The 106,174-nt window shown below is 47.6% G+C and overlaps 4 protein-coding genes, 1 non-coding gene and 1 pseudogene across 9 annotated transcripts in view; 4 read left to right on the plus strand and 2 right to left on the minus strand.

The window, feature by feature from the left end:
- Positions 1-9,362, plus strand: part of ARR3 (arrestin 3) — a 10,242-nt gene extending 880 nt beyond the window's left edge. The window contains exons 2-17 of the mRNA XM_016132608.2: positions 135-172; positions 439-469; positions 619-679; positions 878-922; positions 3,881-4,080; positions 4,198-4,257; positions 4,413-4,480; positions 5,092-5,227; positions 5,402-5,486; positions 5,752-5,824; positions 6,208-6,345; positions 7,845-7,928; positions 8,200-8,223; positions 8,392-8,444; positions 8,715-8,724; positions 9,200-9,362. Of these exons, the coding sequence (XP_015988094.2) occupies positions 156-172; positions 439-469; positions 619-679; positions 878-922; positions 3,881-4,080; positions 4,198-4,257; positions 4,413-4,480; positions 5,092-5,227; positions 5,402-5,486; positions 5,752-5,824; positions 6,208-6,345; positions 7,845-7,928; positions 8,200-8,223; positions 8,392-8,444; positions 8,715-8,724; positions 9,200-9,296 (1,182 nt within the window). The 5' untranslated portion in view covers positions 135-155 and the 3' untranslated portion in view covers positions 9,297-9,362. The remainder of the gene's footprint in view (positions 1-134; positions 173-438; positions 470-618; positions 680-877; positions 923-3,880; positions 4,081-4,197; positions 4,258-4,412; positions 4,481-5,091; positions 5,228-5,401; positions 5,487-5,751; positions 5,825-6,207; positions 6,346-7,844; positions 7,929-8,199; positions 8,224-8,391; positions 8,445-8,714; positions 8,725-9,199) is intronic.
- Positions 9,363-13,375: 4,013 nt separating this feature from the next.
- Positions 13,376-16,134, minus strand: PDZD11 (PDZ domain containing 11). The gene is made up of 7 exons (XM_016132630.2): positions 16,058-16,134; positions 15,611-15,710; positions 15,084-15,167; positions 14,758-14,814; positions 14,368-14,466; positions 14,076-14,136; positions 13,376-13,911 (listed from the first exon to the last, which is right to left on the minus strand). Exons 2-7 carry the CDS (start codon positions 15,695-15,697, stop codon positions 13,877-13,879), a joined length of 423 nt encoding a protein of 140 aa, XP_015988116.1. The 5' UTR covers positions 15,698-15,710; positions 16,058-16,134; the 3' UTR covers positions 13,376-13,876.
- Positions 16,135-16,226: 92 nt separating this feature from the next.
- Positions 16,227-90,768, plus strand: KIF4A (kinesin family member 4A). Of its 3 annotated transcripts, none has more exons than XM_016132625.2 (31): positions 16,227-16,338; positions 16,622-16,760; positions 16,861-16,975; positions 19,930-20,120; positions 25,095-25,187; positions 27,754-27,920; positions 28,128-28,222; positions 42,501-42,617; positions 43,235-43,410; positions 47,219-47,280; positions 53,419-53,551; positions 55,229-55,287; positions 55,402-55,507; positions 59,465-59,521; positions 60,498-60,683; positions 64,815-64,918; positions 65,822-65,966; positions 66,701-66,811; positions 69,323-69,406; positions 69,789-69,902; positions 76,196-76,351; positions 76,453-76,553; positions 79,561-79,690; positions 80,819-80,989; positions 81,340-81,447; positions 82,356-82,433; positions 82,764-82,862; positions 83,314-83,490; positions 88,416-88,532; positions 89,709-89,831; positions 90,050-90,768. In XM_016132625.2, exons 2-31 carry the CDS (start codon positions 16,641-16,643, stop codon positions 90,248-90,250), a joined length of 3,696 nt encoding a protein of 1,231 aa, XP_015988111.2. In that variant the 5' UTR covers positions 16,227-16,338; positions 16,622-16,640; the 3' UTR covers positions 90,251-90,768. The 3 variants fall into 3 exon arrangements, with proteins under 3 accessions (XP_015988111.2, XP_036082708.1, XP_015988112.2); XM_036226815.1 differs by having other exon boundaries at positions 83,314-83,466; XM_016132626.2 differs by having other exon boundaries at positions 16,240-16,324.
- LOC118608165 lies at positions 61,411-61,539 on the minus strand. Its single transcript, XR_004952957.1, has one exon. It is a non-coding gene; the product is annotated as a small nucleolar RNA SNORA33 (small nucleolar RNA).
- On the plus strand, positions 70,277-75,738 carry LOC118607856 (annotated as a pseudogene).
- Positions 90,769-93,159: 2,391 nt separating the features above from the next.
- Positions 93,160-101,863, plus strand: GDPD2 (glycerophosphodiester phosphodiesterase domain containing 2). Of its 3 annotated transcripts, none has more exons than XR_001595316.2 (17): positions 93,160-93,347; positions 94,881-94,994; positions 95,244-95,347; positions 95,551-95,644; positions 95,825-95,884; positions 96,139-96,237; positions 96,418-96,511; positions 96,655-96,800; positions 96,896-96,978; positions 97,072-97,222; positions 98,627-98,848; positions 99,038-99,186; positions 100,587-100,693; positions 100,836-100,918; positions 101,167-101,195; positions 101,281-101,329; positions 101,653-101,691. XR_001595316.2 is itself a non-coding variant. In XM_016132631.2 (17 exons), exons 2-17 carry the CDS (start codon positions 94,890-94,892, stop codon positions 101,696-101,698), a joined length of 1,662 nt encoding a protein of 553 aa, XP_015988117.2. In that variant the 5' UTR covers positions 93,160-93,347; positions 94,881-94,889; the 3' UTR covers positions 101,699-101,863. The 3 variants fall into 3 exon arrangements, 2 of the variants coding, with proteins under 2 accessions (XP_015988117.2, XP_015988118.2); XM_016132631.2 differs by having other exon boundaries at positions 100,546-100,693; positions 101,653-101,863; XM_016132632.2 differs by lacking the exon at positions 101,653-101,691 and having other exon boundaries at positions 100,546-100,693; positions 101,281-101,333.
- The last annotated feature ends 4,311 nt before the right edge of the window (positions 101,864-106,174 follow it).

A 106,174-nucleotide genomic window follows, 5' to 3' on the forward strand; every position in this document is an offset into this window, starting at 1 on the left:
TTCATGGTGGCGAGGTGTAGATTGAGAGAGGAAAGGTTACGTTACACTAGGTGTGTCTGGGTGGTATACCAAAGTTGGATAATGAGACTAGGGACCAAATGATTGACTCATCCTCCTTCTTTCCCTCTTCCCAGAAGGGGCTCTACATCAACTCTATGGCCAACATTTCCAGGTAAGTAAGAACTCCTTGTAATTCTTTGATGCTATGTCTTGTCCCCTACCCAAACTCAAGTACTTGCGTTTGTGGTAGAGGGGTTTCCAAGCTCTCCCAACTTGTGACTTAGACTATACCCCGGTTACTTCCACCTTTTCACCATTTCATGTTCCTCAGGCCTCTTCTGATCCTGGGAATATCTCCTTTTCTCCCTCTCCTTCCCACTACTGTTCCCTGGTCTCCCAATCTTCCTCCCTATCCTCTTTCTGGTTTTCTCCTCATAGGGTGTTTAAGAAGACTTGCTCCAATGGGAAGGTGAGTGAACCTGGCCCAGTTGGGCAAATGAGAGGGCAAAAGGGATAGGTGGGTATGCCTTTCAGAGTGTCAGGGGTTTGGGTTGGGGATTCAGGTGAATATGTTCAAAGATGGTTACGAGAGTAACATGGGAAGTTGTTTCACTACAGCTTTCTATCTACCTGGGGAAACGAGACTTCGTGGATCATGTGGACACAGTGGAACCCATTGGTCAGTGAGTCCCAAAAGGGAAAGAGCCTGGGGAGAAGGGAATGGAAGCCAGGGAGTAAAAGTAAGCCAAAAAAGGACCACACAGAAGAGAAGGACAATTAGAGGGAAAATGGGAGGAACCATTTCAGGGATCCACTTCTGCTTCATGGTCTGAGATCTTTTCCTGACCAGGGGTGCCATCACTCCCTCTCTCCACAGATGGTGTAGTCCTGGTCGACCCTGATTACTTAAAAGGTCGAAAGAGTAAGTAAAAGTCCTTGTTGGTCTTTGGGTCAGGGGCCTCAAGCTGAAACGTCACACATGCCAGACAAGTAACCTGAATGAGACTACACGAGTGGACCAGAGGGGTATAAGAAAACCAAAAAATGGTGGGAACTATGGATGCCCTGTCTGGTGGGGGCTAACAACTTGGAATTCCAGCCCAGTGGGGCCCAATTTTCCGAACGTTAAAGAGGAACTGGAGATGAAGCTTAGAATAAGACCTTCAGAGCCCTCGAATCAGAAAAGATTATGATGCCCCTTCCCCAAATAATATTCAAAGACAGGTATATTTCTACAGCATAAATAAACTTTTATTTTTCAAAATTACTCAAAATTTATATGCACGCTGAAATTTAAATAGTTTCTAAAATTTCTTATTTGTTCCATTTTTGTTGGTGGTGTCCTGCTTTGGTGCTCGTTGGAACGTGAACTTAGACTGACTGTAGAAAAATACGATATGCCAGAAACCCATATTTTTATGAAAATTTCCTAATTTTCAAATGTTGACGACTAATTAAAAGATTTTCAAAGGGAACCCCCTTAGCTTTTCCATTAAAAGAAATCCCAAGCAAAGCAACAAATAAAACAATTAGTATGACAAGAAGCAGTAAGAGACATTACTCTGGTCACAATACTAGAAATCAAGATTACTTTGAAATATTTTTTCATTGCTTTTTTTCCTTTTAATTCTTATTCTGTGACCCAACTCAATTGAAAGTTGGGTTTGATTTGAAACAAAAAACTTAGAACAAATTGGTGAATACTAGTTCAGGTGTAACTTTTAGATATTGTGAAAAAAAAAATAGCTTTAATCGCTCAGATTAAGCAGTATGGATAAGCAGCCCAGGCAGTTTTAAATATCAGGGAAAGTTTGGGGTAGAGTCAGTAACTTAACCAACTTATTTAAGATTCTCAATCACTATTTCTAAAACCTAAACCACTTTTTCACGTTCCTGCAAATTCTTCAGAATAACCTACATAAAGAAATCTTTAGTTCAAAAACTGCATGTTGATCCAGGAATAAGACGTGTTTTTTTTCTTTTATTCAAATCTTGTTTATGTCCCTTAGTAGAGTCTGATATTATTCACTTAAGTTGTTTACATTTCTAAAGTTCATTCCTTAGCCATTTTGTTTTGTTACTTTTATGACTATATTTTTGCATCATATTCCCTAATATTTTTTTCTGTCAAGGAGCATTTTTTGATGTAAAATGTGCTTATGCTATACCATTAAGTTATTAAAGGCCAATTATGGGACAGTATACGTGGTTGTATTAATGGAGTGTGGTTTAACAAAAATTTATCTGGGATCTCTCTTTATTATTTCTTACAACTGCACGTGAAACTGCGATGATCTCAAAATGAAAAGTTTCATTAAAAAAAGCAGGGAGAGAGAAGTCATAAATACCTAAGATGGCCTTATGTTTAATTACAGAAACAAAGTCGGGAAGTAAATGCAACAGACATTAACAGAACTTATCTCTGGAATATAACGCATGATGGTGAAGCTTTGATTTATCTTTTTGTTTGTGTTTTCTCCTTTTCACACAATTAATATGTATTATTTGTATAATAAACACAAATATAAGTTAATCACTTTCGAATAATTATTGAACTTTTTAAAAAATAAAAATGAAGTATATCCTAGCACAAACAAAGGATGTTTCTAAACTGCTAGAGAGCCTGTAAGATCTTGGGGGGAGGTGCAGATTAACACCCTCATCTCCAGAGTTAATAGCTACCCTAACCCCTCACCCCTCCTGATCTTCTGTATTCTTACTCCTTATCTCTTCCATTCTATCCTTTCCCCTGCTTCCTTCTGGCCACCTATTTTCCTATTCTTCTCACCTTCTTTATCTTTTCCTTTGTCCCTTCTTTCCTTTCTTTCTCTCTCCCTTCTCCCACTTTAATTGGCTGTAATTGAGAACCAAGGTGAATTTATTTGTTGTCTCTTTTGAAAATCGTCGCTTGTCTTCATTGTGGAAAGATTAGAAAATACAAATGAAGGAGAAAGAGACTAATCCTAACACTCAGCGATAATCACTAGTCACATTTCAGGTCATATTTATTCACATTTTTCTGTGCAAAAAAATATGTATACTTTTATCTAAAATGCGATATTATAAGCAATGTTTTCTAATCTTTTTCACCTATGTCAATACATAAAAATCTATAAATTTTTAAATTACCTAGTTCTATATTGTATGGGTGTACCATAACACATTCAGCCAATCTTCAATTTTGAACATTCTTTGCTATTATAAACAACCCCATAAAGTATATACGTGTATATATCTTTTCATACTTGTCCAATTATTTCTTTAGACTAATGCCTAGAAAAGGAATGAAGGACCGAAGGGCATTCACACATTTTTAGAGCTGTATGTTGCCAAACTGCCCTCCAAAATGGTTGTGCCAGTTAACTCTTTCCTGCAGTGTGTGAGGCTGCCCATTGTTCTAGTCCTTAGAAATATTACCATTTTCATTACTTTCCATCTTTGCTGTATCTTTTGAATATAGATTCACTTTCCTTGTTCTTAATTTTAAAAAGGAAATAACTTGGCTGTTCAATATTTTGATCTCTTAAAAATATTAAAATAAGTTACTTTGTACTAGTGTGTGGCTGTTAGTAGTTTTCTTTGGCTCAGGGCTCCTGATAGAAATAAGATTCTCCAGCTACGTTCTACATCCTTCCTTCCCTCAATCTCTGTCACCCTATCCTGGACAGGTATCCCTCTGTACTCCATCCCATACTCTACTAGGGAGTGGAGCAGATCGAGGTGGCTTTTAATTTGCCCCTAATCTTAGGTACTAGCTGCAAAGTATGAGTGCAATCATAACTGTTCTATTTCTGCCAATAGTCCCATGATCATCATCATTAGCATCATCATCATCCATATCTATAATTACTTTACAATTTTCTTCCCCCTTTACCCGCAGTGTTTGTCATGTTGACATGTGCCTTTCGCTATGGCCGTGACGACTTGGATGTGATTGGGCTGACGTTTCGCAAAGATCTGTATGTACAGGTCCAGCAAGTCATCCCAGCTGAGCCCACCAGCCCCCAGAGGCCTCTCACAGTCCTGCAGGAGCGCCTACTGCACAAGCTGGGGGACAATGCCTACCCCTTTACCCTTCAGGTACTGACCCCAAGTCCTGGACAAGGTTTCCAGGCAAGATTAGGAGAGAAAGCTAAAGAACAAGAGAGCAAAGGGTACATGTTTCTTCTGTTTGCTAACCTCCTTCTGATCCCCTAGATGGCTGTCAACCTGCCCTGTTCAGTGACACTGCAGCCAGGTCCTGAAGATACAGGAAAGGTGAGGTCTGGGCTCTAAGAAAGAGATAGATGGTCAGTGCTGGGAGGAGCGACAGAGGGACAAAAGGACAAGACTGGAGAAATGAACAGCTAAGGGATGAGGTCAGGCATTCATTCTAGGCTCATAAGGAAGAGAGGTGCCATGCTCTTTTGCAGGCCTGCGGGGTCGACTATGAAGTGAAGAGTTTCTGTGCTGACAATCTGGAGGACAACATCCCCAAGAGGTATTCTTTGGTCCTCTCCAAACTCCAGATCTTGCTCTCGGGACAGAAACAGCCCTGTTTTTAATCTCTGGAACACCATCACCGCCAACTCGGATACCCGGTTCTGATTCTTCTCTGAATTCTCTTCTTAGCTCTCGGGCCAGGGTTGGCAAACTTTTCTGTAAAGGGCCAAAAAATAGATATTTAGGCTTTGTGGGCCATGTGGTTTTTGCCACTGTGGTGTGAAAACAGGCAGAGATTGCACACAGATGAGTGAGTGCGGCTGTGTTCCAGCACAACTTCATTTTTGGACACTGAAATGCGAACTTGCTATAATTTCTACATGTCATGAAATATTATTCTTTGATTTTTTTCAACCATTGAAAAACATAATAACCATTCCTAGCTCGTGTGCCATAAAAACCAGGCAGCAGGCCAGATCTGCCCAGTGAGCCATAGTTGGCTGACCTGTGGTCTAGATACCGACACTGAGGGTCTAGAGGAGTTCTCTCTCTGACGGAGGCCTTCGCCCACCTCCACCCCGATGCAAGGACTAGGCTATGGGGTTGGCATGGGAAAGGTCTGTGGATCCCAAAGGGGACATTCTGGCTAACCCCTTGGCCTCTACTCAGAGACTCTGTGCGGCTGGTCATTCGAAAAGTACAGTTTGCACCCCCGGAGCCAGGCCCTGGCCCCTGGGCCCAGACCACCCGCCGCTTCCTTCTGTCATCTCAGCCCCTACAACTCCAGGCCTGGATGGAGACGGAGGTGTGTGGCGCTCCCTTCCTGTCCCGCACCCCGTAACCCCTCTGAAACCCTGTCTTTACTGATTTCCTACTTGAGTAGACAGGGATGGAAGTTAGGGTGGCAACAGTGCTAAGGAAATGGGAATGCTGCATCTCAGTCTTGGTGTTTTCCCTCCAACCTCTCCTCCTGCTTCAGGTTCACTACCATGGCAGGCCCATCTCAGTCAATGTTTCTATCAACAACTGCACCAACAAGGTCATCAAGAAAATCAAGATTTCCGGTGAGCTTCTTTTCCTGTTCCCCTGCACCTGGTCCCGTATCCACAGGCCTTTTTCCAAAACTCTGTCCCACTTAGCCAATCCGCATTCATTTAATCTTTCCCTCCAATGCAAGCTTATCAAAACATTTATCTCTGTTTGTCCATGAGCACATCCCAGTGCACCATGCATAGTGTGCCCGTGTATAAGGTCACATCTGAGGGCAGTGAGTTGGGGTCTCAGGGGTGATTGACTAATTATAGTCATGTGCTTTTCCTGGCTGTTCAGTTGACCAGATCACAGATGTTGTCCTGTATTCACTAGACAAGTACACCAAGACTGTGTTCATGCAGGAGTTCACGTGAGCTGGCGCTGGGACCTGGGTCAGAGAGACAAGGCTGGGGTGATGGGAAGAGGGCTGGGGCTGGAGGCAGAGGAGAGGGCTGGGTTAAGGAGGAAGTGGTTAAGAGCCCAGGACTGAAAAAGGCCAAGGTGAAGGCTGATGTGGGTGAACGGAATGAATCCCAGAGCTAGAGGGAGGATACCCACAAGACGATCATCAAAATGAAAGAGAGGGTCGGGGCCTAAGGGTTTCCCATCAGAGCAAATTGTTCCCACTCCCCACACTTAGACATGCCAGCTCTTTCGGATACTCCAGTGGAATTGTGCAAGATGCTCTTAGGAGTGAAATTACCCTTAGTTGGCAAGCCTAGCATAAGTTCTTCTCGTCTTCGCCTTTCAAAGGGAGACTATAGCTGCTAACTCTAGCATTTCCAAGAGCTTCGCTGTAACCCCACTCCTGGATGCCAACAGCCAGAAACAGGGCCTGGCACTGGATGGCAAACTCAAGCATGGTGATACCAATCTGGCTTCTAGCACGATGTAAGCTCAATGTAACTCCCAACCTCCATTTTCTATCCCCAACCCATTCTGTATGCTATATATACAATTGTGAAGTTTCACCTTCTATGAACGTCTCTAGGTCAATGCTCAGAGATCCCTCCAGGCCCAAGGGCCAACAGTAAGCTAAATAATGCCCATGGCAGGCTTAGGTCTTAGGCAGCAAGAAAGGAAAAAGTGGAGAGAAAAATTTCCTATGTTGCAGAATATTTCATAGCTCACCAAGGTCTTACATATGTACTATGTTACCTTCATAGGAATCTTACTAAAGTAGGCTGTGTGGGCATTCTCATTCCGTTTAAACGTAAGGACCCCGAGGCTGAAAGAGATGAAGGAATTTGTCCAAGTTTGTGTAGGTAATAAGTGGCAGAAGCAAAGAGGATTCTAACACACGTCATCTGGCTCTAACACTGTGATTTCTACAGTAGCTACTCTCTAGGGAAGATAGAAATGGATGGAAGATTCGGACATGAGAAGTGAAGGAAAAGGAGGACAGAAAAGGAGAATGATATGACAGGAAGTGATAGAATTCTATTGGGTTATTCATTTGGCCCTCTGCCTTCGGAGGCCCTAGTGTTAGATGTGTCTCCCACGAAGGCCACCTGCCACCTCTGACAAGCGTTTAATTCCCCCACCTCTCCTCATGCCTTATCAATCATGTAGCTATAGACTGTTCTTGCTAGAAAGACCCTTTGAAATCATCCAAACAGCATTATTTTATAGATAGAGGATAGGCATCCCAGAGCAAACTAGAGACCGTCCCAAGAATTATATGGCTTTCTGTGTCTTATTTTTTAATCAGGTTTTTTTTTTTTATTAAGCACCTGTTATATACTCATTCCTATGCTAAGCTATATGGGAGGATACAAAGAAGTTTAAGACAATCTCTGCTCTCAGTCAATTTATGGCCTAGATGGGGAACAAAGAGGAATGAGAATGCAATCTAACAATTAAATGTTAGTGCGTGTGCTTCAGTTTGTAAATCCAGTGGAAGTTAAAAGAAGCCAGCATAGCTGGAGAGGATTTCCTGGAAGAGACAGAATGAGCTAGATTTTGGAGAATGTGTAGAATCTGAGTAGCAACGAGGAATAAAAGAACATTCTAAATCTGGAGCAAGGCATGAGGAAAGGCTAGAGGTGGGAATCCGCATGGCACATTTTGAGCATGAGAGGATGGGTGCAGTTAGGTTGTATCCAGGGTGTTAGGGAGTTAGGGCAGAAAGGGTTAGAGAGGCTGGGTGAGGCCGGATTGTTAGGGGTCACAAAAGCCAAACAGAGGAGTGACATTCAGAGAGGTAGGCTCTTGGAGCAGACAGTGATATGGTAAAACTGCATTTTGGGAACAGAAATATGGTCCCAATGAATAGGAGTAGAACCTGGAAGACTTGTTGGAAGACAAAAGGTACACAGGGAGAGATTGGGGGACTTAACAAGTTCCTCCTCTTGTCCCCAACCCCCAACAATGAATATCTCCACCTCCAGCGTTCGACCTGGAATGACCAAGGAGCTGCTGGGGATCCTGGTGTCCTACAAAGTCAGAGTCAACCTGATGGCGTCCAGTGGAGGGTGAGTGAGAGTTTGGGGGTATGTCTGATCAGGGGCAGGGGAGCTGGGGGTTTTTCACTTCAGTTTTCCTCCCAGTTAAACCGATCCCAACAAGCTGTTTCCACCCCTCCTCCCAGACTTGGTTCCTTGCGGACTCAGTGAGCAAGCCACCTTCCCTTCCAGAAACCCACTCTGTGGCTAAGTTGGCTTTATGATTCTCCCATCTCCCATTAAATTAGCTTGCCACTTTCCATTTCGAGCTGCTAATTCTAGGGTGTCATTCTACCCTCAGCATCCTAGGTGACTTGACAGCCAGGTAAGAGATTGTGGGGAGGCCCCTGGACTGGGACAGGAGGGGAGGATGCAGAGCTAAGGAGACCAAAGGTGACGGGGAGCCTGAGGCCATCCAGGGAGGGAAAACAGAGAGAGGGGTTCAAGGAGTGGGCTTGGAGGGGCGTCGGTAACTGCCTTGGGACTCTTGCAGTGATGTTGGTGTGGAGTTGCCCCTGATCCTGATGCATCCAAAGCCATCTCATGGTAAGTGAACAGGAGGGACTCATGGAAATGGTGGTCCTGGGGCTTGGGGACCAAGCAGTTCTGATCTCAAGAATCGGGACTGGCTCAACTTTTAGGTAGAGACTGAATAGTAATAGGCAGATTGGGAGTCTCGGTTTTCAGGTGTGTTGGGGGTGGGTGGGAGCCAGAGGGTTAAAAAGGCAGGGGCTAAAGTCACGAGACGGCTCTTCAGAAACTGAAGAGTCCCTTCCAGCTTCGGCCCATCTTCCTCTCTCTGCATGCGTGCTACAGAGGCTGCCAGGTAAGGAAACGTGAGGCTCGGAACCCCGCCCCTTCCCCTCCCCCATCGCCAGCCTCCACTGTAAGACTATGGGAATGTGAAAGCGCTTCCCTGGACTGTTGCTTCCGACACGTGTGCGGTGAAGACGTTAGGTTCAGCTTCGTGTCACCGCTCAGTGCTTTCCAGCCGCACTCCAGCCCCCGCTCCTCTCGGAAACGCACCCCCATTTTTTCCCTTTTCCCCGCCCCCTCTCCCTGACTTCCCGCTCTCTTTTTCCTATCCCTTCCGTCCATCCCTCCCCACGTTCTTATTTTTCCTCCAGGGCTCAGAGGGACCTAGGCGTTAGGAGACTGGGGCGGAACGGTGCGGGAGGGGGGAGCTGCCGAGGGGCGTTGGCCATCGAGCTGGGGAGCGGGAAGGGATCACTTGGCTGGGATCAGGAAGAGTGACAAGGAGGATGTTCCTAACCCGCCATTCCCCTTGCTGCCTCTGCAAGCTCCGAGGACATAATCATCGAGGAGTTCACGCGGCAGGAGCTGGGCGCAGAGGAGACCCAGGAGGCGCTGGCGGCCGAGGGGGACGAGGGGAGCTGAGCCCCTGGCTCTGGCGCGTCTGTGTGGGGGCCCCCTGTAACGCTCCAATAAACCCGCTTGTCCCGACGAGCCTGAGACCTCTTTGGTATTTCCTCCTCTGGGAGGGTAATGGAACTATCGAGAATGAGCACCCCCATCCCCCCGGCAGTCATTAGATGACCCTACTTTTCTCCTAAACGACCCCCGACTTCCCTCCTGCTCGCCACACGCTGCCCGCCCGGCCCTGGCCGCCTTCGCCCCCACCCGGGGAGCAGTGGGCCAGGGGGCGTGGCTGCACGCCCAGGCCTAGGGGTGACTCCGAAGGGGGCGTGAGTGGTGGCTGGACAGAGAGCGCCCTGTGACCTCAGGCAGTGAGCCGCGATGTCTGCCTTCGCACGCGGGTGAGGCCCACAGTGAGGACTCAGGCTTCGGCCTGGAAACCATCGCCCCCCGCCACCCCGCCCCCCGGAACCAGTGTCTGTGCAAACCAAACTCGTGTTCCTAGGGTGCTGGGTCGGGCTTCGGGGATACGGAGGCGGGACAGTGCGGAATGCAGTGGCCGTTCTCTGGGGGAATCGACTCTTCCTCGCCCAGGGTGACCGAGGGCTTGCTTACCCGCCTCGCGCTGGGAGAGGTGCCAAGCGGCGTCCGGTCCACACCCTTGCCGCCGACACAGCCACGTCCCTTGGCGGACTCACCCAGGGATTCTGCTCCTCAAAGTTATCTGCTGTCAGCGTTGAAAAGTTGAGCCAAGACAACCTCAGGGATCATTCTCCCCTTCCGGTTTCTAAGGCCTGCTATCGGGGGTGGAGGAGGGGTAGAGGGAGTCTTTCTCGTTTGCACGCACCCATTGGCATTGACTTCCCAGCCACGATCACGTACTTGGAGGATTGAAGACTGAGCGTTCACTCTCATATCACTGAGCCCACACCTCGGCCCCTTCCGCCTGTTCACCACGGAAGGGGAGCGCCGCCCAAAATTATTTGTGGATAAAGGGGAAGACAACCGTGAAGCCTTTCTAAACTACCAGCCCTGTCCTGTTTCTTGTTCCCTCTGCCCTTGTCTAAACTCTAGCTGTAACACAGACACCATTCAAGAGGCCCTGAGTCCTTAACTCTGCTGCTCTGTAGGGTCTTCCTTAATCAAAACAGTACACTGAGACTGGACCTGTCCTAGGATCATAGGCCACTTGGTTTGTGGCTATAGCACCCACTTTTCAGGGGTCTGGTTTCCTCAACTCTCTACTCTGCCTTCATTAAGTTGTAGCCTTTAAAAGGCGAGTTTCCCTTCTCTCTTTCTCCACCTTTGTTTGTGCAGGCTCAACTGCAGCTGTGGGACACAGCTGGCCAGGGGCGCTCTTGCAGCCTGATTCCTAGCTACACTCACAATTGCATTGCCGTGATTGTCTATGACATCACGAGAGGGTGTTATGCCATGTTTCCTTTGAAAAACAGATTGAAGGGATCAATACGGAGGTTGATAAGACTAGTATAGAGGAAGGACAGGAACATCATTCCTTCTAAATGTCTCCTGAATCTCAACGCTCTGCCACACATGCTGTTGTACACATTGATTCTTTCAAGGAGACAGTAAGCGGGTAGATGTTCTAACAGAAAGAGGTGATGGCGCAGTCATGTTGGGTGACGAGCTGAGCTGAACAACAGAATGTAAGGCGTAATGACACCTTTTTCTGGAATACCTACGGCTCACTCTGTTTACTTGGGAGGAGTTACCAGTGTCAGGGATCGGAAGAGGGTCTTAGCACTAGCTGGTCTCTTATGTCATTTCTCACTGTCCCAGAAGAGTGGGACAGAAAAATCCAGAGACCTCAATGTAATGTTTACTGATACCTGTGCCCAAACGAGCCACATGAAAATCTAATAACCATCCCTTATGCTACTCCACATGGCATACTCTAGCCACCTAGCACTGCTATTCTTGTGGATGAACTCGGCTTGTTCTACTGTGCGGTGGGGGTAAGGTTCATGTCCTCATCATGCAGTGCAAAGGCCCAGAATCATGTCTCTGAACCCGATGCTCTTTTTTTTTTCTTTTGCACATCACACCATTCTCTCCCTCCCTCTCAAACACACGCACACAGTTATTCTGGTGCATGGCTTCTGCTGTTCCATCCAGAAGCAGCCCATATCCACCGAAGGAAGAGGAGTATCCTTCCCACCCCCAGCTTTGCTAGAGCAAAGGAGGCAAAGCTGGGGGTGGGAAAGCTGTCTGAGCAGAGGAGGCAAACTTCTCTTGCTGAGTTGATGGCCATGCCGATTTTTTGGCCTGATAATTTAAGATACAGTAGGACTAACTACAGTCCAAAGCAGCTCCCCGGTTTGCCTTTAGGTGAAAGGGGTCATAAGATCAGAATTCCTCTTCTGTGTCTCCTGGAAACTGCCCTTGGGAATCGAGAGTTGACCCCGGGCACCTATTACCTTATGACACTTCAGTGATCAAAATCCAAGAGACCCCCAGCCCAATGCATCAGGCATCAAAAGCCATTGTTCCTGTCCACGGCATAGGCTATCTGCCCAATTTGATGAATTTATTGCATCTGAGCTTCCCAGTACCAGTCCTGCTCCCCTCCACCTCAGGTTTATGGTTTAACTACTTGGGCCACTTACTAAGCTCTTGTCCAATTTGTAGGCTTAGGCATAAAATGGGACCCATGAAAATACCATCATTTCTTGGCTGCGTCTCACAGCTCTTGGGTAGAAAGTTCTTGCAGGGCCCAGGAATCCCATGTTCCCTTCTGACTGCTGAGACATCTACAGCGGAAGCGGTTCTACAGCAGCTGGGACACCCTGAGGCCCAATAGAGTTCACTCTCATTTTCTTATCTACACCCTCAATAAACCACTGGTCCTTTCACCTCAGCCTGTCACAGCTTGTGCCTTCTCCACACCATACCTATACCTCCACAGTCCAATTGTGTCACGCTGGTGCCCCAACCCAGAGCCATCACAAGTACCACAAAGCGGGAACCAATTCAGGGCAGGAGGGGTTTTACCTTGGGCTCATGGCACCTGGCTGGGACTTTCTGCTGTTTACCACTCCTCTGAGATGACTCCTTTTAAAGCCTGTTAATCACAGGGAGAGTCTTAGAGCTCAACAGTCAGTAGACTCTGCCCACACGTTTATGGGAGTGTGTCTCGGCCTCCAGTTTCTCGGATGGCCACTGGGAGGCAGTAGAGTGGCCAGAGCACAGACTTCCAAGGGGCCCGCCCAGGAAGCACAGTTAAATGTGTTCTGCCCTCAGCTCTGCTGATGAGCTTGTTGCCACCCAACGATGGCACCAAGCCTCTAGAAGAGGTACCATAGTAGTGGGTGTGATTTATGGGAAGAGCTAGAACTTCCTCATAGATAAATTACTACTATTTAGAATGGTTTCCCATATTTGAAGGCTTATTCACCTCATCTCCAAGCTCCGCCTCAGACCAACAGAATCACTCTCCAGGGGATGAGCCTGGAAATATAAATATTTAAGCTTCCCGGGATTCTTTCCAGGAAAATTTGGGACTTTCATTACGGGGGCACTTCACTCCATACCTCATTAGAAAACTCTCTGTTCTGAAGGGGATTTTGAATACCCCGATCTGGATGGCATAAGGTGTGGCCTGGAAGCTCCAACAATGGACTGGTAACTACGGAACTTAGAACAGAGCAAAGTCCTTGGGGGCTGGAGTGAAGCAAAGGGCGTGATCAGATGTCAGTAGTACTCAAGTTTCAAGTTGAAAATGGGGAACCAATTTCTTACTGCTGTCCCTGAAAGAAACGATGTAAGCCTCTCCCTTACTTTATGTTCCCGATCAAAGAACTTGGGAAGGCAGACTATATTAATAGTGCACGATGCAGAGAAACATCATAGACCTTGGAGGAAGGAGCATCGTTCCCTCCAGTCCCCCCCTCCGTCTCTACCGCTCCTGTGACACTATAGCTAGGGCTCCTGGGTCTCCCTGCCATTCTGGGCAGATGGTGACAATTGTGAAGCACGTAGTTTGCTGTTACTTCTAGGGGCTCCGCTCTTTGGGAGAGCTTTTCTTTTGACCTCAGTAGCATCTTATGCCTAATCGATATCATCCAGAAGTCACACCACCGTTTCTTCAGCATCGCATTTTACTTTTCAGGGGACAGAAGAGGAGGAAGGCAGAGAGGAAAAACAGGGGCCCCACCGAAGTCCCCAAGTGTATGACATAGGTACGATAAGGATGGGATGAGAGAGCCAGGTGGATTAGCTGGAAGCTCCCCCAGACTGTTTTTTCAGTATGTGCTAGCACACATATGTGTCTCCCAGCACACAGTGTCTACACAGGTCAGCGGCCTTTGCTAGCAGGGCTCTCTGTGGGCTAGGCTCCACCCACCATCACCACCTCCTTGCAGGGAACGAGGCTCACCGAGGAAACCAGGGAGCAGCCAGTGCAGCGGTCCAGGGGCATGCAGCTGGCCAGCTGGCGTGGTGCACGGCCTCAGTACCTGCCCATCCTTCCCACTCCACTATGCCGAGGGGACTCTGACTGCAGAGTTTCTAACGCGGCTCCCCTGAGGCCTGGCCAGCTTATCCTAGAAACTCCCACGTGGAGGGCTGTGGGCTGCAACCCTCTAGTGCACAGTCCTCTCTTTTTGGCGATGATAATCTGGGGAAAAGAAGAGAGGACAAGAGAAGCAGGTTATTTTTCTGGCCTGAGCTCCCAATGCCCCCTCACCAAGCAATCAGTACTTGGAGAGCTCCAGTAATCAGTACTTGGAGAGCTCCAACCCAGGGCCCTGTCAGGTGAGTAAAAAAGGGTGGGCCACTTACTGTAGGGAAAGAAGCGGACACGCATGCTGATTTCACGGGCTGTCTTCAAGATCTCAACAGCCTGAAAGGAATGGAACAGCTTGTGCATATGACGAGCAGTGACCCGGGACAGAACCACAACAGGAGGAAAGGAGTCGGCCACTCCAGCCTCTGGGTCACTAACAGCTACTTCCCTCTGGTCCGCTCCCTCAGGAGGGTCTTTTTTATGAAATTACAGATGAGGCTGATCTGGTCCAACTTGTCCTCCCTGAAATGGCTTCTTGCCTCACCGCAGCCCGAGCACTGTGCTCACCTTACTATGCTCAATATCTTGGAAATCCACATCATTCACGGCTAGGACTTGGTCCCCTTCCTGAAGTCCTGCTCGATGTGCGTCAGAGTCAGGAATCACCTGTTGGGAAGGAAAGACTGTATGTGATCCAGGTGGGATCACTTCAAAGAATGTAAGTGAAATTAAGTGCTATTCAAATGTAAGGTGCTATTGCTTTGTTTTGTTTGTGACAATGTAGGGAAACAGATGCTTGCCAGGTGGGACGTTTTAAGTGGGAAAGTGTGTCTGCTTTCTGCCCCTTCTGAGTTTACTGAATCATACTTCTCCCATGCCTTGGGCCATCAGGGTTCTACCATCTGATAACTTAACAAAGGGAAGCGGCCATCCACACTGCCTACCATGTGCACGCACCTTGGAGATGAAGATGCCGAGCTGGGAGGCCTTTCCTCCTCGGATGTTAAATCCCAACTGCAAAACGAGAGTACGGAATGGGGGCTCAATAAAGACCACAGACATGAGAACATCAAATAGCATCATTGCATGACAGCTTGGCTGCGTGTCCCTCAAAAAGAAGTCAGAACATGTGGAAGTAGTATCTTAGCTTTTCTGCCTATAAAAGGGAGTAGCCTTACCTCCCTACCTGCTTCCCGATCTGTCCATCCCCACCACGGCTAACTTTTGGGCCTGGTTCTGACAACTCTAGCCTAGAATGATATGGCATTGTTCCATAAGCTCACCTGAGCTCCAGGGGGCTTCTTCAGTGTAACGATTCGGGGCAGAAACTGCGTCAACTCATTGTTGTAGTCCGGATGGTATACCCTCTGCAAGACACAGCGACCCCAGAAATCTTACTACCGGCCTTAGGTTTTATATCCACTTTCGTCCGGTGCACAAACGCCTCACCCTGAAGTCGGGAAAAGGTGAAGTTGTGGACTTAGTTTAAGTAGAACAGGTGACACTGTCCAAATGGGTAGATGGATAGCTCTGGGAAGTGCTAGCAGTCTAGTAGCTCCGCACTTCTTGACTTTGACAGAATGGAAACAGAGAATTCCAGAATTCTCTGGTGCAGTGGACTTTGGCAGGAGGATTCCATAAGAGGCTCCCAAAGGGTCCGGCTGCCGAGAATCCAACTTCTGGATCGCTTGGCTACAACAAAGGCTAAGATTCATCCTGCATTGAGCTTTCTAACCCTGCCATCCTGCCCGTCATATACCATCTCATGCCCATGGTGAAAAATTTATTCGAGAGTACAGATGGTTCCCACCTCGTGAGGAGGAATCCACGCTGGGGGATTCTCATAGGCAGGCAGAAAAACTACTGGGTAGTCATCATAAGGAATCCGGCTGTCCATCTCTGGCAAGGCCCTGGAATGGAAGGGTGAATCGAAGCTGACAAAAATGGTTCAAAAGGGACAGCGGCCCAGAGAGTTTCAGAAAACAACTCCGACTCATCCAAGGCGGTCAACCTATGGTCCCAGCCCACTTCCGGGTGATGGATTAGGGGAGAGAAGGAAGAAAAAAGGTAGAAGAAAACAACGAGCTCTGCTGGCGATCTGGAGGCCAAGGCACTGCCCCACAGCCCCGACGTGTGATCCGTAACGGCGGGGGTCCCCAGATCGACCCTTCCTTCACCCCCAGCCACCTTCCAATCCCCGCCCCGCATCCTGCCTGAGTCCCGCGCGCAAGACGCGGGGGAAGCCGTGCTAACTCACTCGCTGTCAGGCCCGGGGGACCTCCGGCTGCGCTCTCCGCCCGTTCAGCCTGGGAACCGGAAGCGGATGCCCTGTCGGGTCGGGGAGGGGGCGGGGCCGGGCGCGGCGCGCAGCCCGGCCCCGCCCCGGCGCGTCTTCCGGCGCACGTCGACGTGCGCGCTCCGCCCACGGGCCGTCGGCGCTTAGATTGGCTGGCGCCGCCAGGACCATTTTAAAACTTGGCGGTTACAGCTCGCGTTGGGCCGGGGCGGCGGGAGCGCCGGGAAGGTGCGTTCGGTTCGGTGAGTGAAGGGGGCACACCGTAGCCGCGGATCTGCCTTTCCCGCTGCCCTGTGGCGCTTCGTCGTCTCCGCCGGGGGTTTTCCTTTCCATTTCAGACGCCGCTCCGTCGCCCTAAGAGTGTCGGGCTGCGGGCAGTGCCGCGGCGGCCACGTCTGATGGACAGTGACTGTCGCGTGGCAGAGATCCCGCTGCGGGGGCCAGAATTGGGGGCGCGCGCCCCGCCAGCCCTGCCGGCCCGCCAAGACTCATCATCAGGACGCTCTCTTCTCTTCCCCCTCACAGACCGTGCCGAGGCAGGACCATGAAGGAAGAGGTGAAGGGAATTCCTGTAAGAGTGGCTCTGCGATGCCGCCCTCTGGTCCCCAAAGAGATTAGCGAGGGCTGCCAGATGTGCCTTTCCTTCGTACCCGGGGAGCCGCAGGTGCGTAGCAGTCGTGGGACACCTGGGGCCGAATGACAGGCTGAGGGGCGTGGCCTGGCCTGGCGTGATTTCCCGACTCCTTGTCCCTCACCTTCTCTAGGTGGTGGTTGGTACCGACAAATCCTTCACCTACGATTTTGTGTTCGACCCCTCGACTGAACAGGAAGAGGTCTTCAATACAGCGGTAGCCCCTCTCATTAAAGGCATATTTAAAGGTGAGGCCGTTTCACTCTTCGGATGCTTTTTGAGCACACAGTGTGACAGGCATCGCGCTTGGATGATGCGAAGACGGGAATGGGTGAAACATGGGTCCTGCCTTCAAAAAGCCCGCAGCCTAGGAACGAACGCGGTATCACGCGTGAAAGTCTCAGCGCCCGCAAACGAGTTTGGCACTGGTATTTGCTTCCTGTGGTTCTGCTCATCTTTGACTTGTATATACTTTCGTTTGTCCTGGAACCTCCCTAGATCCTAAGCCCTTTGAAGGGTCCTGGCGGTGATCACTGTGCCAACCGACTGAAGGCCCAAGCCCTACAAAACCCCGCGGAGAGATTCGGAGATAAATAATGTAGCTCGGAGTCCCCGGGTGGGAATAGACGCACGTGGCTACGTTCATAATTTTGGATGCATAAAATTTGTTTTACCTTTTTGCACCCATCTTTAAGAAAAAATATTTTAGAAGTTAAAAATATACAACAGGACTGGTCCTGCTGTGGAAGTAACAGTGCTTTCATACAAAGGGGTATGAAAACCAGAGGATGACACTAACCCCAAGGAACTTGGGGTGAATTTCACAGCATAGGGGACCTTCGAGGTAGATCTTGAAGGATGACTAGAATCCTTTTAGGTAAAGAAGAACATTTTCTAAAGCCCCTGAATATTCTAGTTGACAATCTTTACAGCAGAAGCTAAGGCTTCAGTGTTATTGAAGACCTTATGATGGTTCTTAAGGGAACAGTGCCTGGGGGAGGGTCTTTAATTATATTCTAGCACAGTGGTTATTCAGGATTCAAAGCAGAGGGCTATTTAAAAGTAGAACCAAAAAATATAATAAAAATAGTAAAAGTAGAACCGTGGCATATCAGCCCCTTAAAGTCAAAGGGGACATTTATACATCATCTAGTCTAGTTTTCCTTCCAAAGAAAAATGCTTCCTAGCAATATCTCTGTAAAGTGAACTTCCAGTATCTATTCAATTTTTTTTTGACAGGGAACTCACTAACTCAGGGTAGTCCTGTTGATTGGTTTTTGGACGACTCTGATTGCACTAGATTATGTTGAGATGAAATTTGCTTCCTGGTAATTTCTCCACAGTGATGTCAGTTCACCCCTCCAGACAAACAGAAGCTTTTTTCCAGCTATTTACATTTTTTCACTTTTTTTATGACTGGGCACATTGAATACTTTGTTTCAGATTTTACAAATGTTAAAGCAGTAATCCCAAATTTATAAAAATCTTGCAAGAATAGCATAAAGAACTTTTTTTTCCTAAACCATTTCAGATGAGTTGTTGGCGTGTGCCCCCTGAATAGTGAATATTTGCTATGGATAAGGACTTTCTCCCACACAACCACAATACAGCCATCAAAATCATGAAACTAGCATTGCTACAAAACTACCATCCAGTCCTCAGACTTCATTCAACTTTCGCCAATTGCTTCAGTTATGTCCTTTATAGAAAGGGTCTAGTTCAAAATCGCACGTTGTATTTAGTTGTGATGCCTCTGTAGTCTCCTTTCTAACACTTCAGTCTTGTTTTGACTTTCATATTCATGACATTTGTGAAGATCACAGGCCAGTTATTTTGTAAATGTTCTCAATTTTGGTTTGTCTGATGTTTATTTATGGTTAGCTTCAGGTTGTATATCTTTAGCAGAAGTAAAACAAGAGGTATTGTATTCTCGCTGGCTCCTGTCGGAAAAGCCATGCTTTTGGTTTGGTCCATTACTGCTGACGTTCATTTTAATCATTTGAATAAGGTGCGATCGGCCAGTCTTCTGCACTATAAAGTTAATGTTTTTCCTGTTTACATACTTGGAGGAACATGATATTTTTCTAAGTCTCTCCTAATTAATCATCCCTCCCTTCCTTCAGCCATTCCTGAAACGACATGGTCTCCAGAGCCTTCATTATCCGGTCACCTTCCTCAGACTGTGCCTTCAAAGCTTACTAAGAGCACTGTAGCTCCACTTTCGTATTTTTAACTTGGGAAATGTTGAGAATTAAATTACAGTCTTTCAAAACAGTTTAATGTAGAAAATGATTCCAGTATATGTGTGTTTGGTTAACATCGCTCTGCAAAGGTGAAGCCATCGTTTTTCAACAAACTTGACAGCACCCCTTGTACTCTGAACCCCCAAAGCCACAGAGCCCTGTGTATTTTGTGAAATGTACTGAAACTCGGTTTCCCCAGTTATTACTATATACACATATCCGTGGCGTTTCCGGAAGTTATGGAATGTTATTCTCCTGCCCCATAGCTATGCCAGGCCACACTAGCAATCTGTTAATGAAAATGTCAACTTACCGTCCTAAGACCTTTCAGGACATCAAGGTCTTCATTTAGACAAGTTCTTTCTCAAAGAAAACAAAGCAAAGGCATAGATCCCATTGAATCATACCTAAACGATGTCGTTTCTGTGAGGAGCCCGACAATATGGCCCAGATGTCGTCTGAGAGTTCAGATGGAGAGTAGATGCTTTCATTGGCCGTGCAAAGCAATTTGGTTGCCTCTTCAAATGAAAACTCTTAATCAAAGAAATACATGTTGGAATCCCTCCTATTTGTGCAGCTTCTAAGACTTTTATTTAATTCCCATAACTTAGAATTGCTTAAAGTAGGGAGAGAGCAGACTTAGAAAGCTCTGAGTGGCTTTTTGACTGTGACTTGGCCACCTTGATCATCTCAGTCCTGACTTTGTTTTACTTCCTAGTTTTTAATGGCTATCAAAAGGGGCGCACAGTCTGGGGTTGGTATTTTTCTTCTTTGCTTATTTAGTGTAGTCCAAAGTCGTGGCACCCATATAACTTTTCTCTGCGTTTGCTGTTCATGAGAGACCTTGTCTTAAGACAGCAGTCTCAGTTTTGTTACACGCGATCACCGAAGGAAGTGGAGCATATTGATAGGATGAAAATATTTGAGCATCACTATGTCTGTGACTTCTCTTTTGCCAGGATACAATGCGACCGTCCTGGCCTATGGACAGACAGGCTCTGGAAAAACCTATTCGATGGGCGGTGCATACACTGCAGAGCAAGAGAATGAACCAACAGTTGGAGTCATTCCTAGGGTGATACAACTGCTCTTCAAAGAAATCGATAAGAAGAGTGACTTTGAATTCACTCTGAAAGTGTCATACCTGGAGGTAAATGATACATCGTTAATTACTCTGAGTTTACATTTATCTTTGGATAGAGAAATAAATCGGAAGCAGGTTTTTCTTGGCATGACTCAAATTATTTAATTGCGTTTTTAGTAGATTACATTTTAATAACTTGATAGAAAAACTTACTGGCTCCCACCCAGTTATTTTCCTGTTATTGGAATAGTCTGTTTAATCGGATTGTTAAAGGAGCTGGCATTGCCGTGTAAAAAGATGAGAGGAATTCTACAGAATTTCCATGTGGCTTCTATTATTGATTCCCTGTAAAGTCTGCCAAAAAAAAATTTGATTTCCCCTTACTACTTTGAGCCTTAAGTGATAATGCTGCTACCTCGTGAAGAATGTTATAAACAGTGGGTGATGTGCTGAGCTCTGTAAGTGATGACAGGGTGCGTTTACTGAGTGCCTGCTGTGTTACAGGCCCTGTTCTGAGTACTTGGCATATATCAGGGAATAAGACGTAAAAATCCCCGCCCTCGAGTGTGTTTTCATTCTAGTGTATATCAGTATACCAGTAGATTGACCAATAGTTATTTCTAACCTCATGACACTCAAAACACAAGTTTAAGGAACTCATGGCTCCTGGAAAGCTAGCTGGTTGGTTCTATAGCAATGATAAGATGTGTTATCTTTAAGGAGCAATAATTTAACTTATATGATTAAAGCATGCAATTATAAATTGTATGTGAATAGTTCATCCTGAATTTGAATCTTGTTTTTATTTTTATTTCTTTCATTAGTTTCAAGTATATACAGTACATTGCTTACACATTTATACAGTTGATGAAATCTTGTTTCTCGATGGAGGCCTGTATTGCTGTGAATTTCCCTCTTTGGACTGCTTTCGCTGAGTCCCATAGGTTTTGAGTCATTGTGTTTTCATTTTCATTTGTCTCTAGATATCTTGTATTTCTTCCTTGATCTCACTGTTAACCCATTCATTGTTTAGTAGCATGTCTTCCATCTTCCACGTGTTTGTGTATTTTCCAGTTTTTTTCTTGTAGTTGATTTCTGGTTTCGTACTATTGTGGTCAGAGAAGACGTTTGATATGATTTTAATCTCCTTAAATTTATTGAGACTTGTTTTGTGGTCTAACATGTGGTCTATCCTGGAAAATGTTCCATGTGTACCATTGAGAAGAACGTATATCCTGCTGCTTTGGGGGTATGGTGAAACGTTCCAAAAATATCAATTAAATACAACTGGTCTAGTGTGTCATTTAAGGCTGCTGTTTCCTTGTTGACTTTCTGTCTGGAAGATCTATCTGTCCATTGGTGTCAATGAGTGTATTATTGTCGATCTTTCCATTTATGTCGGTGCTCCTATGTTGGGTGCAGAAAAGTTTACTAGGATCATGTCCTTTCGTTGGATTGATCCCTTTATCATTATGACATGTCCTTCTTTGTCTCTTAGTATGGCCTTTGTTTTTTTTTATGGTGACTTTGGTTAGCGAAATCTAGTAAGTGTTAAGTGTACAATTCAACAGTAAATCATATATATTCCACATTGGGTCTTTGTTTTAAAGTTATTTCATCTGATATAAATATTGCTACCCCAGCTTTTTTTCCATTTCCATTTGCATGAAATCTTTTGTCATCCTTTTACCTTCAATCTCTGTGTGTCATCTGATCTGAAGGGGGTCTCTTGTAGAGAGCATATGTATGGGTCCTGTTTTCTTATCCATTCGCTACTCTGTCTTTTGACTGGGGCATTGAATCCATTTACATTTAAAGTGATTATTGATGGGTACACAGTTATTGCCATTTTATTATTTGTATTTATGGGTTATTTTCCCCTACTTCTTTTTACAGGAGTCCTTTTACTATTTCTTGCAATTCTGGCTGTTGGTGATGAATTCCTTTAGCTTCTTCCTGTCTGGGAAGCTCTTTATCTCACCTTCCATTTTAATTGACAGCCTTGCCTGGTAGTCATCTCAGTTGTAGGTTCTTGTTTTCCATCACTTTGACTATTCTGTGCCCATCCCTTCTGGCCTGCAAAGTTTCTGTTGAGAAATCAGCTGACATCCTTTTGGGGGTACACCTATAAGTAATTTACAGCTTTTAAGAGTCTCTCTTTGTCTCTAACTTTTGGCATTTTAATGATGATGCGTCTTGGTTGTGGGCCTGTTTGAGTCCTCTTGTTTGGGACTCTCTGTGCTTCTGGATTTGTGTGTCTAATTCCTTCACCAGGTTAGGGAGGTTTTCTGTCATTACTTCTTCAAATAGATTCTCAATCCCTTGCTGTCTCTCTTGTCCTTCTGGTATCCCTATGATGTAAACATTGGTACATTTGATGTTGTCCCAGAGGTCTCTTAAACTATCCTCATTTTTTTAATTTTTTTTTCTTTTGGCTGTTTTGGTTGGGTGTTTTCTGCTACCTTGTCTTCTAACTTGCTGATTTCATCCGCTGCTTCATTCAAAATACTCTCGATTCCAATTACTGTATGCTTCATTTCTGACTGGTTCTTTTTTATGTCTTCTGTGTCCTTTTTTATTCTTATTATGTCTCTGGTAAAGTCCTTGCTGAGCTCATCTATTCTTCCTCCAAGTTCATTGAGCATCCTTCTAACCAGTGTTTTGAACTCTCTGTGGTAGGTTGCTTGCCTCCATTTCGTTTAGATTTTTTCTGGAGTTTTCTCTTGTTTCATTTGCAGCACATTTCTTTGTTTTCTCATTTTAGTCGCCTCTGTGTTTGTTTCCGTGTTAGGAAGATCTGTTGCGTCTCCCAGCCTTGGCCAGGTGGCCTTATGTAGTAGGTGTCCTGTGTGTCCCAGTGGCGCAGTCTCCCTGATCACCTCCGCCGTGGGCTCTGGACGTGTTCCTTGCGTGGCTGTGTGCGTTCTGTTGCAGCTAAGCCTTGGTTGCTGTTAGCACGTTGGCATATGGCACTGACTCCGGCTGACGGGCTGTGGGGATGAATCATGCCCACGGGGTGTGGGCTGCTGGGGGGGGGCCGACCCCGCAGAGTGGGGTTCATCCTGGTGGGTGTGTGTACCTGTCGAGGCCACCCTTTGGGTGTGGCGCTTGTGGGGCTAGTCAGGGGATGCTCCATTGTGATATCAGGCCAGCCTCCAGGTGTGTTGGTTCCGGGGCCCCTTAGGAGGGGCTCCCATGTAGGCCAAGGTCAGCCGCTGCCTTCAATTGTTGGGGGCTACCTGGTGGGAGCTACAAGGCAATCCGCAGATGGTCGCCGCGTGTGCTGGACCTGGAGGCAAGTGGGAGAGACCACGCTGAGAGCCGAGGTCGGTGACCCCAGTACCGGGCCTGGGGCGGCTCAGCAGAAGGACCAGTGCGCCTCGAGGCCCAGGGCTGCCTGCCAGCTGCCCACAGACTCCTCAGCGGGAGGAGCCTTTGGGTGGTACGGGAGTCGGGTGGGTCCAGGTCCCAGGAAGTCGCTGGGGTAAACCGTATGAATTTCACCTGGCCACTGCAGCGTCAGGCTTCGTGCCAGGGCCGAACCTGTGTCCTCTGGTAACAGTGCCAGGCCGCAGCGAGGCCAGCCGCTGCCCGCCTCGGGCCTCGACAGCGAGACCCGTTCGTGAAATACTGTAGCCCAGGACGTGGTTTGTGGCCTGACACCGAAAGTCCCTCCTGGGATGCATGGGATGCACGGGCCAAGGTGTGCTGCCTGCGCAGAGCGCGGCCTGGGAGGGGGCAGGGCAGGGGCCGCCGCCCTGCAACAGGCCCGCCGCGGGCACGTTGTGCTTTGGGTGGTTCGGGCCGCTGGCACCAGCCAGTGCAGCTTCGGCATCGGCTGTGCTGGGGAGGGTTGAACACGGGCAGACTGCCCCCAAGGAGGCCCACAAAGGACCCCCGGTGGCTGTCCTTCTAGCCCCCGCAGGCAGGCGGGAGAGCCCACGCAGCTCAGCCCCTCCCCGTGCATCTGCGGCGCCTCCCCCAGCACCCCAGCGCGCTGGCCCTTTAAGGGGACATCTGAGTTTCTACCATCTCACCCTGACCGCCCGAATCCCCACTGGGTTTTACAGTCAGATTTTGTGGGAACTCCTCTCCTGGAGCTGGAACCCTGGGCTGGGGAGCCCTTGGGTGGGATAGGACACCCCTCTCCTTCAGGGGGCCTCTGCAGCCGCGCCCTCCCTCCCGGTGTGGTCCCCAGACCCGCCCACTTCATGGCCGCTGCTCCTTGTCTCCATGTAGCCTTTTCTTTATATCCTCAGAGGTATGTGTCATGATCAGCTAGATCCAGGCGGTTCTCCATGTTCTTTTTTCATAATTTGGTTGCACTTTTAATGCAGTCCTGGGAGGAGGCAAACCCAGTTTTCACCTAGCCTGCCATCTTGACCTCCAAGCCCTCAATTTGAATTTTAATAGGTATAGGAGGTATTGAGTTGGAAGTTGGGGGGTTGAACATCATTGAGATTCTCCTTCTAGAATCTCTTGCTTAACTCAGTTGTGGCCAAGGCGATCGAATGAAAAAAAAATGACTTAGGAACCTGGTATATTAAATAGTGGCAAGAGCAATAATAACAAACAGATATGGTGATTACTGTGCGCTACACGCTGTTCTAAATACTCAAAGTTCTGACTGTTGAAATATTGGTTGCCTCTTCTCCTTTGCACTTTCCTCTTCTACCCTCCACTAAGGACCAGTTACTTACAGATTTACAAAATCAATGAAGGTGACACTGTTATGACTCCATCAAAGAAGTGAACTCGGACACCCATGTAACTTGTCATTGGGTCTGCTATTCCCAAGACACTCGGTCTTACAAGAGCAGTCTCAATTTCATTACAAGTAGTATGTGAATTCATTCTTGTAAATAGCAAATTATTGCGTGTAGGATTAAAGTCCTTTTCTTAATTAAAAAAAATATTTGTTGTAAAAAAATTTAATTCAGGAAGTCACAATGAATTTAGAAACTCATCTATCATCCCATCACCCTGAGATTAGCATTTGTTAACATCTCGTTTTCACCACTCTGTTTTCAACAATATCAGATTTACAATGAAGAAATCTTGGATCTTCTATGCCCATCCCGTGAGAAAGCCTCTCAAATTAATATACGGGAGGATCCTAAGGAAGGCATAAAGGTGAGTTTGTTGTTGTTGTTACTATTATTATTGAAAAATGTTGGTCAGTACTAAAGTTCACATCCCTTTTATCTGCCATTATGAATTTAAATGACTACTGACAACTTTCAGATTTTGTGTGGTTCTAATTCCCTTTGTTAGTTTAGAATTCCTACCCGGGATCTCTTGTGGGGAAGGAAGTTTTATCACCTTCCTGTTACCTCTTAAAGAATGCTAATGCCAATTAAATATTTACTAGGTATTTACAGAGTTCTAAGGCTGGGCTGTTCAGTACGGTAGCCACTAGCCACAAATGGCTATTTAAACTTAAATGAACTAAAATTGAATGAAATTTCAAAATCAGTTCCTCAGTTATACCAGCCACACATCAAGGGCTCAGTAGCTACATGTGGCTGGTGGCCACCGTATTGAACAGCACAGAGAACTTACCCATGGTCACAGAAAATTCTGTTGGACAACACTGGAACGCATATTGCTCTAGGCTCTGATATTTAAAAATTTAAAAATTAAGTAGTATAAGTAAATAAAATTTTGTTTCGATTCATAAGTACCACAGGAAGAAGAGCTCACTTATTTGAGGGGCTTCTGTCACATGGTGTAGATGCAGGATGAGAAGCTATAGCTGAACAGAAAACTTGAGGCAAGTTTGGGAGTTTTGTACGAGGGAGCAGGCCAAACCCAGAGGCCAGTGTTGAGAACAGGCAGAGTGTGGGTCTAGCACCAGCCTGGGACTCAGCAGTGGGAGAATCCGAGGCTGGAAGTGGATGAGAATGTCTAATCCAGACTTGGGAAAACTTGGTAAAATAATATTCTCCCATCTTCCTCTCCTTCCTCTCCTTCATGCAGGGAAAATGGAAGGTTTGGGGTCCAGGTGCCTGAGGAGCAGGTGCTTGTGCTTCTGATTTTTTTTCCTTCTACGTCGTTAAGTCATTAGCTGAGCAGTAAAGCAAGGCTTGAGGGATCAGACTTATTTTGAAAGCCTGATAAGCCTGGAAGAGAGGAAGACAATTTAGATAGTGGGGATACGAAACCTGGGCAAATGCAGGCTATGGCCAGAAAGACCCTGCTTCCAAGATCTTTTATATGCCCCATGCTAAGGCGAGAATTAAGTCCCAAGTATTATTCGAGGCAAAATTTGCAATCCACAGATGTGTAGATTTCTGATTCAAATTGGGGCAGGTAGGGACAAGTTTATAAACACTTTTCAGATGGGATGAATGGAACGTAAGTACGTAGAGGAAAGAGGTTAGGATATTCTCGTGGCAAGGAATAGTTTACGCAGGAAAGCAGAAAATATTCTCCTGGCAGTCATAAGTCTAGCCCAGTCTGTCCGGATTCAAAGACGTGGGTTGGGAAGTGATGGAAGAGGTGTTAGGACCAGATTATGAAGCCAGATCAAGGGAAGAGTTTCCGTCCCTGTGCACAGTGTGTAAGGTGTTTGATGCTTCTGAATCAAGGGTTGCTGTGGCTCTTTCTACCTAATTTTTATCTGATGTGTTTGTTCTCTCCAACTAAGTTAGCTCCTGCGGGTTAGAAGAGTATCTTAAAATATCTTTGTATCGTCATCATCTAGCCCAGGGCTTTGCAGTTTGGTGACATTTCCGAAAGCAGGATTTTAGGAAGACTAAACAGAAGTGGGTTGAGAAGGAGAAGGACTAGGATGAGGAAGGCCAATCAGGGAGACTCTGCCTGGTTTTTCAGACTCAAAGTAATATGGGCTGGACTAGGCAAGCAGCTGTAGAAAGGAAGAGGAGGCAGTGGCTTTCTAAAGAATGACTAAGAGCTGGTGATGGATGAGATTCAGAGGAAGGGGAGGAACCGAAGGTGGAGCTGAGGTTTCGAGAATATTAATGGAAATGGAGGAGTAGTGGAGAGATCGGTGTTGCTGGGAAGAAGATGGGTTTGGTTTGTAACTCGCTGATTTCAGAGTGTAAGTAGCTGGCACCTGTACGTAAGAGACTAGAAATTAGGGCACCGAAGTAGATTTGGGAGCCACGGAATAGTAAAACCACACCATAGTGGGGCTCAAAGGGACTTCGTGATCACCAGTTCAGTCTCCAGAGGCCCCAAGAGATTTTAACTTGTACAAAGCGTCCTGGGTAGATACAGTACCAAGCCTAGGACTCCATTCTTCTGGCTTCCCAGTCCAGTGGAAACTACCATGCTATTTCTACTAGTGAAAATGAAGTCTAAAATGGTCAGAGGTATAGCGAGGAACATTGGGTCACACAGAGGAGAAAGCAGTAAGAGAGAGCGCAGAGAGGTCCGCTGGCCTGGCTGGCCTTGGGCTCCCACGGGGACCCCATCCATCGCTGCCTCCACATCCAGAGATCTTTGCCATCTCCATTATCGGCTGGTGCCCTTGTTCTGGAAGCTCCATTGGGCGGTTGGGGCCCTTGGTTTGCAGGGATCACACGATCAGAGATTTGCTCGTTAAGACCAACGTTTTGTCCAATTCCACCGGAACATCAGGCACCATTTTAAAAAAAAAACGCCAATTCTTACATTTCTGATGAAGTATTTGAAGTGTGAATCTTAAAGGAATTTTTTTCTCTCTTGGAATTAGATTGTGGGACTCACTGAGAAGGCTGTTTTCGTTGCCCTGGATACCGTTTCCTGTTTGGAGCAGGGCAACAACTGTAGGACCGTGGCCTCCACGGCAATGAACTCCCAGTCCTCCCGGTCTCACGCCATCTTTACCATCTCCATAGAGCAAAGAAAGAAAAGTGACAAGTAAGTTACAGTGGAAACGGTCAAGATGTTTAACATCAGCTCTACTAAAGTCGAACGTTCGCGTGCTTCTTCCATTGATTTGACAAATCCCCTGCCATCCACACTCTGAGCACGCACTAGAATGAGAGCAGGCAGGCCAGCCTTGACCCTCAGCTACCCTCGAGCTCACATGCCGCTCTCACCTGTGGCCTCCTGTCGTTATCACAGGAATAGCAGCTTCCGCTCCAAGCTGCATCTTGTAGACCTTGCTGGATCCGAAAGACAAAAGAAAACGAAGGCTGAAGGGGATCGTCTCAAAGAGGGTGAGAATAATCAAGGCCACAGCTGGGAGGAAAGCTCCTAGTACTCTTAGTGGTATTGTCGCTGTCTCGACTGGGCTAGCTCAGGTCACATTCTAACAGTACGTACAATTCAAGCTCGAGGCTGATTTCAGAAACAGTGAAAAATGATTTCTCTCCCTTGCGCTCATTTTCTAATTCAGGTATGAGATTTGGATCTGGCCCTTGGTTTGATTTCGTCCGGTCCAGGCAAGTTTTAGCTTTTGTTTCGTTGTGTCTGACTCCCGACTGCTTGTGATTCAGATCAGTCTCCTCCAGCATTCACTCTCCCTCCCAGATGTTGTCACTTACAAAGCTCATCAGCATGGCTTCCGTATCTTCATTGAGGTTGTTGGGTTTAAACGGTGGCGTCGCTAAGGCTAGAAGAACCCGTATGCTGCTGGAGGCTGCGCTCTAGCATGATAGCGACCCGGCAGTCTGCATGCTGCGATGATGGGCTTTGAAACGATTAATTAACCTCTCTAACAAAAATTAACAACCAGCTTCCGTTTCTCAATTTCCTCCTTAAGGATCTCATAAAAGATTGCGCCAGGTGCTTCGCCAAAATCCAGATGCACTGTGCCTACCATCCTTCTCATAGCTACCAGCTTAGCAACACTACAGAAAGAAACAAGGATTAGCCTAAATTGACTTTCCTAGTGAATTCGAGGTTTCTAGGTTTTTGCCAGCCGCCCCTGTAATAATCTGCAAGATTTATATCAAATTTACTGGTCCGTAATTCATGGAATTAGCGTTTACCTCTTGTGAAAATCCAAATTACATCTACCTCGACTTCCGGAACATCCTCGTCTGCCATTTCTCTAAGGTCATCGACATGGCTTCAGCGTTCTCCTCATTTGCAATGCCCGTTGGCCTCCTTGGCTGTAATCCATCTGGCCCCAGACAGTTGAACTCTTATTAAAGTAGTTGAATTCTCGCTTGCTACCTCCGTGCTCATATTGGGCTTCTGTTCCCTGGGGAACTGAGAAGGCAGAAGCAAAATTAATAATTGAGGGATTTAACTCTTTGTCATTTATCATTCTGCTGACACGGGGCAGAGACCTATTTCTTCCTCATTCAGCTTTTTGTTCTGAGTGTTTTAAAAAGTGCCTTTTTTGTTCTACGTTTGCACTTTGAGATCTGACCTTCTTGGTATTGTTTTTAAAGGTTCTTGCGCCTCTTTTATGTTTTTTAGGTATACAGTTCAGAGTTATTTTTTTAACGGCTTCATTGAGACATAATTCACATACCATAAAATTCGCCCGTTTAAACCACACACTTCAGCGGATTTCAGTGTATTCACAGTTGTGCAGCTGCCATCAATCTAACTTTAGGACATTTTCACCCGCTCCCAAGACACTCAGTACCCATTAGCAGCCACTCTCCATTTCTACCCCTTCTCTAACCCTAGGCAGCTACTGACCTATATCTCATATAAATATAATCATATAATGCATGGTCTTTTGTGCCCAGCTTGTTTCACTAAACATAAGGTTTTTCATTCGTTTTTTAAAGGATTCACCTTGTGATAAATTAATTTTTTTATTAAGGCATAGTCGACATACAATATTATATTAGTTTCAAGTGTGCAACATGGTAATTCGACAGTTATAAACCTTACACAGTGATCGTGATTAGGTATGTGTCTTTCTGTCACCATCCAAAGTCGGTACGATACAATCGACTGTGTCCCCTGTGCTGTGCTTCATGTCTTGTGACTTATTTATTTTATAACCGGAGGTCTGTACCTCTCCCTCCCCTTCACATTTTTCACCATCCCCTCATCCCTCTCTCTTCTGTCGACCATCAGTTTGGTCTCTGGATCGGCGAGTCTCTTTCTGTTTTGTTTTGTTTGTTTGTTTTGCGTTTTAAGATTCCACATTCAAGTGGGATCGTATGGTAACATGGTATTTGCCTTTCTCTATCTGACTTCTTTCACTTAGCATAACACCCTCGAGGTCCATCCACGTTACCAGAAATGGCAAGATTTCATTCTCTTTTATTGCCGGGTACTATTCCGGTGTATACGTGTGCCACATCTTTACGCCAGTGGACATCTAGGTTGCTTCCGCATCTTGGCTATTGTAAATTATGCTGTAGTGAACATGGGGCGCATATATCTTTTCAAATTAGCATTTTCGTTTTCTTCAGAGAAATACCCCGAAGTAGAATGGCTGGGTCATACGGTAGTTCTAGTTTTAGTTTTTCGAGGAACATCCGTACTGTTTTCCATAGTGACTGCACCCATTTGCAGTGCCACCGAATAGTCAGCGAACAACAATGGATGTGGACAAAAGGGCACCCTCGTGCGCTGTCAACGTGACGTGCTCAAGGATCGGCGGGGCGGCGGCACGTTATCAGTACCTACTTCCCTTTCCTGCTACATCATATTCCGTCGTAGGGAGATACAGCGTTTTGTTCGCCCATCATCAGCTGTATCCAATTTGGCTGCTTTGAATATTGCTCTATAAACACTGTGGACAAATGTTTTCTCTTTAGGGATATGCCTAGGAGGATCATATGGTAACTTTAAATGTCTTTTTAAAAAATTAAGATGTAATTAATATGCCATCAAATTCACCCTTTCAAGTGTACAACTGAGCGATTTTTAGTATATTCAGAGTCGCGTAACCATCACCACAACGAACTTTAAAATACTTTATCACCCGCAGAAGAAAGCCCACCCGTGCACACGTGACTCCCCGCTTTCCCCCAGCAGCCCCTGCCTCCCAGGCCGTGACTAATCCTCTTTCTGTCTTAGACCGCATACCTTGGTAGGCTTATTCTGAAATGTTGTAGTGTCTGTTGCTACTTTGAATATCTTATTTTTACTATCTTTTTCTTCTATTTTATTTTCTAACCTTATCTGGAAGTATTAATTTGCAAAATTTGATCTTATATATAACCACAATCCTGAATTGCTCTCTCAGTTTCTCATAGTTGTGTTTCTTGGATTTTCTAGGTGGGTAGTAACTTTTTTTCAAGTAGATGCTTTGAGCTCTTCCTTTCCAACATTTATACTTTATTTCTTTTTTCATTATAAAGTTGAATAATACCAGTGATAGTAGCCATTCTCATGTTTTTTTCCTTTTTACTCTTAAATGTAATGTTGTTGATGTTTCACCTTTAACTATCTATGTCTCTCTTCGCTATCCCTTATCAAGTTAAGGAAGTGACCTTTTATTCCTTATTTGCTAAGAATTACATATTTTTGTATATTAAAAATTTTATTATTTATTATTATTATTTATGCCTACAGCACCTGGTCTTCCTAGGTGGTCTGTCATCCAAGTACTAACCAGGCCTGACCCTGTTTAGCTTCTGAGATCAGACATATTTTTAAAATAAGAAACGAGTGTTGAATTTTATCATTGAATGGGAATTAATCATCACGTGGTTTTTCTTCTTTTAACCTATCGATAGAATGAATTGTAAAAATAAATTTTCTATCATCGATTCACTGCCGATTGACCATGATAAATTATTCTTTCTGTACATTGCTGGATGTCATGTCCTAGTTTTCAGTTTAGGACATTCATATATCTGTTCCTACGAGATGTGACCTCAAACTTTTTTGTATGAGTGCTCTCCTTGTCCAGTTTTGGTTTAAAGGCATTGCTAACTGTATTAAATGAGTTGGGAAACTCAGTTTTTTTTTTCTATACTCTGGTACCGTTTATATAACAAGGAAATTATCTCTTGAAGATTTGATTTTCTATATCTTGAGCCAATTTTGTTAATTTATATCTTCTTAGAAAATTATTCATTTTGTCTAGATTGTCACATTTTTTGGTATATTATTATATATAGATTTACTTCATAGTTTTTAATCCTTGTATCTATAATTATGTCTCTACTTTAAATTCATTTGTTTATATATCATCTCCATTTTTTCATACTTGACAAATTTGCTGATTATTTTTTTCCTATTTTATTTTTTTTACTCTCTGTTAATGACTTCTTCCTAGGTTGCTTTATTTTGCCATATTCTTTTTGTTGCTTCCTGAGTTCGAAAGCTTAGTCCTCTCTTTTCCTCTCTTGCTTTTCTTTTGTTAAAGCTTTTCAAGAATATTCAAAAGAGGTCATGCAGTTACCTGTCATACAGTTTCAACAATGGCTAAATTATGACCTGTCGCGGCTTCAATCTATATCCTAACCACTTTCTCCTTCGATATTATTTTGAAGCAAATCCCAGACATATTGTTTATTTCCATTTGTATCTGAAAAAAAATTCTTTAAAAAATATAATCATGTAATATTAATAATAATGCCTTAATATCATCAAATATCAAGTCAGTGTTCAAATTTCAAATAGTCTCTATTTATTTGGATCAGTATCCAAACAAAGTCCACACATAATTATTAATTGATAGATCTTTTAAGTCTCTTAATCTATAGGTACCCCTTCCATCTCTCTTCACCCCTCAACTTCCTGGACTTTTTATTGAAGAAATTAGGTTTTCTTGTAGAAGTTCTCACAGTCTAAACTCCACTGATTGCATCCTCACGTAGTTTTAACATGTTTCTCTTTCCTCCATATTTCCTACAAATTGGTAGTTGGCTCTAGAAGCTAGATCACATTCGGGATCAGTTTTTTCCTCTTATTTTTACGTGCTGTTCGATTATCTCTCTTTCAGTGGTATAGTTCATTTGTTTTCAGTCCTCCTTTTCTAAAATGATATATTTAAAGCTATACATTTTCCTTTAAGTACCACTTGGATGTAATCTTATAATTTTGAAAAATAATACTCTACTCACTTTTAAATAATATGACATTTTAAATTTTCTCTTTAACTCAAGAGTTAGTTATGTAGAGGGCATTTCTATGTATTCTTTTGTTAGTTTCTGATTCATCACATCATAATCAATGAATGCGTGTGATTTCTGATTTTTGAAATTTGGCCTGAATCTTGTTTGATCTTTGTTAATATTCCATGCATATTTGAAGAGTGTGTTTTCCCTCGGATATCTAGTTGTGTACTACAACTGTCAGATAAATTTGTTAATTGTATTATTCAGATCCTCCATGTCCTTTCTTGTTATTTGATAACTTAATATGTTATTTTCTCACAATATGACCGAGGATTTGTCCATTTTTCTTTGTATTTTTTTGTTTATGTGTTCTATATTTTCAAGCTATGTCGCTAGCTACATAAAGTCTCAAGGCATATATCTTCTTAGACTGCATCTGTCTTATCTGATTAATACTTCTTTACCTACTTTATCTTTGTTAGCCCTTGCCTGGTATGTCTTTTTGCATCCCTTATCAAAATGACGTAGCATGATTTCATTCACTTATTCATTCATTAATTCATACCAATCTGATGTTCTCTTTTACCAGAGGGTTTTATCCTATATATTTTTATGTCTGCGTTTGGACTTGTTCCTACTGTATCACTGACTACTCGCCCAATGGCCTAGTCCGACTCTGGTGCCACAATCAAGTACTTTGGCTGTTGCCCCACGGCCGCCTCCTGTCTGCTCAGTCCTCTGCCCTCAGGTCTGCACTGGCCTAGACTTGATGCCACCATTTCCATAGCAGCTCTCTCCTGTAAGTCGTTTCTTCTGTCAGTCTGATTCATCCGTTCTCAATCTCTCAGGGATTGTGCAGTTTCAGTTCCACAGCAATAGTCACAGGTGGATGGTGGCCGTCTCACTCGGCAACATCTTTGGAGACTTTTAGGGACTCCCAAAGGAACTTTAGTCAGTTTCATTAAAGGGTTTTGCACAGCACAGTTCAGGTTGCCCGTCTTAGCTTCAGAGTTTCAGTTTCCTCTGTTGTAAAATGATGATCTGAATATATGCCCCCCCACCCCCTGCACAGAGATGTGAGGATTAAGTAAACCCATATGTAAGACTTGGAACATAATTCTTGGTGTATAGTAGCCTCTTCGTAATTACTAATTCCATCTTTGTGTTTTTACTTGTTCCGAGTGATGCTTAATGAGGAATATGGGGACCTTACTGATGTTTATAGACAAGCCCAGCTGAGCTAAGACCCTAGGAGCTTATAAGATGCTCGTCAACATTTGGGGTGGCCTTTGAAGGTGGAAGGGGCTTACAGGGGAGATGGAATTAAGTTTTCTTTAGCTAACAGAGTATTCTGAAAGCTAAGCCCCACCCCCCACCCCTCACAGTCAGAGAGAATGATTTTCTACCTATTGAGAACTAGGAAAGTTGCTGGGCCCTCTAGAATATTTTCAGAGCATGGATATGGCCCATCAGGATTTTGTTGCATGTTGCAATACTGAGAATGGAGGAAGGGGGCGTACCGAAGTGTCAGATTTGCTTTGTGAGGCAAAGAAGTGTATGACAGAATCACAGCTGAGCCTTAGATCAAGTGGAGATGCCAGCAGCTGAAGGGAAACTAGCGAACAAAGAAGCCATAGGTACATAGGAAGCAGACCATGGACAGAAAGATGACGAGCTTGACTTTGGATGTGTCACATTTGGAATGCACGTTAGAAAAGTCCAGGAGGCAATGGGAATTTCAGAGCGAGAGCTTAGAAGCAACATCTGGGCTGGATAGAAATGTGTGGAATCTCTGAGGTCTCCTAGGTGAGTTGTGTGAAGAAAGACCAGGTAAAGACAGAGCCTACCCTGGCTATTAGTGAGGAGCACTGATTTGGCAGAGTCAAGGGCAAAGGAGCAGAGTAAAGAGGTCGAGGGATGCAGGACAGGAAGTAGTAGCTAAAAACCAAGAGAAGAGTTTCTGGAAAGAAGGGATTATCACCCGTGCAGATGCTTCAGCGTGATTACGTAAGATGAGGACTGAGAAGTGACAGATGGGTTTGTCCACTGAGGTTTTGGTGACACTGCCAGAGCAGCGTCAGTTGAGTGAGTCGTTAGGAATCGGGGTAGTTTGCATCAGACCGAGGGGCAAATTTAACGACCAGTAGGAATGTGGTGTTTATCTGTTCCATTGATTTCCTTATTCTTGCATCTGTTAACAAACCGTGGTGATATTTTGCCTGTTTCTAAACTTTTCATGAATGGCTTCATAACGTGTGTGTTCTATTGTCACTCTCGTTTCTGCTCAATGTTGTTTGTGAGATTCCTCCATCTTGATACGTACAGCTCTGTTCTAAGTTTGTTTTTAAACTAGAGTCTTGAGTTTTCTCAGTATAAAATCGTATCGGTAAAAAGAAAAACAATCTCTTTGCCAACATTTATTCCTGTCATTTAATTCTCTGATGTTTTGTTTATTAGCAAGAAGGATGTTGAAAGATACACCCTGGGCTTGTAAAATTGCTTTCTTCCGGGGCATCTAGTTTCTGATTTTAATTGGATTGGTTTTAGTGTTTTAATATGTGGAATGATAATTGCTACTGCTTTGGGTAAATGGTATTTCATTCTTGGAGTTCCAAAAAGGCTTTTTTATCCTGTACTTTAATCTCCTTCAGTGATCTTTTTTATGTTCAAGTCGTCTGTTTCCTTCAGCAATTCTGTTCCATTAAAGGCCTCTTCTAAGTTTTCTGCAACTTCCTCTCTTTGGCTTCTGGGTCCCCTTACATGTATTCTTATTTTCCTTTGTCTGCTCATCGGGGCTCAAGTCTAAATCAGGGCGCCTTAAGTCATAGCAGCTGTGCGAGTTCGTCCCCATGAGTCAGCACTGTAGAAGCAGCCATGTCACAGCCTTGCGACGCCTCACAGGTGGCCTGTGTGTACTCTTGTTCCCCAGTGTCATCATGGTCTCAAGTTAGCGAGAACCCAACCCAGCTCCTCGGCGTCCTGTAGGCCTTTCGCATCCAGGACAACCAGGCACACTCACACAGGCAGTGTCGACTGCGCCCTCAGAGTCCCCAGGGTCCTGCGGGCCAGGCCTTCACCAGGAGCCGTGTCCCCATCCTTGCACTCTGGCTCTGCTACATGAGACCCAGGCCCTGGACCCTGAGTTCTCATCTGTTCCAGAGATGAAAAACCCTGTGTCTCAGGCCCATGCCGTGACCTCACTCTCTCAACACCTGCTTGGCTCGTGACCAGAGTAGATGGATCAGACTTGGAAAAAGGGGAATCTGGGATATCTCTAACCTACCATCTTCCCCCAAGCCATCTACAATTTTAAAATATACTGCCAGATCCCCATAAAGGCATGAGAGTATTCATTTTTCTAAAGTTTTTTACCTTTTCTACTAAGTGTTATTATCAGTTTGATGAGTGAAAAACGGTATTTCATTTTCTTTCCTGTAGTTATTGGTAAAGTTGAACATACTTTTATATTTATAAACCATTTATATTCTGGATCAAACAACCTATTCAAGGTGTTTATCTCCTTGTAGTCAGCGTGGGTGTACATTTCTTAAGTTTCTCTATTTTTTTGTTATGACTTTGAATATAAAACACATTGAGCTCACTGCCAGATAAATTATAAATAGATTACAGATGGATAACAGATAGGTGATTCAATTGAAGTATAATAGAGCATAGAGAAAAATCCACCAACCGCAATTTTCCAGTTTGATGAATTGTTCACAATGTGAATACACCCATGTCACCAGCACTCGCATCAAGAAACTCCATGACAAGCTCCCCAGAAGTGTCACTTGTGCCCAGTTCAGTGTTCGTTTTCCCCAAAGGGAAACCTTTTTGTCTGGTTCCCTTCATTCAATGTAAGATCAGTAGAGAGAATTAAGGATGCCCGGTTAAACTTGAATTTCAGACACGTGACAAGTCATTTTGCATGGAACATAACTCATGTTAAGAATGATTCCTCATGTATCTGAAATTCAAGTTTAACTGGATGCCTGTATTTTTTTTTTCTTTTGGCTAAATCTGGTAGCTCTGACTCGACATGTTGCTCGAGAGACTCATCCACATTATTGCCTGCAGTCGTCGTTCCTTCATTTTCATTCCCGCAGATGGGCATTTGGGTAATTTCCAGCGTGGGGCTGTTGTGAATAGTGCCCCATCCTTGCACATGGATTTTCGTGAACGTATGTACACAAACTCCTTCAGTCCTGAGTCCTGCAGCTGCTACCCTATCCCTTCCCTTTAGAGTCAGATTCCTCAAAAAAAGTTTACACTGCTTAGCAACACGTGTGATTTTCACTCGGTGACATTTTCCAGGGAGATACAGCATACACACAGAAAACTGCATAAATCGTGCATATCGTTTAATAAATAATCATAACGTGGATGCCCGCGTAGCTATCACTTAGGTTGCAAACCAGGACATTTCCAGCACCCGTGTACGCCTCTCTCGGGCCTCTGCAGGCGACCACGCCTGACTCTTGCGGTGGCGGTCCCCTTCCTTTCCTTGACAGTGCTGCCACCTGCGTACACATCTCTAAACAGCATGATACACTTCGGTCTATTTTTAAGCTGTATGAACGGAGTCATACTGCGTGTCACCTTCTGTGTCTTACGCCCTCCGTTTGGCATTGTGTAGGACAGACTCATCTACGCCACACGCGACCGTAGCTCCTTCACTGCCACTTCGCTGTGGTGTCCCACGGCACGACGCTACCACCGTTTGTTCTTTCTGCAGTCGATGGATATTTCATTTGTTTCCAGTTCAGGGCTGTTATCACCGGTGCTCTTACGAACATTCTAGTCCATGCATCCTGATGCATATGCGTAAGAATTTTCTGGGGTATGTAGTTAGAAGAGTTCCTGGGTCATAGGGTACAGTACACGTGCACCCACTGGCTTCCAGAGTGTCCCAATTTATGAGTCCCGGTCACTCCACATCCCCCAACACTGTTTCATGAGAATTTAATTTTTTTGCCAATCTCACAGTGTAGAATGAGAAACCGTTATGATTTTAATTTTCATTACCTTGATGAGTAAAAGGATTGATCATCTTTTCTTATGTTTATTAGCCACGAATATTTTCTTTTCCGTAAAATGCCTCTTTTAGTCTTGCCCATTTTTCTATTGTGTCTGTCTTTTACTTATTGATTTCAAAAGCAGTTCTTTACTGCTTATTTCAGAAGTAGTTTAGATTCTTGTCACCATTTGGCTTTGTTCATCGTGAACCTCCCCACCCCACATATTTTGCAGACATCATCTCCCTCGTGTCTGACTTGTCTTTTTACTTTCTTTTCACTTATGAGCCTTTTATTTTCTGTCTTGTTTAAGTGTACATCAGCACACTTACATCTGAATGCATAAGCTTACATATTAGTCTCTGGGGTTTAATATTTGTTTAGATCTTTAAATGTAAAATTTATAATGAAAAAAACAAATTTTAAGTGTATATTAGCTGGGTTTTGACAGATGCGTGTACCTAAGCGCCTGTAACCTAAAGCCTTATCACGATGTGGATTACCTCCCTCCCCAGTCCGTTGCCGCCATACCAAATCTCGCAGCATCCTCGCTTTGCGCTGTAATTCTTTACTTGTCTGCTTCCCCAGTACGCTTTGAATCCCGTGCAGGTACAGACCAGTTCTTATTTTCCTGCCACGTGTGCTAGGCACTGTGCCCAGCACACGATAGCTGTTCATAAGTGTTGGCTGCGGCCAGATGAATGAACATCCGCCTTCCTCCTGGAATTTGGGCATATGTTGTGTTCACTCTCTTCCTTCCTCATCTCTCACATCCAAAAGGTCACTTAGTCATGTCATTTGATGTCCTAAATACCATTTTTCATTGTTCTAGCCAGTCCTTAAAGGTCTCTCACCTGAACTGTTAAAATAACAGTTTAAAATCTCCTATGTGCTTTCTTAAACAGTAGTTTCCTTCTCTAAATCTACCTTCCAAATACAATATTTCTCAAATCTGAGCTTGATCATGTTTACCCCTCTTTAAAACAGGGGGACACTCTTCTTTTTAATGAAATCTTATACCAAATTCCAAGAGTTGGAATAAACTTTAAAAAGATTTTAAATTCATGTACATTTATAAGTTTATATTATATAATTGAGTGAGTCTATCTTTAAACAATAACGTTATAGCTATTTTTATGATTACAATTCCATTCTTTATATTAACTTGCATATCATAACATTTTCCATGCCCAACAAAGGACTTGTATCTAGAATATACAAAGAACTCTGAAAACGCTGTACAAAAAACAGTCTAACTAGAAAACGGGCAAAAGACATGAACAGAGATTTCACTGAAGAGGATATGCACGTGGCAGTAAGCACACGAACAGATGCTCAGTGTCCGTGGTCATTAAGGAAATGCATGTGGAAACACAATGAGCTGTCTGTCACTGCACACCTCTCAGCATAGCGGGAAGAGAAATTAGTGACAATGCCAAATGCTGGCAAGGGTGTGGAGAAGCTAGACCTGTCACACATTGCCGTCGGGAATGTAGAAAGCTACGGCCACTCCAGAAGACAGTCCAGTAGTCTCCTCGGACTGAACGCGCGCTCTCCATACAACACAGCAGTGGCGCTACCGGGCATTTACGGCAGACGGTGTGTGTGTGCACGCAAAACCCTGCACGTGGCTGTCCATAGCTGCCCTGTTTGTAATAACCCCGAACTGGAATCGACTCAAGTATCCGTCAGCAGGCAAATGGTTAAACAGACTGTGGCGTGCCCGGAAAAGCTGGTGATGTCCGAATGAGCTCTGGGGATTGTGCCAGTGTTTTGTACTGCACTCTAGCCATGCAAGACATTACCCCAACTTCCTCATCTTATGACTGGAGGTTTGTACCCTTTGATCAACATGTCCCCATCTCCCCCACCCCTCGGCCTCCGGCAGCCACCGTTCTACTCTCTTTCTATGAGTTTAGCCTTTTTCGATTATATACGTAACTGAAAACAAAGACTTCGTCTTTCTTCCCCAGACTAATTTAGCATAATGCCCTCAAGATCTATCCATGTCACAAAAGGCAGCACATTCTTCTTTTTTTATAGCTAAATAGTATCCAATTTTATACATATATAAATATAGAGAGCATATATATCTCTCATATATAGATACATAGATATATGGAGAGCATAACAGACCACGTTGTGTAATATCACATTATACAACACGTCTTTAGCCATTCATCCATCGATGGGCACTTGGATTGAGAAACCATCTTTAAATCCGTATCATCTTAACATCTTGAGTTCCATGTCCGTTGGGTCCTTCACAACTGACCGTGATGCTGTGATGAGCACGTGGACAAAGTGACTTCCTCTGTCTGGCGTTTCAGTACAAGCTCATGTGCTATTGTGGTATAATCCCCTGCATAATTTTCCATGAGTGAGCATGCGAACTGGGAAAAGGTCTAGTGCAAAGCCACAACCTTAAATCACACACTGGCAAAACATTCAAACATATGCACAAATGATGTAGGTATTTTTAAAGACTGCAGAAAAGTTGGAGTGAGCCATTTACCTGCAGTTTTAAAATAGTTAGAATACTTTTAAATACTGATGACAGTTGCACAGCAACGCGAATGTACTTAGTGCCACTGAACTATACAATTAAAAAACAATTAAAATGGTAAGCTTTATGTTATGTATATTTTACCATGACAAAAAAGAATTTTTCGAACAAAATCCAAATTGTAATTGCAGAAACTTAGGGATCCCAGGAACACGATCGGAAAACCACTGCCCTCCGAGCTAAACACACATGCCTGTGCACGACGTATCTGTCATGCCCTTTATGACCTGCTCCTAGCTGTCCTCTAGCCTCACTATTTGTCAATGTCCATCTCACAACTTGCACCGTATTTACGTTGAGCCACCTGTCGGTCCTAAATGTACAATGCTGCCCCACAGGCATGAGCTGCCTCCTCAGCCTGGGTGCCCTCACCTCCTTCCTTCTCACCCTTCCCTCCTCCGATGCCTTTGACCTTCACAATTCAGCTCAAATTTTCAGTTCCTCGCTGATGCCTTCATTTACCTTTCCAGGTAAACTTTACCACCACTCCTACCTATGAGAACCCATTTTTACTACACATATCTCTTCTTTTAACATTGTATTTGCAGTTATTTGTGTGTGTGTGTGTCTCTCCCTCCCCATAGACTACGAACTCCTCGAGTGTAGGGGTTGTGACTTATTCATCTTTGTGTCTCTAACACCCAGCACACGGCCCGGAGCACTGTGCACATCACTAGATGTTCAGTGAGAAGACTCACACGAGTGGAGCGAAAAAAAGGGAGAGTCCCCGATGTCTCGGGTCCGCTGTTTCTTGGGGAACTGGTTGGACGGTGGCAGAGAGACAAGGAACAGTGATGGAAGTCAAGTCAGATGGATTCAGTTTCGTTCATTGTTTTCAGGCAGTGCCCCCCGGGCACAGGCCAATGGAGGTTATTCAGCAGGCAGCCGAAGTATAGCTTTGGACAGCGGGAAGGAGTTCTGGGTGGAGATGCAGATTTAGGGACTCGTTGCTGTGCACGTTTACTGGACTTCTAGGCAGCGATGACCATATGTAGTCAGAAAAGAGCGTAAGACAGTCTCACAAGAATACCAACAACACTTAATGGATGGACATTGGAAAGACTGTCTCATTAAGTAGACTGGGAGCGGTTGAGAATGGGGACACAGTAGTCACATGGCTCTGGAGGCGGACTTGAGCGTTCAGGAGTTCTTTCTATACATTTTCAACACCCTCCTTTCAACCTCCAGTCTCCTCTCTTTCCGGGGTACCTGGCGCCTCGAAGTGAGCAGCTTAGCTCATTTCCGTAGAACATAGGGGCCAAGACCATGGACTTTGGGGCCAGACTGCCTACGTTTGAATCCTGACTCTGCCACTTATCATTAGCCGTGTGACCTTAGAGAAGTTACCTAAGCTCTTTGTGCCTCAACTCTCATATCTGTCGCCACAGGGATAATCAAACTTTATACATACTGTATAGGACTGTCGTGAGGATGAAGTGAGTTAATATGTATGAAAGACCCAAAACGGTGTCTGGCTCATAGTAAATACGATGCAAACTGAGCGTTTCTTATCACTGGCATCATCGTTATTGTCCCTCTGCAGGACTTTAGTAATGATAAGTAGATGATAACCAACAGCCGTTTATCTAATTTCACGGCATTGAGTTAAAGATTGAGTGTGATGATGGATATAAAAAGCAAATAGCTATGCGAATGGTTGTTGACATAGCGATAGTCATCTGTCCACTTTGCTTCCATGGGAGACGGCAAGAAGAGCCAGCAGAGCCAGTTGTACACATCCAGCGTTTGGACCTTTGTCCTTTGAACTTTGCTTAAGAGGCACCCTCAGAGAAGGGAACAGGATTAAGAAGTGTCCTTAAGATTGATGTGTAACTATTTCTGTGGGCTTTCTTGGACCTTTCCCAGGATAAACATATGTAACACGTTAGGTGCTTTACCAAGCGATTTAAATTTTGTTTCCCGCTGTTAGGTATTAATATTAACCGAGGCCTCCTGTGCTTGGGAAATGTAATCAGTGCTCTTGGAGATGACAAAAAGGGCGGCTTTGTGCCCTACAGAGATTCCAAGTTGACTCGACTGCTTCAAGGTAAGCCTCTAAAAACAAGACGGAGGGACTCAGAATGATAGTGCTGAGAAAGCAAAAATGCAACAAGTAAAAACCCAGATTTTTGGACTATTGCATTCAGTGCCGTCCACTTGATAAATAGGAGAGAGACCTGTTGGCATGCAAGCTTGTAAGATAATGGAAAGATGTCTTCATATATGGCTTTGAGAGCCAAGGAATCTGGAGAATGCCAGCTGTACTTAGTACTTTGCACCTGAAAATGAACTTGGTTACTTTGCCTTTGTTAGTGCTGATAAGCAGAATTCCCTGAAGAGTTCACATCTACCTGGAGGGGGCGTCCTAGGGATGTTTAATCCCGGCGTGTCTCCTAATTTACTTGGTCCCAGTCCTTTCAAGCTGATTAACTGCTGAAATCAGTCTCTTTCGAGAATAAAGACACATGCTTGCAATAGGATTCAACACTATTATTTTATACATCAAAAATGTTTGTGTTTTTGTATTGTCACAAGTAGGGAATTTGTAGCTACGCGAGAATCCTTTTCTCGTACAGCGCTGAGTTTGAAGTCGCCAGGCCACATAGGCAGCTCTGCTGGCATCCTGCTTGTTTGATTTCATTTCCTTCCATTGTTCTTTTTCAGACTCTCTAGGAGGCAATAGCCATACCCTTATGATAGCCTGTGTGAGCCCTGCTGACTCCAATCTAGAGGAAACATTGAATACTCTTCGCTATGCCGACCGAGCAAGAAAAATCAAGAACAAACCTATCGTTAACATTGATCCCCAGACAGCTGAACTTAACCACCTGAAGCAGCAGGTATAAGGGGCTCGAACTCTTGATGAGAAATGGTACAGGGACGTGTGTGGAATGGTAGGGCTCCTTCTCCCAGCCGCTCCTCTTCTGGAAGTTTGGACATCTTGGTTAAGCATTATGTTAGTTTGGGGACATCTTAAAGTAACTCCTGTCAATGTGTTTGTTGATATATTTAAGACAAGGGATTTCACTGGTAAAAAAGAATTGAGCAGCAAGAGGCGAGGCAGGAAATCAGATCCTTAATGTCCTTATTTGGCTTGTTGAAGATTTTGGAATTCAACCCAAAAGTACAGGGAGCCTTGGAAAGATTTTAAGTAAGATGGTGGCATGGTGAGATGCGTGTTTTAGGGTCATCACTCCAGCAAGAATAAGGAAAGTGGATCAGCGGCAGGTATGACTAGAAATAGGAAAATAAACGAGGCTGTTATAATAATCCAGGTGAAGACTGTGGCCTGAACGAAAGGCAGCAGCAATAGAATTGGGGAGAAGGGGACAGATTAGAAAAATCAGCACCACCGAGGAGGCAGGACGTGTGGGGACTTGGTGACAGATTGGACGTGGAAGGCCAGGTGAGGAGAGTCAGGGTCGGTTCCTGGCTTCTTACTTGGACAACCAAATGAACAGCAGTGCCAGTCACTGGGTCAGGGGATGCAGGAGGACAGACGAGGTCAGGTGGCAAAATGGAAACGATAAGACTCGGTTTGGGGCATTTTGAATTCGAAGGGCTCACGAGACATCTAAGTCGAGCTGCTAAGTAAAGGAGTAGTATGCTGTCAGGCGGACAGCGAATGCCGGACGAGGGGGCGGAAGGTGGTAGGCGCTCCTTTCAAGGAGGCAAGATGAACAGAGACAAGAGGTAGGTAGTCAAGGGTCAGGGTTTCAAATATGGGAGAGAATTAAACAAGTGAAGGAGCCAGTTGGGAAAGGCTGAAACCGAGAACAGGGACCGGTCGCCGAGGGGCCATCTAAATGCTTGAGGTCCTGAACATGAATAAAGAGGGATTTGCTTAAACAGTAGAGGGGGCCACCTGCCACCAAGGCTAGAAGAACAGAGGTTAGGATAGGAGGGAGAAGAAGGGAAATCGAGGGCATCTCATCCTGAGGGCGTCTGTCCTCTCAGTTGAGTAGGGGGGCAGGTCATCTTCTCAGGCGAGCAAGTACATCAGTGGCATTGGGGAGACCACGGAACACTTGAAATCGCACAGAGGGGAGAGGCGGCCAGGCAAGAGCGTGACATCTTGGCGGCATCCGTTTAACTGGCCGTGTGACGGCTTGGCAGGCGGTCGGGTCCATCCAGGCTGGGGGTGCAAACTCCCAGGGTCCAGCGCTCCTGCCACTGGGAATCTGGTGCTTCCCGCCTGTCCAGCGCTCACCCCGCCTCTGGCCATCCTCAGTCACAATAACTACTGTTTAGTTCATCTCTTTCTTCCTTCCCCCTTCTCCTTATCTCCTTCCCTCCTCGAGGCTCGCTATAGAAAACACAAATAATTTACCTGTTCAGAGTATCTTCTCAATTGTAACATGCCATACTCAGTTCTGGCCCTCTGTTTCCTTCCATGTGGATTCCTCTTGCCCCAAATGCTCTTTTTCCTAGTCATTTATTTGTTCATTCGCTCCGACAATAGATATTTATTTATCCAGCACAATTATGTGTCAGATATGATGCTGGGATACGGTGCCAAGCAAAGCAGGCAGTTTCTGCCTTCGTGGAACGTATCACCTAGTGGAAGAGACAAAACTAAACACCATCCCAGCAACACGTCCTTGCAAACTGGGATCGTGAGCTAGGGAAGTGGAGCATGGCGTCATCTCCTGTTGTCTGTGTGATCCGAGAAGGCTTCCTGATGTAGCAGCCTTTGAGCTGAGATCCGACGGGCTGAGTAGGAACTATCTACGCCGAGAAGGAAGAAGATTCCAGGGAGAAGCAGCAGCACGTGTAGCCAAGTATAGTGCTTAGGCACTGACGCCGCAGCCAGGCTGCCGGGTCCAGATCCCGGTCCTCTAACTCACAGCTGCGTGCCTCGGGCGAGATGTCCGTCCCTCACTTTCCCTATCTATGAAAAGGAAATAGGGGTTTTGTGAGCGTCAAGCGAGCTAAGGATACATGCAAAGCGCTTAGGGCAGCACCAGGCATGTGTTATAGCGAGTCTACCAGGGTCCTGAGTTAGGAAGGACTGTGATGCCTTTGAAGAACTCAAAGCCACTGATGTGGCTAGGGCAGAGATGGCGAGGGCAGAGTATTCAAGCCTGAGACTAGAGGAGAAGCAGAGGCCGGAGCGGGTCTTGTGGACCACGGTAAAAGTGCTTTTCAGAACAGGGGTAACTGGTAATTTCCATGTTTAAAAGGCGGTCTGGCTACTGTGTGCAAATGGAATATAGTTGCTGCAGCAATCCAAGCGAGGGACAATGGTGGCTTCGACTTACGGTGCTGGTGGCGGCGATGGTAAACAGAAGTGACCAGTGCATTAGATCGGGGATGAGGGCGTGACACGCAGATTCCTGGCGCTTTCACGGACCTGGATTTCACTGGAGAAAGGCCGGATCTGTGGAAGGCAGACAACTATCTGGAAATATTGCGTAGATAGTTTAATGTAAAAATCTAAATTCAGAAAGATCTGTGTGTGGGATAAATTTTGGGAGTCACCAGTTCGTAGATGGCAATTGAAACCACAGGCAGAAATGAGACCTTAAGGAGAGAGTGCGAAGTAGGCAGACTGATACAGAGCTTTGAGGACCTGGGTCATTTAAAGGACAATGGGAGCAAAGGTGAACCAAGAAAGACTTAAAAGATCAGCTAGAAGAATGGAAGGAAAAGCAGGAAAGCGTGGTGTCTGGGAAGCCAAATACGACCAGTCACGTAATGAAGACTGAAAAACGTCCCTGGGACATAGTGACAGGCAGATCATCGGTGATCTCAGCAAGAGTTATTTCAGTGGAATGCTGTGGGCAGAAATCAGTGTCGAGGTCGAGGAGCAAGTGAGAGAGGTAAGCAAGGGGAAATGGAGGCAGCGCGTGTAGGCTGCTCTCTCAAACTCTGTGAAGGAGAGGAACAGGCCAAAAGAGGCAGGAAGTCGGTTTGGGAAGGGTGCTTTTGCTTTAAGATGGGAGAGACTCGAATATGTTTTAATAGGAAGGCTCCTATAGACAGGGAGAAGTCAAAGACATAGAAGAGAGAAGGGATAACAAATAGAGAGTCAGGTTGATTGGGAGGCAGGAAGACTTGGGATCCAAAGCACAAGTGAGGAGACGGGTTGCAGGAGGCAGGACAGCCCCTCTTTCGTCATGGTGGGAACAGGAGAGGACAATTGCGCATGCGCTCTTATGTTAAGATCCATTCCTATGAAGCTCCTTGGGGCCGTTTGGGAATTTCATTGATGTGCTGCTTCTCTGAACCCTAAAGCACTTAGCTATATTTGATGGCTTAGCACCTTCTGTCTTGTAATATTTCCTACTCTTTCAGGCCTTAGGCTTGTCTGCATCAACTACATTGATTGTAAACCTGAAGATAAGCCACAAGCGTTTATTCTCATAGTCCCCCCACATTGCCTAGCCCAGGGCTGAGTTTGACTTTTTAAAATATAGATGCTCAATACAAACTCATTAAGATGCTTAGGCGAAAGGGACAATTCATCTTCTAAGTACCAGTTATTCGTGTAATGCCGATTGTGCTTTTATGGTTGAATCGTTAACCATGATGCTTTCTGTAATACCTAAGATATGCCTTAGATTTCATAGGTATTGAGTGAAATTACTGCCAGTCGTAATAGCTTTTGATTAGTGACTTTTTTTTTTTTTATTTTGCATTTCCCAGGTACAACAGCTACAGGTCTTGTTGCTACAAGCCCATGGAGGTACCTTGCCTGGATCTATAAAGTAAGTCCTAGATTGATTTTCAGTGCATAGTGCAGCAGAGGCTATTTCTCCTGATGGTCATTTTCCCCTGATCTGTTAGAGTTTCTGGTCGTGCTTGGCGTCAGTGTGGGCATCTCACCAAAATCTCACCAAAATCGCTGGCTATGTAGGACTCGGCTAGTTAGCTTCAAAGCAGACGATGTAACACGAAGAACATGAGTTCTGCCCTCAGAAACTTACTAATTAGAATTTCACTATGAGGAAGAGTTGTCTCTTCTTCCCTATCTATTTATTTTATGTTTTCTTTTTATCCCTATAGACTCGTAAGTCTTTATTTTATTCTGTGAGTTAACATCCAGTCGTTCCTGCTTTGTCCATTAGGAGCCCCTTTCCGGGTGGCTCTTGTGTTCTTTGACACACCCTCAACTTTTTGAGCATTTCCACAAGATGTTCCACACCCATCTTGTATTTTCTCCACCCCAGTTCTGGAATCAATCATATCTCCAAGGAGCCTGTGTTGTGTTTTTTTTTTAATTGGAAAATGGTGTTTAGAGACCAGATCTGGGCACTAGGTGCACTCATTGGTACTGGGCTGTCACTGCCTCTGGGTCTTCTCAGTGAGCGGCACTAGGAAGTATCTGAATGTATAGTAACCCACACAAACACTCATACCTATGTTTCTATGTCTGTGTACATATTAAAGACCATAATTTTATACTGATACCTCCGATTCCAGTCCAACACTACAGCATTCATTTTAGCCTTCCTCTCCTTATTTATAACTTCTTTCTCTAACAAAAATTTGCAATCTGTTTACTTTCTTGTTCAGTTCTAGTATACACAGTTTCAGAATTGCTGGCCCATCCTCTTATGAGAAACACTTTCATGAACTAGATTACAGCATTTTGTACATTTCTTTTTCTCTTTAGATTCAGAATATCCAGGCAAGATACTATTTCCTGCAGTCATTGTATTCCATTTTGGGTTTCCCCGACATCTTCACTGGTTCTAGTTGTTTGTTTATATTTGGGGTACGTGATGGGTATGTGAAATATTATGATAGTATAAGAGTCAGTTATACAAAAAGATATCCTCAGAGCAGAGGAACATAAATCAGAACCACAATGAAATATCACCGTACACCCCTTAGGATGACCACTATATTAAAAAAAAAAAAAACAGGAAATAACAAATGTTGGCAAGGATGTGAGGAGGATGTGGAGAAATTAAAATCCTTGTGTGCTGGTGGAGGGATTGTAAAATGGTATAACTGTTATGGAAACCAGTATAGAGTTTCCTCAAAAAATTAAAAATTGAAATGCCATATTATCCAGCTTTCCCTCTTCTGGGTATATATCTAAAAGAATCGAAAGGAGGATCTTGAAGATATTTACATACTCATGTTTATAGCAGCACTATTCACAGTAGCCAGAAGGCAGAAGCAACACAAATGTCCATCAGTAGACAAATGGATAAACAAAATGTATATTCACACAGTGGAATATTATTCAGCCTTAAAAAGGAAGGAGATCCTATCACATATTACAATACGGATGAACCTTGAGGACATTCTGCTAAGTGAAATAAGCCAGTCGCAAAAGGAGAAACACTATGTGATTCCACTTGTATGAGGTATCTAAAGTAGTCGGATTCATAGAAACAGACCGTGGAATGCTGGTTACCAGGGGCTGGGGGAGGGGATGCAAGGGGAGTTGTTTAACGGGTATAGAATTTCAGTTTTACAATTTGAAGAAATTCTAGAGATCTGTTTCATAACAATGTAAATGTGCTTGACACTATCCAACCGTGCACTTTTTTTAAAAAAGAAAAAAACCCAGAAGAAACTAGAAGAAGATATGAGCGAGAGTCCTATGTGCATATAGGCAAAGGCTAAGAGCATTCTATAAATAAAAGCAGCGGCAGAAAACTAAAAGAACACACCGGGGTGTGGGGGGCATTGTTCAACAGGCGCACAGTTTCAGGTTGAGTTCATGTGCATGGCACACGGCGCAGCTGTAATGAACGGGGAAGACCCCTAGGAATGGACAAAAAATGATTTCCAGGAAATACTGAAACAAGCAAAGCCACAACCAGTATCTATTTCTCAATTTTGGCCGATCTGATAGGTGAGAAATACTATTTCGGGGTCGTTTGCATTTGTATTTTTTAAATTACAAGCGGGTTTGAGCATTTTTCATGTTTCAGGGCCACTTTTATCTCTTTTGCTGGTGAATTGTCTATTCACGTGTCCTGTTTTTCTATCGGGTTTTTGAACTTTTGGCCCTGTTAAAAAATTGTGGGAAAGTATAGAAAACGTAAAATTTACTATTTTAACCATTTTAAAATACACGGTTCGGTGACATTAAGTACATTCACAGTGCCGTGCGGCCGTCACCGCTGTTCATCCCCAAAACCATTTTCGTCTCGCAGAACTGAAACTCTTTACCCACTTGTCAGTAACTGCCCATTTCCCCCTCGCCCCAGCCCCCGGCAGCCACCATTCTACTTCGTTTGGTTACTCTGAGTACCTCGTAAGGAGGAATCATGCACTGTTTGTCCTTTGGTGACTGCCTTGTTAGCACAACGTCTTTGAGTTTCATGTCGTAGCATGCGTCAGAATTTCCTTTTAAAGGCTGAATAATATTACATTCTATCCATCCATCCATCCATCCATCCATCCACATCATATGTTATATTTCTATTCATTTGTCAGTACACGCTTAGGTTGCTTCTACCTTTCGGCAATTGTGAATGATGCTGCTTTCGTTTCCTCTGGATATGTACCCAGAAATGGAATAGCTGGATCATCAAGTATTTCCATTTACAAATTTTAAATTAAGCCGCCACACCGTTTGCCAAAGCGGCCGCGCCAGTTTGCATTCCCACCAGCAGCGCACAAGCGTTCCCGTTTCTCCACCTCCTCGCCAGCACTTACTTTCTGCTTCCGTTTTCTTTTAATAATAGCCACCCTACTTTGGGCTCTTATTTTCAACAGTTCTTTATATAGTAGTGATACAGTCTTTTGTCTGTAGTGTGTTACAAATATTTTCTCCTAGTCTGTTCTCTTTTACTGTATTTATGATGTTTCTTCGTCATGCAAAAAAATTGTAATCTTTATGTAGTAGAAAGATTATCAATCATCTCTTTATTGCCTAGACTTTTTAGCAGATTTATTAAGATACCATTTACATACCTTAAAATTCACTCATTTTAAGTGTATAATTCACTGTTTGTTAGTAAATTTACAGGGTCGTACAACTGTCACCACAATCCTATTTTAGAACCTTTCCTTCACCGCAGAAAGATCCCTCGCACCCATTTTCCTATTCCCACTCCCAGCCCCACGCAACCACTAATCTGCTCTCTGTCTCTCCAGATACACCCACTGGGGACGAATCATGTACGTGGAATCTCATAGTACGTGACCTCTGTGTCTGGCCTCTTTCACCTATAATGTTTTTGTGACTCATCCACGTCATAGCATGTGTCAGTGCTCTGTTCCTTTGTGCTGCTGAATCGTGTTTCGTTGTCTAGCTAGACCACGTTCGTCTACCCATTCACCAGCCGATGGACTTTTGGGTTGTTTCAACTTTTTGGCTCTTATGTATTATGCTGCCGTGAATACTGACCTGCAAGTTTCCGCATGGATGTATGTTTTTTTAATTCGGTAGACACCTAGAATTGGAATGGCTCGTTGCATGTTTAATTTTTTAAGAAACTGCCCAAGTGTTTTCCAAAGTGGTGACATTATTTACATTCCACTCATGCTCTGGACTTCGATTCCTGAGTGGAAAGCCTTTCCCTACACCAAGGTTGCCGAGGAATTTGCCCATGTTTTCTTCCAGTCCTTATGTTTTGTTTTTTACATTTTATTTTTCATTCAGAGTTTATTCTCATGTATGGTGTGAGCCTATTTTCTTTTAATATCCTTATTTGCAATAACTCTTAATCATTTTTATTGTTAAAATGATACGATGCTTCTTGTAAGACATTTAGAAAAGCCTTTTTAAAAAATCTTAGAATCGCCATAATTTTGTCACCCAAAGATGATCACCCTTCTCTTTGTAAATATCCCATTTTGGGTTACTTAATCTTGGCGTCCTGTTAATATTTTACGAATGTTGGATAAAGAAATTGAGGAAAAGTGTCTCTTACAGATCTATTCTGGAATACCCAGACAGAAGCAGTTGGCCAGCTTCCTTTCCTTTCAATTTAGCACAGACCTATTTCATGAAAGATGAGACTAATGAAAACCATTCCATACTTGCAGCTACCTAGAATATTCCATAGGGTATAATTTCAACTGCACCAGTAATGGATTCGAAGAGTTGATGAATCAACAATTGAATTTAATTGGTCAATGTTTTACAGAGAAATAAAGATGCTGCTATTTTTCTCAAAAATATATATTTATATTTTAGAGACATTTCATGAGGTTTTTTACAAAATGTACAGTTTATATACATGATTTTTTTTTTGCTTTTCATATTTGGGATATACTCTTTTCTTTCCGAATGCATCTCATTAAAGCTTTTGTGTGATGCTCGGAATCATTCGTCAGTTTGCACCTGCACAGCTCAATCGCTTCCGAGCGTTGGCAATTAAATAGCATGAGAAAGAGCAAACATTGATTTGCCGTTGTATTTTTTCCCATTTGGGGAAACCTTGGAAATTTTAGGAGGGGGAAACTATTGAGTTCAAAGTATGACTTTGGGGGTGAAGGGTATTAAGTACAAACTTCCACTTAAAAAATAAATAAGTCACAGGGATGTAATGTACAGTACAGGGAATACGGTCAGTAATATCACAAACTTGTGTGCTGACACATGGTTACTAGACTTATCATGGCGATCACTTTGTAAGCTATGTAAATATCGAATCACTATGTTATACACCTGAAACTAATATAATATTGTATATCAACTATACTTGAATTTGAAAAAGTATCACTACTTTGGAGCTTGCCAACTTTCCTGAACGATGCATGCAAGTTTTTAGTTTAACAACAGTAAGGAAACAAGGAAATATCCACAATCTAATATGAAATTTACTGGTAGTTTATTTTTATGATCCACATTTTAATTGAACATTCCTTCACAAGAGTCTTAGGAAATTCTCGGCAGTTCAACATGAGACCTTATGGGGTGCCACACTGTTAACTTTCTGATAAAGAGCGCGCTAAGATCTTCCGTGAGAATTCATGGGGGTTTGAAGCCGGGTGACAGGACATCTGCCCCTGAAATTCCTTTCTGTCCTTTATAGAGACCGAGAACAGCTGTTTCCTATCTTTTTTCTCGTTACCATTGCCTTGACAACTATTCATTTTCCCTCAGTCTCCTTCAGACCAAATCTTCATATTTCTTTTGATCTTTTTTTTCCTACCAGTCCTATTTTGAGGTCCTTTGAACAAATGATCCCAGCGGATTACAAAAACAACAACACAAAACCAAAAACGCACTTCTGATTGGTCTGCTTTATTAGTCTGGGACCGATATCAAGTAATCTGCATAAATTCCAAAGGTTCTTATCTCCATGTCTCCATCAAGCTACCCCTGTCTCTTCCGCTGGTATTTGAAATTGACAGCATCGTTGCCACCACCCACTCTAAGCAATTTAAAATTGATAGACAGATGGACAGGAGGCTCTGGGTCATCAGTTCGAAGCGAGGCAAGCACTTAGAAGGGAGCCCTGATTTATGGAGAATTGTGAGATATGCTCTTAGTGGCCGCTGGTCATCGTTTCAACTGTCTGACTTCTTTAAATTCTATTTCCCGAAACTTTACATTAACTGGGTCGACTTATGTTGACAAGGTTACATTTAGACCCTGAGCAGTGTGAACGCCACCCGCTCTGAACCTTTCCTCTCCCTACATCCCTAATATTTATCGGGGACTGAGGGTGGGAAGGGGAGGAAGAGACCACGTGCCTTAGCTGCAGTTAGCTGTCACTTCTTACCTACGCGCCACAGAGAGAAAGATGCCAAACCGAGGTCAGCCGTTCCTATGGCAACCATATGTGGCCCTGACATACTTTTTCCAGACTTAGGGGGTAATTTTAAACCACTCCCCAAGAGGCCTATGGGATATATTTCTATCTGCCTTTGCTAGAGGCGTTATCAATCAGGGAGTTTTTTCTAATACATTCCTTTCCTTGTTTTAGTGTGGAACCGTCAGAGAATCTCCAGTCTTTGATGGAGAAGAATCAGGCCCTGCTGGAGGAGAATGAAAAACTCAGCGGCGGTCTGAGCGAAGCCGCCGGCCAGACAGCCCAGATGCTGGAGAGGATCATTCTGGTGAGGCCTTGGGACGTTTAGTAGCTTCGGTGTCTGAAACACTTGCCATGCTTCTCGTTACGAGACACAGATTATGTGGAAAGTGGATGAGTTTGACCATGTCGCCCGTGGAGTCCCTCTGAGGAAAATCCGCAGGCTTATACTGAAACATACAGAAACTTAAAGAATTAGACAGTGAACACGTATATACCCACCACAAAGAGCTGACAGGAATCCCATTTCAAAGTAAATTCGTTCTAAAACATCAGAGAAGAAAGAACCAGGTCCCTCTGTCACCTTAATTCCTGCCTGATCTTTACCCATAATACCAAGTAACTGTCCCTCGATCTCTCTTTGCTCCTCTCTGTGTCTTCCCCTAACACTGTCACATTTCATATCCCATCCTAAAAACTGCCATGGTGACATAAGGGCTGGGAAACATTGTAATTCCTTTAACCTGTGGTTCATTTCCAAATAGTGGATCGCTACGTAACCGATCACACCAGTTCTGGACCCTCCTGCCTGTGTGGCGGTAACATCCGGGTCAGGGCACGCTGGCTGTCGCTGACGTTTCTCTGCTAGTCTAAATCCAGCTCAGTCCGCAACAGCACAACTATTGCCAGAAACAAAAATGAGCTTCCACCAAAACGTCATTGGACATCTGTAATTCCTCCACCTTCACGCCTCATTGTGCTCTCTAGTCGACGAAGGGCAAGCGAAGCTGCTTAAAGATTCCTTTCAAGGGGGCGGGGTCCCATGCCCACTGTATTGCCCGTGACTGGCTCACGGTGTGGATGGGGTCTAGGGGATGTTTATTTGCCATTTTCTGCCACTGTGCTGCATTTTATGCCTTTGGAGTGACTCAAAGCTGTGTCTCACGTGTATGACAGTGTGGCAGACGTAGCCAATGGTGCTTGTTATTCCAGCCACATACCCACCTGACCTTTCTAAGGTTGTTACAATGGCCACCCAATCGAGTTCCTGTTTGGTGTCCTACCAGAACTTCATAATAAGTACGCATTTTTTTGACCTCTGTAAACTGTCCTTCCCAAATCTTTTACAGCATCTAGCATGTTATGGATACTGATTAAAATCAAACGGAAGCCATCACTCACCCCTCTAAAACGTAGCTGCCTCCGCTATTTCTTGTGCCCCCCCCTCCTTACTTTCTTTTGCTAAAACTAGCCTACCATATCAGATAGTGTAACTTGGAACAAACTCAGCTCATATTCAGTGTGGGGCCCTTTCATGTTTGCAATGCTCTGATGCTGGAACCGGGCACCAGGATAGTGTAGGAGGCAGTTTAAAGGAAGTGCGTTTTTTTTGTTTTTGTTTTTGTTTTTGTTTTGCAAGCAGCAGGGGCTAGCATGCCACGAAGTGCTGCTTTTTCCCCCAGTTGCAATGTTCTGTATGGAACTGAGGCCTCCCGCCCCACCCCACGGTTGAGCTTCACAGTGAGCCTGAGACCCAGCTGCTTGGGTGCTATTTTTAGTAGCTCATGTTGACTGAAAGGCTAATTTCCATGGCTGTTAAAAAAACATATTTCTCACTAAGTAACGAAAGCCCACTAAATCCTCTATTACAGCAAAGGAGGCAGCCTGTGTACCTAGGTTTTAATCCATGGAGATAGGCGAGAGGGCATAATTAGGCGAGGCTGTCAGGCACTGCCACTGATCATCTCCTGGGTCTTCGTTGCAGACAGAACAAGCGAATGAAAAACTGAACGCCAAGCTCGAAGAGCTCAGGCAGCATGCAGCGTGAGTCTCCTTCCCCATGCTCCTTACCGACCCGTGCGGCCCTAGTCTCTGCCCGTAGGTCCCCCGGCCTTTGCGCTGCGATTAACCCTTGCGATCCTTCGTTTGAATTTTCAGCTGCAAAGTGGATCTTCAAAAGCTAGTGGAGACTTTGGAGGACCAGGAATTAAAAGAAAATGTAGAAATAATTCGTAACCTGCAGCAAGCGATTACCCAGATATCGGTAAGCCAAGTAGGGACCATGGGAATAGGCACATTGCTTTCTTCTGGCTCATAGAAACATGTCTCACTGTGTGCCTTTCACCGAAACAGAATTGTGAAGTGAGAGCGGAGATCATGCATCATTAGATATGATGTGAATGTGAATTAGCAAAATCACTCGTAAGTTACTAAACAATGGCGCATTAATATTTCGGTATTCTAATCCAATACTGGAAGCAGCAACATAGCAGTGCAAGCTTCCTGGGTGACACGAGCCGCGGTCATTGATTTGCTGTCCTTTCCGTGGAGGCTAACTTAATCAGAGGCCCGGATTTTAAATAAGCTAGCTTCTGCCAAATAGCTTAGAACAGCCACAAGATACTGTAGCTCTCTTTTATAACCAGTAATAAATTACTTCGAATGATCGTTCTGCTCTAAGTTCCCCCCTTTTATTTATTTTTAGGATTATTATAGTAGGTGTGGGCAGGATGTTTTGGGGACTGGGAGGAGGGTATTTGTCTTTTTTCCCCAGAAGAAAAAAATCTTATAATTTCACCACCCTAAGAAGCCCTTTTTCTTTTTCGTGTTTCTTCTCCATCTTAGTCCTTTGGCATGTATGCTTTTTTAATGGAAATTATATTCTATTAAGGGGTCTTGGTTCGTTAAGGGGTTACACCCTCTTGCTTATTATTCCGAGTCAATCATGTGTCTGCAAATGCCTGCTGGTGATTCCTAACTCTTGGCCAGAGGTTTTAACATCACCAGAACAGTGAGTCTCCACCCCAGGTCTTGCCCAGTGTTTTTTTAGGGTTGTCAGAAGAACATTATAAACCCATCCACACCTATATTTTACTCTAAAGAGTCAATGAACAAAATATTGGATAGTATTTTAGGGGGAGAGGGTCAGGATGGCCAGTTGCTGGAAATTAAATGAGTAAACTCCCAAAAGACTAGAAAGCAATGCTTTGGTTTAAGTAGCGCTGCACAGAACTATCCCAAGCAGTTCACGCTGACAGTTCATTCATCCTACAAACAGGCCACGGGAATAGAGAGCCTGGGCTCCAGAGCCAGACAGACCCTGGTTTGGAGCCAACTCTGCCACCCCCTGGCCGTGTACTCTTGCTAGGCACTGGCTTTATATCAAAAGAAAAAAATCTAAGTGACTCAGGTAGAGATCACAGGCATCGCTCAGCCTGTGCGCTCAGGGAGCACCTGTCATACTCCGGTCCTGCCTCGACGCGGGGAGTTACCTGCACTTTGGCTCAGGCAGCGGTTTTTGGTGTGGATTGCTGTGCAACTTTTGGTTGGAGATTGTTACGGTTTTCATGGCTCGAGCTAAGGAACAGCAGAGCAGTCCCATCCGGGTAGCTGTCCAGTTATTGTCAAGAGTTCCTCTCGCAAGCCTTGTAGTTGGTCACTTGGTCATGGTTCACAGGTGGTGGGACACCTCGGTGGTGAAGAAGAGGGAAGGGAAAGGAGGCCCGAAAAACTAGGAAGCCCCTGTCATGCCTGCTCTCTTCCTCATACATCAGCGACGTGCGCAAAGGGCGTTGGGAGCACAAAGGAAGGGGCGAGGAGCTGCCTAGAGAGTTTAGGGAGGCAGCATGGAAAAAAACAGGTCCTAAAACGTGGATGAGTTCACCGCACAAAGAGGAAAGGGCAGTCTAGAGTAGCAGTCCAGGTGAAAAAGGAAACCCACCACGCCAGGTTCATGAAATAAGGGAAGGCACACCCTCAGTGAGCATCCAGAAACATGGCTGCTGCCGGGCGCGCCGCACAGGAAGTTGCTGGTGGTGGCTGGCTCGGAGCAACTCCGTGGAATCGCTGTGTCTGCCACTAAAAATCACTTGGCACATGCGGCGGGACTGTGCTAAAGGTTGCCACAAGCTGATAAAGCCCTTGGCTTCCATTCACTGTCACAGTTAGAACAAAGCCTTTGACCACGGCTCCTGCTGGACCCTGAATCAGAGTTCTTCACATGCATTGTTGGGAGCCCCTCCCAGTTATGTGTTTCTTTGGAAATCCACAACAGCGTATCCCGTGGCTTTCATTAAGACTCACTAGGGTGAAAGCGAAATGTTTCCAATGGAAGTGCTGTGCCCTTCATTCTGGATTAAAACTATTTTTATTTTAAATGACAGGTGAACACCCCCTTTTCAGTTATGAAGGCACCCATTGTTCCCAGCTCTTCCTCCTGGGGCTTTAAGCGCTAAACTGTACCATTTATTCCTTTAAAATGTAATTCAAGCAAACCTCCTTGTTACATTTACCTGTGAGGAATTCATGCCGCCCTTTCAGTTCCCACAAAGTCATCTCTCCAGCGATTTTGTCCCCTCCTCCAAGACTGGTTCCATAAAGAGCATTTCGCATGCCCAGCAGCGGTATCGCCTGCAGCCTCTGAACAGATTCCATTCGGGAGGGCATCGCTGGTTAACAGAGCTCAGCGTACCCCGCTCATCACCTTCGCAAGCCATTTGTTTTTTCACCTTACGAAAGGTTCCCAGTTGTACCCTTAGAATGACAGCGAAAGACGCTGTTAGATTGAAATAAATCTTATCGTTGTATATTTACATTAGGGTTACGAAGGCTGAATCGTGCCATGTTTACGTACAACATGTCATCAAAGCTTAAGCCATTGAGCCAAAAGGTAAATCCACAGTAACAACATGTCTCCTTTAAGTATTAACCTGGCTACTTTGATCCCGACCCTCAGGAAGGTACTAGAAAAAGTCTCCAAAAGCCAGTGTTACAGGCCCCACCAGTTTGGATAGGCCTATAACTAGTCCTTTTTCTAAAACTTACAAGGCACGAGAGAGGAAAGGGTAACTATTAACTTATCATGTAATGAAGTGCTCTGGTTTTTCCTAAGAAGGGTTGACTGTGCCTCGCCCTTAAAGAGTCGGCAGTACTGTAAATCATGGCGACAAACGGAGTCGAACACTGGGCTTTCTTTGAATTCTCTTTGAGTCTCACTAGCTGAGAATTTCTGGGCAGAATAAGAGAAATGCTTTACATACAGCACTTACTAAAGGCCTCTTTGCTCTTCACCTTAAAGGTACTGAGATTTAAGTTTCAACAACTATCTAATGTTCACTGGGCTGGTGCAGAGACTCCATGTGCTAACCCTAAATTCTTTCTTGCTATCGAGCCAATAGCTCCTTCTATGACCTATGACCTTTGAACATGTGACTTTCTGGAAATAATCCTTTCTTCCCAGGGCTTTGCAGACTTACTTAAACAGAAGTTGTAATCCATGTTTCGATGCCAAATCTAGCCTGAATTTCAGTGGGGAGCACAGAGCCTGCTCACATGACATCCTATAAACAGATCGACCTTAATAACTGGTTTGAGGTTTCCCTTCTACTGCTTGCTCCAGTGCCCTTCTCTGGGAAGGAGTCCTCACCTAGCCTGTCACTGCCCGGGGTGGCGGCATAGGACCGGTTCCTCTGTAGGAGAGGGACAGAGGCTGCAGCATATTTGTCTGACCCCGTGAGCACATTTTCCTGGGGTATTCGCCTGTAGCGTTTATTCCCTTATGAGGTAGGCTCTTGCTACCTTGACTGACTGTAAAATAGAAATCAAAAATAGTTCTATTCGCTTTTCTGCCGCTTCGCCTTTATCTGATGTGTCTGTAAAATGGGTTAGACTTTGGCCTGTTGGAGTGCTTAAGTGATTCACTCTGGCCCAGTGACCTCTGGCCAAGCAGGAGAGGTGCAGTAGATACGTCAGTGGCCACATGACCCTATTTTTTTTTTACAAAGACTTTACAATCAACCTTTATAAAAACGATACTCCTGAGAGCTGGGACGTGGAAAGGTGGCTGCTGGAGTCTCTATGACTACAGAATGGGTCTATATACACTTGGTCATATACAAATGGTCTCCATATACACTTGAGAAAAAAATTTTAATAACCAGGATAAGATCTACTAGTAAGCGCTTCAGCATCTTTTCCTAAACTGAAACATGTGTCATTGCAGGAGGAAAGGGAGGCCTGCATGTCTGCAGCCGTTGATACTTCAGCGGAACCGGAAGCTGTAAGTAGTCGGCCCCTTTGCGTAGAACTGGAAGTTCAACTGTGCCATTTCCTATAATTTGCCACTCAGCTGAGGAAGAGAATCCCTGATTGCTGCCATATCCCATAGAATGCCTTGGAAACTCAGAAATCTTGAGTATAAATCTCAGCTTTGTGACATCCCTAACTTACACAGACCGTATCTCCAATAGGAAGCCAGCGATGGGTGGCAGGGCTTCTCAGGGATGTCACTCTCCATATTTGTTAGCTGCTAGTATTCTGCCTCAGCTACCTAGCAAGTTAAAATGAGGGAGGGAACAAATTAGGAACTCATGGCAAAGTGAAAAAAACCATTAGGGAAGAAATGGAAATTCTTTCCTCAGCATCCATTTCTACAGATGGGAAGGTTAGGGACTGAAAGAACCAAGGAAAATGTTTCGAGCATTCAAGTTGCAAGAACAGAGCAAGTGTATTAGACGTTGGCTAAAGGTTATTGAGGAAAGTCGGAAGGGAAGGCCGCACAGTGGTTTGCCTGAGACCACTTTTTCTCCCTAAAGCAAATATATATTGGCAGTTTGCATGTTCTGAAAGAAAAATGAGGCAGAAATCAGGTGCTGGAGATCAGCTCCGTGAGAAGAAACAAGGCCTCTTCTCCATCCCCTTCATTCCTAATGTGCCCTTTCCAGAGCCATCTCTCCTCGAAGGGCCCCCAAGAATAAGTAAAAGTGAGAAGTGTCAGCCAGGTCAATAAAGAAAAAAGCAAGAAGCTCAGTTCGCTCTAAGAGTCAGTTACAGGACAGAAGAATTAAGATGGTCGTGAGAGCAGGGTAGCGGGCTGGGCCAGTTTACGACAGATGTGTGCGGCGCATGTCTGAGGGGCTACAGTTTGAGAAGGACAGCGGAACTTCGAGTAGAGAGGAGGCTGCGGGACTCAAAGCACGCCCGGGGAGCTCCAGTGGCTCGTTTGTCCTGCAAATCATGAGCCTGGCCTTTTCCAGCCGGTGGAAAGCAGTCCGGAGAACAGCAGGTCTTCTGACACCTTCACCACCCAGCACGCCCTGCGTCAGGCTCAGATGTCTAAGGAGCTGGTGGAGCTGAATAAAGCCCTTGCGTTGAAGGAGGCCCTAGCCAGGAAGATGACGCAGAATGACAGCCAGCTGCAGCCCATTCAGTTCCAGTACCAGGTAAAGTGTCGGGCTGCGTTTGCTAATGTCTCCCATCCCCTTACCTGTGGGAAGAAAGCACGCACACCATTTTTGATGACGATAAGACAACATAACGTGTGTAGGACAAGTGGACTTTACACTGTTGGTTCAAAAAAGACAATACATTCAGGACAGGGGACCTGTCTGTAGTTTTGTTTCATTCGCTCTAAAATCTTACCTCCTGCAATAGGTTTTGATACATAGTTTGAAATGTTATAATTAAAAATGGGCCCCACTTGGAGAAATTTTATTCTAATGACTATGCTTGGATTCCAAGGAAGATGCATCTCTTAGTAGTCTGCATGTCAGTTATGAAGAGACTTGGAGTGCATATCACGTGACTTGGCAAATGGTTCAACTTTTTCTTCGTGGTGGTTCTCAGCGGCTCTTGCTAATTAATATGATTGATCTTTACTTAAAGACGAGTCTTGGGCTCTCAGTTGTCCACAAGGTTACCATTGCTCCGGACCTCGCTGTTCCCATCCAGCTGTACCCTGCTGCCCCCAGAATGTTCTATGCTGGTGTCAGGAAATCCCTGTTGGAGTCGTGCATTTCTACCGCCTGCTCCCGTAAACTTTCAGAAAAAAAAAAAAAAGAAAAGCATTTGTACTCTGATTTCTACCACTTTTTCCCACCAAGGAAGAGGTTGCTTCCAAACTAATAACCGAGTTGCCAATAGAGTTTTGTTGGTTTTTGTTTTTGTTTTCCTTATAGCCATTTTCAGGGACCTTAGTGACTGCAATGTCCATAAGGCTCGTAACATGGCTCGGCTATTGCCAACTTTCCCCAGACTCTGCAGAAACCCATTCGGGTAAGCAGGTTCATTGGCTGGCTCCTATAGAGGTTTTAATTCCTTTTCATTATCACAGTCTATTTAACTTTTTAAAAACTTAATCTTTATTTATGTCAAACAAATGCGTGTATATCATTTTCACAAGTCAAATAGTACACTACTCAGAAAAATGAAAGCCATCTCCTGCCCACCTACCTTCTCCCCTGTTCCCTAGGCTTCTACTTTAATTCCTTCAGCTGTTTCTTCTGATATTTACCTCCATGTTTCTAGAAAGAGTTGGTACTATAACATGTTAATTTAAAAATGTAAGCATTATCCATTGACTTCTCATTATGAAAGATGGGAATACAGCTGTCTCCTACAGCCACCCCTGCGCACCGCCTCACCTCTATCCAAACGATTCTGGCGCAGTGTTCCAGTACATGAATATTTAGTGTTTACATTTTTGTGATTATGTAAATATGTTTTACTGCTGAGCCACATAGTATAATACGATTCCATTTCCTTTCTTGTACAGCTTTTCATATTTCCTAGAGTTAATAATCTCATTTTTTCATTTAATTAGTCTTCTATGTACCTCACGTCCACGCCATGTATCGGCTTCTTTCTTCTTGCCACGTGACCTCCGGAGGTCAGATTTCAGCCATTTCTCCTCCGCTAAGACAGCTGCCACTCACCCAACTATTTTCCTTTTCCAAAAGTTTCTCTATATGTTTTGGCTTCTCTCTTCATCCTTGTCTATTTATACCCTCCTTTTGGGTCATTTTAGTGGGACTTCAGGGAGGGAGTAATTTAAATACCATAGCTCCACCCTCCACGTTAACAGATATAAAAGGCAGCTTTTTTAGGTCGAATGTGTTTTGGCCACTCTGGGATAAACAAAAGGTTAGTGGCAAGGCTGAGGAGTTAATTCCTCTCTTCGTGTGGTCCCGCCTAGAAGCGAGGGGACAGGACACATGTCCGCCCGGCGTATCCCCAACTCCAGGAGGGGACACCAGTAAAGAGCCATAGCTGCGGCCGCACTGAGATACTTTGTCCTTTTTCTCCTTGAGACCAAACCTGAAAATTCAGAGCAAATACATCCTTAATGCAAACAGGACCTTTTAATCACAGCTAAATCACTGTCTCTCTTTTTCTAAGAAATAGGTCATTTTTTTTTGTTCTAGACAGTATTTTTCCATCATTGTGAAGCATCGCCATAGAAAAACTTGAGGAGGTGGAGGTTCTGATCAGTGACAATAACCACGAGTTATGGTAGGCCAGGACTCAAATGTTTGACTAACTCCTTTGGCAGCGTCAGTGAGACAGTTATTAACTGAACGCGGCACGCATACTGAAGCGACGCTACTTTCTTACCATCCGATCGGTAAAAATAGGAAAGTGTAGTTGAATCAGATGTTGACGAGGGCGCGGGGAGACGAGTGCTTTGGCAGCATCTACTATCATTGACGGCGTGTGTCCCCAGGATCCTGTGACTCTGCTCGTGTCTACCCTAAAACAACCTTGAATGTGTATGTGCACACAAGGCACATACAAGATTATTTCATTTTGGAAAAATCCAGAACAAGCTAGATCCATGTATGCAATGACAAAATAAATCTCTGAGAGCAAGTAAGAGAAAGGCAAGTGGCAGAGTAGCATTTACAGAAGATGGAATTTTATTTATCTTCCGTGTGTTTCAATAGGCGCATACGCATATACACACATTCCTGTGTGTGTCTCTTATTTTTATATCTATTTACATATTCTAGATATTTTCTAGACATATATCTAGACATTATTAATTCTATATATATGTATTCTATGCATCTACAGATATGTATGAATGTCTAGGAAAAAACATCTGGAAGGTCTGGACCAAGCCCATAATAGTGGTTACTTCAGGAGAGGGGACTGGAATTTAGGCAGCTGAGGGACAGTCCAGCCGACTTGCCTTTTAGATGTATAATCTGGACTTTTTTTGCAAGAACGTTTTCACGTGTTCTGTAAGTGTACACACACAGACATGCACACGCATGTCGGTGGCAGTTTAAATCTGCAGGGTAACCGTAAAGCAATGAGATTGATTGTTATCGGTTTCACTGAAGTGGCTCCATGATTTCCTGAACAACAGCTCTTGCCTGTTGAGAAAGCTTCCTGAGACAGCCCCACCTAACCTGCCTCTGCCTCTGTGTCATTTCGATACTGGTCCAGGGCCTGCACATAATGTCCTCGTCTGCCAACCAGCCAGTCAGCCAGTTTCCTTTCATCTTTTTCAGTTTTGATAACAGGAAGGAATCTGTCCATCGGGTTTTCCCAATCTTGGAAACTACCAAATTTCACTTTCTAGAAATCGTTTCCTAAATGCATCCAGGACCACAGTTGCCGTTGAATACATATGTCTGAAAGTTCTGAACTTAAGAATGTTTGTGTAGCTCTTTACAGTTTACAAAATGTCTTTACTCTTTAATCTTCTTCGCTATTCCCAACAACCCTGTCAGGTAAAGTGGTGTTCTTTTCTGTTTCCATAGCGAGGGAAACTCTCGGATGTCCCCAAGGCCAGCCCCAGGCTCAACGATTCGCCAGGGGGACCACAGGGCTCAGCACACAGTCACGCTCAGGGCTAAGAGTCATTACAGTGAAAGGCTGCGTAGCAAAACCAGTCAAGTGAAAGGCACACGGGGCAAAAAGTCTGGAGGCAACCAGGCGCGGGCTCCCAAGGGTCCCTCCCAGCGGAGTCACACAGCCGTACCACATTTCTCCAGCAGTGGCTTGTGACGATGTGTGTGAATCACCGTCTGCCAGGGACAGTCCCCTGGGCCGAGGAATCCAGGGTTCTTACCACGGCGCATCCATGCAGGCGTTCCCTTAGCACACAGCGTAAGCCTGGCCTCCCAGAAGGAAGCGTACGTTCTGGAGAAATCGTGTCGCTTGCCGTTTCAGTGCAGTGAGCCGCTCTAACCTGTCAGGCCACAGGGGGAAGCGTACTGAAATCCAAGTCCCCAGACATGAGTCAAGGCCAGCCTTGCGTGCGGGCCTCGCGGGCTCGTAGGCCCAGGCCTGCCATGCTAACTGTTCTGCACAGAGGCTAACGCTAAGGAGAGGGGGTGACTTTCCTTGTGATGCTTAGGTAGTGAGGGCTGGACTCCGGGTTCCAGCCCATGCTTTGGCTTCCGAGCCCATCCCTGTCCCATCGGATCGCATTAATCTCCATCAAATCAAGAACAAACATTTTCAGTGTGCGACTGAAGTGCTAGAATTGAATGCATAGTTCCTTAAGACATGGAACGTTGAATGCCTGTAATGCCTTCTTTCTCTCTGACCTATGACATTTGTAGGATAGCATAAAAAATCTAGAATTGGAAGTCATCAATCTGCAGAAGGAAAAGGAAGAACTGCTTCTTGAACTTCAGACGACAAAGAAGGATGTCAACCAAGCCAAGTAAGAATCAAGTCTAAGTGCCATGTCAAGTTCCTACTATGTGGGAAAAGCTACGGAGGAAGTAGGGATGCAAAAGAGCCATTTCCTGCCCCCGCAGGACTTACCCTTAGTTATGGAGGGGCGGCCCAAACAAAGGCAAAGTTAAATAACATCTCACGATGACAGTTAACGAATGCCATAACACAGCGTATGATTGCTAGCCAAATAAATCGCTGAGGCAGTAATTGCTTTAAGAGGTCAGAGGCCGGAGATATGGGTTCAGGCTGGCAGGATCAAAGAAGACCTTGTAGGATGTTAGTGTCTGAAGTGGGTTTGGACGTGGTCAGACCTGCCAGACAGCAACAATTTCTTTGTCCCTCCACTGATGGTACATTAGCTTGTGAACAGAATCGGTGTCCAGGCTTGTAAATGAAAAAGCAACGTAGCCATTCCTTAGCCAAGAGTAAAGTCAGGACAGATACCCGGGACATTGTCCTCTCCCTCAAACCTCTGCCTTAGTGGCCATTCGACCTTCTTTTTACTCGGTGACTCTTCTATCTCTCTATTGAGTCTAAAGTTCGTATTCTTAGAAGTCATGCCGAACGTGCGCTTTCTCTCTCAAACTCGTGTGATAATCATCAGAATTACTCCTCACAGCTTAAGTGAAATGAAATGGCTTCAGAGAAGCATCCCATTCACACATCGCAGGGTGCGGGGTACGGGGTGGATCGAGGCAGTTGCTTATGGACTCATTGCGTTAAGGCTCCATTACTGAGGCCGTTCGGCTCGGTTGGCTGGCATTCACCTGACCGCTCACCTGTGTTAATGCCCATGAGGGTTGCGAGCCTTCGGCTCTGATACCCGGTCCGCAAGCCGGGCTTGGCCACTGCCTGTCTCCATTGGTACAACGTCTATGTTTATTAGGTTGAGTGAGCGCCGCCGCAAACGTCTCCAGGAGCTAGAGGGTCAAATGGCTGATCTGAAGAAAAAGCTGAATGAACAGTCCAAACTTCTGAAGCTGAAAGAATCCACGGAGCACACCGTCTCCAAACTGAACCAGGAGATACGGGTATGAAGCTCTCATCCTTGCATTTGCCCTACTGAAATGCACAGACATGGGAGTTAGATGACAGCGGGCTTTCCAGGTGAGAACGTAGCGGGCGGGGTCATCGTTCTGAGCGCGCAGATGTCCACAGCTGGCCTCTGCAGGACACCATCCCTGTCATCACCTGGAGTCTGAACAACAAAGCCCTTCTCAGACATTCGGGGCTTAATGTCGGATCCTGTGAAACCAGAGGGCAAAGTTACCTTAGGAAGTAGTAGGGGTATCCTGACCCCCTTCCATGGTCATGTAGGATAACTTCATAAAGTAGTTGCAAAATGGCAGACACCTAGAGAAAATGTTCAGTTATGGAATGTTCAGTTTCTGACATCCGCAAAGTAGCGGTTGCAGGCCATCGGTGGTGAAACCTTTAGAATACAGTGGCTGCTGGGCGGCTTCGTCCTTGAGGCTTGGTAGCTACTTCCTTGAAACTTTACGTATATGCAATGAATTTAGGGCTGGATGTAGCCTGTAGGTACGTTTTTGCTCTTATTTCTTCACAATGTTCATTTGTGTAATCTATACTTGGGAGCCCTGTGCAAGCAGAGCGAGTGGTAACACAAGCCTAATCAGAAAATGTTGGCAGCCTTCTGAGCTCAGCTCCGGGTTCTCTGTCTCCTTAATGTCCAGTCTGTCCATCTGCACATCAGCCTCCGGTAAAGGCAGGTGACTGATATTCGCACTGGTTCTCGTTTTTACAGATGATGAAAAACCAGCGGGTACAGTTAATGCGTCAGATGAAGGAGGATGCCGAGAAGTTTAGACAGTGGAAGCAACAAAAAGACAAAGAAGTGATCCAGTTAAAAGAACGAGTAAGTAACTACAACTCCTCAAAGGCCGACCTAGTAAACCCTTCTCTGGGCCGACTAATGTTAAATCTTCTCAAACGACTGGTTTCTCCAAACAAAAATGTGGCCCATTCACGAATTCAGCGGCTGTTTATTCAGTATCCACCGTGTTGACACGGTGCTGTCCACTAGCTACCGTGGAAAATAGAAAGACGAGTAGCGTGTGAACTCTGCCTTGTCTGAAGAGGAAGGTGAGACATAGCGTGGTTCTCACCAATGTAAGGAATAAGGAATAATGGCGTAAAACACCACAGTCATCGAGGAAGGGAAGCACGCTTCCGGCGCGAGTGCGCAGACAGTATCTGCACAGGCCTTGAATACTAGGGAGGATTTTGGTAGCGATGAGTGCGGGCCGCCTTCCCAGCAGATGGGACAGCAGGAGCAAAGACACAGACGTGACAGCTTCGTAGGCACGAACAAGGACTGGCGGGTGGGCCGGGAGGGATGAGGGTGGTGGTGGAAGATGGCATCGGAAAGACAAGGCGAAGCTGGAGTGTTAAAGATCCGAGAAGTCTGAAAAGGGTATAAACATTTTCAAGGTGTCTGAGAAACGAAGTAGCATCAGCAAAGCACCGCTTTAGAAAGATGCATCTGGTGGTACTGCGCAGAACGTGCCGAAGTTGTCAGAAGCCAGAACACAAGGTCCCGCGCCATCCGGGCCGACAGGAAGGGCCTGCGTTACAGTAGGAGCAGCGTCCTGGGAGAGACGCCGGAAAGGCCGTGAATCTGGGGACATTTGTAGAATGGCTCAGAACGTGATATGTAGTGAGGGCCTCTGAGGACTCCACCCAGCAAAAGAAGCACAACTGATAAAATTTACAAAAACAACCATTAAAAACCTCGAAATTGTCCATTCTTTGCATACAGCAAATAAACAATTATTCAAGGAAATCAAGTAAACCTCAGTAACCCATGCACAAGGTGGAGGGAGGGGAGGGATCTCTACCCTGCAGCAGAAGGCCGGGAACGCTGGGCCTGGTTACCTTGACCATAGGTAACCAGGATGTAGGTTCTGCGTCAGGAGAGGCAAGCCAGAAAAATAAGGCCTACCGCCCCACTGCGGAAGCCTGCTCAGAGAACAGGACTGTCACTCAGAGAGGGAGGTTGCTGTCCATACCCCAGGTCCTGAACAGTAGTGCAGAGCTTCCGCCCAGGGGGAGAGGCAGGGAGAGGCAAGCCGTAGCAACAGCCGTAGGAATGCTTGCCTTCCCTGAGAAGACTGCCCTCATTTGGGGAAAGAGTTTGGGGAAGTTAAAACCTAAAGCTGCTATCAACCAAGAATCTTATAAACAGCAAAATTTTCTTTCAAAAATAAAGGCCCATACATTGTTTGTGTGTTGCAAACAATGCAACGTTCAGCTGATGTATTATAGATCATATACCTGAAACCTATGTAATTTTGTTAACCAATGTCACACTAATAAATTTAATTTTAAAAAGACACCAAAAAGGCAAAATAGAGGCATTCCCAGATAAACAAAAGCCAGTGAATTTGTTTTTAGCAAATCTAACAAAAAATACTAAAAGAACTTCAGACTGAAAGCAAATGATACTACATAGTAATTTGAATCTGCAACAAAAAATAGAGTACCAGTAAAAGTATTACATACATAATTTTAAAAGGTTAATTGTGTATTTATTTTCCTTTCTTCTCTTAACTGATTTGAAAAGTAATTATATAAATCAATATGTATAAAGTCATATTATTGGACCTTTAGTATAGTTGTATTTGAGAAAGGAAGTGACGTCAGATGGTAGAGTGAGTACAGGAAGAAACGATTAGACCCAGAACTGGCAAGTAAGAAACTCTGTAAATATATGCTTGTTTTCTTTTCATCTCTGCTTGTTTAAAGGACATAAATTATATAAAATCTTAATTATAATAATGTATTTTTGGGTTACGTATTGATGTAATATGCATAACAATAATAGCACAAAAAGGGAAGAGAAAATAGAGCTATATAGGAACTACAGACCAATATCTCATGAACATAGAAGTGAAAAATCTTCAAGATGGACTAACAAACTGAATCCAGCAACGTATAGAGGGAATGATACACCATGACCAAGTAAGGTCTATCTGAAAAAAAAATGCAAGGTTTCTTTACCATCTAAAAATCAATTAATATAATATCAGATCATATCAGTAGAATAAAGGATAAGAAGCACATAATCATCTCACTAGACACAGAAAAAGCACTTGACAAAATGTAACACATTTGCATGATAGAAACACTTCAGAAACGAGGAGTAGAAGGGAACTCTCTCGACCTGACGAAGGGTGTTTATGAAATCTCACTATATACCCAATCATGGGATAGCTAAATCGTGCAATAGTTCTATTTTTAATTTTTTGAGGAACCTCTTGTTTTCCATAATGACTGTACCATTGAAAGACTCTTTAGTTACACGATAAGATTTTATTTTAGCTGGCTGGCCAAACAGCAGTTAAAAGTCTGACTCTTTTCTTCTCAGGATCGAAAGAGGCAATATGAACTGCTGAAACTTGAAAGAAACTTCCAGAAACAGTCTAATGTGCTTAGACGTAAAACTGAGGAGGTAAGAAAAATCTGGTCTCTGGGTCGGGTGTGTGGCATAGGTGAGCCGGCGTTTTTAGGTGACATGGATGCCAGCCTGGACTGCCAGTTCCCAAGTCTTGACCCCTGTTTATGTATCGCGAACTGGGAACAGATGAAAAACCCAATGAAAATGATACCACTCAAATAAGGATTTTCTCCTACTTGGGCTTGCTGCCTTCCAAAAAATAAACCACGTACCGAGTCATATTGATATGTGACATTTCCCAACGCTGTCGCACCTGCAGTACTTCCTGGAGGAACACAGATCGTGGAATTCTTTCTCTCTTCATTAATATGCTGGAAATTAGAATGTTTTCTTTCTACCCTTCCAGTCGACGTTACTGTGAGCCGTTCTCTTTCAGGCCGCAGCTGCTAACAAGCGTCTCAAGGACGCACTCCAGAAACAACGTGAGGTCGCAGATAAGCGGAAGGAGACTCAGAGCCGCGGGATGGAGGGCACCGCAGCACGCGTGAAGGTGCGCAGGGCAGGGGCGGCTGCGGCTCACGTGCACACTGGGGGTGGCAGGACATGGGGAATCGCTTCCTTTTCGTTCAGAAGCGAGCACTGCCAAGCCAAAGGACTGCCTGAAAGCCGTGTCTCCTAAACGGACTACCTTCTCGAGTGCTTGTTAAAGACCAAAGCTAGAGAGCCCATCTGTCCCTGGTCCTCATGAGGTTCGGTTAACTTTTTGACAGTTTGAGGTATAATTGTGACTTATTGTAAATTGGAGATGTTTAAGCCGTACGATTTAGTACGTTTTGACACAGATTTGCACCCATGAAATCATCACTGCAGTCAGCATAATCTCAGCATCCATCAGGACCAAAATTTTGTTTGTGCCCATTTGTAATGCCTCCCTCCCCGGCCTACTCCACCCGTCACCCCCATCTCCAGGTACCTGCTAATCTGCTTCCTGTCATTATAGATTTATTTTCCATTTCCTATAATTTTATGAAAATTGAACCACACAGTACTTTTTTTCTGGCTTTCGTCCAGCATAGTTGGGGATTCATCATGCGCCTGTATGTGTCGTACTTCCTCCCCTTTCATTGCAGAGCGGTGTCCCATTGTACGGATGTGCCACATTTTTTATTCATTCCCCTCATTGATGGACACTTGTATTGTTTCCCGTTTTTGACTCTTAATAGATACTGTCCCGAAAATTCATGTATAGATCGCTGTATGCATACATGTTTTTATTTCTTTGTGGCAGAAAACCTCGGAGTAGAACGTCTGGCTCATATAGTATGTATATATTTTAACTTTTAAGTGACCGCCAAATTATTTTCCAAAACGTTTATACCGTTTTACATTCCGACTAGCAATGTCCGAGGCTTCCCGTTGCTGTGCGTTCCTATGAATGCTTAGGTTAGCACGGTGACTCTTAAAGTTTTGCTATTCTAGTAGATGGGTGGCAGGACCCCATTGTGGATTTAGTTTTTATTTCCCTGATGACTATTGATGTTGAGCATCTTTTCGTGTGCATATCTGCCATCTGTATGTTTTATGAAATAGCCGTTCAAATCTTTTCCCTATTTTTAACTGGGTTGTCTCTTTTCTTATTTTTGAGTTAGAAATCTTTGTATATTCTAGATATAGCCAACGAAGGACTTCTGTGTCTTATAAATATTTTCTCCCAGGCCGTGGCTTGCCTTTTCATTTCATAGTAGCGTATTCTGAAGAACGCTGGGCTTCGGGCCCCCAGCCTCACCCCTCGCGTTTTCCAACCTGGCGACGTCATCTTCACCAAGATGAAAGCTGACCTCCTCGGGCCAGCCCGAGTAGATGCAGTCCTGATGCAGCTGCAAAACCACCCGCAGACAAACTACCCATTTTCTTTTTTGGAATTCACAAGACAGCTTTTTTAGGCCCAACGGATATATTTCCTCACTCAGAAAATAAGGAAAGGTTCAGAAAACCAAATAAACAAAAAGGCTTTCATGAGGCTTACGGGAGACGGATAAGAATTCGAAAGTGAGAATTTCAAGTCAACAGGCATCAGCTAAATAATCAAACGTGTCATCTGATGTTGAAGGTGAAGGAAAAGAAACTGATGTTTCAGAGGAAGAGACTGACCGTGAAGAAAAAGCCAGCAGTGTGGATTCGACTAAAGTGATCGACACAGCCAACCCCAAAGCCGCCAGAAACGGGAGAAAGAGGAGGGCAGGAAAGCAGGTGGACCCCGAGGCGGCAGGAGTAGTGCCAGCAGCAGCAGCCACCTGGTCACCTCACAGAGGGGTCCTGCAGCTACAGAAGCCACGATTCCAAAGCCCAGAGGCAGACCCCAAGTGTTCAGGCAGCCCTGTCCTTCAGAGGGCGCCATGGGTGCTGGTGGAGACGAGAGTAACAGGCGCAAGAGGAGGAACCACCTGGAAAGCAGCTCAGAGAGGATGAAGGGGCCCAGAGGAAGACGAGCCAAGGAAAGAGCCAGACGAAAAAGAGGGGAAGGCAGCCGTTGGATCGAAAAGGGAAAAACCTCGCTAGAACAGGGCTACCGTCGCCCTCTGGCTCCGGAGAGGAAGGAGGTGGTCGAGAAGGCGGACGGAAGGGAAAAGGTGCGGGAAGTTCCAGGCGGCTCCCGGGAGGACCGCGCTGACAGGCCGACTCGAGAAGGAAGCAGCGGACAGGACGCCAGCGAGAGGGACCAGGGGCAGCTGAGCGGCGGAGTCACGATGAAGGACAGAAGCCAGAAGGTAAAGGACGCGGAGGAGGAGCGAGAAAAGGTGCAGTGCATTATTGGCTTCAAAGGACTCATGTCAAAATATAAAATTCCCTCAAAATGGGTCTTCTTGATGTGAACAGATATCGAGGCCTTGTATGGACTTGCTCCACTTCAGGTCACACTGCCACAGACTCGGAAACGGAGATGATAACAAAGCCAAAAAAACACAGTGATTCAAAGTGAACCAAATTGCCACGGAAGAGTCTATAATGTTGTATAATGAGTTTAAGAACATGGTCCTGGTTGGTGAAGGAGATTCTGTAATCACGCAGTGCTGAATGAATCACTTGCCGAACAAAGAGCAAGAGGAAGCACATAAAACCAAAGATCAACGGAGAAAGGGCCAGAGCAAAAGCTGTAACAGGAACGGGTACAAAGACTAAAAATGGAGGCACCGATGCTCAACACCGCAATGAACCACAACTTGTGGAGTCAGCAAAGACGAGGCATCCAGAGATGCGAGAGCCCGCAGGGGCTCTGAAGGACTCCACGCGACACAGCTGGGTTGACATGCCTGCACTGTAAAGAACACTTGAGCAGTTTGTCATGGTCTTCATTTAAAACATGTAAACTGCTAAAACTTTTACATTTCTGTAAACATAGGTTTTGATGTTTAAAACTTGTTCTGGGGGAGAAAATGCCTTTATCTTTGTTTGCAAGTAATTCAACAGTTGTCAGTATTAACAGGTATGTTTTACAGCAGACATGAGGGAGACCCATTTACGAAAGGCGAACTGCATTTCCAGATGTTGTCGTAGCATATTTTCAGTCGCAGCATGTACGTTAATGTGTAATTCACTGTAGGAAAAAGTTACATTTTTCACACTGCTACTTGTATAAACCTTTCCTCTTTTCCCAGATACCTTGGGTTCTGTGCATAGTTTTTACAGATCTTGGAGGATTTGCCAGACCATCTTTTCACTGCCTGTCGGTTTTGAGGAGGTTATGCATTTCGATGGTAGATAAAATATTACTTCTATCCAAGTGCTCACTCCCTCCTCCGCCCTCCCTACACCATACTGCTTTTTTTGTAACTGTATGGTCTGTCTGCCTTTTTCTATGACAACTAGATATGCAACTGACATCGAACTGACAATTGACAAGGTACAAAACTCATGTCAACTTGTGAAGGTGATTGAATTCCGTGGCTGGGGATTTAGTGAAGTCACACGAGTTTCCTGCAGATGCTCGCAGGGATGAGTCTGGTTTAGGATTTGGCCGTCTAAGAGCCTTCACGGGCACTAGGACCTGAAACTGAAAAATATATGATAAAAGTTTATGTTTGAGAAATTTCTGATTTTTTTTAAGAGCCACTCATTGAGGAGGTCACCACGTCGTATTTTTTTATTCGGAAATTAAACAATCCATGATGCTTATGCAATAAAGTAAATACTGTATAAGGAAACTAACCTACTTGAGGACATGGCTGTATCAGAAGGGAATTTTGATTTCTGTACCACGCAGGTGACAAGATTGCAAAAAGTAGAAACATCAGTTGCTGTGAGGCAGTAGACAGAGGAGTCCTTTTTGATCGCTGTGTCCAAGCATATTGACCAAAGCTAGGTGAAGCAAGGCTGACACACAGAATTCAAGGGGAACTTAGCACATAGCATTTCTAAGATATTTTGAGTAGGTCCGTTGGTGGCTTTCAATCATTGGAGTTTTGCTTTTGAGAGGTCTTACAATGGACCCGGGACCCACGTAAATATGGTTTTGTTTCTTCCTTTCCGATCTTCATGTCTTTTATTTCTTTTACGCACCCTACTGCGTCAGCCAGATCTTCAGGATGACGTTGAATAGGAGAGGTGACGGCGGAATCCTGTTCAGTTTTTCCCCGTTAAACATGATGTTAGCTGTAGGTTTTCCACAGACGCCCTTCATCAGATCGAGGAGGTTTTTATCTATTCTTAGTTTGCTGTAAGTTTTTATTGCACGTGGATGTGAACTTTAGCAAATGCTTTCTGTCTCTAGTTTGTTGATTTGGTGACTTACTTGAGTATTCAGATATGGAAGCAGCCCTGCGTTCTTTGCATAAACTCCACCGGGTTGTGATACATGAGTCTTTTCTTGTATTATTGTGTTCGGCAGTATATAAAGTTAAAATTTTGCTAAAATTCAAATTTTGAGTAAAACTTTTATATCTGCATTCACGAGGAATATTGTCTGCCGTTTCCTTATAATGTCTTCATCCAGTTTGGGTATCAAGGTAACGCCAGCCTCTTAGGATGAGTTGGAAAGTCGTCCTTCCTCATCAGTTGTCTGGAAGAGTTTGTACAGAACGAATATTGTTTCTTCCTTAAAAGTCTGGTACAATTCACAAGTTAAGCTATCTAGGCCTGAAGCGCTTTTTGTTAGTTTTTATTTCTTGTAAGAAGAGGAGGCGATTAAAATTCCATTTTTTAAATAGATATAGGATTTTTCAGGTTATGTATTTCTTCTTGAGTGAGCTTGGGTAGTTTGTGTGTTTCCAGGAACTTGTCTGTTCCATCCGAGTTGTAAATTTATTGGCACGAAGTTATTCACGATATCCCCTTATTATCCTTCTAATGTCTGTAAAAGCTTTGCTAGTGTTATTTATCGCATTCCTGTTATTGAAATCTTGTGTCTTTTCTCCTTCTTCCTGGTGATCACTTTGGCTGGAGGTTTATCAAAGGACCAGCTCATTCTTATAATTGGTCGAAATGGTAAATTTTATGTTATGTACACTTTACCGCAATAAAAAAAAATAGCCCAAAACCCCAGATCATTCATTTCCAATCTGACCTCTTTTATTTCCTTATATCTGCTTTGGATTTAATTGGCTCTTTTTTTCTTTTCTTTTTTTTTTTTAGTTTCTTAAGGTAGAAGCTGAGGTCATTGCCTCGAGTTCTTTCTTCTTTGCTAATATAGGCATTTAGTGCTGTAAATTTCCCCTTAAGTACTCCTTTAACAGCATCTCCAAAATTTTAATAACGCTTTCATTTCCATTCAATTCAAAATATGTTCTAATTTCCCTGTCAAATTATTTTTTAACCTCTGGGTTATTTAGAAATGTATTGGTTTCCAGATACTGGGGGATTTTTCCAATATCTTTCTGTTATGATTTCTAATTTAATTCCATTGTGGTTAGAGAACATACTCTATGACTTGAATCCTTTCGAAATAATTGAGACTTATTATGGCCTCGAGTATGGTCAATCTTAGCAAATGTTCTGTGTGTACTTGAGAAGAATGTATTGTGCTGTCATTGGATAATGTTCTAGAAATGTCGGTCATGTTGATTTGATTGATTGTGCTGTTCATTTCTACTGTATCCTTGCCGATTTTTTGCTTACTTGTTCTATCAATTACTGAGATGGGTATTGAAATCTCCAAGTAGAATTATGGATTTGTCTTTTTCTCTGTGTAGTTTGGTTTGCTTCATGTATTTTGAAGCTGTTGATCCTTTCATTATTATGAAATGATCTTTTTTTTATCCCTGGTAATATTTGTTCTGAGATCTACTTTTTCTGCCAATAATACAGCCCCTCCAGCTTTCTTTCGATTAATGTTAGCATAGTATTTTTCATTTCTTTTCTTTTTAATGTATTTGTGCCTTCATTTGATTATTCTCAGCATGCTATATCGTCATCAAAAGTAAAAGTATTCTCAGGGATGGTTACTTTTTCGAAAACTGAATTTAGTCAATTTCATTCGCTTTAAAATATTCCATTCGTCTACTTTAAAGATTAAGAATGGATATCTATTAAATAGAACAAATGATCAAAGTACACTTCAGCTTTGTATTGTGACTAGATAAGGGCAAAAGTTAAGGAGAACACAGAGAAGGTAAAGACAGAGGACATAGAAAGAAGGGTACTGGAGCAGGATTGTCTGTACAAAATCTCTTTCTCATGACCTTTTGGGATATTACTGTTAAAGGCTATTCACCATGGGAATGTCCTGCGGGTATAGGGATGAATGGAAATCTCACTCCCAGTCTCTCAGGCTCGAAGTCTGGAGATGAGCCTAGCCCGTGGGCCAGGGATTCCTCGCCCATAAGCCGATGTCACCATTTTCTCTTCTAGAATTGGCTTGCAAATGAAATCGAGGTGATGGTCAGCACTGAGGAAGCCAGACGCCATCTGAATGACCTTCTCGATGACAGAAAGATCCTGGCTCAGGAGCTGGCTCAGCTCAAAGAAAAAAGGGATTCTGGGGAGAACCCACCTCCTAAGCTCCGGGTAAGCGCCCCGCGAGAACTCGTGACCCATCATCAGCCGCACCCTTTGGAGGGCCGTCTCCTGCTGGTCCTTCACCCTCATCCCCACTGTTCTTCTCCCAGAGGCGCACGTTCTCACTTGCTGAACTGCACGGTCAAGCTTCCGACTCAGAGGATTCCTTCACAAAGCAGATCGAGAGCCTAGAGACCGAAATGGAACTCAGGTAACGGGCCCGTCTCTGGGGCGCTGTGGAAATGGACACCTGCACTCAAAATAGAGCCTGTCGGGCCAGTGAGCGGAAAGCTCGAGGTAGTGGAGAAACAGCGGAGAGTAGCGACTTTTGAAGTGTAGACTTCTAGACACCTTAGGTACGTTTTCTCCTCAGTCCTTCCCTGTGGACGTACCTACGAGGTACGTGTCACTGTCCTCGCCTCAGCGGTCTAAACCGAAGTTCAGGCTAAAGGTTTATAGAGCTGGGTTGCCAGACCTGGGCTCGCCGACTCCAAAACAACCAGAAGAGCAGCCACGGAGGAGGAGGAGACCTCTGGAGGTCGTCAGCACAGCAGGCAGAATAGAACACACAGGCCGAGTTAGGGGCGTTAAACGAGGTTCGTAGGAAAAGTGCGTAACAGTACTTGGCATGTTAGAAGTGCCCACTGAACGTCTTCCCGTCCCGGCTGCCAGACCAGAAATGATGCTTCACAGCCTCTCTAATGACTCTGGCTGTCTTTGAAGTATCCGTGACCTCCAGAAGGAACAGAACTTTGACAGAGTTTATAGTGTCTTAGTATCATGGAACTTTACTGCCCCGCAGGCCTTTGAGGGCATTTGGTCTGTCTGGAAGCAGGTGGGACATATGGAAGGGATGGAGAGCGTCGCCCTGGCTCTCAGCTGGAAGCAATCATTTGTTCAAATGGCAGGAATGTCGCAAACTATCCGTAGCTTATCCTTGGTTCTGGCGAGAGTCTTTACACTGCAGAAATGAGCAGAAGCTCCAAGTCAGGCCTGTTTTTTTAAGTGCTGGTCGTTTAGGCTTACACTAAATTTTGAAATAGCTAAGGGACCCGAGTTGTCAGCGAAGGCAGGGAGGGGCATGTGGAAATGGTGCAGAGTGCTCCGGCCGCCTTTTCCAGGAAGCCTTCCGTGACTCTCCGTCCCTCGACAATCCCAAGCTGCCACAGAACTGATGGCACCCCGTCACGTGTCACAGGCCATAGACATTCCCTTTATGTGAATTATTTTATGCATGTCTGTCTTGGCAGTCCAGAAAAGTAAGCCTGTTACTGGAAAGGACCACACATCAGACTGGGCTTCTCACGTGCGGGCCGAGCGGTCCAAACACTTTTCCTAGCAGTAAGACCTTATTTGCCATGGTGGCGCAGGAGCGACAGTGGACAGAACTTTGACACCTTAGCGTGAACCAAAGCGGTGGCGCCGACCTGTATAGTGGCCACCGTACACCTCACCGCCGCACACTCACAGTAGAACAGGCCAGTCTTGCTTAAGCACGACTGCGACGAAGCAGTTAAAACCGATCCCTCCACGCAGGCTCGGCCCTCGCGTTCAGCACTTCTTACTATCGAGTGACGGGGCGGGAGGGACGCACGACGCCCTCGCGCCGCGTGCGGAAGCGTGACGGTGGCCCCCGGGAGAGCATCGGCGCGGCCGGGCGAGGGCCGAGCTCGGCAGGCCTCTGTCCACACGACCAGCATTTCCACTGAGCGAACGACTGGCAGACAGACTCGCGTTACTCAGACTTGGGGACCTGGCGGACGTTTTCTCGAAAAAGAACGGAGTGAGCCTGTCGCTTCAAGGAAAGCAGCTGACAGTGTTTGTCACCAAAGATGAAACTTGAACTTTCAAGCAAAAGATAGAATTTTGGAAAACGTGTATCTGCCCATCAGCTTGACAGTTCTCCATAACTTTTCTGATGAGGCCCACAGTGATAGTAAGAATTGTGATTTTTTTTTGTATCGTATAATGAAATATATTCACACTTGGAGTCTCTGCGTGACACAGCATTGTCCAAATGACAGGTTACAGACTCATGTATGGATGGGTAAAAGATCCATCCTGGTTGCGATGAATTTTAATATAAGAAAGTAATAAAACTTGATTAATAATGGTTTCAGATTCCACATTGCAACTAACTTTTAAAGAACTGCCACTTGTTGGGTTTTAGTATAGTCTCCAAGAAGAATATCCAATTATCTGAAAAGGCTAGCGAAACACCTCTTTCCTTGTCCACCTGTACACCTTCGGGAGGCCAGACTGTCTTCACTTACATCGACCGGAGCACGTCACAAAATGCTACATGCAGCGGGACATGTGAGAGTCCAGCTGTCTCTGCTAAGCCAGACAGTATAGAGCTCCGTAAAAATGTGAAACAGTCGCACTCTGCTCACTATTTCATTTTTCATAAAATATGTTAATGTGTGATAGATTATTAAGTAAATTAACATTTCATTTTTCCCTCAGTTGTACTTTTGAGTGCTGTACGTAGCCATAGGTGCGTTAGATTATTTGGGTTCCCGACTTCCTTACAGCACGTGCTGGCATGCTCCCTCTCGCTGGGCACGTAGCAACTGTGAGAAGGAAGCTAGGAATGAAACTGAAATACCGTGTAGACCTTGGTCTCAGGCCATGGTTGATTGGAGAGTATCCGGAAGCTATAACCAGGGTCGGGGTACCTAGTCTTCTTAGAAACGTCTCGGTCTTATGGCAGGCACTTCAAGATCACCTCCCACCACACCAGCCGCAGGTACCGATCTGGTATTCCATTCCGGCAAAGAGCATCTACCTGTTTGTTCTTTTTGAGTTTTTTTTTTGCCTTCCAGTCTCCAGCCCGATTCTTGTCCTTGCATAGGTGAGCCACCATATCACAATCTGAGCTCATGTGGCCTCATGACAAAGTCGCATCGCAGTCGACAAAGTACAACAAAAGCCTTCCCGCTACAGATCTTTTCAAGTCGCCCCATGTGATCCCTCTGTTTCAACCAGTATTTAATCAAATGAAACCGTTTGCATAGACTCTGGCTTCTCCGTGTGGCAGGATCCCAGACAGTGCCAGAGCTGCGCACACGTCCTAAGCAGCTGGCTAAGTGATTCTTTGTGGGATCCGTAAGGGACCCCGCCTTCCACAGAACTGTGTGAAGTCTCTCCTCGGAGCCCTGCCCCTTTCCTGGGTGTTGAGACCACCAGCACTAAGGCCACCGTTTCTCTCCCCAAAGGAGCGCCCAGATTGCTGACCTACAGCAGAAGCTGCTGGACGCAGAAAGCGAAGACAGGTCTAAGCAGCGCTGGGAGAACATCGCCACCATCCTGGAAGCCAAGTGCGCCCTGAAATATTTAACTGGAGAGGTAAACATCACCCTTCCTGCTAGCAGCGGGGGGTCCGGCTTGGTGGGTTGAAATATGATGCTAGCCTAGAATGTTGTCATAGCGTTATTGCCACTTCTCATGGTAGGAACCACAGCGACACTAGTCGAGAAATAGTTTTATGGGTAAAGGTTGATGCGAGCAGGTGTAGGCCAGGCGGTTAGAAAAATAAGATATGACTCGCAAATTGATACCTGTCTTGTCTGGCACAGAGCAAGTGCTCGTGTTTGTGTTATGATTAAGATCAGGTGGCCATAGTAGGCCCCTAGTTAAACATAAACTGTTCTGTTATACTGCTGTTTAAAACACCTATGAGATGTACATTCAAAAAGTGTAAGATGCACTGTAAGAAAGAAAAAAACCTAATCATCTTTGACATACAAAGACCCATCTTAAAGAAACTCCATCTTCGCTGACCTTGAAATATCTGCCATCTTACATTTTCACCAGAGAAAGTAAGTCGAGCACTTCTGGTGATGGAGGTATTTTCACCTGAGGGCAGCGTACAGTCCCCGACTCTGCAAGTTTGAGCAATGCCGTCCCTTCTACATTTTGTGTTGGGTTGACAGACTTGTCGTCCTAAAGAAATCTGGCACTGTCTTTGAGTGCTGGTGTTGGCGATGCTCACCATCTGGGCCAGTGGAGAATGTAAAAGTAGGCCAGCGCATGATATCGATCTAGCCCGATCTGCAATGTCAGCTAATGCTGTCTACGAGTTTTGACATGATATGTAATTGGCCGTAAGGGTGTGTCGTGTGGATTTCTCTTTAGAATTAAGGAAGCACTTCTGAAATCTCAGAATGTGGAGCTGTCAGATACTGTTCATGTTAGGTTTCTTCCTGCTTTGAGGCAGAGCAAGAGATTAAATGACCTGAGTGGTGACTTCTAGCTCTGAGTTATCTATTTCAGCAGAAGGGTGGGCTCTTGGCTAGGGTGGCATTGTCACTGGTCAATGGTACACATGACATATGACATGAAAAAATAAGAACGGACTTGGACGTGGAGGAACTTTTCCTCAGTCCATTTCAAGAATGGCGACATTTTCCTGCCTAACGAGCAGGGAAAGGTGACCATTCTCCAGATCAACTCATCGTCTTTTATCCCTTCCAGCTGGTCTCCTCCAAAATCCAGGTCAGCAAGCTCGAGAGCATCCTGAAACAGAACAAGGCCAGCTGTGCCGAAATGCAGAAGATGCTGTTTGAGGAAAGGAATCGCTGCGCTGAGGTGGAGACGGAGCTGCAGGCAGAGCTGGTCAGGGTGGAGCAGCAGCACCAGGAGAAGGTGCGCAGGGGCACGGGGCGCCGGCTGGCCGGTGAGCCGTCGCCGCCCGCCACTGTCGGCCCAGAAAAACAGTCGGGGTGCAGAGTTTCCTTCAGGAGACCATGTGGTCTTCCCCAAATGTTGCACATGAGACCTGAGACAGAAATGACCTGTCTCAGGTGCCACATAGCAGTGACAACGGCTCATAGCTTCCAGTGTTCACATAAGAGCAACATGGCTGCCAAACATGGCGGCTGTAGCCTCTACTTGGTGCTGAGTTGCAGAGGAGTCGTCTGGACCCCCGCTCAGACCAGGCTGGAGTTCCTTCATCCCCTTCCTCCTTCGGTCCCATCGGCGTGTCCTTCCTCCAGGTGCTGTACCTTCTCAGCCAGCTGCAGCAAAGCCAGATGGCAGAGAAGCAGCTGGAGGAGTCAGTCAGCGAAAAGGAGCAGCAGCTGCGGAGCACGCTCAAGTGTCAGGTACGACGGTGGGCCGCGGGTCTCTGAAGGTGGCTTCCCGGGCCCAGCAGAGAGCCCATCTGCTTCAGACCCCTGTACTAACGGCACAGTCGTCACCTACTGCTCTGGGGCCCTAGTTGAGCAATTTAGGGGTGTTTAGGATGTAGCCACACATGGAGTGACCTTCTTGGTACAGAAGTGACAGTCCATACTCTCTACTGGACTTTGAGGACTCCTGGTGCTTTGCCCTCAGCCCTGAGCTCTAAACAGTTGACAGAATTCAGTCCTCCAGTAGAATGCTCCAGGCGTTCAGCTCTCTCTCCCTGAACCGGCTCTTCTGAGCTGAGACAGGACATGTTCATAAAACGCCTGAGGTCTGAATTTATTCCCGAGGCTGAGAACACCACGCCCTTCAGTAGCATGTCAGAGCACTGTTTTTTTCTAACTTAGAATCTTTTTCCTGAACCACCGGTCTCCAGGGTTTCCTTGTTACCTCCCATCCAAGACAGAGCCAAACTACTTAAGATCGTATGCATGAATCCGGTGGTCTTAAGTGCCGGGAGGTTTCATCAGGTTGACGATTAGAGTAGCGAATGGAGTGCCTCGTATGTGTCGAGAAGGCTGAACAAAAGCATATGTAGATCTCAGAGAACCAGAGCTGTCCGTACGGGTTTCTTGCTCCGCATCCCGACTGATGAAGGGGTCGAGGCTAGAGAACAGGACAATAGGGAAGGCGCCTCAGGCGGAGCCCACAGTTCTGCTAGAACCGGCCTACAGGACCCCCAGGAACGGGTGGGGATCGGGCACTTTCGCAGTGCCAGTGGCTGCCAGCAACTTGGTGGCAGTGCGTTTTCATCTGTGTGAGTCGTTTGTGAACCCACACGCAGGGCCCCCCTAATCCCACCCATCACTGCACCCTCTGGAAATAGGATGAAGAACTGGAGAAGATACGAGAAGTGTGCGCGCAAAATCAGCAGCTTCTCCGGGAGAATGAAATCATCAAGCAGGTAAGACAGCTTCCCGCCCACCGAACGGGGCTGAGGAGACCCTGTTGCAGCTGAGGCCAGCTCTGGGCAGTGACCCTGAGTGGGAGGACATCGTGGCCCCACGCCATGAGGTCGACGTTGAGTTTCCGTGCGGTACGGTCACGTGTGTTTCAGAGCGGTATAAACAGGCGCTCTTTAATTTGTTCTTTTCCGATGCGGATACCACTCTGTGCAGCGCTGCTCCGCCAGCCAACCTGGCTGGTCCCCAGGCTCATGGACTGCGGCCCAGGAAGCTCTCTTTTAGCCACGGACACTCCCAGAAGCTGCCCTTTGTCTCTTCTTTTCACATAGAAATTGACCCTCCTCCAAGTAGCCAGCAAACAGAAACCTCATCTTCCTAAGGATACCCTTCTATCTCCAGACTCTTCTTTCGAATATGTCCCACCTAAGGTAAACTGCTCAGTGCCCGCAGCACCTTCGCTTAGCCAGGGTTCAGAGTGAGTGTGCTAAAACCGCCTTCTACAGGAGGTGGACAGGTAAACATCTCAAATCTCGATATCTTGGAGTTCCAAATAAAGCTCTAGTACACTCTTGAAATAGGCCGTCCACCTGCCCGCAAGGCTGACCGTGGGCCACGTCCAGGCTGATGCAACAGCCAGGGAGGGGCAGACGCGAGCGTGTGTAGCCTCCCGTCCCCAGATGCTTATTGCGCCCCGGGCCCCTGCTTCCTCCCGCACGCTGCTCCAGATTCAAGGCCTTCGGGCCAAAGGTGAAAGAGACTTTCTTCTGCTGCGTACTGCCAAGCGGGGGAATCTGAAATCTCTGCTCTGGGAAGATAGGGTCCACATATTCTTTTTTTTTTAATTTTTATTAAATAACCATTTCAAACCTTTGTTCTTAGCCAAAACCTTCCCGTTTTAAAGAAAAGTTCCTGGAGCAAAGCATGGACATCGAGGACCTGAAATACACTTCAGAACATTCTGTGAATGAGCCTGAGGACAGCGATGGTGACAACGGGAATGATGAAGAATGGAAGCCAACAAAATTAGTTAAGGTGTCCAAGAAGACCGTGCACGGGGTAGGAGGCGGCTCTCACCTCTGTCGGGTTCTGGTCATTCGTCCTCACGGCCAGCGGGCACGTGCCAGCCCCGCACCCCGTACCCAAACCCTTACACCCATTTGGAGGCTTTGGCTCCTGTGAGGGGTGTGTGCGGATGGCTGTTGTCATGTTGCAGGTTCTTACCAGTCTGAACAGGTAGCAGTGTTCTGGACCATGTCCTGAGAGTGATTCCAAAGTGATCATGATAATCCTTCACATTTTTATAGCACTTTACAGTTTATAGGCCATTCTCTTATATGTTATCTCCTTTTATTGTCTTAAAAAATCCAGTGTGGTATTTATCATTTGCATTTTAAGGATGGATATGAGACCCATGGGAGGCAAATGAGCTTGCCCAAGATCACAAAGCCAAGTGGCAGTCAGGACTTGAAATCAGGACGCCGTATCCAGTTGTTTCTACCGCATCCTGGTCCTAGCAGACCAGAAGCTGAGTGCAGACTCTCTCTTCCTTGCCTGATAGGCTACTAATTAAGATCAAACACGCCGAGCTAAGGCTAGTTTGGAGCATCCTGGCTTTGAGGCATGCTTTATTCACTTCCACAGTGACAGTCCTAAAGAGTCATGGAACCCAGGTGTTTTATGTTAAAATATGCATTTCATGGTCCACCCCCACACGCACACACCTGTGCCCTGCAACCACATTCTAGTTAAAGAGGGCAGGTCACAAATTTCCATGGCTGGCTGCCTAGAAGGATTTCATTAGCCAGTTGTGCCCCACATTGAGAGGTGAGCTTCAGAAAGCCACAAGAAGCAAGTCATGACAAATGGTCATGGTGGCATTGAGTCATTTGCAAGAGTCGTCAGGAACGCAACGTCTCGTGTTCTCTTAGTGGGACGAAGGGCTCATCCTTGGCCTCAGAGAGCTTGTAATCTAATGGGAAAACAGGACTCGGCGAGGAACCTCAGCGTCTGCGTCGCAGCGAGGCGCACTGAGGACTTTGGAGAATGACTGGAGGGCCAAACCAAGCGGAGAAGGTCGAGGGGGATGCTGGGAAAGAGACGGCCGCTGCCACTCCATCAGCCCGTGCGGCTCCTCTCAGGAGCTCCCGTGGCTTTGCTGGCACAGTGGACAGCATATTCCAAAGCCTTGGTAGTAACAGTAGTGGCGGGACTGAGGGTTGGGGACACTTAGAGGAAATGAGGCAAAATACGTCCGACTTTGGTTCACATACTCAACAGACATGTCCGGACTCTCTGCTGTGGTCGAGTTGGAGACATGCAGATTGCAAAGTGCACACAGACGCAGGCTGACGGCCTGACCCCCTGGGGAGGCGTTTCCGAATGCGAAGCCGATGCGGACGTGCTTGTCATCGGGGAAAGCTCATTACAAGCCCAAAAGGGACATAAGTAAGCGTAAGAAAAATTGCAAGTAAACAGTATTTGCTACCGATGGCAAATCCTAAGTCTAAAACAGAGATGAGCCTTTTCTGGCTTTTCCCCTGATTTTATAACTTGAGAAGGGACCGTAACTGGCCTTGAAGGGGAACAAGCTGCCACGCAATCTAGTTTCTTCCTTGAGGTGGCCTCGCAGTGCGTGGACGCTGCGCATGCTCGGGTCAGGCTGCCCGTGGACACATTCGCCGTCCACCTTGACACTTTGCACAAAAGCCACCCTGGTCCCCATTGTTTCAAGCCGGCCGAAGCGGGCTGGCATTATCCCTAGCTTAGTGCGAAGAGGACAGCGGCAGACGGCGAAGTGGTGGCTACCGTGAAGCTAATGCGTGCAAGTCAGCTTCCTGCGTGTACTGAGGACACGCTGAGGGACAGACCGTGTGCTGTGGTTTAAAAAAGTAGTGGCTTAAAGGCAGAGAGACATGAGTTCTACTCAGGAATGGCAACGTTGGATTGCCACTGCTGAGTGGGATGGCCTTAAGCAAGTCACTTAATGTTCCTGGGCCTCAGATTCCTCATCTGTGTAATGAACGGGGTAGAGTAGAACAAATGTACACGGCCTTTCCAGCACTAAAATCCTGAGTCAAAGGAACAGTCGAAGTTGTACAAATGGGTTCCGTTGTCGTCGCTGTTAAGGGGCTTTCTAATGCTACCTGCATGCGGTGCCATCCGGTGTCTGAGAAGTTAAAAGAAGGAATGTGTGCAAATCACCTTGTGACAGAGAAAGCAGCATGCAGGTATTATTAGTGAAGCGCCGTGAGCATTTTACAAATATTCTCCGTTGTCCGCTTTGACAGAAAAAAGGGAGTAGGTATTCTTGTCTCTACTGATGAAAGAATGGAGATGAACTTGGATGATGTGACTTGTCCAAGGTCATTCCAAGTGTGAAACGTAGGGCTAGAGCCCAAGTCTCCTAGTTCCTAGGCCGGTGTCATTTATGTTCAAAGTTTCACCAGATCTTATCATTCTGAGATACAAAATAACACCAAGATCAGTGCTAGACGAATCACAGACTCTAAAGCAATCGTTCTCAGCCCTGGGCGCACATTAGAATCCCCAAGGGAGCTTTTAGACACAGGGACCTGGGACCCCACCTCCAGCCGTGCCAATTTCATTGATCTGAGGTGGGACCTGGCCCTTTTGAAAAGCGCCCCGGACACCTCTTATGTGCGATCGGGGTTGAAAACCACAGGCTTAAAGGTGTCCCAGCGGTGCTGGGACATGCCGGTGGCTTGCCAGCCGTTGTGATACCTTCACGCATGCACACACACACACACCACATACCCATGTGTTCCAGGTTATGTCTGTCCATGGTAAGGTCACGCTTCCTCCCTTGCATTCTGACCTGTGTCCTGATGTGAGGGACAGTAGCTAGCGCACACGGCATTCATGTGGCTGCATCTGTCCTGTGTGTCACGAGTCTTCTGTTTTCTAGCCTGCGTTGGCTGGAAATCTCTAGTCATGAGGAGCCTCACATGGCGTCCTGTCGTAATCCATAACCATTAGCAAGTTCAGCTAACATCTGCCGTCCTGTAAATCATGCCGATGGCTTTTGGCCAGGTAGGTGAGAGTAACTCTTCTCCCTCATGACAGCCTCTCAGGCACCATGTCATACTGTCACCCTTCGGATAAAATAGAGACACACGCACGGGGTGATAGCAGTTTTGAAGCAGGTAGATGAATTTATAATTGGGCAGAGGACCATACCCAGCCTACGGCAGCCAGTGGGTCAGTGTCATCCTGGTGACATAGCTCTAGGACATGGCATAGGTCTGTTCATTCAAACAGGCAAAGATCTTTTTTTGTTGTTTTAACGTCCAGTGCGGACAAGTATGGCTAAGCTGGTCATTCAGGTCTATTGCGATTAGGGGTGTAAGTGTGGTATACCTTTCTGTAACGCAACATGAAAATATGCATCAAAGGCCTTAAAAATGCTTTTATCTCTTGGCCCAGTAATTATGCACATAAGAATTTATAGCAAGGAAATAGTCCTCGGTATGTAAAAAGCTTTATTCATCCAACGAACCTTTGAGCACCAAGCTGTGTGTCAGGCACTGTTTCCAGACATTGAGGACAGGCAGTATCATCGGCCTCATGAAACGGAAGGCATTCTTCGCACACCGCACCGGGCTCTAGATGGTCGCTGAGGTCGCTTCTGACTAATCCATCCTTCTGTGAGCTCTGCCACCTGTCCATTCCAAGCCAAATGGTCACACTTCTTTCTAAAATGGCTTCCAGCGATGCCGATCACCGCCTCTTTTATGTAACGTTGTCTTTACTAGACACGTACACACCGTGAACTCCTGAACGTGTCCACAGGGCAACACGCCTGTTGATCAGATGGCTGTACTACGTGCAGAGCTCTCAGCTGTGCCCGGCACTGTGACGGGTCAGGATACGTAGCGGCATGCTCACGCAGCGAAAATGAACACAATCAGGTCTATGTGTGTTCACAGAACAAGAATCCAGAAAGGTGGAAAACATGTAAGACAGTCCCTTATATTTTTTTATGACAAAAAGTGTGGTAAAAGACATGCATGTGAATAATAAGCACCTAACTCAAGAGACTTTGGCCCTGGGAGGGAGCGAGGCAAGTGGGGTCAGGCCACAGTAGACAGAGGCCTGACAGCCACCTCACACTGTGGACTCGGGACCTGAGGACACCGCGAATCCTTAGGCCGTTTTCACACAAACTGCTTTTAAGCCAAGCGTTCTCCCCTGTATTTTATCGACTGGCTCAAGGGGAGCATCCATGGCGGACTTGCCTTTATCTGCGTTGTAACTTTTCCTTCCCTTCGGTGCAGGATTCCAGCCTGCCGCGATACTTTTGAATGTGATTGTTGTCTTATATATTAATCATCCTCTCAGCTTTGTGTCATTGTCACAGCGGATTAATGTGCCTGCCTCAGAGACCAGTTATGAGATTCCGATGAGATTTAGTATCCGTGTATCATATGAATGTACTCTGAAAACTGTAAAGTGCTATACAAATGTAAATGATTTTATTTCATATCATCAGTGATTGATTCAAACGCTGAGTGATTAAAGTGCTGAGGCTGACATGGACAAACTGTAGAAATGTGACCTGGACGAGAGTACGATTAGGTAGACATAACGACGTGGAGCGACAGTGCTCAGCCCTCAGATACCCTGGACTCCACGACCAGCCAGCTCGCCGGCTTTCACTATGGCCAGAGAATCGTCATGAGAGCCTTTGCGTGTGCCCTGCGTTATCGTGGGGCCTGTCTGATCTGACTGGTATACTACCCACCACCCCCCAAAAAATGGGTTTGTTAGTCATTCTAGTGAGTCTGTTCTGGTTCTTGGTGATCACTGTTCCGTGAGGAAGGGAGGCCTGAGGAGGCAGAAGTGCGTCCAGGTTCACGGGACTTGCCACGTCTCCGCGAACAGCCTGCAAATGGAGGGAAGGCCCTTTCGACCAGCCTTCTAGTTCTTTCGGTGACGTAGCTTTCTCCTGACCTGTTTTGCAGTGCTCCTGCAAGGGCTGGTGTGGGAATAAGCAGTGCGGGTGCCGGAGACAGAAGTCGAACTGTGGCGGGGACTGCAGCTGTGAGCCCGCCAAGTGTCGCAACCGTCAGCAAGGCCAGGTAGGGTGAGCGCGGTGGCCTCCGCGTCCCTTCAGGCCTTCCGCTGCCCTTCATCCAGAAAGCCGGCCTCTCCCGCACGGCCCTTCCTGCCCTTCCAGCCGTCCTTCCCTTCTCGGTCCTTCTGCCCCCTGCCACACAGCCCCTCCCCAGAGAATCCCCAGTACGCAGCTCCTGTCCCCAGCCTTGGCTGCAAAGCCGCTGTGCAGCTTGTGAGGCATGGATGAGGGACAGGAAGGCAGGTGTCTGCAGGCTCCTAGATGTGCAGGATCAGACTAGTCCAAGGCCTGACTGGAACTGCAGGGGCCACGTGCTGAGGTAGCAGCTTCCAGAAAGGACACTAATCCTTCTGACATCCTGACAATTGGTTACTGAGCCCTTCTCCATGGGAACCAGCTGTTCCACGGCTACAGGAAAAACCCACAGGAACTTCCTATTTCTAGCAGCTGCTGCAGGGAGCCAGGCTGAGTGTAGCCGCCCTCACCGTGCTCCAGGAGCGACAAACTGAGGACAGCGAAACTTGCCAGGTCGGCGCACGGACCGGCCCCCGCCGGCCTGTGCCCGAGCAAAAGCTCCCTCACCCCGCTGTCCATGTGACACACAGTCATTGTAGCCAGCTCAGCCTAGTGACCATCCATCTACGTGCGAGCAGTTTTGCCCTGGGTTTTCCATTAAAAAGCCTCGTGACGTAGGTCGCCCTCAGAGAACTAAAATGCAAGCCAGAGCACTTAGGACCATAGAAGGAGCAGGGACCAGTCTCCGTTCCTGTGGCTTTTGTCGATTTAGAGTCCAGAGGCCCGTGGCGGCCGCGCGGGAATGCCCGCGAGCAGAGCTCATCGCCGAAGCGCCTGATCGTTGACTTGTCCACGCGCTGGGCTTCATCGTAGGCGTTTCGCTGTACAAACCAGCGACCTAGGCCACCGCTGCCACTTCACGAATACAGACAGCCAGCCCCCTGCAGAGGTGCTCCAAAGGGCCTTGCAGACCGGAGAGGGGGAAAGTTTATCAAAGAAATGAGCACAGCCCAGTCTTGTTGCAACCTCGCCTCGTGGTGTGTCCTGTGCCACTGTCCTACCTAGCCCTCTGCCTTCGCAGCTGCCGTAGAGTGCTGTGACCTCCCCCAGCAGGGTTGCAGCCCCAGGGGCTGGCCTGCTAATGGGCTGTGTACTCGATCCTCAGGATAGCTTGGGCAGTGTGGAGCGGGCCCAGGACTCCGAAGGCTCCTTCAAACTGGAGGATCCCACGGAGGTGACACCGGGGCTGAGCTTCTTCCACCCCGTGTGTGCCACTCCCAACAGCAAGGTAAGTGGCCCCGAACGCGTCGCCAACGGCGTCCGCATCCGTGTGCGCATCCGCTCGCACGGAGAGCGGGGGCGACGGGGCGAGGCTCACGTGCCGCTTGGGAACCGGCAGGGGCCACGGGCTCAGGTCTGCTCCCCGCCACCCAGCAGTCTCAGCGGGCGCTCTGTACTTCTGGGTGCGCGCTGGGGCCCGGGCACACCTGGCTCTGTCCTCCCTAGATCCTGAGAGAGATGAGCGACATCGACGAGGCTCTGTCGAAGCCCGCGCCAGCGCCCTCCTCCCTTGGCCTCCCAGAGTCGAAACCTGCAGCAACGGAACCTCAAGAAAATAAAGCGCTGGGGAAGAAAAAGAAGCGCGCGCTGGCCAGCAATACCAGCTTCTTCTTGGGCTGCTCCCCCATCGAAGAGGAGCCCCACTGAACGCGGGTCACCGGTTCTGCCCCGGTCCGGCCTGGGAGATGCTCTCCAGGGGACAGTGTGTGACTGAAGGGGGAGGAACCCTGGTCGGCTATGGGCCATCAGCCTGCAGCCCTCCGGCCCTCAGCCCTCGGCCCCGACTACTACTCTCTCTTCTCCAGGAGGGCGCTCAGCTTCCTGCTGAAGAGAGAACCAACTGACCTTTCTGCGGACTGAGTAGCAGCCAGTCCCCAGGACAGTAGCTCTTTCCAATTTTGCAAGCACTTACAGCTGCCCCCCAACGGGGTGGAGGCCGAGCCTGCCTCGTCTCTAGGTTATCTCAGCTAAATGGCCCCAGCCCTTCACCCCGTCTCAGGAATGGGGCCCCAGGAATGGGGTCGGGGCCCACCCTGCCCTGATGTCTCTGGACATGAAGCTTTGAACAGTGTTGTCAACTGTCTTCCATAAAGCTGAGGTAAATGAAATCTTTTAACATGTTAATGTTAAGCAAATAAATAAATCTTAGTTCTGCTGTTCCGAAAGATCCTTCTAGGCCCCAGGGAGAAGTGCCCTTGTGGCCTGTGCTCGTCAGCCCCGCTCCCCCCGCCCAGTAGCCTAGCCAGGCCTCACACCCTTGAAGCAGGCCTCTGCCCCCAATCTGCATGGTGCTCTGCTACCTTGGGAAATCGGAATGACAGTAGCAAGGCCAGCGGCCTGCCCGCCACCGTAGAGCCTGCCCGGCCTGCAGCCCAGGGAGGAAGGGGTCATTCACGAAGCGTCTCCAGGCACCTGCCGGTTTTATTTGCTCCGCACGGAAAGGCTCAGGGTGCACGGGTGTCCTTATGTTGCAGATGAGGACAGCGAGACACAAAAAAGCTAAGTATGTTACCTCCAGTCACAAAGTGAGGGAGTGAGCTAGGACTTGAACCCGAGTCTGAACACCGAAGCGGCCCGTGGGAGCAGAGGCGGCGGCTGTCCCTAACGCCCGCGGCCCGCTTTCTCCTCCCCCTGACGACCAGGCATTAGAGTCAGTTCTGCTTCAGCCCTGGAATGCCAAACAGCTTGCCGAGGCGCTGGCCGGCCCTGAGCCTCATCCGCGCATTCTCAGTCCCAGGCCCCCCAGTCAAAAGCTCCTGAAGCACCCCCAGAACTCACGACATGAAAGCCAGGACCGCTCTCAAATGCCCCAGAGCCACACAAAGGAAAGCTAAGGGCGGCCTGCGAAAGCCCGAGAACACCAGGCGCCCCCTCGGCCCTCCCTGGCCTCCTGCCAGCAAGCTGCCCTGCTCCTCTTTGCATTTTAATGCCGAGGGAGCGAGGGAGCCTCCGCTGCCAGCTGGAGCCCTGGATACAATGGGAAGGCTGAGGGCCGCCGTCCTCACTGGTCTAAAGCCACTACATGTGGGGGAGGGGGAGCGAGCTTATCCCCAGAGAAAGCACCCTTTCCCGCCAACTGCGCGACAGTGCACTGGCCCCGGCTTTGAAACGCCACATCAGCAACAGGTAGAGAGGGAAGCTCAGGCAGGCAGCCCCCAGGCCTCGCCGCACCCCGAGTCCTGTGCCTCAGTGCCAAGCTGACTCCGAGTGCTAGCCAGCCCTCTCCTGCAGAGGGTGTAGTCACAGCATCTTGTGTATGTTGTGACTGAGAGGGGGCCATGTACTAAAGCTCACGAGCTCAGGGGCGGCTCGCATGGTGGGTCCTGCAAACCCAGAGACCGAAAGTAACCCCAGAGGATGGTCTGAACGTAAGAATCTCTAACTAAAACCTGGACCCAGTGGGTCCTCATGTCCTAGGCCTGTAGCTTCCTTGACAAAGGTCAATATTTAACTTAAATGAGCCTGTTTGTTGTCTTTGTGCATCTAAGATAACATACCTTTGGAAGGTCGGCTAATCTCCTGCAGACCCCTCCGGGCACGCCCACCACACCGAAACACGAGGCCACATCGTTATCTCCCTGGCCACATACCGTCTCTGTGTCTCTGTGGCTGTGAACGGTAACCCTCCCGCACCTACTGATGTACGAGTATGTCCCTCCGTGTGACTTTTCACCGAGTCCCAGAGAGTTCCCCCTGTGCCTTCTCCCGCCCCCCTAATCTCCCACCAGAGGCTGTGGTGCGACCCCCTCATGTCTCCTCCCTTGACTCTAATGGACGAAATAAGCTGCGAAACTGCCCTTCTGCAGGGCGTGTTCTCAGTCCCTTGAGATTTTGCTTCCAGGCAGTTGTCGTCAGCATCGCCTAAATAAACGCATAACAATTAAGTACAGGTTTGAACATTTCTCACATTGACAGTGTGTTCATCTTACAAAATCGTGTAACCCTGACACCCTGTACTCCCCCAGATGATTCTTGGAAGGACACTTTAGAGGCCTTGGAGATGAGACAGCACTGAAGGAACATCTCCTGTCTGGGGTGATGCGGGGAGGAGAAGGCTGCTGGTGTCACCCGGGAATGGGGACCCCTGGCCCAGAAACACGGCAACTTGCTGCCCGGAGTTCAGAAAGTAGCTTGCAGTTGTCCCTTGCCAATGCACTTTGCAGAAGTGGAAGTGGCACCCACGAGGGAATGGAGGTGGCCAAAGCAAGGGTGTGCGTGCAGGAAGCGCGACGCTGGATGCTGAGACTCCCGGCACGCACACGCCCTGTCCCAGCGTGTTGCCCGGGCCCCTTCTCCTCACTGCCAAGTTGCACAGTTGCATGGTCACCTCCCCTCGGCTTCCCACCTGCCCTGTACTCTCAGCCGTCAGCTCCCTGAGCCAGGACAAAGCCCCAACAGTGACTGAGCAGAGCAGGAGGAGGGACAGAGGGACCGGGAAGGTTGCACAAAGGAATTCCTCACCCGAAGCCCACTGGCCGGCAGCGAGTAAAGAAGCAGATCTGCTCTGCCTCCCCGCCCCCCGGCCCCCGCCGTCCCTCCCATCGTCCCACCCCGGCCGGGTACTGGCCGGAGAGCAGCCTCTGGAGAGGACCCGCACAGCCTCCTGTAGGTGGCAACAGTGCCCCACCTGTTTGACCGGTGGGGCTGAGCCGAGGACTGAGGAGGGAGGAGGCAGAGAAGTCGGAGAGTGGCTGGGGAGCGGAGCAGTGCGGCCGAGAGCAGAGCAGAGCTGCGCTGCGGAAAGGTGTGAGGGCCGGGGGCGGCCGGGGGCTGCAGGCGGGAGCGCGGGCCGCGGGCGGCCCCGACCGGCGGGACCGGGCGTGATGGGGCGCGGGGACAGGGCAGCGCCGCTGCGCGGTCCCCCTGGCTGGGGTTCCCAGGCTGCTCAGACCTGACCCTGGACTCCGGCAGGCAGCGCCTGGGGTACAGGGCAGGACCCGAGGGGAGGCAGGGGGTGCAGCGGAGCCCAAGGCAGGCTATGACACCCCGGTCCCGGGGGGAGAGGAAGGACCTCCCTTTGGGATGGCTTTTTTCTGGGACGGGGAGAGAGAAAGGGGAGGCTTCCTTCCTCCAGCCTCCTAGCACTTGGCGCCCGAGCCTAATCTCCTGTCCCAAGGGAAGCACAGGATAAGCATGGTACTTTCTGGGGCAGCCACACATTCCCTCCTCTCAGGGGTCCAGCCACTGTGCACCCCACTAAGACTGCACAGCGTCAGGGGAGCCGAGACGACACGGAGTCACACCCCTCAGGCAGCACACACTTAGGGTTGTACCCAGGGGTTCTTTACGTACTCAAAGTCACCTAAAAACCCATTCGTACTGCCAGGTGCCAGTGCGCTCGCATGTACAAATGCTGACACGAATCACGCCCCTTCCTGTAGAATCACCATCACACACCCAGACGAGTTTGGGGATCAGTAAGCCAGCTCAGCTGCAGCTTGACCCAAAAGCACAAAGTACACGGATTTGCTGCCTTAAGATGACCACCCCCCACACACCTTTGCCCTGTATTTGTTGTACTTCCACCTAAGTGACCTCAGAGGGTGGGGCCCCTTGAAGGGGGGAGGGGGAGACCGGTTCCCGGCTGGGGTGGGGGGATGACTGGGCGGGAAGGGACTGATTGGACCAGCGCGCCACACGGCTCAGATTTTCCAGGTCTGGGGGTGACACAGGTGACCTGCTCCTCTCGTCTTCCTCTTATTTGCCCAAGCCCCCTGCCCCCCACCCCGGAGGTAGACAAGATCTTTCATTCAGGGGTTTGTGGTGTGTGCAATTTCTGTATCCATAGCAACTGGCCAATTAGCTTGGCCTTCCCTAGCCCCAGGTCAGAACGCGAACTTCTGCTTCAAGTTACTCCTGGGTGCTGGGATGGCAGCCTCCACGAGGGGCCGCCTGAAGCACAAGCCACATCTGCCTCAGCTCCCACACCTGAGTCGCCCCGCCCTGGGCAAACACCCCATCCCCAGAGCTGCGTGCGGATAGATGGGGAAGAGGTGGAGAGAGCGCGTGTGCATCCTCCGTGCGAATAGGCTGGACCTCCTGGGGGTCCCACCCACTGCCCGGGTGTCCAGTTTAAAGGGGGAAAAAAGCCCCTGGAGATGGTACCGCTCTGCCCACGTCCTCGCCCAGTCTGGACACGGGGCCCGCCTTGTAACCTCTGTCGCTGGGCAGCATCCCAGGTCTCTACTCCTCCCTTGGGCTCCTCAGGTACACTGGGAGGAAGGCTGCCATCCGCCTTCTGCCAGGGTCCCTGATGGCCGAGTGTCACTTCCCCCAGGCCCTCACCATGGCTGAGTCCCCCCGCTGCTGCTCTGCCTGGGCCCGCTGCTTCCACTGCCTGTACAGCTGCCACTGGAGGAAATTCCCCAAAGAGAGGATGCGAACCAGCAAGGTGGACAGGGGATGGGGGGCCGGAAGTCCAAGGCACAGGCCGCTTGGAAGGGGAGAAAGAGGCCACGTGTGTGCAGAGGCCGTGGGGGGGGTGCTTTCTCTTCCCAGAAAGCAAAGCTCCCTCAAATATGGAAAGAGTTGCCTACAGAGCAGCCCAATGCCTGGCAGGAAGCCCCTTGAGCTGCCAGCCGTTGGGGATTCTGAGCCGGAAGTGTGGATGGCCACAACCTTCTCTCTTGCCCCTTTGCAGTGCGACTGTATCTGGTTCGGAGTGCTGTCCCTCACCTTCCTCCTCTGCGTGGCCTGGCTGTACATCGGGCTCATCCTTCTCAATGACCTGCACAACTTCAACGAGTGTGTCACGGACTGCCCCCAGGGCATACATGCCAACCCACTCCCCCCGCCTACCCCCCGGGTGCCCGGCTCTCCTGCCACCCCACGAAGGGCCACCCTTCACTCCCTCCTAGTCCTCCTTCTGGTCCACCCAGCCCAGCTCCCCTTAGGCCACCGCTAACACCCCTTCCCGGACTCGGACACCCCCCTGTCCCCTTCCACAGATTCCTGTTCCGCCAGTTGGGGCGCTGGATGGACTGGTCCCTGGCATTCATGCTGGTCATCTCTCTACTGGTCACATATGCATCCATGCTGTTGGTGGGTCCGGGGGGTGTGGCGTTGGCCTGACCCCTGTCTCGGCCCTTCTTCTCTGCTCGGATCTACTCTGGTTCTCACCCTGGCCACTGAGGAGAGGGGAGGAGGGAGGTGTCAGCCTGGGAAGCCCAGGTCAGCGACCCCTCTTGGTGCCTCATTACTGCCACCACCCTGTGCCCTCAGCTCCTGGCCCTACTCCTGCGGCTCTGTGGCCAGCCTCTGCGTCTGCACAGTGTCCATAAGGTAGAGTGTGAGGGGGAGGGAGCTGGAGGGGGCCGCTGGGCCCAGCACTTGGCTGGCTATTTGCCAAGGACCTCACTAATCTGTCCCAAGGCTCCAACTCAGGACCCGAAGCCCTGTCAATATTTGCTGAGTGACAGAAAGATAGCGGAGGGGTCCGGGGAAGGCACTGGGCCTCTCTCCATAGGGGGAGGGGCCATCCCCTGATAGCCACGCGCCCGGGTGCACACGAAGTCCCACTGATCCCGGTCCCCCAGGTGCTGCTGATCTTCATTTTGGTTCTTGTGGCCGCTGGCCTCGTTGGGTTGGACATCCAATGGCGGCAGGAGTGGCGTAGCTTACGTCTGTCACTGCAGGTGAGGGTCTGATCTCCATTGCCTAGGTGGGAGCCTTGGTCTGTGGCCAACCCCAGGACTTATCTTGCTCCCTGGCCCTCCAAGACTGCAAGGACCTCCGAACCCCAAAAGTCAGGTCCTCGGAGGAGAAAGGGAGGGCCCCTAGGGAGGAGAGGCCTCCTGACCCGCTACCGTCCACAGGCCACAGCCCCTTTCCTTCACATTGGAGCAGTTGCTGGCGTCACCCTCCTGTCCTGGCCCGTGGCTGACACCTTCTACCATATCAAGCAAAGAGGTGCCGACTCCACCCCAGACACACCCGCGCGGTCCTTCGAGGCTCCTGCCTCCTGCCGTGCAACTCCCTGCGCCTGCTCCCTGCTTTTTGCCCCGAGAACTCACCCATCGCCCTTTTCCATAGCCTGTCCCTCGCTCCCACAGGTCCCAAGATTATGCTACTGGTCCTATTTTTTGGAGTCGTCCTGGCCATCTTCCTGGTACCCCTATGCATCTCTTCGCCCTGTATCATGGAACCTAGAAACCTACCCCGCAAGCCTGCACTGGTGGGACACCGAGGGGCGCCCATGGTGAGCGGGGGGCAGAATAATGGCAAGGCGGGGTGGACGTGCACTGGCCAGGCCCTGGCCTTCCCTGCAACCTCCTCACCAATCCCATTTCCCAGCTGGCCCCCGAGAACACCCTGATGTCCCTGCGGAAGACAGCCAAATGTGGAGCTGCTGTGTTTGAGACGGATGTCATGGTCAGGTGAGGGAGGCTGGGGGTGAGGCCCAGCAGGGCAGCTCCGGACAGCAACAGGCAGCCCCGGGCTCGGCCCCCTCACATGCTTTGTGCCCTCAGCTCCGACGGCATCCCCTTCCTCATGCACGATGAGCACCTGAGCAGGACCACAGACGTGGCCTCCGTGTTCCCAGCCCGAGTCAGAGACCACAGCAGCGATTTCTCCTGGGCTGAACTGAAGAAACTCAATGCCGGGGCCTGGTTCCTGGAGGTGAGTATGGCCTCCGGGCAGAGCCTGCCACCTGCAGGGGCGCTGGGGGCAGAGTTCACTCTTGATAAGCCTTTGCTGAGCCCTGTCCAGGCGGGCGGGCGCGAGGTCTGCAGTCTCTGCCCTGGCTCACGCCCTCCTCTCCTCTTCATAAACCCAGGGTGATAATGACGTGATACTGGGACGAGAGAGACGGAGGTCACCATTTGGCGTTTGGCGTGTGGGTGTGGGAGGGCTCCGGCTCACAGATTCGACTCCGGCTCGGCAGACCAAAGCAGAGCTGTGCCTGAGACTGGCAAGGCAGGGACGGGAATTCCTGTCGGAGGGAAGGGTGCGGGCAAAGCCCAGAAGTGCGAGGCAGTGCTCCCAGGGAACACAGGGCAGCCGGCTGGCACCGCGAGGTCACACTCGGGGTGTAGCAGGAGGCGAGGCCGGGAAGGGAGCAGAGGCTGGTCATCTATCTGTCGATGTTCCCAGCACCAGGCCCAGAGGTGGTGACTTCACTCCTACACGCACTGCAGTATATTCCAAAGGACACTGCATTTTTTTTTCAGTTTTGTTTTCCTAATTACAAAAGCAACAGATGTTCCTTGTAAAAACGTAAAACATTAGAGAAATAACCTGAAAAGGGGCAAGTTTCTTATAATCCAAGCTCTGCGAGGTAATCGGTGTGAACACTTGGGTACATCTTCTGAACATGCATATGCACGCGCACACATGCATGCACACACATATATGCACACACACGTATACGTATATATGCTTTTCATTTTGCACAAGTAGGATCACTTCACGGATTATTTTGCGACTTGCTTCTCCCCATTTAAGTCTACACACTGACATGTCAGAGCACTGAGCGGAGGACTCTGTGGCTTTCAATCCTGGCTTCGTCACTTCCAAGCTGTGCTAGGCTGGGCAGCACCCCTTAGTCCCTCTGGGATGACTCACCTCATCTGTGAAATGGGAACAATGACAGTGCCTTGCAGGAATTCGGGGAGGATCAAATCGGTGAATACACAGAAAACACTTCCAACACTGCCGGGCGTGCAGTGAATACTAGTAGCTCACTTTTCCCACGTCACTGATGAGGAGGGAAGGTCATTTGTTGATTACCCAGTGCAGAGAGGAGACGGGCAGGGGTTGGCAATGGCATCTCGGAGGGATGGCAGTGCGGGCAAACTGGGAACAAGTAAAAGCTGGCAAGGTGTCAAAACACCACAGTGTCACGGGAGAGAGAAATTTAGCAACCTGGGAGGGTTGGAGGTTGGGTCACAGACTGAGGTGTGACAGGGTCTGGAGAAAGACAGCCTGGCTCAGGTGCGTGGATACTGGACCCCACAATGGCAAGGATGGGGGAAGGGCCTGGAGGCTCCTTCTGGTGTGGAGATCACTTTCCTAATGTTACAGAGGCGCCCCTTCTGGGGGGCTGAGACGCTGTCAGCGCACGATCAGAAAGAGGCGGGGAACCAGAGCGTGCCCACGCTGGCGGAGCTGCTGAAGGAGGCCGCGGACCTCAACCTGTCCGTCATGTTCGACCTGCGCCGCCCCCCGCGAAACCACACATACCATGACACGTTCGTGAACCAGACGCTGGAGGCTGTGCTGAGTTCAAGGGTGCCGCAAGCCATGGTGATGTTGCCAGGCCCCCTGCGCCCCCCGCGCCCCTCCACCCCGCTGCCACCCCGCCTTCCCCAGGCCACGGTGACAGTCCCAGCCTAGCTCATCCACCCCACTCTGTGGTCACACCTGTCTGCTCTGCGCCCGCCCCCCGGACCCCCAGGCCTTCCCTGGCGTCAAGTCCATCCTCCCGAACCACAGATCCTTTGGCTTCCGGATGAAGACCGGGCTAATGTCCGACAACGGGCACCCGGAATGCGCCAGATATACGGACAGCGGGGAGGCGACAGCACCGAGAGGCCCCAGTTCCTCAACCTCCCCTACCAAGACCTGCCACTGTCGGATATCAAGTGAGTGCCAGAGGGAGGGAGCTGAGGGCGTCACGTGAGGCTTAACGATGGGGACGAGCCAGGACAGGGATGGCATCGCCATCCGTTCATTTGCTCACGTGACAGGTATTATCTAGATGCTTCCCACGTGTCAGGCTCCAGCGCACGCTCTGGGTGTACAGGCGAAACAGGCCGACCAGAAACCACGGAACAAAATACATGCGTGTGGGACTCCGACAAGCAATATGAACACGATAAAGCGGGGACGTGTAATATAGCGCAGTTGGGTTGGGGGCCACATTAGGAAGAGTGGTTAAAGAGGTGGTGTCTGGGCTGAGACCCATGGGTGACGGAAGGTCGCAATGAGCAGAGCTGCGGAAGACTAGGGACTGCGGCCGTCATGAGCAAGACAGAGACAAGGCCAGAGAGATAGACAGGGGCCCAAACTGGGTGGGCCCTCGTAGGCCACAAGAAGGATTTTAGCTTTTATTCTACACTAAAGAGATAAAGAACATGGCTCCAGGGAGGAGAGGTGACAGAGTTGCAGATGTCAGCTGGGACCCAGAAAGCTGACCCAGCCATTAAACAGGATAGACCTCAAACCATGCAGTTGCCAAGGTCCTTGGGGTCAAATAGAAAAAAAAAGTGCACTGAATGACAGCCCAGCGATCACAAATATTTCAAGGACCTTTCCCGAAGTTCTCACTGTGGAGAGAGACAGGACATCAGATTTGGCCCTCGCCTCGGCCTTGTCCTGGACAACATCGACTGCTGATCGCATTTCCAAAAGATGTGAATTGGTAACAAATACACTAACAATGAAATCGAGGCCCTGAAAGGCCTAAGTGCTGAGATGATGGGCTAAAGGTGCCGAGATGAAACGCAGTGGGGACAGATGGAAAGACCTACATCCGGGGCCCCAGAGCAGCTCGCCTGCACAAACACGGGCGACGAGACAGTAGCATCGTCGGGAACACGTGAACAAGCCCAGGGCTTTGACCGAACATTCATGCATAACGAGTCACCGGGGCCACATGGCATTGCCAAGACTAACCTGATGCGGGGCTGCCGTCACACAGGCAGGGTGCCCAGAAGGTAGGAGGGGTTTCGCTCTACTCGCAGCTGGTCCACGCCAGCTGCGAGGATATCGTGCACAGGTGCAGGCCCCATACTTCAAAGCAAGGCCCCCGCAGGTGGCCTCTATTGGAAGACAGAGTTCCGATATGCAAAGAGAGTCACTTTGGGTCAGGGGCTGCCGCGCAAATGTGGCGCTGAGAGCGCCTTGGCGGTGACACTGTAGATTCACGCACGGACGGGCTGCGTCCCACGCCTTGTGCCCCACGATTCTGGATGCTCCCCGTTTCTTCCCCACCTCCACAGGGCACTGCACCACGATAATGTCTCGGTGAACCTATTTGTAGTGAACAAAGCCTGGCTCTTCTCCCTGCTCTGGTGCGCGGGGGTGGACTCGGTCACCACCAACGACTGCCAGCTGCTGCAGCAGATGCGCTACCCCATCTGGCTGATCGTAAGGGCTCTGACACTGTCATCCCTCCTTGTCTTTCCCCACCCCTGCCTCTCCTTAACCTGTCCCTCTCTTCCTTACGTTCCCCCTCCCCATATATTACCTGCGGGGCTCCGACCAACAACAGGGCCTTCCCTACCCACAGCCCCCACAAACCTACCTAATGATGTGGCTCGTTACCAACTGCATCTCTACCCTGTTGCTTCTGTGGACCTTTCTCCTCCATGGGTGAGTGCTTCGTGCCTCCGCTTTCTGGATGTTTATTCTCCCCCGGGGCCTGGAGATGGGGCTGATTCGGACTCAGACGTGCTGCCTGGGCTGTGGGGTTTGGTCTGGTGGGTCCCTTCGAGATGCTTAGACCCTTCCCCAGACACTGAATCAGCTTGCACCTGGGAAAAGTAGTTTGTGGAAACCAGGGTGAAAAGGCCATGCTTGCAGCTGGCTGAACTCACCACGGGAAGCTTTTCTCCCTGTAGGACGTGTAAGAAGGAGAGAGAGAGAACTGGTAAGACTGTCCTCCGCTCTCGTCATTTTCCTCATCCTCTAGCCTTTCCCGTGCTCACCCCCTTCCTGCCCCCTCCCCTCCCCAGGCTTAGAAACAGCGGTGCTGCTCACCAGGATCAACAACTTTATGATGGAGTGAGTGTCCTGCCCCGGGCCCCCCACCAGCCGCAGTCCGAGGCCTGTCTGCCTTTGCCACCAGCAAGGAAGGGACAGTGGCAGAGGTGGCACGTTGCTGGGGTTGGGGTGATGTGAACTTTGCACGTGGGTGTGGAACCATGAGGGCCCTCCGCCCAGAGAGCGGACATGCCCAAGCTCCCACGGAGTCTGCTGTCCTTGGGGTCTGGCCCGTGGTGGTTGGGAAAACAGTGAGCACTTAGAAGTTTCTTTCAAAATGAAGTTAGAACAGAGGAGGTGGCCATGATAATGTGTCAGACTTGTGTGCATGTGTTTTTGTGTAGAAGGCACGTGTGTGTCAGAGATGGGGCAGCTTGGAACAGAGACTGAAGACGACAAAGTGGCCTTTCCTGCAGAATTGTCAGGTGATGCAGGCAGACAGACCCTACTGCGTTCACTGTCTCCCCGATACCTGCAATTCGGCTGCCTTCCTGCCTACCCGTTGGGCCTAAAGAACCCGTGTGGCCATATTAATTCTATGCTACACATGACATTTGGTGCACACGACCTTTTTCTTCAATACATTTTAATTCATGTTACTTGTCTGCTATTCAAATTTAATTTGCGTTTGACCACGGTCTCATCTTTTTGGCGCTGAGGCTGGGCGGAGGAAGTACCCTCTGCTCGGGGTTGTATGTGACCCGACATTGAGGGGTCGCCGTGGGGAGGTGCGTGGCTTGGAGGTGGGACCAGGACCACTTGAAGCAATGAAGGGCTGCAAGGGACCAAGAGCCGCCGCCACAGGGGAGGTGGGGCGGGGCGGTGCGTTCTGCAGCGTCGCAGCGCCACCTGGTGGTCACCTGCCCCAAGAAGAGGGCGGCGTCCGCATCACCGGAATGTGTTTGCTGAATGCCACCTGTTTCCCCTGCTGGTTGGGGACCTGTATCCTTGATTCCGGACCCCGAGGGCATGGTACGATTTCCACGAGTGTTCGTTTCTCTGGGCTGAGCATGGGGTCTGGTTCCAGGCCCGCCTTCCCCCGGAGGAGCAAGTTCCTAGTGTGTTTGCTGCCAGTTATGAGTCCCCGAGCTAAACCTTCCAGGTGACTGTTGCGGAGCTGGCCTAGGATGAGTCCTTATGATAGAAAGTGGGGGAGGAGCTAAGGCAAAGTCGGGGGCGGGAGCGGGCTCTGTGGCTGACTCTTCAGTCCCCCACCGCACCGACATCCGCCCCGGTTCGCGTCTGCGCACGAAGGCAAATCGAACTGAGGCTCTACCGAAGTCAGGACATTCGGGTCTCCATTCCTCTCCCCGAACCGGGACCTGGGACCGCGCTAGCGCTCGGTTCGGTCGCGAGGCCACCTCTGGAACTACAATTCCCAGGATGCTCCAGGCAACTTCCGGTCTTGCGAGTGACGCACGCGACTTTGAATTTGCGTTCCCGCCCCTCCTCCTCCCCGACCCCGCCCCTTCCCGGCCGCTCCGCCCCCGCGCTCACACGCACGCATGCGCGCGCTGCCCGCGGGCGCCGGGACATACCTGGCCTGCAGCTGGCGCGGGCGGCGGGCGGGGTTCGGGCGTGCGGCCCGCGGGCGGCAGGAGGCGCTCCGGCAGCGCGCCCCGTGGCCCAGCCCTGCCTTCCCCGGGTCCGTGCCGCCCAGGACCGGCCAGGCCCCCTGTACACACTGCCTTTTCAGGCTGCATCCCCTTAGTTTTGCCGGTTCCGGATCCAGCCCCTCAGCCCTGGGGCGCCCAGCCTGTCAGGTACTGCCAGCTGTCATCTGTCAGCACGTACCTCCTGTCCCCATCCCTACTTTTCTGTGCCCAGGGCCCAGCCTCACAGCCCTGCAGCCTCTTGCCCTCCCCTTCTGATCTAACCCTGACGACCTCCAGGGTCCCCCCCCGCGCCCAGCGCCCTCCTCAACCGCCCTGCTCCCAGGCTCTCCGCTGGAGTCCTGTAACCTCAGCTTCCAGACCCCGGCCCCTGGCCCGTGACCCCTGGCCTCGAGCACTCCGCCCCGAGCCCGCCACCGCAAACCCTACTCTCTTCCCGGGAGGACCGGCCAGCTACGCGCACTTAACCTCTGTAAGGCCCTGGGCTGGAAACTGAAACCGCCGAACACTGAGGGCGGAGGGCCGGGGGAGCTGTCGTTGGGGTTCGGGTGCAGTTGCTCTGTGTTATTTTTAGCTGCTGACTCACAGCTCCTGGCATCCGGGTTTGGGGCTAGCAGACTGGGCTAGGGGGCTATTAATAGAGCTGAGGCACAGTCCCGACCCAGTTCCGTTTGGAAGCACACGGAACACGGAGCCCCCCCTGCCGCCAGGCCCCGTGGAAGTGCTGTGGACCGCGGCGGTGGCTGGACCGGTACCTCTCCACCTGCCAGTACGTTCACAGGTATCTCTGCCTCGCAACTCCTGAGGGAAAGCCCACGGCGAGGCCTTGGCGCGGGGCTCTGCCACCAGGACGCTTTTGCTGTACCAGCCGAGAGTGACGCCGCCGGTCCACAGGGGCGCGGTCACCGCCACCACGGCCTGGGCCAGAACCTGGGTTCCCAGAAGGAAAAGCTGTGGGTTTATGGTCCCCAGAGGCCCTCGTGAGGACGGGGTGTGTGTCCTGGTCTAACAGAGGCCGCCACAGCCAGGAATTCGCTAGTCCCAACCAGAGAGCACAAGGAAGCTGCCCCCTTCGTTATTTCCCGCCCTCCCGTACTTCTTTTTAGCGTTTTCCCTCTTTGGGGGGCTCTGTCCCTACTCGCAGGAGTCAACAGACCTCAGGATCGCTCCCTGCTCCATAGAGAAAACGAATTCGGAAAAGCCAGTGGGCCACTCGTCTCCTTTATATACGGCCATTGCCATGGGGCCTTTTTATTTTAATGAGCTGAAGTAGGAGCTTCCTAATTTATACATTGGGAATCGTGGGGAAATCTTAATGCCTTACTGGACTAATCACCAAAATTATTCCCACCCACGGCCAATTTGCTAGAATTCCCATTAACAAAGGATGCACAACCCACAACAGTGCCCCCTACTTGCAAACCAGAAACTTCTGCCTTCAGCAACCGTGGTCTCCCGCCGCCGCCAGGTGAAGGCGGAAGGCTTTGGGGCAAAGGTGATGGTTTCCTCACATACAAAGACTGGCGTCACCCAGTGAAGCTCTGCTTTCAAGAATGAGCCCAGATCGTCACACAGCAGGGGGCTGTGCTGCCCCGACCCCATCAATTTATGGAGGGCGCCGGCGACAGGGTGGACGGCATGAGAAAGGGTCGCTCTCCTCCCAAATCCTTCGGTACTCCTCTGCTCTCCTCAGTCGGAGCAGGCCGCCTGGTTGCCTGGCAACCACAGTCGCCTGCTGGGGCGTGGGGGCTGCTTTCGGCCTGTAGGGGGCGCCTGTCTCCCTGGGACCTCAGGCTCCAGCAGCTGCGGGGTGGGGGGCGGTTTCCAAGTGTCAAAGCATCTCAGGGGTGTCAACTCACTCTAGCCTGAGTGTCAGAGAGCCTGTGGCCTGGGGGGAAGCTCACTATGACTCTCAAAGGCTTTTACTCAAATTCATTAAAAATGAAAAGATGAGAGGGAGGGAGGGCCAGGGGAGAGAGAGAGAACGCATGCCGAGCAGTCACTGGGGATCGGGTGCGGGCAGGGCGGCTTGATCCTGTCCATTCACTCCAGGCTAAGCAATGCTGTTCCTCAATCAGCAGGACAGAGGGCCCAGGCTATATGCAGGGGGCTTTTTCCCCCCTGAGCCATCTTCAGTGCGCAGGAAAAGAGTGTAGCACTCTGTATTGACAAACTGCTGCGCGTGTAAAAGACTTCAGCTCCCACGTTACCAACCTAGCCTAGACTTGGTCATGAAGGAAGATGTTCGTTCATTTGTTCCTTCAACAATAATAATTAACCCTAACACACTGGGTACCAGGTCATGCGTTAAGTGTTTTACATTTAATCCTCACAAAAAACCCTATAATTATTTTCATTTCACAGGTAAAGAAACTGAAGCCCAGAGAAGTAAGATAGCATCCAAGGTCACATGAGTAGGTTGGGTCTGACTGAGCAACCACGTGTGCCAGGGTCTAAGAATGCAGAGAATGAGACACCTCTTTCTTTTCTCTACCTAATGAACACGTACTCACCCGTCAGGACTAAACTAGAAATGTCATCGCCTTTGTAAAACTTTTCTTCCATCCTCCCCCGACAGGAAGACTTGATGGCTTGCTTTTCTGCGTACCCCTATGAATAGTGCTTTTCGCAGGTATTGTAATGGTTTGCTTCCATATTTCCGTCTCTCCCACTTTGAGCAACTTGGCAGCAGGACCTGTTTACTATTCATCTCCACTTGGATGTCTAAGTGACATCTCAAAATCAACATATTCAAATCTGAACGCCTGATTATGTCCCCTAAAGCAACCCCTTCTAAAGCCGTCATCTCAGTTGATGGCAATTTCATCTTTCCGGTTGCTCTGGCCAAAAAAACCTTGGAACCACAGCTCGTGTCTAATTTGTCAGCAAATCCTGTTGACTGTCCCTTCAAAACACATTCAGAATGCGACCAGTTCTCATCACCTCTGGTGCTACCATCATGGTCCAAATCACTGTCACCTGTCACCTGGATCACTGCAGTAGCCTCCTGACTGGTCTCACTTTTTCCACCCTGTCTCCCGTGGCCTATTCTCCACACAGAAGCCAGAGCCATCCTGCTAAACCCAAGTCAGAACGCGTCAGTTCTCTGCAGAAAGGCCTCCGAAGGCTCCCTGTCTCTTTCAGAGTAAAGCCCAAATCCTTCCAAAGGCCCACAGGCCCTACACGACCTGGTTCCCTGCTTAATCTCTGAGTTCATCTCCTTACACTACTTCCTCCCTCCCTCTATTCTGGC

The sequence above is a fragment of the Rousettus aegyptiacus genome, unplaced genomic scaffold (genome assembly GCF_014176215.1).
Source record: "Rousettus aegyptiacus isolate mRouAeg1 unplaced genomic scaffold, mRouAeg1.p scaffold_m13_p_9, whole genome shotgun sequence".
Taxonomy (NCBI): domain Eukaryota; kingdom Metazoa; phylum Chordata; class Mammalia; order Chiroptera; family Pteropodidae; genus Rousettus; species Rousettus aegyptiacus.

Coding starts and splice junctions, on each gene's coding strand:
- KIF4A (XM_016132625.2), top strand. CDS start 16,641: ATGAAGGAAGAGGTGAAGGGAATTCCTGTAAGAGTGGCTCTGCGATGC. Junction 43,411..47,218: donor TTAACCACCTGAAGCAGCAG/GTATAAGGGGCT, acceptor TGCATTTCCCAG/GTACAACAGCTACAGGTCTT. Junction 80,990..81,339: donor AGCAGCAGCACCAGGAGAAG/GTGCGCAGGGGC, acceptor TCCTTCCTCCAG/GTGCTGTACCTTCTCAGCCA.
- PDZD11 (XM_016132630.2), bottom strand. CDS start 15,697: ATGGACAGCCGGATTCCTTATGATGACTACCCAGTAGTTTTTCTGCCT. Junction 14,815..15,083: donor AGAAGCCCCCTGGAGCTCAG/GTGAGCTTATGG, acceptor CTCGTTTTGCAG/TTGGGATTTAACATCCGAGG. Junction 14,137..14,367: donor AAGATATTGAGCATAGTAAG/GTGAGCACAGTG, acceptor CATTCCTTTCAG/GCTGTTGAGATCTTGAAGAC.
- GDPD2 (XM_016132631.2), top strand. CDS start 94,890: ATGGCTGAGTCCCCCCGCTGCTGCTCTGCCTGGGCCCGCTGCTTCCAC. Junction 99,187..100,545: donor CTGCCACTGTCGGATATCAA/GTGAGTGCCAGA, acceptor CCACCTCCACAG/GGCACTGCACCACGATAATG. Junction 100,919..101,166: donor TGGACCTTTCTCCTCCATGG/GTGAGTGCTTCG, acceptor TTCTCCCTGTAG/GACGTGTAAGAAGGAGAGAG.